Consider the following 144,179-nt stretch of genomic DNA (forward strand, 5'->3'; position numbering starts at 1 on the left):
CTCAACGAAATATTCATGGGCAGAGTCATGAGACAAGCATTTGTACCAGTTGGTAAAGTTATGAGCATTAATGATAGCGTCATTATGGATTACTGCAAGAACCTTTCTGACGTCGTGACTTCTGTGTTCCATCAGGTGGGAACTGAAGTGATTACCAGAGAGAGGGAACAATCTCATGATCTGTTACCAGGAGACTGGGTGAGAACAAAAGTTCATCGGAGAAGAAACTGCTTAGTACCCAGGTGGCAAAAGGCAAGACAGGTGATACTTGTTACAACAAATGCAGTAAAGTGCAGAGGTTTGAAAAGGTGGATTCATGCTAGTCACACCATTCGTGTAGCACCACCTGAAAATCCTGACGAAGGTGATACTACAGCTGATTCAGATTCTGAAGAAGAACCTGAAAGAGATCCAGATCCTGAAGATCAACAAGAAGGTCGACATCTGGAAAATTCAATTGCGAATGAGGCGTTGAATGAAGACACTGAAGAAATCGTGATACAAGACTCTGAAAATGATGAAGATCTTCTAGAAAAAGAAGTAGAAGAAGAGTCTGATCAAGTGGTGATTCAAGATCAGGAGAGTATTGAAAAGCAGATTGGAAGCTCTGAAGGCAGGCATGGAAGTTCTGAAACTGTGAAGTCAGAAGTAATTGAAGAAGAAGAAGAAGACGAAATTCCGAGTACCAGCTATAAGGATGATGTTCCTAACAGAGTAAAACTGCTGAGTAAAGAAGTACCTGAATCTAGAATTGAAATCGCAGAAAGTGAAACTGATGAAAGTGACGATAAATCCAAAGTGATAAATTCAAGGAAAAGAGCTTGGAGAGAAGAGTGTAACCTGACTGAACCAAAGAAGAAATTATCAAGAAAAGGAGATAATTGGCCAAATGAAAATGACGGTCTAAAATTCAAATTAGTAAACAGATCAAAAGAGCAGGTTAACGAAGTCTCAAGTCAAAAAGGAGACTCAGATAAGAAAAATCAAGCAGGAAAGAAAATCGAAGTGATTAGCAGTAAAGCAAAGAGGGTGATTAGACCTAATCAAAAGTACAAGTCCCCTGAGTGGACGAACATTATAATCCCACCAGTAATGGAAGTAAGTAGCAGTAGTCAGGAGGATTTAGATGACACGAGTGACAATGATTGATTTTGTTTTCATTTAAAGTTGAAATTTATGCTTGGCATAAGGATGAAGAAATTGTGTTAGGTGACACAAGGTCGAAGAAATTGTGTTAGCTGGAAAAACACATTGATGTAAGACGCAAGGTCGAAGAAAAGCTGTTAGAAAGTAGGGTTTTCTTTTTTAAAAAAAGTAAAATAGGGGGTGTATATTAATTTTTAAATTTTTTATTTTTTTTGTAAGGCTCTTGTTTCAGAGTAAAGATACCTTCTACTAATAATAATTGAAGATGTTCTATCTTAAGGAGATGTTGCAAAATGTCTTCTATATGTGTGATTTTAATAGTTTTGGTTTGGCTAATTTTAGCTGTCATTTTTCCTTTTGGTATTGATAAAGAAGAGTACAAGACTAATATGACTAGTAAAGTTGTGGCTAAACAAGATAACCATAATGTAATAGGAAAGTCTAACAGAGTTATTGAGCATAAACCAGAGATCCACCAAGATAGATCTGTTGGTGATTTTTCTAGTAATACTTTTTCAAGATTTTTATCTGAATATGTTAAAGTAATGGATGCCAAAGACTGTTACATTTGTGTGACACTACCTGCTTCTGTTTCCGAGGGGGTTACTTATAATATGCTTCCCCTTACTTATGGCATCACTTGCAGTGTAATAGCTAGCTTATTTTATCAGACAGGTCGTTTAGAGTACTATTATTCTAACTATGACGAGATTTTTGCAAACTTAAAGGTTGACAAAAGCTTGAATAAACATAAACATGCTAAACAGATGAGGGAATTTTTCATTGTAACTAATGAACTTACTTATGAGTAAGCTTTTAGAAATAATTTAACTTGTAAATTGAGAACTGAAGAGAAATCTTTCTTAAACTTAGTTGAAGAGAGAAGAGCAATTTATAAACGAAACAAAATGCTGAAACAAACAGAATCTAAGTTTTGGCAGATTGAAGATGAAAAGCTAAATGGTAGAACTAATAATGTAGCAATTCATATAGATAAACCTGTTAGTGGCAAACTTTGTATTAGAAGAGATAATACATTGTTTGATAATTATTTTGTTGGTGCTAGTCAGTGTGAAGACACTTATCAAATCTTGGGTGGATGGGGATTCAAAGGTGGCAAGGATCCAATTTTTCCTGGAATTTATTTCGTTTGTGGAAATAAAGCCTATTATAGCCGCCCAGATCACTGGTATGGCACTTGCTATATCGGATTAGTTGTTCCAAAATGTTTTCATGTAGATAGAAATGTAACGGGTTCATTTGAAATTAGTAATCATCTGAGTAGATTCAGAAGGGAAAGTTTTTCAGAAATTTTGGGAGATATTTTTGGTGCAGTAGTACCTTTGGTGAGTATAACCCTGAATGCAGTTAAAATCAGAAAAATGTCTACAATTGTTGACAGATTGTCTACTGATACTGCTGGTGGATTCAAATTAGTTGATACTGAACTTATTGCCATGAGATCGATGGTTATGCAGAACCGTCTTGCTCTTGACATTCTTTTAGCAAAAGAGGGAGGAGTCTGTGGAATTTTGCATGTCCAGCATTGCTACACATATATCCCAGACAAAAGTCAGAATATAGAGATGTATATTAAAAATATTACTGGGCTACATTCAGAAATTGTGCCTTTAGAAGATGAGGATTTCCTAGAACGTTTGAGTAAAAGATTTGCAGCAATCAAAAACTGGTTTCAAGAGATTGGTAGTTCAATTTTAGGCAAAATACTGTGTCCTTTATTTGTCATAGTCTTTGTGATACTTTTGTTAATAATTAGTTGTATGTTACACAAAAGAAAGAAATATCTAAGGGAAAAGAAGAGAATTTATAAGCTCAGAAAGGAACAAGAAAAAGAAATAGAATTAGAAGAGTTTCGTAGGTCACAATATGAGAGTTACATACAAACAGCTGAGTCGGAAGTTTAGAAACACTAATACTGTGAATGTCCAAAACATGTTCAAGGGTTTTACATTTTTGCTAAAAATTTCGGGTATAGTTTTGTGATTTTGAAATCACCAGATGAGGGAGTTGATGGAGCGAGACTCAGAATGATATTTTGTTCTAACTCGCAAAGTTAAACTTTCAATAAAAACCGTAACTGTATTAATCAGTATGTGGTGAATTATTAACCAACTTAGTTTTAAAATGCATATACACAAGAAAACACGAGGGACTAACTCATGTGCTCTTTGTTGCAAAAGCAAGTGCGTATAAAATAATAAACTAACCTTATCTATTGTCTTTGTCAGTATTAAATGCGGCTGTTTAACTAATGGCATGTGCTTATATTATGTTATGTCATTTCGTCTTTATGTGGCAAAAGCTCATGGAGGATCCTGCGGCCTAAAAGAAGAAGGTTGAAATAAAATGCAGCTTTGTGTACACAGCTAGGTAACATAAATTAATGGGTTAATGATTAGCAAAGGGAGTGGGTAACAGAATGGGTCTCAATTCTCTAATTAATTAATGTCTTGTGTGTGTTTAAATAATAGTTTTCGAGTGAGGCCTAAAGGCACATTGAAAAGATGGCGTTTTCGAGTCCTGTCCAGAAAGAGCCCTGCATGGAAGTGGAAACTTTTACCACGTTGACAAGTTTTTGCAAATTCAAATAAACTGTGCTAAACATGCTCTTGGAAAGAAAGATTCAAGGACAGGAAGCGGCAAGTTTGCCAAGCCAAGGAAGTCATGTACTGTGGCTCAAATGAAAGTAACATTTTAAGGAAGCTGCGTGACTTGAAAATAAGAGATAATGGACACTAAGAAAAGCCTGATCTAGGCTGGGAGAAAGGTGATGACACCATATTAGCTGACAAAAGTCAGCCAATGAGGACACTGGATGGCAAAGAAATGTGTTCATTTTAGAGAAGATTAGCTAGTCAAAAAGGTATAAAACTTGGCCCCATAGTCAGCAGGGCGCTTCTCGCTTTCCGATTCCTGAAGGGCCTGACGTGCTGTTGGACTTCTTGGCACACGTAAGGATAGCAGACTCTAATGATTATTTCTTTTAGGTGAAGCGAGTTTTAGACAGGGAAATAGAATTTAGGGAATGGAAACTGTTATTTTCTTTAATTCATGCTAACTGATTTGCCTTTGAAGTGTCGGTCTAATATGTTTTCCCCTTAATAAACGCTGCTTTAATTATTGCTAATAAAATTATGATTCTTAAGAAAATGCTCTTTCTTGAATAATAAAGTTAATAAAATTAGATTTTTGAAACGACAAGCTGGTCTTGTTTATTCATGGTCTAGTTACCATCAGCTGATCCATTTACCTAAGTGACTTAATTAAAATGATATATGTTTAAAACCATGGTAAGAAATGATAAACTGCCGTTGTATATAAAATTGTAAATAGTTTGTGAATAGTCCTGTTTAATTAGGTCACATGATTCAGTCGCCCAAAAAATTGTCTCATTAGTATATGGGCATTTTGAGTGATTTATGATTAACCACTTGGATGCTGAGCCCCTGGTACCACTTCAATGTAATTTCCATTGAAATCAATGGAAACTCCATGACGAGCTGAGCTCGTCATGAGCATCGAAGGGGTTAATGGTGAGTATTGTGGTGTTGGGTAGCATTGGTGAGACGGTTTTTCCTTAGGGGCGCTGGATCAATGCCATCAAGAGAATTGTGAAACTTTGTAGGACTATGAAAATAAGTAATGTCATTATATTTTCCTTTGTAATTTGACTTTCTTCTTATTTTTACTTTCATGCATTTTCCTTTTTTATTATTTTTTGGTAGTGGAGATGCTACTAGGTGTATTTGTTCTTATGTAGAAGTTTCGGTATGTGAAGTGTTCTGTGAGCTTTGGGATTCCACTGTTATCCAGTGTGGCTTTTTGAGTAACATTTAACAGGACTGCAGTTGCATCTCATGTTTTTTCCTTACTCTATCCTGGGCCCTATAGCTGGGAAATTTAAATAGATTAAAGCTATCCTCAATCAACCCATCCATCTACTGCTGTTTTGTATGACACAACATTGGGCCAAAGCTTTAAGTAACCTGAATTCTTGCATTTATTTGTCACTTATATTAGTTATTTACATCATAGTGCCTCTCCTTTGATCAAACAGGCAGGGTAAAATAAATTCTACACCTATTTAGATGCAATTGATGACTTGATATTTAGTTCTAAGAAGAAATACTTTTGTGCTAGTATGTCACTATTCAGCACAGTGAACTGGATGAATTTGAGGAGAACTTCACTCTCAGGACAGTTTTGTGGTTCACAGACACGAGTTCTTATACCTGGAAACAACAGTCACATGAAAGCATGTATTCATTTGTAGCGGCACTTTGCATTCTTGCAGAAACATGCAAGTTTGATACCTTTACTCAAAATTTAATCCAAGAGTGGCTGCAAACACGCAGAGATCAACACCCTACTCAAGAAACCCAAGGCAGACCCAAAGGACCTCAAGAACTTCCGGCCAATCTCCCTGCCCGCGTTCCCGGCGAAAGTCATTGAGAAGATCGTCAACAGACAATTGACACAATTCCTCGAAGAGAACAACACCCTGGACTCGTCCCAATCCGGATTCTGCAGCAACCACAGCACCGAAACGGACCTTATTGCAGCCACCGACGACATCAGGGTCCTGCTGGACAATGGCAAAACCGTGGACCTCATCCTCCTGGACCTCTCTCCCGCCTTCGATACCGTCTGCCACCACACCCTTTGCACACGCCTCAACAATGAGGGATCTGCGACAATGCCCAGGACTGGATTACCTCCTTCCTCACCAACAGAACCCAGAGAGTCCGCCTCCCTCCATTCCAATCTGAAGCCACCAAGATCACCTGCGGCATACCCCAAGAATCACCCCTCAGCCCGACCCTCTTCAACGTCTACATGATACCGCTCACCAAACATTGTCCGATCGCAAAACCTCACCATCGTTTCTTACGCCGATGACACCCAGCTACTCCTCTCCCTCACCAAAGATCCTACTGTCTCCAAATCCAACTTCCACGATGGGATGAAGTCTGTTGCCGAATGGATGAAGAGCACCCGCCTGAAACTGAACTCAGACAAGACGGAGGCTCTCATCCTTGGCTCCACCCCCTCCACCTGGGACGACTCCTGGTGGCCGGCCTCGCTGTGAACTGCGCCCACACCACCGACCACACACGCAACCTGGGATTCATCCTAGACTCTTCTCTGTCTATGACCCAACAAGTCAATGCTGTCTCTTCATCCTGCTTTAATACCTTCCGCATGCTTCGCAAGATCTACAGATGGATCCCTACCGGATGGTCACCCAGGCCCTCATCACCAGCAGGCTGGACTTCGGCAATGCCCTCTATGCTGGAATCACGGCCAAACTCCAGAAGAGACTCCAGCGCATACAGAAAGCCTCTGCACGCCTCATCCTCAACCTCCCCCGCCACAGCCACATCACCGCCCACCAGAGGGACCAGCAAAGGCTCCCCATCAACAAGAGGATCACCTTCAAACTCCACACTCATGCTCACAAAGCACTCCACGATGCCGGACCAGCATACCTCAACAAGCATCTCAACTTCTACGCCCCCAACCGCCAGCTCCGCTCTGCGAACCTAGCCCTCGCCATCGTCCCACGCATCCACCGAACAACCACCGGCGGCAGATCCTTCTCCAGCCTCGCCGCCAAGACATGGAACCCCCTCTCCACTCACCTACGACAGACCCAGAACCTGCTGACCTTCAGGAGACTCCTCAAAATCTGGCTGTTCGATCAGTAGCTGCTCCCCCTCCCCCTCAGCGCCTTGAGACCCTCACAGGTGAGTAGCACGCTTTACAAATGTTTGATTGATTGATTGGTTGATTGATTGATTAGTCAGATGGCAAGATTATGCACGTGTGAAGGAGCAGTAGAAGTAATTCTGCTATTAGTTTTAAGGAAGAAGGGTATAAGGAAGTTACAGGTACAATTGATTCCTTATTTTTCTTTGAGAGAAATTAATTCATAGATAAATTACTTTAGATAATACTGCATACCTTGACACATACATCATTCTAAAAAAGATTGAATGAATAAAATATCTCTCCTGATTTTGCAACTCTTGCTATAACTGTTCTTCATTGAAGCAATATCCCAGTCACCACTGCGTAGTTATAGTTTGGTCGTTAGGTCAGATTTTCCATAGAACGGGAATATGTTGGTTCTTTAATAGCTCTGGCAAACTTTGATCTATCTACATGAAACTTTCCCAAAAAGTGCATCCACTTTGGCTCCTTTATGAAAATGTTGTTTGTGCTTATCCATTCAGTGAGGGAAAAGCCACTTCTGAACGTTTTGGGGCTAACACCCCTGAGGAAGAATAGAACAGGAAGGATGCAAGAGCTGACCCTACACTCCAATGTCTCAAATCCTTCACATCCTACCATATGGTCCATTTCAAAGGACCTTAAAATTGCTTTTGGGAGCACCGCAAATTCACATAGCTCTGTAGCAGTCTTTGTCCAAACTCCATCTTATATACCACTCACTCAAAAATGATCCAAAGGAAAAAGCACATATTTTCCTTCTACACATACACAGGTTAACCATGCAGACAACATCAATGTCCCACTTAGTTGATTCAAAGAGCCTGTTGCTTGGAACGCAATTTGAAGCAGGAGAGTCCAGTAGGCAGGTCTACCTGTGCATGAAACAGGTAAAAAGTGATCTTGTATGTAGAATCAGTGGCTGCAACCACTATTAGTTCTCCACAGACCATTGAGCTGATAGTAGGTACTATCAGTAAAGAGTGTCTACATGGAGTGCCTTTCCAAACTACAGAGCCCACCTCTAGGTTCTATTCTATGTCACAGTGGGTCCTCATTATACAAACATGATTGTGTTGTGCACTGAGGACTAAAGTCAACAATTCCCACAGCCATACTACACTTCTCAAAACATTCTGAACACCCTACTCCTTATTTCTTGCCTGCAAATTAGATAAGAAAAAGGAAGACCACTTCTTCACTGTAGAACATTTCCACAGTTGTTCTGTCTTCTTCTTGATTCTCTACATGCAAGACTTTGCTCCAGGACTAAGGAAGCAGATTCCAGAACAGGCGTCAGTGGGTGTTCATTTAGGCTTTTGTGGAAGTGGTTATAGTCTCACTCTGCTAATTCCATGGTTTCTGTTAGTCAGAGGCAAGATGGCGGCTGCTTAGAACGCTGCGCTAGCCATTCCGCCTGTCTCTGGTGAGCAACTAGTCTTTGGACACCAGAGAAGAACACAAGGGAAAAAAAAGGATTTACTTACGGGTGTACCAGCATGCCAGCATATGTGTGGAGGGATTCTTGGTCATGGGACACCTTCTTGGGATACTAGCAGTGCTGAGAACCCTTGCATACTCAAAGGGCTACAAAAAGGCGCTCCGATTCCTGGTGGGCATGCTGTGCGAGGGTGCTCAAGGTTGGGACCTGCCCGCATCGCAGTGTGCGGATCGCTGCTGCCTGATGCCACCCCGCATAAATAAACAAGTGATGGCAAAGGATCAGAAGGAGCCAGCCCCCCCTCTGAATCGTAAAACCACAGAGCTGGTAAAATCAAAGGATGGGGGAGACGCTGCACCTAACACAAAAGTGAAAGTCAGACAGAATACAGAGTGCGCTACAGGAAGTGTTAAAACTTCAAAGAGCTTCCGGGGCATGAGTGATACCAGTCACAATCATTTTCAGACAGAGCCTAAACAAATGGTTATTCCGGCAATTTTGGCCAGATTCTCCCAGCGCTCCAGCTCAGCTGAGGTGGATGAAGATTGTAAAACTGGGAAAGTGGAGACCTGGGCTATGACAGAACATTGCATCAGTTCTGGCCATATGGCAGCAGGGGGGGCAGAGATTGGGATTGCTATTGAAACTACAATGATTGGAAATGAGAGGGTGATAGATGAGACTGGATTTGGTGCATGTGGTGACATCCCCCTGCACCCCCGAACTATTACTAACTCAGACAGCTCCCCTCAATGAGCTTATTGAACTTAATGTACTCAACATGCAGGAAACCCCACAAGCTATAGAGGCTACAAGTTTAAATTCAATTGACTGTGGGGATCTGTTTTTTTCACTACCAGATAGCTTAGACGGCTCTAACCTAACAGATGATATCTCTAATGATATGGATTCTGAAAACTCTGATAAAACAACTTTGGCTGAAGTTAAACCCCCCTAGAACTCTCTAACTGGAATCGTGAGATGGAAGTACAGCGAGCACAGATTTCTGCTGACTATTCGCAAGACTGGACATGGCGGCCAAGATGAGAAACCAACAACAATTTTGTTTTTTGGGGGGAAATGTGCTGTTGCGAGAGGTGATTTTTGAAAAAGCAAGGCCTGATTCTAGATATTCTTTTGATGGATACCCATTGTTTGAAAGACCTGATTTCTGCCACGCAATGGTAGAAAGGAGATGGCGGCTGCGGCAGATGGGTGTCAGGTTTTTTTGCTTAACCCAGCAAGGCTAAAAGTTAGCCATAACGGCAGAACCCGGTCTATTACTTCTGAGATAAAAGCCCAAGAATTTTTGAATGAGATTAGTCAAAGCCGTAAGAGCTCTAAAGAAGGAAATAATGGCTTAGGTTGGTACGAAAGGCATAGGTGGATAATTGAAAATATTGATACTATCTGGAATTTCTTTTTTTGTGTTGCCACTTCTGACTCTGACCTGAAAAACTTGAGGGTGGTTTACTCCTCAGCTATAGGGTTTTTTCTCTCAGTGATATAGGTGTGTTATTGGCTGTCTTGTTGTGGTCTTCTCTCACATATCTTTGTTTTTTTTTTCTCACCGGAGTACGGTGGGATGGTGGTGGCACCCTAGCAGGAGTTACCATCCTTGTCCTATCGGACCGGCTGCCTCATTTAAGAGGTAGGGTGGGGGGAGAGGGGCAAGCAGACAGACTTAGGGAAAAGAGCTTGCAGATATTGCAAATACAGGCCATTTTTCTTTTTTTATCTCTCTTCACTGGGGGTACACCAAGTTGGGGGGGGGAAGAATTTGGGTTTTCCTTTTTTTGCTTTTTTCCGATGTTTGGGTAAACAAATAAAACCCACATTGCATCTATTAATATATGTGGACTCAATGATAATCGAAAAAGGTAGCGTTTGATTTAAAAATGCTGAGACCTGATATAATATACCTTCAAGAAACCCACATCGAGCTCAATGGCTTGGGTTTTCTGTTGGTTTGTAGTACAACACATGGAACTCATACTAAGGGGGTTGCAATTCTCTCTAAGAAGGCTATTTGTGAATTTCCCCAAGCTTGCACTGATGCTTTGGGTCGCTGGGTCATCTTAGAGTGCTGTTTTGGCTCAGAAACATTCAAGTTATGCTCTGTTTACAGTCCGGTTTTGGATGATCCTGCACTACTGATATGGCTGTATAGTGAGCTGGCTTCTTGGCCTCTACCACTCATAGTATGTGGGGACTTTAATATCTATTTACCTATATCTCATACTCCAGCTGGGATCAAGGCCACAATTAGATTAAAAAAACTAAGATATTTCATGCCCGAACTGAGCTTCAAAACAGTGATGGTTTGATTTATGTGTGGAAGGAGTTAATGAAGGCAGACCATGGTTACACTTATTTCTCAGCTCCGCATAAGTAGCATGCCACACTTGATTATTTTTTTGTCTCAGGGTCTGCTTGAACGTGTCTGTATATTTAAATTTCCGAAGGTTATGTCAGATCACAACTTGTTAGTTTAGGACTTGCAAATGACTCAGTACTCCAAAGCTGAGCGATCATGGCCTTTTGAAAGGGCTCTTATATTAGATCCTCTATACCTGAGTTATATAAGGGCCTGGATCCCCAGTTATTTCTTGATTATAAGAGTCGCACTAATATCAGTACAGTTTGGTATACATTTAAAGCGTGCCTCAGTAGAGAGACCATGAGATTTAGCATTGAACGACAAAGACAGGAGAAAAAGGCACTGGAGGGATTGTATTCTGCTTTGAGCAATGCTGAAATAAAACTGGTTGGTAACATTTCTTCTGGGGATGGGATTGATATCGCTCTTATTAAGGTGGCAAACACTAGAGCTAGAAACTCTGATATCTCAGTCCAAAAAGCAGTTGATAAAAACTTGGTTTGGAGACAGAAAATGTACATATATAATGTGAAAGTCAGCCAATATCTCTTGTTTAGAGGTAGAGTAACATCTGTGGGGGAGCAAATTAGAGAGATAAAAGACCCACTTCTGGGGGGTAAAATCAGACCAAGCCGAGATTAGGGTGGCATTCCAGCGGTTTTACCAACGTTTATATTCGGAGGGTGGGGAAGGGTCTAGCAATATGGGAGTGTATTTTTCAGCTTCTAGTGAGATGATCCTTGGGGAATTAGACAGACAGGAAACGGATCAACCAATTCTCGCTGAGGAGGTAGAAGCAGCGATTAAAAGCTGAAAAGTAGGCAGAGCCACGGGAATGGATATCATTCCTAGAGAAGTCTATAAAATATTCTCTGGGGCACTTAAAGGCCACTTACTCGACTTGATGCAGGAAATACAGCAAGGAAATTCTCCCCCTTATAGCTGGGCGACAGCAAGGATCGCTGACTTTTTGAAAAGGAATAAGCCAGCTAAAGAACTCGGCTCTTACCACCCTATTACACTTATTAACTCTGATTCTAAGATTTATGCAAAAATCCGAGACCTACGCCTGGCTGCTGTTATTAGTCGTATTACAGCCTCAGTCCAACACAGTTTTAATCTAGGCAAGGGGACGACTGACCATATCCGGCGGGTTATCACCCTCTTTGACGTGGCAAGAGTCACTACGGATCCGATGGCGCTAGTTCTGCTAGATGCCAAAAAGGCGTTTGATTGGGTCTCCTGGCCATATATTTGGGAGGTAATGTCTCGAAAAGGAATGGGGTAAGGATTTTTTGAATCTATAACAGCCTTATATAATAAACCCAGGGCTAGGATTTCTGTAATGGGCGGATTATCGGAGGTGATACGTATAGAGCTCGGCACTAGGCGAGGCTGCCCCTGCTCCCCACTTTTGTTTGCCATCTATACAGCTCCTCTGATTAGAAAAATTCAGTGTAACCAGGCAATTCAACCAATGGTGTCATTAGGCGGAACAACAAAGGTATGAGTGTATGCTGGTGACCTAGCCATTGTCACGCCAGATCCCAACAGCACAACTATTGGGATAGAAAGGGAGGCTAAGAGATTCAGCCAATTTTCTGGTTATCTTCTTAACAGTGAGAAAACTCAGATAATTATTAACAAGGGTGATTTATCAACTGACAGGTGGGTTACCCATGAAGCTATGTATTTGGAGGTAAATATTAAAGCAGAGGTGGGGGAAATTGTGGAAGCCAATCAGACCCCTCTCATCTCCAAAGCTAAACTAGATTTCCTATGGTGGAATAATCTTGGATTAGCCATCCCTAATTTAAACTTTATTATTTAGCCACCACTTTTCATCAATTTGTTTTTCTTCTGGATATAAGGGGGGAAGATCTGGTACAGGGAGAGGATTTCCCGTCTATATATGAACTCATATCGGGGGGAACAGGTAGGGACTGTCTTTTCTGAAAGCTCGAATAAGGATATTTCAAAAGAGTGCGACTTAAGGTTTTAATAGCTGCTTATCGTGTATGGGTAATTATCACTAAAAGAACAGGCCTTGGAAGGCTTAACTAATACACCCCGATATATGACAAACCTTCACTCCCGCAGTTTTTTCATGAAGCAGTCATTGATTGCTGGGTGAGACATGGAGTTCAAAGACTAGGGAACTTCTTTGAGCACAATACAGTTAAGCACTTTGCTGTCATTGAAAAAGAATTTGATCTGAGCCATAGAGATTTTATTTTAATTCCTACTGGTCCAAGATTTCCTATTGAAGAAGGGGGGTGGGGCGAGGGGTTCGAAGTAATAAAAGTTATGGAATAGGTTAAAAAGGGTAACATCAGGATAGGGGCTCTGTTTAAAGCTATACATGAAACTATTCAGGATGTCCTGGTGAGACACTCTAAAAGATGGGAGGATAAGATCCGAGCAGGCCCAGAAGATTTATCTAGGTCACTGATGAATATTCAGATTTTTTTCATCTCGGCTAGTTTACAGTCCCAGCATTATAAAACTTCTTTATAACTTATATATAACTCCTGGGAAAATTGCTGAATTGGGGGAATTCATGGAACAAGGTGTCCTAGGTGCAAAGATATAGCTGTGGATCTAGTCCATATGTTGGATACTTGCCCCATGCTAATGAATCTGAAAGCTGAGAAAAATTTATTTTTGACTAGGAAATTAGGGATTAATATATCCCTAACTGCCTGATGGATTTTTTTGGGGGTGGACAATGAAATCTTTGGCTCTAATTTACTGGATGTTTTAGGGTCATTTAGCGTGCGGCGGCTGTGAAGCACTTGTGATAAACCGGCTGATGCTGCTTTTTCACCATATCAACTCAGTTAAATATGAGGGAACAGCCTGGTTTCTCACACAGACTTACATCTGGTTATGCTATCGGAAATCTTTCACCCAGTGGTCATTCGGCTACAGGCTGGCTATCTGGCTTTAGATCACTAGAAGTATAGCCCTATTTAGGGTAGCCTTCCAAAGCTCTTTCTTTTCACTGTAGAATGCAATGTAAACCTTGACAGTCAGAAAATTGAAAAAACAATGACCCCTGACAGTGGGAGAAAACTCTCCTTTTTTGTGGTTCCGCAGAAAATGAATTTGGGGGTTGTTTCTGCAAACAAAAAGAAAAATACTGGATAGCCACCATGTCATAAAGACTAGCAAGCGCTCTATTTTTATCGAAAATGCTCCTGTTGTGTCATCCAGTACACTTCTGAAGAAAAGACGAGCAGCAGGATGGTATGGATCTTTAAGTACAGTGATTGTTTACCAATAAGCCATGGAAGAGGTCCTAGCAGATGAACTGTCCACTCGTCAGGCAGGGTCTTCTATTTGGCATATGCAATCAAAACGTTGCCTTTTGCATCAATAAGCCTCACTTTTGTTGATTTATGAGACTGTGAGGGCCCAGACAAACTTATCATAAATATGTGTGAGCTCCTTGAGATTAGAACAGCCTTGTCCCTCTTTGAAGTTTTCGAGCTTGCAAAGTTGGTAATAGAGCATTTAAATTCTGGGTATCCATCATCAACAATGGAAAAGGTCTCCTGGTTCAAAGAGCTTCAGGGAATCAAATTCCATGATAGTTTAAAAGCCAGAATTTAACAAAGAGCAGCCGAAGCCCCATAACCCGTATGACCATGGGCCACCCTGGAATGTTCCATAAGTTACGCTAACCTTTGAGGGAATCTTGCCACTGGAGTGACTGATACTGCTCACATTGCTTTGCACTGTAACAACTTTTCATATTCTTTAATGTACAAAGGTCACACTTTCCATAATAACTTTTAACAATCTTGTTTATTTTCGTCATTTCTCTGGCATGTTGCAGTTGAAAACTATGCAGTTGTCATCTAAATGGGGTTTAACCAACACCTTCCTTACTTTTCTCTATTGTTATCTGGTTGTTTTCGTTAAGCATGATACCAAATATTATTTCTCTGTGATGCATCATATCCCAGGCCAAACTGCCAACACTGTGCAAAGGTTAAGGTTAGGGAAAATGGTCAAACTGATTGGTTCCGTCCTGTTTTTAATGTTGGCACAGACACTCACCAGGAATAAACACTGTTAAGGGCGTGCCCATAGCCAGTTTTAGCGACACTTTCACCAAGTCTACACCCCTGTCTTAAAACCACCTAATTGGGACAGTGACCTGAGCTCAGGCAAACATCGGGCCAGGAGGTGAAAAAGCTCTCTGCATAAGAGTCCCAGTTCTTGGGAGTTCGCTGGGTACTGCAGCGCCCACCAAGCGAAGAGCTAGCGTAATGATGAAGCATGACACCTACGTGGGTGAGGGCGATTGTATTCTTTACAAAGTTTTTCCCTTGATCAGCCTCGGATTGTGAAGATTGCAATCCAGCATGGAGCGATGGGTCAATGCATGAGGGTCAATTGTGGGCTGTTTTTTTTGTGCGGTTTAGTAGCCAATTTTTGGATAGTTTTGCAGTGTGTGTCTCTACCAAAGACCTGTCTGTTGGCCTCAGTTCCATTGCAATAGATGGCTGGCCTCCTGGGGGGAAAATTAACTGCTCCTAGTTGTGTATTTCCCCTACCTTCCGGGTGGGCACATTGAGCACAGGTGGGGAGGGGATGGCTAGGCGACCTCGTCAGAGACCAAAAGCAGGGGCCAGTCGGGTCTTTGTCACCCCTTTTCCCTGCTGGTCCATTTAATTAGTGGCCAAGCCAGGCGATGTGGCCAGAATATGTCCTTACTTCCCTCTATTTCCTCAGCAGACCAGGCTGATACACGAGACCACATGGAAAAGAGGTCAGACGTTATTTTGCTTTATCCGTGCTGTACTTTTAAGGCATACAAATGCCGACTCAAGATTTAAGACTTTCCATGAAGGGGAGGATGGTTCTGTCAGTGGCAGTACTAAGCAGTAGCAGCAAAACCAGACACTGAAACGGGTCTCGACAAGGCCCTGCTTACACGTCATTAACTTTACATTTCAAAACACTGATCTTATATAATAATAATAATAATAAGGGAAGTTTATAAAGCGCTTGGTTACGCTGAAAAGCGCGTCCCCGCGCTGAACTGAAAAACTCAGGAGCAGAAGTGAGGAGTGGGCCCGGTTATCTTGAAAATAAATGTGTTTTTAGTTTCCTCCGAAAACTAGATTCGGATGGATCCAGGCGAAGATTAAGAGGAAGAGCATTCCAGCTCTTCGCCACCAGGTAGCGAAAGGATCTTCCTCCCATGCGGGCCCTTCTCACCCTAGGGACCTTTACTAGGCCTCCATGTGAGGAGCGCAAGGCGCGTGATGGTACATACCTGGTGACTAGGTTCTGGAGTGGTGCTGGCGCCTTCCCAGCAAGGATACGATAACAGGTACAGAGGGATTTGTATTCAACTCTGCTCCTTACTGGCAACCAGTGGAGAGTCTGAAGGGCAGCTTTGGAGTCTGATCTTTTAGGGAATTTTAATATGAGGCTCGACATGCGACATGCGAGAACCCTTAGTAGTTGAGGTCACTGATGCAGACCCTATTGCATTTCACATGATTTATTTGTACAATTCCCTATTTTCTTTTTTCGAGGTACACTTCTGTAGTTTCTTTTTTCAAGCAGCCAGGGCCACTAGAGATATGTGATTCAACGGAGGCAGCCTTTTTCGCATAGTTATCTCACATAGTTTATCATTTCCGGCATCATTTGCAGATACTAACTCAAAAAATATGCCCAACTCAAATGAATCAACTGTTACTGAAAACGCTATAATAACACAAGTTCCAGCGCAGTGGCATGCCTTTTGTCAGGCAGAAGAGAGACGGATCATCTTTCAGTTGCTAATAGTTGCATTTAGGTGTTGACCTTTGACCATACAGAGTTTACTTGTGTAAAAATGCAACTCAATGAAGTGTTACTGCTATCTCTTGCCACATAATTTATTGATCCCTGCAATGTAATTTGGTCCTTCAATGCCACATACTTCCTATGATCCTGCTTATGACTCTTCATGAAGCAATCCTTGGAGACATCATGCCGTCGGCCCGGCTTGCTTGAATCCTGATGGAGCAGTGAGCAAGGGACTCATGTCTGAGTATACCCTGCCACACCTATAGTGGCCAAAAACGATTCCCTTGCTCATTGCACCAACAGGATTCAAGCAAGCCGGGCCGAAGACGGCTGAAATGCCAGAAACCGGTCCCCGGAAGCTTGTTTCCTTCCCAGTGTAAGAATTGGCTTTTGTAGTCTGGTCTGCCCTGTTCCCATGATGCACTGGGCCAGGGACAGACTAATTTGCATACAGCCAGGTTCTGAAACTGGGATGGTGCAATGAGCTAAAAAACGGAGTTGGATCCAGCCCTGATCTCTTGACTGGGTGAGAGTATTCTGCTTAATTCAGAGACTCTGTCCATCACCACCCCTTGTTGTAAATATATGCACCTTAGGTGGCATGCCTTGAAAGCACAACATCTGAGCTCACGTTTTAGACCACGCCCATAGTTACATTAATAGGTGTCTTATAAAAGATTAATTGGTACATTTCCTTGGCCACACACATTGTAGAGACTGTATCCACCCTTTTCCATCCCACTTAAAGCCCTAGCTCAAGTGCAACGCCCTGTTTAAAAATAGTAGTATTTTTCGCTCTATCATGTGGCACACTTTTCAGATATCAAACTATCACCTGTAGCCCCAAGAAATAGCTCAGTGAGATGAATGTTCGTCCCCTGATCAAACTGGTGATCGACCACTTATTTATTTGCCCTATGTATATCCAACAATTAACCCAGTGACACAGGCCAGCAAATGTTTTGCGAAAGGATGTGATCAATGAATGGGAGGCACTTTCTAGGGCATGCCAGGGCCTATTTTTATATCCCAATCCAGCCCTGCCCTTGATAAATGGATAACGCTGGATCCAGAAGTCGATCATGTTATGTTATTTTATGTTATGTTATGCTATGGAATAGACATTTACATAGTGCACAATGTGACACTGAAATGTCACTGCAACACTACAAATTGTCTGGGGTGCCATTCCAGGAAGTTCTCAGGGTCTCATTGCAGACAGACGTCTGGTTCAGCTTGCGAAGAGGCGCCATCAGTCGACTAAATGAGTATGTTTTCGAGTAGGGTGAATGCATCAACTTCAATGATTTGTGGGTGAGTGCGCTTGGTGTAAGCACTGTCTGTGTAAAATGAATGGCTTACCTTTGTTTTATATTCGTTCCGTTCCTCGCATGGTTGTGCATGTATAAGTAAAACATTTTATACAAAAACCTTAGCTGAAATATGTGCGCCAGCACTGAAGGACGTTGCTCATTCTTTAAAACCGCCTTTTACAGTCTGCAAGCTTCCCTTCCTCCTGGCAGCACAGGCTTTGCATCACTGAACTAATCCAATTATGTGCGCCATTTCCCCCGGCATGCCATTATACCTCACAGTCATGGCGGCGGACCCTGGCAGAAGACTACACTGGTTACACCGGGGGGCAGTGCGATGTTTTGAGCGGAACTGAATTTTCGGAAACATTCAACTCCTGCTCTGAAGTGCGGTTTCGAGTTCTCATAGGAAACGACGCGGCACACAGAAATTGTCAGAATGACTTCCGATGTTGCATAAATGAATAAAGCGTCCACCTAACTCAAAACGCAGTATCCAGTAACTGTTCTGGCCTTTCCACAAACACGTTTTAGCACAAGAAAGGGCGTACAAATGAATACATTAAACTCACAGCCGCTATTGCGACACAGGTGTTGTTCCACAGCAGGGTCGTTCGCGCAAGAAATCATTGTCCACACCTTCTTTTAGGAGCAAGAAAGGCCACTTTATTTTAGGACAGGTGCATCATAAAATTCATGAACACATTCATTATTTATTTATTTACATAATTCAACTCTACAGTGAGCCTACTAAACCTAAATCCCAAAAACCCCGAACAAACTCCTGCCTACTACCCCTAGCATACCCAACGCTACCCTTCAGGATGGCCAACCCGCTCCAGGCTGCCCACCCCCACTACCAAAAACCCGCCTCCAAAAGAACAAAGGCACCCATCCTAACAGTGGCAAGCCTAAAGAAACGAAACAGCGCCTAGAGCACCGCAAAATAAAAGGAAAAAACCCATAAATAAATAAAAAAGAGGGAGGGTGGGTGGGGCAAAATAAACCTCCCTTCTCGCCTCCCGCCACGCAGTTCCTAACCGCCAGCCTGACTCCCCTTTTATCCCTTCCGCTAATCAACCCCACCTGGTTCATGATCCTCGCGCGAACCTACCCAGGAAGAGACCGGCTCGCGCCTGGCTCTCCCTTGGTCCCCCCTTCCCGCTGCACGTGGGAGGCTGACGTGCATGGGTTACCTATACAAATCACCATAGTCGAAGCTGCACACCTGTGCTTACCACACAGAGCTATTCTATGCAACTCTGCAAGCCCCTGAGATGAGAGGTCTCAGAGAAATGAAACTCGCAAGTAATTAAATTCAAGTGTCTTTCTTAAATGCAAAACAACTTGGTAAAAACATAAGATTTCGGAAGCATGGTCTTGAATGTTAAATTTTTCAGTGAAAGAGAAACACGCAGCCAAGGCTGAACATTTTTTAAAAACTCTTATCAAACAACAAGACATTAATTTGATCCGAGGAAGAGGCACAGGAGATCAACATTCATTTTAATCACATTTCTTTGCTTGTAATTACTTCAATTAACCATTTGAAACTAATTATAACATTGATTATCAGGACGATGCACATAATATTCAATGATAGAAGGACTCGTTTCAAACCGGATAGCATTGGGAAAGTATATTTACATAAAGAGAAGCTAGGGGGGAAGAACACACTCAATTGAGCCTCCGCTCTTTCAGTGAATGCATGCAGATTAAACGGAACACAGCTGGCGAGAAGCTGTTGGGAGGGCTAAAAGGGGGCCCCTTCAAGTCGTATCATAACTGTGATCATAACAATGTTCAACAAGTGAAACACGTAGGACATACCAGAGATATGGGGCTTTCAGCATGTTCAAATACATAACACTAGACCAGGGCAACGTAAGTATGTGGCAGGGGAGGTCCAAATTATGCGTATGGTTGACAAATTATGCGTCACGCAAAGATACTGAGGGGCAGATTTACAAGGTCTGGCGCATCTCTGCAAATCAGCATGGATGCGCCAGAACACTTGCGACACGCAAAGCCATCCTTGCGCCACCACTGATGTGCCGCATTTTCAATGTGGCGCGCCGCGGTGCAAGGATGGGCAGATGCGTGTCGCATCCCCGGGCATAAATGAGGCACATTGCTGGAGTCGAGTCGCAAGCACAACGCGGCTCCAGCAAGGCTCGGAAGCGCCCTATGCCTAACATGCTGCGTTACTATTTATGCCTGCTTCAAGCAGGCACAGGGTTTTGACGCAGCATGGCCATAAAAGTGACTCAGGGGCAGATTTACAAGCCCCTTGCGACTCATTTACACTACAGTTGCTTCCGTGACGCAGAGGCGGCGTAAACCATGCACGATGTTGCACCGTATTTACAGTGTGACGCATCTAAGGAGATGCGTCATGTTGTAAGGCCCTGCACCACATGAAACCTGCATCAGGTTTCATGAGGGCGTTCCGGCGCAAGGAGGGTGCTCCCTCGCAGGTACACGTGGTAAAAGTGATGCAGTGAAATCTACAAGATTTCACAGAGTCACTTTTACGGCCATGCTGTATCAAAACCCTGCGCCTGCTTGAATCTGGCATAAGGAGTGACGCAGCATGTTAGGCATAGGGCACCCCCGAGCCTTGCTGGAGCCGGGTTGTGCTTGGAACGCGACTCCAGCAATTCGCCGCCTTTACGCCGGGGTCATCATTTGACCAGCTCATAAATCACAGACAAGACAGTTCATTAATCACTCCATTTTGCAGTCATAAATCATTTTGACAGGCTTGTAAATCAAGTGACATGCCATAACTCACAAAGGCTGACAAGTCATAAATCATTTCTGACATATCACAGTCACATTCTGTTATCTGGGGGAACATCCATTACGACGCGGTGTTTACACCGCACTACCATTACAACGCTGGTTTTACAACGCAAGTCGTTACCACGACTTGCGCTGGAGGGCGCTCTAGGCTAAGGAATAGTAGATTTACTATTCCAACACCTTCCCTACTGTACGTAGGCTGGTGTTGGAATAGTAAATCTTACTATTCCTAAGTCCAGCACCCTACAACGCAAGTCGTGGTAACGACTTGCGTTGTAAAACCAGCGGTAGTGCGGTGTAAACACCGCGTTATATTGACATACATCCGTTATCTGCCTACCATAGTTGTGACATCTCTTAGTTTGTTCAGGCTATCATATATACCGTTTTATGGGGTCATAAAGTTCCCTGTTGGTTTTCACGCTGATTGCAGGGGGTGGGTAGACTCTTTCTGGACCCAGCTCGCTACCCTGTTTGTCCATTTTGTGCCCTTCCATTCAGCAGGTCTGAGCTGCGAGTGCCGTCTCCTCTTGCTCCCCCCTTCCGGCCTACTCACCCTGCCATAAGGCATCCCAAGGTGAGTGGCCTTCCTCTTGCACACCCCCCTGCCAGTGTGCTCCCTTACCAACAAATGTACCCCTTCATATCTGCCTCACATGCCGTCCAGCACTGCGACAATGCCGTTGCTCGGAGTGTGGGTCTTGAAAGTTTATCGGCGCACCCCCCCCAGCTTCCAAAAGTGACCTGTGCTGGGTTGGCTGTGCTGATAAAACAAAACATTGCCCCCTCTCGGCATGCGGCGGCTTCTCCCGGTTTTTAAAAATTTCACCTGGCTACCCATTGGCCAGGTATTTCTGCGCCACCATGGGTGCGCGCTCTTTCCCGGGGAGGGTTGAATCTCCCTTTGTTGCTGGGCGTCCTGAAGTTCCCAAACTGGTTTTTCATGGTCCCTGGTGGCTGTTACGGCACCATCCAGCGAGGCCCCCTTTTAGGGTGACTTCTCCTATAACTTCCGGACTGGGCCCACTCCCAAACTGCCATGAATGGCATTCTACACATATATTTTCCATTAAAGATTGCCAACTCGTGTGTGTCTTGTTTCATGTGGTTGATGTTGGCCGCAGTTTATTTTGCATACCATGTATGAATTACTTTTTGAGTTACAGTACAGAAATTATATCCCGCTATGACCAACCATGAACCAACGTCACGGGATTTCATAAATCATTTTGACCAGCTCATGAATCACAAACATGAGAGTTCATTAATCACTATTTTGCAGTCATAAATGATTTTGACAGGCTTATAAATTGCGAGACGGGCTATAACTCACAACGGCTGACGGGTCATAAATCATTTCTGACATATCACAATCACGTTCTGTCATCTGCCTACCATAGTTGTGACACCTCTTAGTTTGTACAGGCCATCATGCATGCCGTTTTATGGGGTCATAAAGTTAAACGGCAACCACCCCCGGCTTCCAAAAGTGACCCGTGCTGGGGTGGCGGTGCTGATATAATACTTCCATTGTCCCCTTCTGACATGTGGCAGCATCTCCCTATTGGGGGTTTTTGAGAAACGTCATCTGGCCACCTATCGGCCAGGTATTTTCTCTCCACCTTTGGTGTGCACTCTTTCCCAGGGGTGGGGTAGAATCTCCCTTTGTTGCTGGGCACCCTGAAGCTGCCCAAATCTGGTTTTCCGGGTCCCTGGCGGCAGTTCTCAAGGAACCCTCAGTCTGAACATTGTGTGCTCTCTAGGTCTCCTGAGAAACACCCTTGATGTACCAAAGGACTGGTTTAAACTGGTCTCTCTGCCTGATAGTCTCAAAAGGATGAACCCTCTCGACCCTTTGTTTGTATGACGGTACAACGCTACTAAAAACATTGCATGCCTTCAAAATGCATTTGTTACCCCGCATTTGTTTAGCACGCACATGCTTTGACCTCGTATGCCATTATCACGCATTACTAAGCTAAGGTTAAATATATTTGATCTTTTTGGGTGAGTCCCCTTGGCCCCCCATGCTTACCATAAATGCGTGGTAAAGGCACTGCAATGTAAAAATCACGGGCAAAGACTGTCTCACAACCCTTTACCAAAGTACTGGTGAGTAGCATCATTTGTAAAGTTTTAGCTTGCAAGAGGTGCAAAACGCTGTTTTTGTGAGTATTTTTTATTGTATTTGTTTGTTTACTGAATGGGAAAGTTTGTGAAATATTATGAATTGTGCTTGTAATAATATTTGCATTCATCCCAGTACCCAGGCAACATCCCTCTCCATGCCAGGTGGGTGGCCCAGTGGTCGCACATGTTGCAGTCCAGGTATCAGTTATCTGTAATTCTTCAGGGTTATTAGGTGGTGATATTGTTTGGATTGTTTACAAATGTGATCCCCCCCTCACCTACACCAGCTGTGGCAGGCTTGTCCGCCTCACTGGATGTGCAATGCTAACATTGCTCTTGCGGAGAGGTAATGGCACCAGTATCTTACCACTCCTGTCAAGTAAGTGAAACAAGAGTTTGTCAGTGCTGCTAGGCTTATCTGTCCCTGGCTCTTCCTTTGTGCCTTTACCCTCAACTGCTAGAAGGTCATTCTAGGGCACAGTTAGTGGAAGACCACCAGCTCACTGTTATCCTGCATGCTGGTGTGGCCAGCACAACCTAGTGCTAGGAGCTAGATGAGTTTAGATACATACGCATTTCAGAATGCATCCTCAGACTCCTATCAATCAATTCAATGTATTAAAGTTTTGGAACTCCAATGAGGTCCACTTTAAAAATTACACACCAATTAATACATAAAATGCAATAAAACCATGTGGTAATACAGCGGAAACAAGATAGTAAAAAATTTCAAAATAGTTTCAAGGGATAAAAGTTTGGGATTTAGCAGCCAGCAATGAGGAAACAGGGCATATCCAGAATTGTGCAAATATAAATTATAAAGCAACCGAGACAACGTAAAGCACTTTCAAGGAGCAGAGTTTAAAATTAGCAGCAAACAATGAGAGAACAGAGCATTTCCTGAACTGTGCAAATAACAAGTAAAAGCAGCCTAATCATGTGCAAGTTTACAATTTGGGATAAAAAATTAAATAGGCACAGCCTATAAAATAAGGACCAAATAGTGCAAGATACATTCGTAATCAAAAGAGGATACTATGACTAAAAAGAAGATCAGCTGTTCAAAAATTAAATCCCACTTGGAAAATATACAGTTAAAATATGTACATAAATTCCTTAAAGAAGTTAAACAATTATGCACACACAGCTTCATTTTTGGGATTAAAAAGAAATTTGCAAGCTCAGGCTACGTCCTTAACACCATTTTGTAAAAACATCACCCTAAGCCAAAGACGACGATAAAAGGCCAGTGCCGGACAAACAAACAAAACATGATCCAGGTTCTGGATACTCAGCTTACAAAAATTGGAATTTTTTCCATTTTTTGAGTTTTGGGACCAATACGCTGTTAAATCATTTAGAGGTAGGAGATGAAATCTAAATAGGGCAAACCAGCGTCTTATTCCATGGTCTAGGTTCCAGGTTAAATATTTCTGAGGCAGTTTCGGGTAAGTAGTCCTTGTTATTTTTTTTAATCTCTCCTTAGTATTACATAGCACAATACCTCTATTGAAGCTGATCCTCCGACTTTAATTTTTTACAAAGGATTTAAATTCTGATAGTGGGAGGGAAATAATAGATACTTCCTCAACACAAAAAAAGTTTGAAGCCAAAGAGAAATCTCAGCCTAAAGAGTTTTCCCCCCTATACCACCGAAAATGTCCTTACACATGAAACCTCATAGGGAATAAAGTTCACTGTTTTTTAATTGGTAGCCCTAGTGTAAAACTCTTGAAATACCTTGAATATAAGTGCTTATTAGTCCAAATTCCAATCTAATAGCAGCTGAAGGAACTAACGTATTAAAATTACACAGTTTACGTAGTATCTGGCCTTCTATCTTCTCTAAAAAACTCCGTTAATAATAATAATAATAATCCACATTTGTATAGCGCACAATCACCCGTTAGGGTCTCTAGGCGCTGGGGGCCGTCTGGAAGATTAAGCAAGCTATTGCCCAGAGTCGCATGGTGCTGGGCTAACCTGCCGCCGGAGCCGGGGATCGAACCCTGATCCCCAGATTCCAGCGTCAGTCGCCCTGGCCGCGGCGCCACACCTCTCACAGGGATTGAATCAATAGCATATAATAAGGTTGATGGAATTTTTGTTTTCAGCACTGTCAGTAGATGTGAAAAATGCCTTCTTCCCATTGTGCTATAAAACCTGCACAGACTATTAGCGTGAGAGATGTAATGTAATGTAAGTAAGTTTTATAGAGCGCAGCTATCACTCCAAGGAGCATCTTGGCGCTGTAGCCCGCAACCTAGGATGGAAATAGGCCGGAAAAACTACTCACACATCAGTCCCATCTTCGCCTGTATCCTTATGTTTATACCAGAGTCATACATGCTGTATCCGGGAGGTTGAAGATCCAAGTCTTCAGGGTCTTTCTAAATTGGTTCTCAAAGGGCATTTGTCGCAATTTGGGTGGAAGTTTATTCCAAGCCCTGGCACCCAGTACTCCGAGAGATTTTCCTCCCTTCGTGGATAACCTGAACTTGGGGATCAGCAGCAGATTCATGTTAGAGGACCTGAGGGTACGAGACGGTGCATAACGTCTGAACCGGGTTAGGAAATACTTGGGTCCTTGCTGGTGGTATGCTCTGAAAGTGATGACCACGATTTTGAACAGTACACGTTTGTGGATAGGCAGCCAGTGCAAGGTCCTAAGCGCAGCCGAGGCAGATGACCTCCTTGGCCAGTTCAGGACCAGACGGGTGGCAGCTTTCTGGACCATCTGTAGCCTATGCAGGACTGATCTATTTAATCCTGCATATAGGCTGTTACAGTAGTCCAGACGAGATGTTATGAGTGCTACCGCCACCGTCTTCCGGGCTGCCAGTGGAAGAAAATCAAAGAATTTTCTGAGTCCTCTGATGATACTGAAACGAGACCCTGCCACAGCCCCTGCTTGTTGGTTAAATGATAATGCTTCATCAAACCTAATCCCCAGGTTGTGGGCCGTATCTATAGTGTTTGGGGGGATCTCCATGTCTAGCGGGCACCATAATCTGGGGGAAAAAGGGTTTTGGGGCCCGAACGGTAGAATTTAGGTTTTTCCCGTCTTACATTTGAGATGATTTTTCCTCATCCAAGCGAAGGTGGCGGCGAGGCAAACTCTAAGATTTTCCTCTGCCTTCACTGTTTTGCCATCTAGTACAAGGATGAGCTGAGTATCATCAGCATACGATATGGTGCTGATGTGGAAAGATGTAATCAGCTCGATCATGGGGGTCATGTACAAATTGAACAGTACAGGGCTCAGACTTGAGCCCTGAGGCACCCCTGTTGGCATTGCTTTTTCTTCAGAGCAATACTCTCCCAGCACCGTGACTTGCCTCCTATGGCTGAGGAAATTCTTTAGGCCAATCAAGCCCATCCCTGCTACCCCTGATGTTGCTAGGCGGCCGATCAGTACGGAGTGTGACACCGTATCGAAGGCCGCCGATAGATCAAGTAGAATAAGGACAGCCTTCTTCTCTTGATTCATGGCAGTCCTCAAAGTCTCTACAGTATACAGAAGGGCAGATTCCATAGAGTGTGACGCCCTAAACCCAGTTGATTAGGGTGCAGAATATCCTCATCCTCTAAAAACATTGTCAGTTGTTTATTTACGGCTGCTTCGTTGAGTTTAAAAAGTAGCGGAAGCAGCGAGATAGGATGAAGTTTGGAGAGTGTTGAAGGGTCTGCTAGAGGCTTTTTTTGCAGAGGTTTCACCGCCGCCAGTTTCCATTCCAGCGGGATCACAGCAGAGGGCAGGGAGGAGTTAATGATGTTGTTAATAATCGGGTTTACCGTGTCTACTAAGGCGTGCAACAACATAGGGATCAAAGGGAGAGCCATATTTACTGGATAGTATCGCTTGACGGGACTCTTCCAGACTGATGGGCAAGAAGTTTCTGAAATGCGCTATCCCAGTTCCCATTTCACTTGCCTCTTCCCAGGTGGCGTCCGGTTGTTCAGGTAAATCTCTAGTAAGGCCTAATATTTTCTGCTCAAAATAGTTGGCAATCGAATTACACAGGGTGAGAGTTGGAGGAATCTCTTGTAGGAGAAACCTGTGATGTATGAAGTTGTTAATTATTTTGAATATCTCCTTCTGTTTCTTGTTTGAGGAATTAATTGCTTCTAAGTAGTATTTTTTCTTTTGGCATTTTTAATTAATGCATGGTACAGCCTCCTAGCTTTTTTGTAATGACTGAGTTCTTCAGCTACATACAAGCGGCGCCATTTCCTCTCTAATATTCTAACCTCCATATGTTTCTCCTTTAGGGAGAGTGAAAACCAGGGCGCGGACATTTTTTTATTGTGCGTTTTGCTTGACTTGGTCATAATGACTGGTCCGAAAATTTCGGCAATCCAGTTATTGAAGTTTTTATTATCTATCTCCGTGACACCAGTCAGTATGGGTTTGCCTTCCAAGTTCCACCGCAGTCCGCTGGAGGTCTGGGTTGTCACTTTTTTTTTTTCGAGTCATGTTATATGCGAACACCGGCTTTAGTTGGCCCCTTCCTTACCGCTTTCTCTTCTTTATTATTATTATTATTATTATTATTATTATTGGGCATTTATTAAGCGCCTGATTACGCCACTGGCGTGTCTCCGCGCTATGACAAGTGGTGTGGCTGTCCCCCCCTCCTCCCAACCAAGCTATCTACTGAAACAGGTGCGTTTTAAGTTTTTTTCTAAACTGGACTTCGCAGGGTTCCAACCGAAGTTCCAGTGGCAGATTGTTCCAGCGCTTGGGAGCAAGGTATCTGAAAGATCTGCCTCCCATGCGAGCTTTAAATATTCTTGGGACTTTTAACAGCCCGGTCTGCGAAGACCGGAGACTGCGTGCAGGCTCATAATGGGCTATAAGGCTCTGGAGCGGGAGAGGTGCTTTGCCACTCAGGATACGATGGCAAGTGGCAAGAGCCTTAAACTCCACTCTCCTCTCTATGGGGAGCCAATGAAGCGCCCGCAAGGCCAGTTTGGCGGATGACCTCCTGGGGAGTCTGAGGACCAGCCGCGCAGCTGCGTTTTGTAGAACCTGCAGGCGGCCGGGGACCCTGCCTGAGGCCCCCAGATAGAGCAGATTCCCATAATCGAGTCGGGAGGTAACCAGGGCATGCACCAGTGTCTGACGAGCAGGAGTGGGAAGCAGATCTAATACTTTCCTGAGAGCTCTCAGAACACCGAAACAGATCCCTGCCACTCGACCGACATGTGGGCCAAAGGTGAGGTCCTTATCCAACCATACGCCAAGGTTTCTGGCCTCGCGGCAGGGAGCAGGAACCTCCCCCAGACACGGTGGCCACCACGCCGACGACCACGCAGACGGCACTCCCCCCACCACGAGCACCTCGGTCTTGCTCCCGTTTAACTTTAAACAGTTGGCAGACATCCAGGCAGCAAGGTCATTCATGCAGTTCCTGAAGATGTCTGCCGCAAGTCCGGGCGCGCGCGATAGGGAGATGACCAGCTGCGTGTCGTCGGCGTAGGACACCAAGCGGAGACCATACCCCTCCACGATGGCTGCCAGGGGGGAGACATAGATGTTAAATAGAGTTGGGCTCAGGGACGAACCCTGCGGTACGCCCTGGCCCAACTCAATCTCCCTGGAGTAGTAATCACCCAATCTGACCTGGAAACACCTCTCCGTGAGGAAGGACTTAATCCAACCAAGCGCAGCTCCTGTCACCCCTCCTCCATTCAGACACTGTAGCAAGGTGGAATGTGCTACAGTGTCGAATGCTGCGCTTAAGTCTAGTAAAATCAGTGCCATCGTTTGGCCCTCGTCAACTCCCTGTCTGAGTGCTTCCACCGCCACAAGGAGAGCGGACTCCGTCGAATGGCGGGGGCGGAAACCAAATTGCGAGTCGTGGAGTAGCGAAGCCATCTCCACGAACTGCATGAGCTGTATGTTGGCTGTTTTTTCCGCCACCTTTGCCATATAGGGAAGAAGGGAAATAGGACGGAGGTTATCCAGCTTTTCAAAGCTAACGTTGGCCTTTTTTTGCAGGGGAAGTACCACTGCCTGTTTCCAGGCCTTAGGCACCACTTGAGACTCAAAGGAGATATCCAGCAGCTGACGTACATAGGGCTCTAGAACTGGCAAGCTATCCTTTAACCGACTAGGAGTGGTCGGGTCTCTAGGGGAGCCAGATTTTATAGATCCACAAATGCGGAGAAGCTCCGTAGTGGAAGGAGTGACAAACCTGGTTAGCCGATGTTCCCCTTCCGTTCTTGCGGATTCCAGGGAGGCAAGGCCATTGTCTGCCCTCTGGGGGAAGGAGTTATAGATGTTGGAGACCTTGGTTGCAAAATACTCCGCAATTCGATTGCAGCCCTCCGTAGTGCAAAGTTTCTTAGGAACTGTGGCGGATTTTCCTATTGCAATGGATTTATAGATGGAAAAAAGCTCCTTGGTGGACTGCTTTGCTTCCTCAATTTTATTGCAGTAATACAATGATTTGGCCTTCCTAATTAGAGCATGATAAGCGCGTCTGCTATCCGTGTAAACAGTTTTAGCCTGCAGGGAGTATGTAGTCATCCATTGCCTTTCGGCGCGTTTACATGCAGCTTTGGCCGTTCGCAAGTTATCATTGTACCAGGGCGCCGAACGTTGCGCGCGGCCGCCTGATTTCGCCATTCCCAGTGGTGCTACTTGATTCAGAGCTTCCAAAATACGCTGGTCCAGGTTGGAATTAATTTCATCAACCCCGTCGCCCCCCAAATGACCTTTCTCGGTAAGTGCCCGATTGAATTTGGCCTGCGAGAACGCTGTCCATCTGCGCCTCAGATATTTGTCAGCGGGAGGGTCGTTGGGGCAAGGTCCCTGTGTTTCAATAGTGAACGGGACGAGGAGATGATCGGACCATGCGATGGGAATCGGGGCTTGGGCATCAACCTGACTCCAGTTAGCAAAAACTGGGTCCAGAAGATGGCCCAGCTTATGGGTAGGTTGCGATACCTTCTGTTCGAATTGTAAGCTGGCCATCGTGTGGCATAACTCACTCGCCACCCTGTCCGTAGGGGTATCGAGATGTAGATTAAGATCCCCTAGGACCAGATATTTATCCGAACGTAAGGCCGCTTCAGTGACGCCTTCCACTAATTTTTCAACAAAGGCTGTGGAGGAACCTGGAGGACGGTAAATTAACAGACCTTTCAAGGTAAAACGGCCGTTAATAGAAATAGAAAAGGCGCCAGCCTCACTGTCGTCAATCACAGTGCGATCCAGCTGGCATTGATATTCTTGCCGGGCAACAATGGCTATGCCGCCCCCTCTCCCTCGTGGCCTGTCTAGCCTTTGCAGGCAGTAACCTTCAGGGACGGCCTCAATGATCTCCGGCATGGAGTCTTGGTCGAGCCAGGTTTCCGTAAGGAAAAACAGATCCCAGTTTTTCCCAGTAAGAAGGTCGTGGATGTCGAGGGAGTGTTTCCGTAGAGAGCGTACATTTAGTAGACCACATAACAAAGTATGTTGGCCTGTGGTGAGCGCCCTATCTGTGTTGAAGAAATAATCACAGTGGCTGCAGCCCACATTAGTCCCTGCATCAATGCTGTGAGGACAAAGCCCACGCAGCTCTCTGCGGAGGAGAAGTAAGTCATCTCGACTCCAGCAGACTTGACAGGAAGAAGAGACAAGAGGTCTGGCCCTGGGCCGCAGTCGGCCGCGGACGGGCGCAGACGGGCTTAACTCAGGCGCAACTCCGGCGCGCCTTCGTCGCGCCCGCTGCGCTCGTCCGCTGCGCGGACGGCAGCACATCCGCCTTATATCCCCCCCAGCGTTCCAACAACTCGAGCGATGCTGTTTCTACCGGAAGTGCCTGGCTCGGACCCTCCACGCCCTCTGCTCAAACGGCGCTAATCGCCGGCGTCAGACCGAGGCGGGAGGGAGGGACGAGTCCAGCACTCCGTAATCCACCTACCAGAGCTCAGCTGAGCAAAATGCGAGGGGCACACGCAACGCGCTGACAACACGCAGTGCTTCCCAGCCGGGTGAGGAGAAAATAATGTGCAGAGTTATTTTTAAAAAAGCATAAAACGCTCACGCGCCTCAAAGCATGTGAGCTACACGCAGATGCGCTAAGTTATAAAAGCGGTAGGGACGCTGCCACAGTCCACTTACCACGCAAGGCTCCTGAGTCCAGTGCCTTATATCCCCCCCAGCGTTCCAACAACTAGAGCGCTGCTGTTCCTACCGGAAGTGCCTGGCTCGGACCCTCCACGCCCTCTGCTCAAACGGCGCTAATCGCCGGCGTCAGACCGAGGCGGGAGGGAGGGACGAGTCCAGCACTCCGTAATCCACCTACCAGAGCTCAGCTGAGCAAAATGCGAGGGGCACACGCAACGCGCTGACAACACGCAGTGCTTCCCAGCCGGGTGAGGAGAAAATAATGTGCAGAGTTATTTTTAAAAAAGCATAAAACGCTCACGCGCCTCAAAGCATGTGAGCTACACGCAGATGCGCTAAGTTATAAAAGCGGTAGGGACGCTGCCACAGTCCACTTACCACGCAAGGCTCCTGAGTCCAGTGCCTTATATCCCCCCCAGCGTTCCAACAACTAGAGCGCTGCTGTTCCTACCGGAAGTGCCTGGCTCGGACCCTCCACGCCCTCTGCTCAAACGGCGCTAATCGCCGGCGTCAGACCGAGGCGGGAGGGAGGGACGAGTCCAGCACTCCGTAATCCACCTACCAGAGCTCAGCTGAGCAAAATGCGAGGGGCACACGCAACACGCTGACAACACGCAGTGCTTCCCAGCCGGGTGAGGAGAAAATAATGTGCAGAGTTATTTTTAAAAAAGCATAAAACGCTCACGCGCCTCAAAGCATGTGAGCTACACGCAGATGCGCTAAGTTATAAAAGCGGTAGGGACGCTGCCACAGTCCACTTACCACGCAAGGCTCCTGAGTCCAGTGCCTTATATCCCCCCCAGCGTTCCAACAACTAGAGCGCTGCTGTTCCTACCGGAAGTGCCTGGCTCGGACCCTCCACGCCCTCTGCTCAAACGGCGCTAATCGCCGGCGTCAGACCGAGGCGGGAGGGAGGGACGAGTCCAGCACTCCGTAATCCACCTACCAGAGCTCAGCTGAGCAAAATGCGAGGGGCACACGCAACGCGCTGACAACACGCAGTGCTTCCCAGCCGGGTGAGGAGAAAATAATGTGCAGAGTTATTTTTAAAAAAGCATAAAACGCTCACGCGCCTCAAAGCATGTGAGCTACACGCAGATGCGCTAAGTTATAAAAGCGGTAGGGACGCTGCCACAGTCCACTTACCACACAAGGCTCCTGAGTCCAGTGCCTTATATCCCCCCCAGCGTTCCAACAACTAGAGTGCTGCTGTTCCTACCGGAAGTGCCTGGCTCGGACCCTCCACGCCCTCTGCTCAAACGGCGCTAATCGCCGGCGTCAGACCGAGGCGGGAGGGAGGGACGAGTCCAGCACTCCGTAATCCACCTACCAGAGCTCAGCTGAGCAAAATGCTAGGGGCACACGCAACGCGCTGACAACACGCAGTGCTTCCCAGCCGGGTGAGGAGAAAATAATGTGCAGAGTTATTTTTAAAAAAGCATAAAACGCTCACGCGCCTCAAAGCATGTGAGCTACACGCAGATGCGCTAAGTTATAAAAGCGGTAGGGACGCTGCCACAGTCCACTTACCACGCAAGGCTCCTGAGTCCAGTGCCTTATATCCCCCCCAGCGTTCCAACAACTAGAGCGCTGCTGTTCCTACCGGAAGTGCCTGGCTCGGACCCTCCACGCCCTCTGCTCAAACGGCGCTAATCGCCGGCGTCAGACCGAGGCGGGAGGGAGGGACGAGTCCAGCACTCCGTAATCCACCTACCAGAGCTCAGCTGAGCAAAATGCGAGGGGCACACGCAACGCGCTGACAACACGCAGTGCTTCCCAGCCGGGTGAGGAGAAAATAATGTGCAGAGTTATTTTTAAAAAAGCATAAAACGCTCACGCGCCTCAAAGCATGTGAGCTACACGCAGATGCGCTAAGTTATAAAAGCGGTAGGGACGCTGCCACAGTCCACTTACTTACTTTCGATCTACCAAAAGATCGAAAGGAATAAGCATGTGATCGGACCAGGTCTGGATACAAGGTGGTTTCACCTTCAGAGAATTTAAGTTTATACATAGCTTTACTGGTGCTGTGTTCGATATGGGATTTATTCTTCGTATTGCTCGCAATTATTTTCCCTAAATATACATATGAATCAACCACCTCTAACTTTTCAAGACCAATGTGCCAATTGAATTTACAAAATTTTCTGCTTTTGTCACTTTTCAAGATTAGAATTTTACTTTTGGAGACATTGATCTTTAAACAATGAGCCACCGTATAATTCTGCAAAGATGACAACTTTTTATTTAGCCCTATAGGAGTAAGATCGATCTCGACTATATCTTCTGCATAAAGGAGACATGCGAAAGGCCGGCTACCAATCTTTGGATCATCGCCCTCTCGCTGAGAGAGACAGTCGGGTAGAGCTGCTAAATATTAAGAAAATAATAGGGGGGGCTAATAAACAACCTTGCTTCAAACCGTTTTCTGTTGGAATTACAGATGTTAATCCTTGGTTTCCTCCCATTAAAACCCGACACAAGGTTTGAGAATGTAATGCAATGATTAAGGACACCAGAGGAGCAGGCAATCCCTTATTTTGTAGTTTCCTCCAAAGAAGAGGCCGATCTACCTTATCAAAGGCCGTAGAAAAATCAATGAAGGCCATATAAACATTTGATCTGCGAGATAGCGTATATTTCTCCTCTATTCATTTCAACATGGTGATATTATCCAATGTTTTATGATTTTTTTCTAAAACCTGCTTGTTCTATAGGTAGGACCTTATTCTCCGTGACCCATTCCGTGGGATGATCAAGAATACTTTGTGCAAATATTTTTCCCACTGCATTTAGTAACGCTATTTGTCTATAGTTGCCTGGATAAGATCTAAGGTCCTTTTTATGTAATAGGATTAAAATATTACCAGACCACGACGGCAATATCTTCCCCTGAGAATAGCAAAAGTTGAACAGAGAGACTAGAAACGTAGCCCACAGAAGTGGTTCCTTTTTGATTACCATCATCGGTATTTCGTCCGGACCCATTGCTCCTGAGGATCTAATTTTTTTAATAAATCCAACTATGTCACTCACTGAGAGTACATAGTTGAGTAAGTGTGTTTATAAAGGGTCAATAGCAGCAGGGAAAAAACTTGGGGAGTTAATATTTGCTGTGTATAGTCTTGCCAAGTGGATTTTCCAATCCACTTCTTTGACAGGAATGGGAAGAGATTTTACTCTTGTACCGCAGCACTCTGCAATTACTTCCCAGAATTTTTTAGATTTGTTTTTGTGGGCTGCCTCTTTTAACTGCACCCATGCACCATCTTCCTTTACTTGCTTCAGAGAGCGTTTTTTCCTCTGCCTTTTCCTCTTCAATAAGCTAATTAAATTACTACGTTCATTCGAAAAGTTCAGGAACTGGGCCCTCACCAATTTATTAATTTCCCTATTTAAGGTGAGCATTGGATTAAAATAAGATTTCTCTTTAGTTGGGGGTTGCGATGATTTACATAATGCTGCCACAGAACCAATATAACGGGAAAAAACTTCCAAAAGATCAGTTTGAAGCGAATCATATTCGTGCAAAACTAGAAGGTGTTGATCTTTTATGAGAGCTGTTAATTTTGCTTTTGCTATGACTGTCGCTTGAGTGTTCCAGTGAATTCTTCCATTATTTACATTAAGCCCTACATTACTGCCTTTAAAATTCCATGGATCTACCGTAGAACACGTGTAACTAAATTTAAAGTATATCAACATATGATCGCTAAAATCAGATCTCAAAACTTCCATACTTAGGAGATTACAAAAAAACTCTGAGGAAACAATTAGATAATCTATAATAGAATTCCCATTTGGGGCCTTGTGAGTATAGTTTGCGGGAGTATAATTTTCTAACCTTCCATTAGCTATTATAAGAACTAAGCTTCTAAGGCCTTCAAGTAATAAGATACCTCTTTTGTTGGTCCTGCTTTTTTTCGGAAATAGGGCAATGGGAATTTTTAGGGCTTCATTTCTTTCGGTGTTAGAAAATACCCTTAAGCTGTGTGAGGAGATTTTAGCATTCATATCACCTACTAGCATTAGAGACTTACAATCTTCCCTTTCCATAATGGAGGAGATAAAAACAAATAGATCTTTTAATAGGTGAGCATGGGAAGCATCTGGGGGAAGATATGCGTTTACAATTAACAGAGTGTTTAGGCGATCCTGAGAATCCTTAAGATGAAGCTTAATTGCCTGAATCAAGTTGGACTCATGAAAAAATTATTGATAAGACCAACTAAAATTTGTGCTAAGCAAAATAGCGATTCCTCCTTTAGCATGTCCTCTATTCACATGGAGCGCAGGCCGGCTCAGTGCTATATAATCTTCCATGGACCAATCCATTATGATCCAGGTCTCTTGTAGGCAAACTATATCCGCGCTCTGATCCTTCAACAATACGAATTTATCTTTATTGGTGTTTAGGCCAGCTGCGTTCCAGGATATTACTGAGATATCCCTGCTAGGAGGAATTCCCACATTTTAAATCTAGGGATTTGTTTTTATTCAGTGCGCCTGCCACCCAACTCCATTTTTTATCTTCCTCACTTATAGGAGGATCGCACTGCGTCTTTTCCTCTGCGAGTAGCGAGACCCTCCTGCCTTTTATTCCTAAGGTAACCTGCAAAATACTTTCTCTCTTTGTATGGGAGAGGCCCCTGTTAGTGACTTCAGAATATGAATTAGACTGCTGCTTTTGACACACTTTTTTTAAGCTAACTCTACTTCAGGGATAAGAACATCAATGCCTTAGACTCCTAATTTACCATGAAAGCCATGTCAGCCCACCTTATGAGGTCGGGATGAAGGCACCAATATACATTCCAGAGGAGGCCTTCTTGAAGCTGCCTTGAAGAGTCTGGGATCATCAACTTGTAAGGATGGTCTCCTGAACAGCCCTTTGAAAATGATTAATGTTTTGTAACAAGATATCTCAGCTGTCCAAGTTCCTTCACTTGTACTTGTCAAGCAATTTATCATGGAAGACTTGATGTTGCTTTTGATGCCAGACTAGAGCGAAAATCACCACATTTAGCGCTCTGCGGAGAGAAATAATTGTCATGGATCAACTGACACACTACCACAAGGGTATTTGCATCAATAGTTATCCAACGTTGAATTTAGTGTCCAAGCCCAACTCTAAACACAGAGACAAAGCAGATTTTCCACGTAAAAAACTGTTTACCTAAAACAGTAAGACAATTCATAGCACTGTACACAGATCTTGTTATCTGTACTCACAGGCCGTATTTTTTTCATTTGTGCTTTTTAAAAAGATTGTGGTCAGCTAGTGAGCTTGAACAGTATATTGGTAGGCTCTGTTTTTGATGGGAAGCTGTTAATGTCATTAAATATTTGCGACCCACTACTGAGGTATGTGGGTGCCCAATGTTGCATTTTCTTTCTCCTACAAAATGATGTTTTATTGAATTGCATGATTTGTCATGTTTTAATATATGACTAAATAACTTCATATTTATTTATATCGCAGATGATATTAGTATGTTGCGTTTTTTAAAAAGAGCAATTCTGGATGGGCATCAGTCTCTCTTCCTGTTGTGAAAACTGTGAAATACTGTCCCAAACTTCAGACCCCCTGCATTGAACATGATGGTACTAGACCACGTTGCACCAGAGAACCAATCAATTGTGGTAGGCTCAAAGAAAAGTCCAGAGTTAGGCAACCACATTTGAAGTGCCTTGGTGTCAAAGATGGGATTGCCACCTGGATGCCTGTTCAATAGAGTGTCAGTATATTTCTGACACTCAAATAGCTGGCCTGCTACTTTTCTAGCAGAGGAGTGTGTAGCCAATACAGCGAGGGAGAATTAAGTGAACTTTTAAATAGGACAGATACACATTCTAAATTGGTCAGCCCAGATTTAATTCAGTCACCTTTCCAGATCACAGTCATTCAGGCTCTTTGAAGCACCCATGGATAGGTGCTGGAGCTGTGCAGACAGGAATTTCAAGATACATCACTCTAATTGTGCTGGAAGGTCTCCGGGGTTCTGAAACACAACATAAATAACTCTAGCTGCATGTTTTGTTTGACTTGCACGGGGAAATACAATTTTTAACATATGAAAAAAAATGATTTTGTTTCAGTCACCTTAATTAGTTCTGCCTTTGTGCATTCATATTACTCACAAGGATGTTGCTGTGTGAGTAAATCTCCTCCGGTGGGTGGAAATTAGGCGTTCAGAAAAGGTAGAAAGTTGTGAACATAACACAAAGAGTTATAGCAAACAGTTTAAATGTTGTACAGCTGAGTGTCTACTTCCCACTACCGCGGTGCGTCACTTTATGGAGTGGCAACCTAACCCACGTTTTGGGGCATGTTGCTTCAGTAGTAACCTATCTACACACTGATGTTGATTGTCAGGGTGGGTTCAACCTTGTTAGAGAGCTCCTTGGATTGTTTCAGGACTGTAACAAAATGTCTATAAACGTAAAAAATATTTCTTGAAATCCCTGGAAAGATTGTCTTTATTGTGGGTTCAGAATAAAAGGTTAAACGTCAATTGTAATATCCACAAATGAATGTTCGTCTCGCATCAGAGATGGTCAATATCAGTTCAGAAAAACTTTATTTCGGTCGTACGACCTAAAAATGTGCAATCCTAAAAACATATACATTCGTTGGTATTTGCTTACATCGTCATACTTAGGACATTTAAGAACAGTATCCCAACAGTCTTTAGATTTCATTATTTAAGAAGCTAGACGTTAGGGATACTACAAGCTACTGGGCTGTACAATTACATATCGGGATGGTCAATATGTTTCGGCAGTTGCAAATGCCATTAAAGGTCAAAGGCTTTCTTAAGGACCAGAATCCAGTCAATAAAATATACCCTGTCTCAAATAGATTATTTTCACAAAACTATTCAATTAGAAACAACATACTAATCATATAATACTTAGCATGGTTCCCTCTCCTTGGCAGCATTCCTAACCATTATGGTAATCTAGCCCCATAAGGAACTCAGAGGAGGCTACCTCCTATAGTCACACATTTGCCAATGATCTGCTGCTAGCATCTTGCCTACTCTCCTAGAGATCTCAATCACGAAATAGTCGGAAAGCTAGTTGCATGTTTATATCTGAGTTACATGTCAAAACTAGCTTCTTTCATACTCACAAGGAGATTGCTGTGTGAGTAAATCTTCTCTTGTGGGTGTTGAGAAGTGGTTCCAGGAAAGGGATGCTGTGGAAGGTCGTAAACACCAAAATTGAGGATCATTGTGGTTATACACATAAGAAATTCTGTTCCTTCCCCCCCTCCCCCACCCCCCTTTGCATTGTCAGAAATGTAATTTGAGTAAATCTATATACAGAGTGGGAAGGGGGCATCTAATCAAGATGATTACTATCAACCTGACTCTGACCCTAAAATGTGTGAAGTGAATCTACTTGTCTTTATCACCCTGCTAGTCGATGATAAGATTCAGCTTGTGTGGATGGATGTCTTAGATAAACTTGCCATAGCTTGTTTTCTCGGGAATGACCTAATTGAATTGTGGTTGGTAGATGCTATTTTGATGGAGTTACAAAGACATATCTGGAGCTTTCCAGAGGGGACAAAGTAGATGCCCAGTGCTCCCTGTCACTGCTTGACCAATTGAGGACTCAGTTGACCTTCCAGCTGAAACATGAACTAATGTTGACTAGTATCTAGAGGTATTAGTGCCTTCTCTAAAACAAACGCGAGAATTGCATGTGAAGCTAAGCAAGGGAGATCTTACTGCTTTCAGGTGCAACTGATAAGACTTCTTGTAGGATCCATCAAGAATGAGATGAAAACCTATCCTGAATCCTGAATCAATTGAAGGGGTCCAGGGCTTCTTCAGGCCGACATGCTATCAGTAAGATGAATGTAACTTCCCGATTGTGCAGTTGTCTCAGCTATTTCCCTTTAGGCCATGACTGAGGCCATGTTGCATCTTTAACACCAACACTAGTACCTGTTAGCCCTTAAAGTCCAAGACATACTAAAGTCAGCTCTGGTCAAAGAGTGTATCAACATGAATGTTATGTCATGTTAGGCTGTGTTATGTTATGTCATGTCATGTAAATTTGTGTTTTTATGCTATTTTGGCAAGTGAGCTCTTAACTGACCCTTGAGTGACCTCAGTGCTTCTTGCAGCAAACAGTGACAGTCAATTGAAATGGAGTATACCATATGGTGAAATGCTATGAAGCAAAATAAACTGTTCAACTGAACGAGCAGCAGATATACATCTTGAAGGGAAACATCATTTACTACGAAGGAATTACCCCGCATAACGTTTACCACGCGTCACTCACCACGAAAAGGTCTTTTCCACGCGTATGCTTTCAACGTCCGTCTTTACCACGCGAGTGGTATTCCTTCGTGTCGTTCTGCCTGTACGATCTGCGTGGGCTTGGGTGGGGGGGGGGGGCTGGGGGGGCTAGGGGGAGTTGGGGGGGGGGCTAGGGGGGGTTGGGGGGGTCTCCCCCCCCAAAAAAAAACAAGCGGATAACAATAAATAAATAAGAAAACTTAAAAAACGAACAAGGAAATAGCCTCACCAACAAGGAGACGTGTACGTCATAATTGAAGTCCTTTCACAGTTTTGATAGACGTGTTTTGACGCTTGTTTCCGTGGTCGGTGGAAGAAAGGGCTGATGGGGAAAGACGTACAGGGGTCAGATAAGAATCTAAACTTTATTAATTAAGGTATTATTTAAGCGCATTATGAAAAAAATAAAAATAAAATGTAAGGGAATCTGTTGTTTTTAATTGTTTAAAACATCGATCTTTTCCTTCATACTGCATGTAGCCTATCAGCATCGTTATGTAAATTTAAATGAGACGTGAGATGTTTCGTAACGTTAATTTTGCGGAGTAAAAACATGCGTTGTCAAATGCTGCGTGGTGAAGACACATGCGAACTAAAGTTCGCGTGGTAATGCCATGCGTGGAACTTGTCTTCGTGGAAAAATCATATATTCCATCTTGAACTGATGAATCAAAGACTCCTGAACCGAGGATATCCCAAATCAGGCATGGAAAGAGCTCACTCCAGGTCCAAGACAAAAAAGAGAGAGCAACTTCTTTTTATTTTAAAACAAATTCCTGCAATTGAGTCTGATGAACAGAAAAACAAATATTGTTCTTGTGTTCCAGCAAAGAGAACAAAAAACATAAATAATTGAGAAATTTTTGGCACTTGGTTTAGAGATGAGCCAGATATAGAGGATGAGGTAGGAAGTCACATATACGATAGCACCTTTAATAGGAGACCTAGTATCCCATAGTTGATTTGAAATGAATAATGAAAGTTGTATAACAAAACAACAGACTGAATTCTGGAATTGTAATAATTTCATGGCTTGTAAAAATTGTACCAATATGAAACACTTTATAAACAATCGGACACTGTACATGTCAATTATGATTTGTACTGCACATCCTGCAATGCTCATGCAAACTCAAATATGTGTGAAGCACAGCATGCCTTTTACAACAATGCATAAACGCAACTCTAGAGCATACTCAGGCAATAAAAAGCAAAGATTTTAGTTACTCGACATTAAAACTTTTTGGGCAAATCCATACTAATAATCCTTCCACATTCAAGTCATTCAGGATTGAATTGATTAAGAAAAATGAAGGAGGGGAAATCAGACTCTGAAACAGAGACAACTGAAGTCTAGATATATAAGGTTTGAAGGAGAGCACAACCTGGATAAGGAACAATGGGCCCGATGTAGGTAAATTAGATTTACCAATTCATAAATACCGAATTTTACCGATTCGGTATTCATGAATCGGTAAATCTAATGTAGGTAATATCTCTGTAAAAAATACCGAATCGGTAGGATTCGGTATTTACCAATTCTGTAATTACAGAATCGGTATTTGTAATTGATTCCTGTGGGCTTTGAAGCCCATAGGATTCAATGGCAAATACCGATTCGGTAATTACAGAATCGGTAAAGTTACCGAATTACCAAGGGGGACAGGGTGTCACTTTGACACCCTGTTGCACCCCTGTCTATGGCTTGTGTGCCATGTGGCACACATACATGCCCAAGTGCACATGCACAGATGTGCATTTACACTAGAATTCGTTATTTACCATGCAATAGTATTACATGGTAAATAACGAATCGATAATGACCTGTGGCACTGTTTTCAGTGCCATCTACATCTGTATTTACCGATTCAGTAACTTTACCGATTCGGTATTTTACAGAATCGGTAAATTTACCGAATCGGTAAATATACCGATTCTGTATATGTTAAGGCCCCTACATCTCCATTAGCAAATACCGGTCGGTAACGGCCGAAATCGGCCGTTACCGACCGGTATTTGCCGGCCTACATCTGGCCCTAAATGATCAGGTCTATATCTCTGACTAATAGAGATCCTCCAAATCTATAGGTAATAGGCAGATGGTAATACCCTGGGATTTAATACATGTTGTTGCTTGTGCGCTGTCCATTCCATGTGACAGGGTGTGCAATATCTCTTGTTCCTTGGGGTCACAATGTCAGTGCATGCAGCGCACATACTGGAGATTGAGTATGCAGCGCTCCCTGTTCTATGGAGCCACACTGATATTGCACACAGTTTCAGTGGTGTAACATCACGCCGTCATAACTCCACCACAAAGAGACCTCCAGTAGATCAGGAAACTCTTAAAACGGCAGGCGGGAAGGCCTGCAGCTCAGTGGAGTACTCTGTTCCTCCACTGCGGCAGGACGGCTGTAAGATCGCCAATATAGTAATCAGGCCCTAAGTATTTATTGTATAAATATTGTGAGGAGCTTAGCATTCCATTTGGTGTGTGTGATATGCTTTTTGTTATATGGAAGCGCGGTACAGTTTCAAAATTAACTTTGACTTTGAAATGTAAGGGAGTTTACAGCTTTATTTGTTAACTGGAAATGGTAGGTATCAGTGTTTTTAAGCGAATTTCAATGTTGTTTTTAAATGTATCATGACCAAAGGAAAGCATTACTTCATATTTTTTACTTTGTTTTTCTAATGGAAGTATAAAAGGGTTTTGTGTTGTTTGTATTCATGTATGTTACAGGCATGATCTAAGTATTATGATGATGAATGACAATGCCTCTGAATCATGTCCTAGCCTATTCACCCATCATCCCCATCAAGAGCAACATCCAGGGAAAATCCTCTAAAAAAGTCAGCTGTAACATCCAAGCACTCAGAACAGAGAAATGAGACAGTTGGAGGAGAGATAGAGCACCAGCAAGGACACCTCCTACAGGGCAGCCTTCAAGACATCCCTCAACATCTACCACTGCCTGCTGAGGGCAACAAAGAAGACAACCATTGCCGCACAGATCAAAACCAGCAACTAAAACACCAAGGAACTTTTCAGCATTGTTAAGGGATTCTCCAGCCTGGCTGCCAGCACAAACATCTCCACACTGTAGGAAGCTGGCTCTGTATATACCATACCAAAGTAAGGTATAGTGTGCACAGAGTGCAGTGGATCCCCTAAGGCTTACAGAGGTAAAAGTAGATAAAACCTGCTGAGTTGTTTTTTGACTAGTCTGACTGGGATCCTGCTAATCAGGACCCCATCTATCTGCTTTCTCCCTAAACTGTAGTGTTCATTACCTAGGTACATACCAGACTGGATACTGGGGTACTCTTTTTCAGTCCCTAGTATATGGTACTCATGCACCCAGTGCATAGACACCACAGAGGTCTCCCATGGCCAGAAGCATACATTATGCCACCCATGAGAGACCATTCAAAATGGGACTACAGGCCTGCCATTGCAGTCTGTGTAAGTTGGTGCATGCACCACTTAATAAAGATATAGGTTTACTATATTTGGGGGTCACTGCACTTAAAACCTATAAGTCACCCCTACTCAAGGCCTTTACAATCTTTAGGGCAGGGTGCTTGGTTCTAAGTGAGAGGGTGCCCCTGCATGAGCAGGACACCCCCGCAACCTACGGAGTCCATGCTCCCGGGTTGTCAGTGAAGCAGCTATATACTATTTAAAGGGGCACCGCGTAATCACGCAATGACCATCCCAAAAACAGTTGCAATGAATCCTATCGTGTTTGGTATCAAACAAGTTGGAATCATACCCCGACATCATAAATGATGTGGGAGGTATGATTCCAAGCACTGGGAGAGCCGTCCATTAGGTTCTCAGTGTTCCCGGTACCAGCCTTCTAGACCCAGACAGCACAAAATGGCTGCTGCCGACCAGAGACACATTTCTGCCTACCTGCTGCTGTGCCAAGATCGAACAGGGGAAGGCAGAACAGTAGGCATCTTGTCACAGGGAGGTGTGACCACCTCAGAGACAGGCTTTAGTGTATTAGGGATGGGTGGGTGCACTTCCCAGCACCTGAAAGTCTGCATGAGGGGCACATTTGGTGTCCCTGTGCATAGTCCAGTTCAAACCAGTCCTGGGAGCCGTTGGCTCCCACTCTGGGGCGAAACAGGACAAATGACATGGGAGTAACCTCCACCTGTTAAGACCCTCCTCTGGGAGGGTCCCCTGAATCTTCCCAACTCTTTCCTTACAGTACTTAAGGACTTACCTGGGTGTAGGTCTCTAGATTTGTTGTGGATAAGATTCAGAACTGAAATCACTGCACTTCTACCGTCTGGGCACTCTGGACTTTGCTGAACTCCGTTTGGACCTGACTTCATCTCCCTTCCAGTCTGCTGCATTGTCTGTGTCTGTGCATCATACAGGAACCTACCCGGGCCAGTGAAGCATCAAGGACAACCGAAGTAATCTCCCTTGAAGTGAAGAAGTCACTCCCCTGCATTGGCAGGCACCGCAATGAAGATGACCAGTCTGCAGATCCCGAGCTCCTCCTGACTCCTTGGGCTCTGCAACACAGTTGGAGGTTTTCCTCTGCTCCCAAGGCCTGCCTTACTCTTTCATCAAGTTTTAAGCCAGTAGTCCATGTGGGGTTTGCAATAGCTGAACCCCTGGGTACCGCATCCCTTTGCAGTTGCAAAGGCGTGTTGCAAGAAGATCTTCGAGCTCCAAGTAGCCCCAACCCCAAGCACCTCTAGAGATGAGAATCTTTGGCCACACTGCATCATGTGCATCATGGCCTGCATCTTTTGCTGAGCTGCTTGAGGTCCTCCAGCAACTCCTGTGCCTTCAGCTTGTGGGTCCATTTGAGGGTCGTCTTTGTTTTCCTTGGTCTCCCCTGATTGCTCGGGCCTGCCCTGACTCTCTTGCTTGTGGTGAATATCCTGGACCTCACTGGTCCCAATCATGCACCTTCTTAAATTCGTGCGTGGGTTGCATTTGCCAAGGCTTGTTGGTGCTCCCACCGGACACCGACCCCTCAGAACTCCACATACTGCAGCTGCAGATTCAAGGTCACTGCCATATTTCCTGAAGCATCTAGCATCGGAGAGCATCCGTCTTTTTAGTCTCTTGGTCACTCCAGCGTGAGATAGACTCTATCCCCTTTGCTTTCAGGTACTCTTGTACAAGAATCCATGATTGAATTCCTCCGGACACTTTCTCCTCTTCCAGCAGCAGCAGTTTCCCAAAGTCCTCACTTGGGTTCGATGACGGTTGCCGGCGCAGCTTCACACCTATGCACCCGGCTTTCCTGGGATAGGTAACTAGGGTACCACAGAATCCACGGGTGGGTTGGCTCTCCAAACTTCTGTCTTCCACAGGGTTTCTTCAGGGTCCACTGGGAAGGGTCCCTAATCTTTAAAATTCCAATCGAGACTTGCATAATAGACTTGCACGGAGCACGCGGTCGTGTTCACACACTGCAGCTATCTATGTGGGGTCCCTATCTAATTACCATGGGTCGTTCTGTGGGTCCCCAGCAATTCTACATCCTCTTGACATTGTCCTGATATTGAGTCGTGGGTCTTATACCACTTTCTTAGTATATGGTTTGGTTCCCCCTGGGGCCACTGATTATTAGAGCTATTTACTGTGATTTCTTTGTAAAGTGTCGTGTGCTTTGTGTTTATCTCCGTGTAGGAGATACGGTAACGTATTAGAGGGTGTTATATAATGAATACATATTTTTTATAAATACTTTGTGTGGTTCTTTTTTATTTAATCTATACTATAAGATTACATTCTGGTAAAACAATCTGCTTTACATTCCTTCAAGACGAAGCCTGAAGGCTGCTCTCCACAGCAACCACTTGGATAGCTTTTTAAGGTTGTTTAAGACCTCCTAAATCACCATAAAGTTTGTCTGGACTGTTGCAAGGTGCCCACTAAGTAGACATCATAAACCAGGCCAGCTTCTCACAGACGCATACTCCATTTTTTTGTGGTGCAGCACGGGAGACACCTCAACACTGATATCATACCCGTCACTTCACGAGTTTCTTTACAGGCCTTTTTCTGCACCAAATGTTTCAGCAACATCCTTGTCAGAACTTCAGTCGTCATCTGCAGGTTTTTCCTGACACAGAGATCAGACACACCCCGAGGCGTTGCCTGGCTTTCCCGCCCTTTGTTATTCTTCCTTTTTTCTCCCAACACGTGCACACCCATTTGGGAGGAGACACTGGGCCCGATTCACAGAACTAACTTAAGACAAAATCCTAAACTTACTACCATTTTGACATTCACAGGCACTTACTCATTTTGGTATTCACAGAAGGCACTTACTCATTTCGGTATTCACAGAAGTTAGAACTCCTAACTTTAGGACTCCTAAATGCCTTTTGTGAATACCGAAAGTCTTAAAGTTCGGATTTTTCTCCTAAGTTTAGGATTTTGTCTTAAGTTAGTTCTGTGAATTGGGCCCACTGTTCTTTCTCCTCCTATTGCAAAATTAACCAGTTTTCGGCCTGATTCTTTTCCATATTTCCTTTTTCTCATACACCACGTTACTTTGCCAGTATTACATATGGAATTAGATAGTTCCCCTATATATAATGAAAATGATAAGTATGGGGAAACTTTCAAAAATAATTTAAATGAATTTATTCAATCCTCTATTGAAGAGACTGTTGCAGCCTCAATGGATTAAGCCGCAAACAATATTCAAAATTCAGCCATTAACCTGGGTCTAAGACTATTTTGGCCCATTCTGCGGGTTAAAGCAGAAAGAGCAATGCCAAGGTGAGCCCCTCTTCAGCTAATAATACACAGTCAACAGTTTCTAAACCTTAGATTGTGCTTGTGACCAGTGAGGTTTTCTCACACATGACTGAGAACATGGTTCCTCTCAATCCTCTTTCTAAAGAGGGGAGTAGTATGACAACAGCTAAATGCAAATCTAAATTAAAATATATTGATAATAAAATATAGAAAATAGTATTTCTCAGATACTGGACGCACATGATAACATGGGTGATCTGGATAGGATGATGATGATAAAGATTTATTAGGGGACGCAGACCTTTTTTCAGCCCCTTCTGTCAAGAAGAGTAAGGTGGCTTCGCCCTCTTGTGATTCATTTCTTGCTAAAACTGTTTTGGATGCAGAGTGTGTGCCCATGTTTGACCCCAAACTTATACACCACCCACATTTTACAGAATGGATCCCTGCTGATCATGTAGGTGAATAAATTGCCTCTAGACTTTGTTTGCCACTGGAAAAACAAACCAGGGCCACATTAAAATCGGAACATCCTAGACCGTCTTTACCTTCTAATATCACTTTCAGTCCCACTATTGACCCTAACATGCTTACGTCTTTTTCCAAATTCAGTATAGGTCCTTGCAAAGGAGTGGACAAAGCCTGGTCTACCTGCCAGGACAATATACTGGACAATATAGATCCAATGGTTTGTATTTTCGATTTAGCTAAAGCCGTCAGACTAGACAAATCCCCATAATATCTGTCAAATTAAATCCTCAGAGCCTTTTGTTTGTTGGGAAAAGCAAACTCTGCCATTACACATGAATAGGGGAAAGGTCTCTTGCTTAAACTAAATCCCAGGCTGGCAAACCCGGCTACTATAGACCCCGGTATTTAGGCCGAAGGCCTCTCTTTCTGGGAGTCCTTTATTAAAGAATTCAACAAGTACATCACTACATTTGCCTCCATAGACAAGGCCTAACAGTCTCTCACAAAAGTCTTCTACCAATAGATTTTTCTGGGCCAGTAGAGGTAGGAACCACTTTTCCGGCTGTAACTTCCGGAATCAAGGTATCCAAGGCTCCTATAACTCAAGCTACCAGGACTATAAGCCACAGTTCTACCCTCAGAGGGGTAGAGGCTTCCACAGATAAGGTCAAAAAAATCTAAAGATATAACAACCAAGCAGGTGAGCCTCCTTTCTGGTCATCCTCCTGTAGGAGACTGACTTTGATTCTTTCTAACAAAATGGCAATCAATATCTTCAGATGCCTAGTTCCTAGACCCATTTAAGGATATGCCACAGAGCTTTACACAATTCCTTTTCAAACTGTGTTCCTTTCCTCTCCAGCCTAATATCTATAGAAATAGAGTTGCTTTTACACAAAAAACAATTCAACTTTCTTATCCTGACTCCTCCGGTTTCCTTAGCTCTCTTTTCCTAGTACCAAAGACAAACACAAAGATGAGACCGGTTATCAACTTCAGGCTTTTCAATCAGTTTGTAATTTACTATCATTTCAAGATGGAGATGATCATCCATCTCAGAACCTGTTATTTCAACACAATTGGATGGTGCATTTGGATCTACAGAATGCATACCTTATAGATCTCATCCATCACATTTACAGGAAATTTCTTAATTTTCAATTTCTGGGAAAAACATATCAATTTTGTTCCCTTCATTTTGGGCTTTCTTCGGCACTGTGGTGCTTTGCAAAAATACTGAAGCCAATTGTAGGTCATCTCAGGGCTCAAGGTATCAGACTTCACATCTACCTAGATTACATTCTTTTAATGTGTCAAAGCTTACATATTCTCCAATCACAAGTTCAAAATACTTGGTCTCTTCTTTCAGATCTGGGCTTTCTCATCAACACAGAAAAATCAATCCTAGTTCCTTCCACACAGATGTAATTCTTCGGGTTTCTCATAAATTCCATCACTGCAAGGCTTTACATGTCCAACGTCAAAGCCATCAAATCAGAGATTCTCAAGACTCGTTAGAGTTCAATCATTTCTCTCAGATCTCTGTCAAGAATAGTGGGTTTCCTCAATCTAAGCAATTTTTTCAGTTCCCCTCTGCTATTGAGCAGTCTAAAGACAAAAGAATTGCCACTTATGCCGGGGTCTCACTTACTCCGACTCCATCAGCCTAGATTCAGAATCTCAACTACAACTCCAACGGAGGAAAGACTATTTAGATGCCAGGAATGGCAGAACCATCTTAGCGTCAGGCCTTCTCTTACATTAGAATCCGATGCAAGCCTTACAGGTTGGGGTGCCCGATGTGGTCCAATTTCCACTGGGGGTATATGGTCTCATGAGGAGTCCAAATTGCAAGTAAATTGTTTAGAGATGCATGCAGGCACCATTGCAATCTGAAGCCTAGCAAAAAACAGCCCATATCTCCATCCTTCTCTATATGGACAACATTACAGTGGTTTGGTACATCAGTCATCTCTGCGGCACCAGATCCAGGCCTCTGGCAGAACTACCAAAGAGCGTTTGGGAATTTTGCCTGAAGAGCTCAACACCATAGTTGTCTGGTATTCTCATTATCTTTGTGAGTCAAGTGATTGGAGACTTCATCATTCAGTATTCTTGTCTTTGCTTTACAAATGGGATCCTTTCCACATAGATCTCTTCGCGACCAGAATCAATTATCACATTCCCCTTTTCTTCAGCTGGTGCTCAGATCCGCTAGCTTTGGCTTCAGATGTCGTCTATTAAGACTGGTCCCAAGCGATCAACTACACGTTCCCTCCTTTCCTTAAGATCAACATGGTTTTTGCTCAAGTCAGATGACAACAAGCAACCCTAGTCATCACAGTTCCATTTTGGCATTCACAGGTTTGGTTCCTGTAGGAAGGTGGATATCTGACTATGGTTACCCCCAACTTTTTTGCCTAGTGTTTTGCTGTTTTTTGACTTAGTTGGCCTGGGATCCTGCTATTCAGGACCCCAGGCTTCCTGCTCTCTCTGTTAAAATGGACTCCATGTACCTTAGGTGCATTTACCAATTGGTACTGGGCCACCTTATCAGTCCCTGTACAGTATACCTTAGGTATCCAGGGCATAGGTGTACCCAGGGCCTACCAGGGGCTGAAGCATGTATTATGCCACCCCTGGCTGGCCATCTAAAATAGACACAACTGGCTGCACGACAGCTGGGGCAAGGTGGTGTAATCACCCTTTGCTGTAGATATAGTATACCTATATCTAAACCTAAAATGGACACATATATTCCTATCAGTCACTCCTATGGCAGGCCTTAGCAATCCTGGAGGCAGAGTGCTTGGAATTATGTGAGATGGTGCTCTGGCATGAGCTGAGCCCGTTTGCAGCTTGCGGAACCAAGTCCTAATAGCTGTTCCATGATAACGCTATACCATATACTCTTAAGTGCATTATAATCCTCGCGGTTAAATGCTAACTCTGTTATAACATTATCAAAACATGTCGAGTAAGGTGCCATACGAATTGGAATACTACCCCCTCACCAATTCTGGCGACGGGGGTAGCATTCCACCCTTCTAGAGGGACACGACATGTATGTAACTGAGAACCCCGGTTAAAGTTAACTCGAGCCTTGGCATCACAAACTGGATGCCACCACCACAGACACAAGTCTGACCTCCTGCTGCTGGGAGTCCTTCCAGCGAGGGAGGCTTGGACAAAGGGTTTCCTGCCTTGGGAGGTGCTAGCACCACCCCAGACAGGATTTTGCGTATTGGGTAGGACAGGCCTGAAAGGAATGAGACATGCCTGGGGCACACAAGGTGTCCTGTGCATACTCCGGCTCAAACCAGTTGCTGGGGCATCCCTGCCCCTGCTCTGGTGCGAAACCGGACAAAGGATAGGGGGTGTAACCACCCCCCTTCCTGGTCCCACCCAGGGGAGGGACCTAGTCAGTAGTGCAGCCCCCTTTAGGAGAATAAAGGTAGGAGCTGGTCCCATTCCAAATTAGATTATCCTGAACACATTCTACAAGAAGAAACTCTGGACTTCGACGTTCTACTCCACAGAAGACTGAAGAATCTCCCTTGTGGGCAAGGAGTGTCCACCCTGCAACTGCAGGCACCATCAAGCGTCCAGCGGCTTCACTTTGTCGTCTTCCCTCGAGGATCCAGACTTCAGAGCCTGACGAGACCCAGATTCCCAGACCTCTCCGACCTCCACTCACATCTGCAGCACAGCTGAGATCCGTGGGTGCGACGAGACACGTGGGACCGGCTATCTTGAATGAACCTGCACTTTGCTTTCAGCACGACTCCCGAGGTAAACTCGACCAAGTGCTTTGGGGACTGAGAAGCCCCAGCCCCGAGCAGCTCCTGCACCGAAGACCAGCCCTCCAGCATCCACGAGATCTGCGAGGGGCCCTTCTGCTTGGTTGCTGCTTGACGCGTTGTCTGGTCACTTGCCGGCTGGCTAGTGGCCTCCTAGACAACGAACTTTGAAACTTCCACTGCTGGTCTGGTTGCTCCAGACTGGCCCTTGCTCCCTTCCAAAATAGGGGCTCCCTGGACCCTCCTGGTCCTCTCCAGACGCCGTTTCCACTCACCGTGTGGGTTGCCTTTGCCAAGGCCTGTTGACGCCGATTCCGGATCCAACAGCGCCGAAAGCGAGAGCCTGCGTGGGACAGCTTGTGCTTCCATCCTGGTCATCGAAGACACCTCCTGGTCCACGTGGCTGCAGAGACAAGCGTCCACTATTCACCTGATCGCGACGACGACCTCTGGTTCCTTCCTGGTGCCACTCCAGTCACTGGCTAGTGACTTTGAACATTGTCCCCTCTGCTTTCAGGTCCTCTTCTTCACCGATATACCCTTGGATCGCACCGGACATCTTCCTCCTGGTTGCCTGCAGCATCTTTTCTTCCAGGCTCCATTGACTTCAACGCGAGAACCCGACACACTTTGACACCTATGCACCCGCAGCCCGTGGGTGAGGTAACGAGAGCATTTCGGTGCTCAAGGGTAGTTTAACTGTCCTAGTGTCCAGTTCCACAGTCGTTTTTGTCCTAACTAGTCAGGATTGTCTGTACTCACCTTTAACTTGAACTGTACTGTCCATAGACGTTGTTACGCATCTCGCGTGTGAGTTCACACTCTGCACACGCGTTCTGTGGGCCTCCTATTACTTACCTAGAGTTAGTGTAGCGTGGTCCCAACGATCCTACAGTCTCTGGACAGCTCCATTCTTTCTATCGACTTTCACATTCCACTTACTTAGTATATGGTTTGTCGTGCCCCTAGGGCACCATTGTAATTTTGTGCAACTTATCGTATTTTTCATAAGAGATTGTCATGTGCTTAGCCCTCTGACCTCATAAAGAGTTCAGAGGTGTTTGTTATTAATAAATATACTGTTTATTTCATAACAACCTGTGTGGTGTCCTTTCATCTGGTATTCAAGGGATTATATTGTGGTAAAACAGCTGGCTTCACATGCCAAAAGAGTTTAGCCTAAGACTGCTTTGTCCATGCTACCATTAGGATAGCTGGTCTATAAGGTTGACTTACAACTAATCACCATAAGGGTTGTTTGGATTGATACAAGGTGATCACTAGAACTAGTGAGCATCATATATCAGGCCAACTTCCCTCGTAGAACTAACAATAGATTTCCCAGTCCTGTTACCGTCTTCCCCAATATCCCTCTGGACCCGCAGGGTCTTCCTCACAACCTAGTGTTAGACAACTCCCTCTTTCTTTCGGCCTGGAAAATAGCGGATTCCACAGTCTTTCCCTTTCATTTCATCGGAATCTGCAGAGTGCATCAATAAATCCTGGGCTCCAGGTACAACCAAGGTGTACAAATTAATCGAGTGTTTGGGAAAATCTATCAATCCCTTTTCAGCATTTATAACTTACATTGTCAATTTCCTTGCAGCCAAAGCTCGTGGAGGGAAGACTTACTGGACTATGAATCTTTACAGGTCAGCTATGTCCACGAACCACGCTTACATCAATGGAAAACTTGTAGGAGAGCATCTACTTGCCTGTCGGCTTTTAAAGGGAGTACATTTCAAACCCTCCTATTCCAAATTACAGTTGATTGTGGAATGGTAACGTTGTTTTGAAGGGGTTTATTTCCTGGCAAAATAATGGTGATTTTTCACTCAAAATGTTTTCTGAAAAGCTTACAATGCTGTTATGTTTGATTTCAATAAAACGTCTGTCTGATATTAAAGCATTAAATATTTCTTTCTGTCATTTTGCTCCCACGGTTGTACTCTTTTCAAAAAGCAAGAGCAGAAAAACAAATCTAACTAGTGTGCTTTACCCTTATTTTCCCGATCAACTCAAACGTTTGGTTGGAAAATGTCTCAAGGTTTATGATCTAAACACTATTCAACTCAGAATATCCTGAAGTACCCAAACCCTAATTTCATTCACGAAACCCCATAAACCTGTTTCTTCTACTACTCTCACCCATTGGGTCAGGCGGGTTATGTCTCTTGCGGTGATCAATTTTTGGTGCTCATTCTTCCAGTAGAGCTATGGCCTCCAAAGCCTTCTAACCCGGCTCCCATCTTGAGGACATTCTGAGTTCAGCTGATTGCCATAATGATAATGTTTTTCGCACAATTTATTGTAAACATGTACATACTGCATCTTCTGTTGTAATTACCATTCTTCCACCAAACATTATTAGAGTCTTCGATCTTGAAATAAAATGGAGATTTTCCTAGTAATTTAGGAAGGAAAGTCTTAATTTTATTAAAGACACAGTGGTGAGTATTATTCCACCTCAGCATGGTATTAACTTGGTGTTTTGCTCACCCTAACAGTTGTTTCTGCTCCATTGTCTTCATCCACCTAAGGACATTCTAGTAGGCCACTAGTTTTCTCCTTCAAAACCTTCAGATGAGGTTTTTCCTGGTGTCACCTATTCATCCAAGTTGCTGACTTCTCCTTTGGCGCACACCTTTACGGACTTTTTCCAATAAATGTTTACTTTTACTTTGTCATTTCCCTTTGTTTTTCAATTTTTATTTTATTTAATACTTCACCTTTGACTTTTCGCTCAAGATGAAAAGGGCTGTTCATAGTCAAGATGAGTGGTATAGGTTAGGCTGTTTCCTCATTGGATGTTCTTTCTATTGCACTTTACTTTCCCATTGGATAGTTGCCTCATAGCCTCAAGTGATTTGTAATTTTGTTACAGTTCTCTTGACTGCCGCTACTAAAATAAATGCAAGATCAGAGAAGCAGTATACTCGCCTACGTGTCTTTAATAAATTAAGGCTTTCCTTCATGAATTAATAGGGAAATTTACATCATCCTTCAAAAACATGCAGCTGCATCAAAGTTATTCATAACTCATATATTGTGACCTCCCTTAATTCTGCTCTTTCAGTTGGATCTGTATGTGCCTCCACTTAAAGGCTATGCACAAAACTTGCCGTACCCACAGATGACTAAGGACCTTATTTAGAGTTTGGCATAAGCGGTACTCCATCAAAACGGATATCCCATCTGACGTTTTACAAGTCCCACAGGCTGTTAAGCACTTGTACTACACTAGAATGGATATAGCCACATTTGTGACAGAGTAAATCAGACCCATGTCACTGATTGTAAATTTTCACAGTACTGCAATCACAGTCAAATCATATGCTATATTACCTTTACTGACAGGAAAAATAGTGCTATTGTGTGCATTCAGGATTAAAACCCGTGGATCGCGGAATTGCCATGTGGTGCCTGTTTTTGTAGTCATAAAACCACAGAGAAATTTCCGTTCCATGGGGTTTTACCCCATACATTTATCACCTATTCTGAACAGGTGGTAAATGCATGCAGACGTCTGTGGCTGGCATAGGGACAAGGGATGTAAGGGAGAGAGTAGAAGGGAGAAGTGACAGGTACTTTCTGGCAGAGGGGGCATGGTACCTCCAGTCAGAAAAAAACACAATTTGATTTGGCTGTTACTGCAGCCATAGTCTCACATGGAAAAGGCTTTCCCACACCTAGTAACAAAATGAATGTATAAAAGTATACATAATTTTGCTTTGTCAAACTTATAATCAAGGCCTTAACATGCTAAATGATTGCCAAATTTCATGAGAATTCATCAAATGATGACAGATGTTTTAGTAAATGAACACAGTTATGACCTCTGCTATTAATTGTGCCCTCCCCTTGATGGAATTGAACTCCTTAAATGGCAAGAGTATGCTAAAAATGCTGAATGCACATTTGGCAAACAGGGCTAAAGTTATTGGCAAAGGTGAAAAAAATGTCTATGTGAAATGGTTGTTGGTTGAGGGGTTGTGAGCCCTTCTCAAGCAACAGCCACAATCCCTGTCAGGGTGAACCACAAAAGTCCGTAAATAAGCCTGTGCTTAACTCTCTGGTAGCTTGATACAAAAGCAGACAGGCTTGACTTAACACAAAAAGAATCCCACCAATTTAGAGAAATGGAATGATATTTAATGAAGTAGCTGACACCAAAACAACAAAAATTTAGTCAGTAGAACCATGGATATACAATTTTAAAGATCTTGTTAAAAGTAGCGCCAAAAGCGCAAAGTAACAACTGAGGGTATGCAGGTGCACTAGACTTGGACAAAGTCACAATTCCAGGCTGACTACAATGGATTAAGCTCGGGAACATGACCATGATTAGTTCGCTAAGGATTGTACATTATGCACTTGGTGAGTAGTCTGTGCTGCAATACTTTGTGAGGCTTCACACTATCTGGCATCGAATTCAATGGAGCTATGCAAGGAGACTTTACAAGCTTTGTGTAATTCTGCAAGGGTTCCAATGAGCTGTGTGGTTTGTCTTTTTTAGTTCTCTCAGTGTGAGTTCCAATGAAGCTGGCAGCTGTGTGGACTGGCTGTTTGTGGCTCTGCATCTTTTGGCACCAATTCCGATGAGGCTAGCAGCTTTGCAGCAAGACTTGGTGGGGCTTCGCCTCACTCAGCGTTGGTTCTAATGAAGCTTGCAGCAGTATGGTGAGGCATTGCAGAACTTCATGTCACTTTGCGCTTGATTTTGTGGAACCTTCAGTTAGGGCAGGAGGAGTTCTCTTTGATGCAAGCCAAGGACCCGGGACCTGGAGAGGCAGCACTTCAAGGTCAGTAACTCACTTGAGCAGACGCCAGCAGGGTTCATGCATACTCAGTAGCAGGAAGGACAGGTCCAGTGAAGCAGGTCAGCTGGGCATTTGCTTGGAGGCTTCTGTGGCTTGTTGTGTCCCTTTAGCTCAGATCGTTGGAGTCACTCGGTGTGGGATGAAGAGAGCAGATCTAGTCTCCCATCTTAGACAGCAGGGCAAGCCTCAGACAGTAGGGTAGTCTTGTGGCAGAAGGGCAGTTCTTTTTCTGTAGCAGCCACAGGTCTAGAAGTGTACTGAAGAGTGGGTATGAGAGTCCTATGTTTATAGTTGGTGCCCACTTTGAAGTGGAAGAAACTTCTCAAGTGTTCCCCTTGCAGAAGAGTCTGGAATTTCCTGACTCCCTGCCCTGGACCCAGAATGTCTGAAGTCACAATGGACTAGTTTGAAGTTCTTTGTGCATGTGCTAAGGTAGCTCCTTTGTAGTGCAATTGTGAAAGGTGACAGCTCCGCCCCTCCCATAAAGTCAGAATGGCCCATCTTGCCAACACCCAGGACTTCTATTGTGATACTGTCGGGGAGGAATACACAAAGGCCAATTGTCAACTACACCCAGTCCTGTGACCCAGGATACAGGCTGCAGACCCAAACTGGTTATGACAAGGAAATGCCAGCTTTGTAATACTCCAAAGAACAATCTAACAGCAGTGCTGGCTCTATTTTAACAACACAATGATTTCAACACATGATCACACAACTTAATTATTGTAATCACCCTTTAATTTTCACATTGTACATAAAAAATTAGCCATTCCACTGACAACTGCCAATGACAGAGAGACATATTCATGTACCAGAATACAAATGTATACATTACGTATCCCACATCAAATAAACATCAACACATTGAAACTACTGTGAATTAAATTTACACAACAAAAAACACACATAACAAAAGAAGTCACATGCAATATGCCAGTTCTAGATTTAAAAGCAGCCAAAGGGGTACCAGGTGGAATGACATTACTCAGCCCCTGCTTTATTGTCTTATAAGCCAGGAGTGTCAACGTAACCTTTCTTTTAGTTTAAGAGCTTAAACAGGGATATTACCATTCAATATATTTTACACCATTCATTCCTTGTATGCCTGTATTTCACTTTAACATAAACATAGAACTGGCTTGCGCAGTGTAAACCTCTCCATCACAATAAAGCTCCGATTGGAGAAATCTGAATCTTCAGCATATTGGCAGGTATCTTGGTGGAATTGGCTTAGCAAGTTTCTCCCACTCTTTCAGAGGTCTTTGAAGCCAATTTGTTTCTAAGCTCAAGGTTCACAGGGGTAGTAGAAGAAGTCCAGCCAGACATAGGTAAGGGTTAAAGGACCTCAGGAACAGCACTTGGGGAGTCAGAACTCACTCCAGCAGAGGCCACCAGCAAAGTCCAGGGCAGGTCCAGTTTGCACTGGGCAGGTGCAGGAAAGGTCTCTAGTTACTTGTTGAATCCCTGTACTTTGAACAGGAGGACAGCCTTATGAGTCTATGAGTCCACTTATTTGGTCTGGGCGCAAGAGGACTCAGGGCTTATCTCGGTTCTCAGACAGAAGGTTCAGTCCTCTTCTGACCTTCTCCAGATCCAGTAATGCTCTGAGGAGGGTACTGGGGATGCCACATGTATGCCTGGTGTCAGCTTGTAGGTGATAGTGGGTCCAGGCTCCTCTCTAACAGAAGGGGTATATGTTGCTGGAGGTTACCCTACCCACTTTTGCAGCATTCCCTATGTGTTCTACTAAAAACAAGCCCACAGTGCCATTCTTCACTTGTGCCCACCCCAGAGGTGTGGCTAGGGAAATGAGCAGCTCCTCCTCTCTGGTCACTTTCCCTCCCTCTCACTTGGATTAGTGCCTGCTTGACTGGGGTAACAAAAGTAGGGGCCTGTCCAGGTGTAAACCAAAATCTGCCTGTCTCTGGAGGCCCCTTTGAATTAAATTGTTACTGAGCACTGCCAAAATGGTCATCCTAACAGAGGACCACAAGCACATCCCTAACCCCAGGCCTTTGTCTCTGCTCTAGGAGCGATGTTCACACCGCATTCAGGGCTTGAGCACTCATAGGGCTGCAACTGAATCTACTGCAAAATAGTCTCCAGAGTGCCTAGGCAGGAAAAGGGTACATTTCTAAAAGTATGTTTTCATTAACATATATTTATAAATGTGTATTAAATCATATTTTAATTTTTTTAAATGTTATTCTTTTTATTTAATTCAAAAGAACATAGGCAGAAATACACAAGATACACATCGCATTGGCAAATTATAGTTTTTATAACTTTCTTTTCAATGGGGTACACAACCCCATATTTTCCATTTTTAAAATATTTAAATCTTCAGTTAAAAGTAGATGTGGATGGTGGACTCCCCAGGGAGCACGAAGTTTGGCAAAAAAACTCAGATTTCGCAGAGTGGCAGAGTTTTCAACCTCTGCCCACCCCTAACTATGATATGTGCCACTAAAGTTTCAAAAATAACACATCATGCAGAAAATAAATATTACAAAACCAGAGTACCTTTTAGCTGTGCTTATCTGCTCTCAGTTTCTGAATTGAATGCTAAGATTTTGTTTTGGCACCAGAGCCAAAGCAGAAGTAAAAGCCATGTCTCATCAGTTGCTGAAACTGATGATGGACACACGCCTACTGTGGAGTCAGCATTCTAGCGTTGAATTGCAGTGTGGAGCGCATGCACTTAGGCCGCGTTGCATCGAAGTTAGAGAAATTGTCGCAATTTCCGAAGTATCCTTGGAATCGGTAAAGATTTACCAATATGGGAATGCAATTAGGTAATCGCGAAATTGCAAATGTCTAATTTTGCAGCAGCTTGATGACCTCACAATCAGGAAGTGGGTCAATCCATGCTGTTTTCAAGACCCAAAGCCAGAGGCAGAGGCAGAACGTTGTAACAGAGTACTTTGGTGACTGGAGTATTCTTTTGCACACCAAACTTTTCATGGCCAGTGAGGAGAACGGCAAAGAGGCTGGAGAGCGCAAAAGCAAATTAAAATTCAGTGAGCAAGAACTGGTGGTGCTCATAGAGGATGTGATAAACAGCCATGATAAGCTCTTTGGAAAGAGCTCACTAGAGGTACCATAGAGCGAAAAAATAAAAACATGAAAGGACATCCAGGCCAGGATCAGCGCGGTGGGCTTCACACAGTGCTAGGTTGAAGAAATCTGCATGCATTAGAAAGACTTATGGACGCAGGCCAAGGAGAAGGTAGCAAACAGGCTTGCTGAGGCAAGGTGAACTGGTGGGAGACCATCCACCCAGCCACCATCCACCAATTTGGAGGAAATGGTAGAGGTAACTTTGCAGCCAGAAGCCATTGTTGGGGTCACAGACATTGTCTCCTCAACACTCCCAGTACCAGAAAAAGTAAGATGTACAAATTGCAACATATAAAAGATTTTTGTTGCAGGATTTTCAATTAGGAAGAAAGTGTAATACTTTAATACAAAAATTTCCCAGGCCACATTTTATTTTCAACCCACCAATGCAGTACAGGGGTCATGGTTAGAAATAAAACAGTGAAAATATGGCAAATAATGCTGCACTGTGCAGCCCCATACAGATTGTCACAGCAAATGACAAGTAGAAATACCATGTCAGGGAAAAAGCTTTATTTCAAATATTCAATGTAAACTGAGACACACAAGTATTTTCTTGAAGTAAACAATGTCTTATTCATGTCTCAGAAACATCTGCACAACATGCTGGTAGAAACTGAAACTGTGGAAAGTGAAGAGACTCTGCCACTGTCATACTGTGAAAGTATTGTGTCCCCACGACACCTGCACCAGCCAGACTCAAGACAACAGTGCCTACACTCCCTGATTTCCACATAGAGGCTGATGATATTAAATTAAATTAAATTAAATTAAAAAATATTAAAACAGACATGCCTACACCACCATCTGAGGACAGACCCTCTCACAGACGTCAGTCCTTTGTCCAGCGCCAATACAATCCCCTCATGAGGCGTAGAGTGGCTGTAAGATGGTCATCGGAGGAAGGTGACGGCTCAGCTGTAAAGGTGCAGCACCTACAATGCAAGCACATGAGGGCAATGCAAAGACAGTTGGGGTCATTGAATAACAACATGTGGCATCAAAGATGATATCAAGCAGCTGAACACAACAGTGGAGGAAGGGCAAAAAGCTACTGCAGACAATTTCAAGCAATTGAAAACTGCCATCAAGGAACTGTGCACAATAATACAGTAGGGGCATGTCACACACCGTAGGCGTCATCACTGACTAATGAGAGGATTGGATGGGTTTACCAGATCTATCCATCACCTGACAAATGCAACTGCACTGCTGTTGCATCACGGTGTGACCATGCAAGTGGAGATTGGCATATTGTAGCGGAGATGCTGCAAGGAGTTTGGTGCAAGTAACAAATGCAAATGAGAACATACAGACTGCTAGCATTGCCGGAAACTCTAATTTAGGTGTAGGGAGATAGTGAGGAGCTCTCCAACCTCAGTAGTGTCACTGCCCCAGTGATGGAAAATAGATGTAACAGTTCGAGACATAGTGCAGCTTCATAGGTCTCACCAGGAGATGGTACAGGGCCCACTGAATGGCCTACTGGAGTGTGTAGAAGGAAAAAGTGATACTGACATGTATCTGTACTTGCTGTTTTGGGACATTACAATACATTTGTCATGTTTGAATTGAATTGAATTGAATTGAATTGATGATTTGTAAAGCGCGTTGGCTACCCAGGGGCGTCCCAGCGCTATAGAAAAGAGTGAGTTGGGCTGGAGAGGCTGGAGTAAAAGAAGACGAGTGGAAAGTTAGATTGGAATTTTGCTGAAGAGCCAAGTTTTTAATAGTTTACGGAAGGTGAGAAGGTTAAGTTCTGATCTGTTAGGGAGGGGAAGGGAGTTCCAGATCTTAGCCAGGTTGTAAGAAAGCGAGCGGCCTCCACACCTGGCCTTCCTAATGCGTGGTACTGAGGCGAGGTGGGAGGTCGCAGATCTGAGTGGGCGGGAGGGTAGATAGGCTTTCACCAGGGGGAGTTAATAGAGGGGCCTGTACCCCAGTAGGATCGGTGTGCGATGCACATGCTCTTAAATTCAATTCTGGATCTCACCGGGAGCCAGTGAAGATCCCTCAGTCTGGCTCTGACTGAGGTTCGGTGGGGGATATCCAGGAGGATTCTTGCCGCACAGTTTTGAATGACCTGGAGTCTGTTAAGTGTGGATTGTGGGCCCCCCAGATATAGGGCGTTTCCACAATCGAGACGGGAGAGGATCAGGCCTTGGACCATAATCCGTCTTGAATGGAACGGAAGGAGGGGGAGAATTTTGCGGAGAAGTCTCATCAGCCCGAAGCAGGTGGCAGCAAGCTTGGTGGCTTGGTAGTTGAAGGTTAGGGTGTGGTCGAGCCAGATGCCTAAGCTCTTGATTTGCTCCTTGGGTTGCGGGGGGCTTCCTAAGCAGAGAGGCCAGATGGGATTGATGGATTTCGAGATGTTATTTCCAAGGAGCATTATCTCTGTTTTGTCCCCGTTAAGTTTGAGACAAGAGCTAGACATCCAGGCAGCGACGGCTTCAAGGCAGATATGTAATCTGTGATGAGAGTTCAGGGGGGGGTCCAGTGCTACCACTAGCTGCGTGTCGTCCGCGTAGGTGATGATTTTCACCCCGAATGGGCGGACAACATCAGCTAGGGGGCGTAGGTAGACATTAAAAAGGGTAGGGCTCAGGGAGGAGCCCTGAGGCACTCCACAAGTGAGGGGTTTACTGGCTGAGGTGAAGTCCCTTTCAAAGACCTGGAAGGATCTATCCGTAAGGAAAGACCTCAGCCAATTGAGTGCTGTGCCTGACACTCCTATTTTGTTAAGCTGGTGAAGTAGGATGTTATGAGTGACAGTGTCGAAGGCGGCACTTAGGTCAAGTAGGACGATGGCTGTGGACCCACCATCGTCCAAGATCCTCCGTGCCTCCCCTGCCACTGCAATAAGTGCAGTCTCCGTGCCATGACGGGGCCTGAAGCCGGTCTAAGAGGGGTCTAGTATGTTGTTGGCTTCCAGGAAGTCAGTGAGAATGGTGTTTGTGGTGACTCTACTTATTTTCTGGTGATGACATAGGTAACCAGAAGTTAAGGTAATAAATATGAAAGCAGAAAGAACATGATATACAACGTAACATTATTACTTACTTTAGAAATTATTGTGCATAATTTCAGCATGTCTTTGTCTGCCTTCTGCTGCTCTTGAACCATTTGCTGGTTGACAGTATGGACATGGGTCATCCTCATCATCTGAATCTGAATCAGACAGGTTCAGGGGTATGCCTCTTGTTGTAGCTATGTTGTGAAACATGGTATATGCTGGTTTCAGGATTGTACAGCAGTGCACCGTTACTCTTGTGTAGACATTTGAAGTGACTCTTGAGCAGGCCAATGGTGCACTCTATCACATTATGAGTGCTTTTATGCACTGCATATTAATGGTGCTCGCTTGGAGTGGATACATTCAGATGTGGGGTGAGGCTGAATGAGTGCACAGCATATGTACTGTCACCTACAATGACAGGAGCAAATATTGATTCACTGTCATGAGTTACTGCTTCTGTACTATGTGCTGCACAGAGTAAAAGAGATTTACCAGGTAGATCCCAAATTCAACATCAAATAGTCGGGTGAGGATTCCACTATGTCGTTTTATAAAGGAATTGTGTGTAATACCAGGGAATCTGGCCACTATGCCAGTTATGATATTTGAGGTATTGCATATCACTTGTATGTTTAATGAATGTCTACATTTCCTATTTCTGAAGATATACTCATTTACAGAAGGAGGATATTTGTCCCATCAATGCAGCTAATGGCATGTGGGAATTGTGCTATCTGGTATAATTTCAATTTAGTGAGCTGCAAGTCCTGTGGTTTGTTAGGGAATCTGATGTATTGACTGATTTTCATGAGCATTGCATCCAGAAATGCATTAAAAAGCCTGACAATGCACTTTTGGACAACCCTCCTGTTACAGCTATTACCCCTTGGTAGCTACTTGAGGCTAAGAGGTGCAGGGAATATAACACCTTCACATGGCCGGGAAAAACATTGGTCCTGCGAGTGTGATGCTGCAGTTGTGAGTGCAGTTCAGCTATTAAGTCTGATATCATTGCAGAATTTATTATATACTTCTCAGTGATTTCCTCCTCAGTGTGGCCGAACAATGTTATGCATATTCTGAAAATGCACTCTTGTCTCCTCCTCTTTCTCTGCAAACCTGCCAGGATTGTCATCCTCTTCGCCATGATGCAGAGTGCAGCCATTGTGCAAAATACTGATGTACTCCGAGCCTTTTTATAAAGGTTGCACCTGGTTACCACCTGGTTTGAGTTAGTGGTCAATTGCACATGCAAAATCCCCATTTTGTGACCATTTGCAATTTGCCAATGGTTCATCCACTGAATTTGTAATTACCTCCTTGCGACTCGAAATATGGTAACGCAATTTTTACGGAATCGAGAATGTTGTGATTCCCTGATACAGGGCTGTAAATGTCTTTCATACATTTGGAAAGGCTATTTTGCATCCACAAACAGTCAAATTTAGCAATTCACAGGTTGCAAATTCAAAATTGTTTGATTCATATGACCCTTTGTATTTTAAAAATGATAACTTTGAAAACTATTTCTGCTATTCACATATGCTACCAAAAATTACCATTTACACCAAAAAATATATTTTCCTGTCACATTACATCTACATCCCTTAACACACTTTCAAGCTATGTGTGATTCAATTACCACACTCCACAATACCCACAATACACCACTATCCGCTATGTCACTCCACTCTACCCCATTCCACTCTATGTCACTCCATTTTATAGCACTACACTGTACGCTATTGCACTCTATGCCACATCATTTTATGCCACTCCAGTGTATGCTAATACAGCATATGCCATTCCACACTATGCTACTTCACTGTATGCTATTCCACTGAATGCAACTCCACTATATGACACTACCTTCTATGCTATTCCACACTTTGCCACTCCATGGTACACAATTCCACTGTATGCTATTCCTCTGTATGCCATTGCACTATATGCTACTCTACTCTGTGGAAATCCACTATATGATATTACGCTGTACATCACTATGTTCTACTGCACTACACTCTCTGCTACTCTACTGGATGCCAATTCCCTCTAACGAACTCCACCCTACGCTATTCTACTGTGTGATACTCCTTGCTACGCCCATCTACTGTATTCTATTCCACTATATGCCACTCCACTCTATCTCACTACACTGTACGTCGGTAACACGCAATTTAATTGCACTCTACATCATTTCATTGCAGGCTACTCCACTATATGCCACTCCACTCTACAACAATCCACCTTACACCACTCCACAGAATGCTATTACACTGTACACACCTACACTATACCCCACTAAACTGTTCCCCACTCCACTGTGAAATACTTCACTCTACAGTATTCCACTATACAACTCTCCACTTTACATGACTAGACTGTATGCCACTCCACTCTACGCCACTCCAGTCTATGCTATTCAACTGTACATCACTAGACTGCAGCTCACTCCATTCTAACACCTCCGCACCTCCATACAAAATGTATTTAACTCTGTAGCCACACTACATTAACTATAACTGGTGCCTTCTCCATTCACTGCTGATACCCCTTTATATTATATCAGTTATGCAATGTAAAATAATATAAGTTACAATCTCAAATTGTATGTTTTGGGACAACAGTGAATGGTAGAGTGGTGAGTAATAGTTAATGTAGTGTGGCGATCGAGTGGAATACACTGCATGGACCTCATCAGTACCCTCATGCCTGATGCCCTGCTACTCACAGAAACCTGGCTCAGCCCAACATTGGACCCTGACATCGCCTCTGCCGTCCCGTAAGAATACAAGATCTCCAACATTACCATGCCAAGAGACCAGACAGGAGGTTGGCGATCAGCCACAAAGACTCCATCTGCTGCACAACCACGACGGACGATGACAACCCGTCCATGTAACACCTGAACTTCCAGTTGTGACCAAACAAAAGAACTACTGTCACAGCAAAACCTTGTCTGCCGCCCACTGGAACCAAGAACGAACTTCAGCAATTTTCTCACCGATTTCATAGCCCCTCTTGCCATCAACACTGTGGACTTCCTACTTCTCTGTAACCTTATCTTCCACCTGAATTACTCCACGAACCAGAACTCGACCAATCTACTCGAAGGCCTGAAAGGCAGCAGACTCAACCAACTCGTTCAGGCCCCTACTCACACCGCAGGACACACACCCTACCCCATTTTCACCTCCAGCAACAAGATCAAGTTCAGCCACACTGCACAGCTCACCTGAACCAACCACACAGCGTCCACTTCAACGTTTCCCCACCAGAGACGCCCCCATTTACAATGTCCAGGGCCCCACGCTCAGCTGGAACAAGGTCACAGAAACTGAATGCAACAATGCCCTGGCCAACAACCAGTCAATCCCTTCCTGCAAACTGGACCTCAATGCAATATACTTCAACACCTGGATCACAGACTGCACCAACACCATAGTACCACTCAAGACCCCCAAGCACAGAAAAACCTCTAAGCAAGCCAGCTGGTACACAGGAGACCTGAGAACCACAAAGCACCATTGTAAACATCTCAAAAAGATATGGCACACCAGAAAAGCTTGCAAAGTGCACCCTTCCATGGATAGGGTTTGAATCTAAAGCACTCCAGAACAATGAGGATCGTTTTTCAAAAATTCAAACAAAAATATATCATTTCCAATGATCGTGGTTTATTCATGAACTTATTCTTTCATATTGCGTCATATGAAATTTGTTCAATCAAAGTTTATATGTTCCAACGATGGTGAAAACCTTTCCACACATTGTAAATGGTTTGACAGGCCACCACATTCTAGATGTGTCCCCGATTCAGAAGATTCACTTTGCTATTTACCCAGGAGTGCGAGGGTTTCTTTATTTATTGGCACCAGAAAAGCTGATACAGATAGAACCTCATTAAAAGTGGCACTCAACACATGCCATACACACTATGCAAGATGAAGAGAAGAGCCCTTGTGGAATTATCGAAATCATCTCCAACTGCAGCCAAGAACTCTTCACCATCGTCAGGGAGTTCATGACTCTCTCGCTGCAGAAAAACTATCATCTGTCAGAAGACCCCTGCAACTGACTAGTCAATTTCTTTCACCTCAAGATCAACAAAATCAACGGAAACATTACCCCTCAACTCAAAAAGTTGTGCTTTACCAACCAACCAGACAGCCAATCCACAAGGGCCCCTGACTGATGGTTTGAAAGCACCTCTCTGACCAGGAGACACAGCCACCACCATGCAATTTAACGACTTAGGATCCCCCACCTACCCCTGCCCCCTCCAAGTCTTCCAAAAAACAGAAATGGGCCTCGGCTTATACACAGTCAGGCTAAACCAGATCAACTATAAATACCAAAACATGTGCCAGGACTGATAATTTCTTTAAAGTGAACAACTTGATAATGGTCTTCATGAATAAAACATAAACACCTGCTTCAATAATTGCATCATTTAATGATGTAATTCATTCATTATTCTTTATCACAATTTTTGAAAAAAATAATTGCTGTGTGAGAAAACACTTTAGACAATACTATATACAAATATGTACAAAATATACAACACATTTAACAAGTGAATAAATGAACTTAAACCACACCCATATCTCTTACAAGCTTCACATTCAAACTACGCAAATATCCCTAGGAGCACCACAGTAAAAATGAAACATTCAAATATAACACAAAAACCTATTACAGAAATGAGAATTGATTACTTCAACAATGTTTACACTACTTGTACAAATTTCCGTTCATTAGTAACAATCCAAAATTGATCACTTCTTAGTGCAGGTGACCTGGGACTAGGTCGACGCGTTTCGAACCCTCAAATTCGTTGGGTTCTCATCAGGACCATACAGACTCTACAAAACAAACAAAACCAATTTGTAGGACAAACTGCTAAAAATTCTCTCATCTTAAATGCCTAACCGGTGGAACACTTCCCTACCTTAAGTCTTCTACAACCAATCCCATGCGTGGTATTGCTGTTGTTGGGATCTGAAATTTAAATGAATTCAGTATCACCCACATGTTTCAAAGAACTCGAATCATCCAGTCATAAAACAAAAGTTAGTCACACCAAACGCTCACATCTTTTTTTTCTCTCTCTTTCTTTCTCAGAAACTCACCCCTGTGTGCAATCGTCAGGGTTTCACTGTTCTGGTCTTCAATTATCGTTTTAACAATGTCCCGGACTTATTGATTGGAGTCCATGTTTTCAATTCGTTTTAGAAGGTTATCTATGGGAAAACGGGGACTCGTTAATACCCTGTGTACCTTAGCCTGAATTCCCACAACTTGTTCGAATATCTTGAAGCTGTACTTAGTGCACTGGTCAAAACCCTCCTTTACTGCTGGGGAAGGAACGTATGTCAGCGGTGACTCGGTTGTCTGGACCGACTTGGGCGCGTGCTGGTAATCGGTGACAGGGGCCGTTGCTTAACTCCGCCTTGGTTGAAAATCTAATGCGAGACCCTTAAAAAGGGTTACAAATACTAAAAAACGTTGGCGTAATGCCTTGTTCACCTTCATGCATTGTGCGACTATTTGTTCTTAGATTCCAAGAACCGTACAAGCGTTTAGCGCGGTATAGTGCTGCCGTGCGTTGTCTCTTACTTGGCCCTTGGAGATCCTATTGCGCGGATCGTGCTGCTAGGCACTGTTCCTTACCTAAGTCACCTTCTTCTCACACGCTGTCGGGCAGCAAAGCGGGACACGTCCTAAGATTTCGAAAGCAATGCTGGAAATGACTTGTCCAGTCAAAGTTGGAGATTTTACTTCCTGATTGTCACATGGTTCCTTATTGGCGAAGCCTTCTGGGAGATGTAGTTTTGTAGATACAAATGCGAGTTAAAGATTCTTACGGGCCCCAAAGGGTGACTGTTCTACAAATATAGTACGAGCACAAGGTGGATGATTTAATTTCTGGAGTCAGAAAATGCGAATTGCAAACGGAAATCAATTTTTAAAAATTTTGGAAATTTCATTAAGGCCATTAATTGCTGTATTAAATTTCATAATAAGCATTGCCTCCCTTTGATTCAGCCTTGCGCCCAGATCACTGCCTCGTTTGTCCATTTCAATTTTAGAAATAACCGTCCACTTGAGGTCAGATTCATTATGTTTTGTTGCAATCCAATGATTGATGAGTGGAGCGTTTGCCACATTTCTTCTGACCCTTGATTTATGTTGGGTTATCCTCTGACGTATCTCTTGTGAGGTCTTCCCGATATATAACTTTGAACACGGGCACAATATACCATACACCACATTTTTTGTTTTACAATTAGTAAAACTGTCGTGTTTCCAGTGGATTCCGTTGTGAGAAAAGACTGTTCCCTCTATTGTTTGTTCACAACATGTGCAGGTTCCACATTTATGATGTCCCACTATTGGTGGAAGGTGTAACATATTTCTCAGATTAAGTGGTTGTTCCTGTGGAAGGGCTGCCCTTACCAAATGGTTGGCGATATTCATGTCCTTCTTAAAGGCAAACATGGGTACTTCCGAAAGATCTTCATGTAGATTTTGGACTAAGTGCCAGTTGGTATTTATCATCTTTCTGAGCTGATGTGCGTTGGGACAAAAAGTGGAAACACATATAATCCTACTTGGTTCCTTTTTCGTTCTTTTTTCTAGCAGGGTTTCTCTGGGTACCCACCAAGCTCGTTTGAGGGCATGCTTAACAAGTTTCTTAGGATAACCTCTCTCCATTAGTCTTTCTGAGAGTTGGCCAGCATGTGAGAAGTATTCATCCTTGCAACAACAATTCCTCCGTACCCTCAGGAATTGTCCAAATGGCAAATTTTGGCGAAGGCTTCTTGGGTGGTAACTGGTATAGAGGAGGCTTTTGTTTCTATCCGTTGTTTTTCGGTATAACGTGGTGCCCAGGCCCCCTTTCCAAGGGAATACTTTCACGTCCAAGAACGTAATCGTTCGGTCTGATGAGTCTGCGGTAAATTTGATGTCCTTTGATCTTGAGTTCAACCAACCAACAAACTCCTCCAGTTTTTCTTGAGTTCCCGTCCAGACGTAAAAAACGTCGTCTATGTAGCGCATGAAGTTCGAAATGCTGGCTGAATATGGATTGTCCTTATAGATAAACTTTTCTTCATGGAGCCCCATGTAGACTTGGGAAGACACACAATCAGCTCAGCACTCATCACAATCATCAATGCCTCCATCGAAATAGTAACCTACTCAAATTAGTTGGTGCCCTACAAAAACCCTTCTGCTGAGTCCCACGAACAAAGCCACTTAAGATGCATCTCCGTGCTCCCATTTCCAGAGAAAATAATGGAGAAAGCGAAGAAACCAGCAGTTCTCAAAATTCCTGGACCAGCATCAACTCCTGGACCCCTCCCAATCCGACTTCCACAGGAATCATAACACAGAAACAGCCCTAATAGCAGCTACTGGCAACATCCAGACGCTACTCGATAGGGGAGAGATGACTGCTCCCATCCTTCTGGACCTCTCTGTAGCATTCAACAACCTATTGCACCACACCCTAGTCTCCCAATTACACAACATAAGTATTCATGGCCCAGCACTCAACTGGATCACTTCTTTCCTTACTGGAAGAACCCAACGGGTATGACTGCTGCCTTTCACGTCTGAGCGCAAGAACATCATCTGTGGTGTGTCTCAAGGCTCATCCCTCAGCCCAACCTTCTTCAAAACATATATGGCACCACTAGCCAACATTGTTAGGACCCACGGACTCAACATCGTTTCTTGCGCAGATGACACCCAACTCATCTGCTCCCTACTCAAAGAAGACAACATCACCAGAACCACTTTCTTCAACTGCATCACAAGCATCACCACCTGGATGAAGGAAACTTGTCTGAAACTGAACACTGACAAACCTGAGGTTTTGATCTTTGCCAACAAACCATCCCCATGGAACAACTCTTCATAGTCTTTGGGACTTTGACCCACTCCCACCTCCACTGCCCACACCAGAAAACTAGGCATCATCCTTGACAACAAGCTCACCATGAATCCCCAGATCAACGCTGTCACCTCCTCTTCCTTCTAACTCCTTTGCATGCTGTGCAAGATATTCAGGCTGACACCCCCAAATGTGCCATCAAAGAACCGGAGGCTACTCCTTCTCCTCACAGCAACAGCCTGGAATGCCCACCCCTCCATATCCATTTAATGGCACCTTGTCGGATTTCCGAAAGCAGTTGAACACCTGGCTCTTTGAATAAAGCTCCAGCTCCCTTTCAAGGCCTGGATACCCTCACTTCTGATTAGCCATGCTTAACATGATATTGATTGATTGATTGAATGTACTTTGCAAGATGGTGTGCAAATTAGAATAATTTGAAGGTGTTGCATAAACAAAAAAGGTATAAGAATAAGTTTAGAAATGTAAAGTATTGTATACACAAATTCTGTTTGTAGGGAAGGAATAAATAAAGTAATATAAATTTAAAGGTGGTCCATAATTATACATTTAAAGTATAACTATAGCTGAAGAATTTCTACTGTTTGTGTATTTTAAGTTTGGTTTGTATAGAAATAATGAACAAAGATGTCCTAACTATATAAACTCTTATAACATTTCCTTTGGTGCTCAATTATAAGACCCTGGTCTGACTATTTTGTATGGGAGGGTGTTGCAGTATCAGTGGTTGTAAATGTGTTGTGCTGGTCTTACCACTGCTCCTTTTTGGCAGTAGTAACTTACACTTGTAAATTTTACTTGACTCCCCATTTCAGGGGGTGTAGACATGGAAGTCTACACTTTTAAGAAACGTTACCCTTGTAAATGGTAAATAGCCAAAAGTAGTAAAGTTGCTCAAAAGTGTCATTAAAAGTTACACAGTTAACTTACTCACAAGTTTTACTTTCATTTGTCAATAATCTAGCAAGTGTCTGTAAATGATCAGAATAACTCCAGAAATCTACAGGTGAATACAAATTTTATATTATCCTGTATAAGAGCATCTCCTCAAATTTTAAACAGTACCACATATATTTGGGTGTGCTTAGGAGACATAATTGGGTTTGGTAGTAACTGTACTCATGTCCAGTATAATTAACCACATTTCAGTTTGAACTAGCACAGCCTGCACCAAGAGAAACCAATACATTTTTAAAAAGTAAACAAGCTGGATATTCCATGATAGGAAGAATTGCATTATTCCTACCGAGTTTTCCTGCCATTTGTGCAAAGACTTAAAAGGGCAGAAACACAAAGGAGACTGTCATTCTGACATAGAAAAATGCAGAAAATATACTAAAACTAGCTATCATACATAAATGGCAAGGCTTCCTGTGTGCCTCTGTAAAACAAAAAAAGATCCAGATATCCATAGGCTTCATCATTGAAGCTATTGTGAGATGTTGTAGAAATATTGTACAGGATACCGGGTGTCAAAGAAGGACCTTTCTGAAAGAAACCTGCCTTGTAAACCACAGGGCATTGGGGTATCCTGCGTAATACATATTTCTGAAAAGTAGACACTCTGGAGAACAGATCGAGGGGTCAGTTGTTTTTACCACAGTACCTCTGAGCACCACAGTACCACAAAGCAAACCCGATTTTGCCACGCAGCACCATATAACAAAGGTTTGATAAGAGTAAAACGATTAACATAATAAATATATATGCTGTAGCTAATGTTGAATATAGACTTTGGGAAGGCCAATATTCATGTAATCACTAATGCTTACTTGCATGTTGTTTGTCACTAGCTATCTGTTAGATGTTCTGTGTAACACGAAGGTATGAACCCAAATGGGCCCGTGCAAATGTAATGTCAAGAAAACTCCTATCATTGTCCTGTGTGCCACACATACATTTAGAGCTCTTTCCTCTTATGCTGCCTGTTTATTTTCACTCACAGTAGACCTGGTGCGAGCAACAAATGTGGGCACTGTAAAACTGGATCTGTGCCTCGGTCACATACAATGTGCTAGCAATGTTCACCCCCTGAAATGCGAAACAGTGTGAACAATCCACTGACGGGGTATCATTCCTCTGGAGGAAATTTTACGCAGACGACCACCCATTAATAATTTGCATGACATTGGTAATTCTCTTGAGGCATACCAGAGGAAATAGAGATGCTGATGCATATATACAGTATTGAAAAAACAATGGTCCAAAGACTAATATTTTACAATATCGCCGTTAGTCGAACTTTTTATAATTCAAAAGTAGAATAGTCTCACATATGAGACTATTCTACTTTTGAATTATAAAAAGTTCGACTAACGGCGATATTGTAAAATATTAGTCTTTGGACCATTGTTTTTTCAATACTGTTCAATACCCAGGTCCTGGACCCACTGGGTTACCCCATTTCGATTAATGGGTGCATATATACAAGCCTCTATCGCCAATTGGAGTGTCACTTTTTTTTACCCTCTGGTGGCATAGCACCATATTCAATATTTACAAGGTGGCGCTAAGCCACTGAGCGTAGCTTAACAGCATCTTGTAAATATGCCCATTTCTGCAGCAGTCCTCTGTGGCAAAGGGGTGAGCAATGGGTGCTGATGTGGGTCTTCCACCATGATACCCATTGCTTTTAGACCGCTGTCCCAGATTTACAAGGAGGTGTAAATCTGCGGCAGTGCAAAAAACTAACACTGTGCAAGTGCGTTGGCACTAGGCAGCTAATTTTAGCACCAGTGCTAGGCAAAACACAGGGGTGAGTCGTATTGCAGTAAATACGGCATATCCATACGTTTTGGAAATGTGTCTGACATTTTATAGTAAACATGCACCGCAATTTCTTCAACGTCTAGTAACCCTAACTACATTGCATGTATTGCTTTGTTGCAAAACGTAGGCTCGCTAGTACACCAATGAACGGTGCAACATGGCCTAACATAGTAGAAGCAGGAAAACTGCCTTTTTTTAAATCTCAGAATAATTCGGTGTACCTTGAAATGCGAGACACATCCTCATGACACAAACTGCAGTTTCATTTAAAAATGCGCACCAGCCATCCCTGCCCCTCTTTTGTTATTTGTTTAATTAAAAACTTCAATTTATTGTCTTAAATATTTGATCAGATAGGCGGGTGCCTTTCCATCCCTCTGCATGTCACATGAGGATGTATTGCTATGCATCATCTGCAAAAGATAATCACACTTCTGGCTTTTATTTTCATCGGTGCTCTCTGGGAAAGAAGAAACAAGAAAATACAGAAAAGCATTCCCTTTGTCTTGACTTTCCCAAGATATGTAGTTCGTGATTTAATGTATTTCTTTATGGATTGTCGCATACAGAATGAACATCAGCTAGCTGGATTTCAGAGCAGGATACAGCACATTTGAAGCAGCGAGCTAATCATTTATTGACCCGAAGCACTTTGAAATACGATTCATATACAAAGAACAAAACAACTGCGAGTGCATGCGACACCTAATAATCACAGATTGCCATGCCAGTAAAAATAGATATGGCCCAGTAACGTGTTATTTGAAGCAAGCAAGCGAACTAATAAATACACATTCACTCATCTATTACTAGAGTGCAAAGGTAACATTACATGCTGCTATCACAGTGCAGTGTAGCTGACTTGAGAAATCAATGCTTATTTACCCACAGATTCCACTTTAGAACTAGTTTACAGGAGAAAACTGGAACCGTGCTCACAAAGGTGTAATTCTATCTCACTGCACAATCTTAATTAACCATTTTTGCTCTGCATGTTTTTAAATAGAATAATTCATAACCAGTGCACATGCACAAACAGCATGGCATAAATTATACATGTAGATCATCTGAATGTAATATACAGTTTATTTATTTATTTATTTATTTATACAATTTCTAAAGCGCACTACCACCTAACAGGCATCTTGGCGCTAGTAACTCCGAGACCATTCAACACAGGAGGGGGTCAATGCGCAGGCCTAGTTCTTAGGGAATAGCCAGGTTTTAAGGTTCTTCCTGAACGCAAGCAGCTCCTTGCTCTGTCGCAGTTCAAGAGGTAAAGTGTTCCACAGCCTGGCTGCAGCCATGTTCTGCCCCCTGCTCTAACTTTGTTGAAGCGTGGTACTTTTATTGACATTCCTCTCGAAGAATGGAGCTCTCTGCCCGGAACGTACCACTCAAACATTTGCTGAAAAGAAGTTGGTCCTTTTCCATGCAAGGCTTTAAATACTAGACACAGAGATTTAAATTTAACTCTCTGTCACGGGCAGCCAGTGCAGCTCCGTCAGTGTTCCAGAGGCAGAGGTCCGCCTTGACCAGCCTAATACCAATGTAGCCGCGGCAGATTGTACCCGCTGTAGCCTGTCTAGCAGAAATGTAGGGGACCCAAGGAGTAGAGCGTTACAATAGTCTACCCGACTAAGTATGTCACCATTGTTGAAGAAGGGAAAAAGCATCAGGATCAACTTTGATAATAAATAACACATTAGACTATTTGTATCTCCATATATTCTCTCTATCAGACACCTTACGATTCGGGGCATAACACAGGGCACCGCAGCCCACGCAGTGCAGGGGGGCCCCCGAGCTGCAGGGGGCCCCATCAGAACAGTACTGAGGCCCGAGAGCGCAATGTCGGGGACCCCTCTTGCACCCCCAAGTCATCTCATAAGTTGGGCTCGTTATGCAAAAAAAACTCCCTTTTGAAACGGCCCCCCGCAGTCAACTTTCTTTTTCAGTTTAGAACATGTATTGAAGCATCTGGTGGCCAAGTTTTAGCGCCAAGTGTTTTTCCTTCCTTTTGTCTTGAGCCGTGCACTTGCAATAAAAGCATTTAAATGTCGATCTCTCAGGCTCTGCCAAGTCTTGTCCTAAAGTGAAACCAGTGAGAGGGACCCTGGCCCAGCACGCTGTGAAAAGACTCATAATGTCATCCTCTTCAGAGGATGGAGCGGGGGCCTGGGAAGTGGGGAACACAGGGAGACTTCAACCTCAGCCGCTCGATGAGAAGGAGGGCCCAGGCCTTCGGATCTCTTGTTTGAGGCCAAGTCCCTGGTAAAAAAAAAACTCCACTGGGGGAGCAGAGGTAGACAGGAGCAGGCAGGGGCTGTCATGAGAAGTCAGGGGCAGACAGGAGTAGACAGGAGCAGGCTGGGCTTGACAGGAGCAGGCAGGGCTTGACAGAGCAGGCAGGGTCTGACAGGAGCAGGCAGGGTCCTACAGGAGCAGGCAGGGGCAGACAGGAGGATGAAGGGGAAGGCAGGGGCAGACAGTAGCAGGCAGGGGCAGACGGGAGCAGGCAGGGCCTGACAGGAGCAGGCAGGGCATGACAGGAGCAGGCAGGGGCAGACAGGAACAGACAGGGGCAGACAGGAACAGGCAGGGGCAGGCATCGTCTGACGGAGCAGGCAGGGGCAGACAGGAGCAGGGGGCACAGGCAGGGTCTGACAGGAGCAGGCGGGGCAGGCAGGGTCTGACAGGAGTGGGCAAGCGGGAGCAGGCAGGGGCAGACAGGAGCAGGCAGGGCCTGACAAGAGCAGGCAGGGCATGACAGGAGCAGGCAGGGGCAGACAGGAGCAGGCGGGACAGGCAGGGTCTGACGGAGCAGGAAGGGCAGGCAGGGGCAGACATAAGCAAGGGGCACAGGCAGGGTCTGACAGGAGCAGGCGGGGCAGGCGGGAGCAGGCAGGGACAGACAGGAGCAGTCAGGATCTGACAGGCGCAGCTTGTTACATACAGGAGACCATTATCCAGCCAAGGGCTTCACACAGGCCGCAGGGCTGAGATCTCGGTGCCGCCCTCTGCCTCCAGTGATAGATCCAGGGGCGAAACACAGGCTCCCCCCACAGCCCCTGCACTCCAGGGGGCCACTCACTCTCAGCAGAGGGAGACGGCTGCGCCTGCAAGCAAGCCTCTCCAGTCTTTGTAAATAAAATGGTGCTCCAGGCCAAGTCCCCATAAATTAAACTGTGCGTGCACGCCACGGTCGGCCTCTAAGCTTCTGAGTCTTCTCTCTCTTTCTGTCTCGCTCCTCAGTGAAAAACCGAGACTTCAAGAAACGGGTATTACCCTCTCTCTATCCTCCTTTTGTTTATTTGCTCCCCTGTGAAATGGATCCAAAAAAGAAAAACATTTTTGCTGGAAAGTTGACTTTTTCTGACACAAGTGCAGCCTCAGGTGGAGAGAAATAAAACATTCCAAATGTGAAAAATAAATAACTAATTAAAGCAAGTCAGAGTGTTTGCAAGGTGGCCAGAATGATTTATTTACACCTAAACACATTAGCAACACTTTACAGTGTTTGCCAGTGAAGTGATAGTTTTGTTTTCTCTTTGAACAACATTGTTTTCCCTGTGTGGGAAAGTGCACCTTGCCTGGAGGTACTGAAATACCTGCTCGATGGGTGAATTGGAAAACTAAATGTGTACAGCGACTGTGTGTTTACGAATGTGGTATTTTTAAACCATACTGCCTATGTTTTGAAAGGATATAAGCAATGGGCACCGAAACAGGTCCCTTCCTGGCCCTGTAGTTATGGCCTTACCTTTTCATGCAAAAGCGCTCACTAATTTCAGAATAATGAGTGTAAAAGGAAAAAGGTAACCATGTTGTTCCTGCTTACATTTCACATGCTTTACTTAATCTTGCATTCCCTATGAGTGTTTGCTTTTTCTAGGATGTTAATTTTTTTAGGCAGCATATTGCTCTTGTCTAGTGAGTAATTAGAATTGATTGAGTCACATCCAGGTGTTTATAGTGCGTCACTGCAGTGCAAGTTTCTCTAAGTGGGGCAGTATGGTGTTCAGTGGGGGAGAGGATGTGGCACTATGGTCAGAGCTGCTGAAGTGGAACTGGTAAGCCAGGTTCAGCCTTAATGACCAGGTTCCCAGACCACTCTCCTGAGGGAGCACATTCCTGTGCTACACCTTAGAAGGCGCTGCAAGATCTTAAAAGCCCTGGTGTCTTAGCACCAGCAGGTGGACCCTAGCGGTGGAAAGTGTGGATTACCCTTGAAGGTCGGTCCACCACTATCCATGAAGTTCACCTCCAGTCTTGGGGACAGACCTATGAAGCAGCACGCCATAGATTGGCAGTGACTCTGTCACTGAGGTCACAGGACCCTTGAGCAGGGTGGCGCCAGGGCAGTGCGACCGCACCAGGCGCTAACTTCAGGTGGGGGCGTCATGTTTGTAAGTATAATATAGTTTTAAAAGCACTTGCTACCTCCTTCCTGGCCTCCAACATTTTTGGGCAACAATAAAAATGTCTTGATAACTCCAGTGATTAATGTTCTTAGTAGAGAGAGATTGTGTTTTGTCTAGTGGAAGGTTTGACTCATGAAAAGGAATGGCAGAGGTGTAATGTGCATGCTGCTAAGAACATGTGCCATGCAGATCACAAAGTGCACATAATTTGAATAGGTCAGGGGGTTACTGCTTTTGGCAGAGAGACCCTATTGTTACTTGCAGTTAATACGTTAAAATCCTATCACAGAACATTGAGCTATTAACTGTCATGTAAGAGCTGCATGCAAACTCCAAGGTATAAATTAGAGCGTTATGTTTTTTTCCCAATTCTTCGATTATACTAATGTTGCAAAAAAGGGTTTATTTGGGTAGAAATCAATTCTGATTATTAAAGAGAACTCCCAACCGTGGTATTATGTTTTTAATCCTGAGTTTATGTTTCTGCAGACCAATCACTATTAAACTATGGTGCCTACTAGTATGGTTGTCATGTGACTCCTACACCTTGTAGTCCTTTGTCTTATGTAACATTTCCTACACAGTGATTTACACACACATGAATGATTGTTTCTGTGTAATATGTGTGATGTAAAGTGCTCTGACACCCTACACTGGTATTAGTGGTGCTGTACATTTTCTGATACCTTCTTATTTTGAAATTTTTGCACATACTGACAGTCTCTGCAAAGGTTTTTCCTTATTAGTACTAGAGGAACATACAACTGCAGCAATGCGAAAGGTGACCAGTCAACCTTTGCAAAGGGCCCTCCACTTCACAGCAGCACAAGTCACATTTTTTAGTAACTGTTGATGTGTTTGAGCTATAAACAATTTATTAGTTAAAATCATCAGATTATGCAGCAGATGATGTATTATATGGCAAATATGGCAAAGCCATAGTTATGTGGAAAACATTTGCAAACTAGGATATTTTGCCATTCATGTTTGAACTGCTCTTGTGGAAAAAGGGAGAAGTGGTGATGACAGAAACTCCATGGCTGGGAGACAAATGGCATGGGATTCCACATTTAAAGATATTTGGGACATTCTGTGATTGAAAACCTATCCCACTTTGTGAATGCATTTTAATGTCAATAACACATATTTAACCTTAAATAAACATGTGATCTATTGCTTAAATTAAATAATGTAATAAGCTGTGACCGGTTAGTGAAATGGGAAACGAATACTAAAAATTGGGATATTTTGCTCTTTCTGCCACACCTCTCACTCTGCCCACTGACCCAATCCATTGGTTATTTCCGCCTTCTGATTCTCCTTCCACAGTTCCCCTACTTTTCTAACCCCACTTCGACCACTGCCTGGCACTAACATGCATTAGAGACAACTGTGGGCTTTTACCACTGGGTCTCTTAGAGAATGACACCACAGGTCCATACACAGGGACTAAACACAGCACGTTTCTGGGTTCTCTGCACAACGTGTTTGCTATTTGACGCCAGACTTCTGCAGCTTGTGTTGAGGAAATTAAACATCCCCTTGTGCTTGTATAAAACATAGCTGCCAAGTGGCATTGGCACCATGTGTCCATTCGTAGCTTTTATCCAACAACACTTTGTATGCTAGAATGTTTAACCCCTTACTTAGATGGTCACAGCACAACTTCCAGAATGCAAGGCGCTGTTGGCTAAAAATCCAGGCCTGGCTGTCGGTGTCACACATGACAATAGAGCCATTTGGAGGCAATGGTGAATCTGTAATTTAGCAGGCGTGTCTATACTCTTAGTAGATTGTAAATACCGCCAGTGTTGACACACTGAGGTCTGAGGCCTCTGTTTGTTATGAAGTAAGGCCCAGTCTGGTGGTTCAGGTTAGTCCTTGTGAGGGAAGCTGCTGGACTTGTTTTTACCATGCACTTTGAAAGTACTTTCACCTTGATGCAAGAAGAAAGTTGGATTGTTTTACAAAACATGCTTAATTTTTGTATATTGTTGGACTGGTGATTGCTTTATTTCGCACTTTGAAAGTATTCACACTTTTTCTTTTGCTTTACCAACTACAGTTTGTAAAGATTGTCATTTGGTACTTGCTGATATTGTTTGTTTTTATTCTACATGCAGTATTATTTAAGGTGTTGCTTGCACTTGTCTGTAATACGTGTACCTTAAATCTTGTATTTAGCATTGTTTACATTACAGAAATGATAAATTAAAACGGACAGACATCTGCATCAATCTTCTGAAGCATCCAGTTGTCTTCCTCAGCCTTGTTTACCTGCCTGTTTTGAAGTGCTTACTAATAAAGACATTATGATTGAAATTGCTTCCTCAGTTCACTGTATCATGCACAACCCTTGACAGTCGCTAGTGTGTGGCATGCAGATAATTCACCAGTCTATTTCTCTTGACTTTCGAGGATACTGAGTTATAGCTTGTGTACCTTTCATGTATATTGTCAGTCAAGTTTTTATGGAATTGCAGGTTTGGGTTGGTCTTTCAAAGTTTCAAAGTATTGTCAATTCTATTTCGGACCCTTCATAGTTGTTCTTTGTTCTTCAGACATAGGCAGTTCCTGAGACAATAGGATCACTCCTTGGCATTGTTTTGACTGCTGCCTCAGTTAAATAATCTGCTTTTGACAGTATTGTTACAAATGGCATAGCTTGTATGTTAATAGTGTTTCCCACTTTCTCATTAGAACTTAGAGAAAGACAATATAGAGGAATTTCATTTAAATGTTGGAGGTTTCAAATCAAAATATGCTAGATTTCTGGGTGGTAGGGCAAAGTGGTAGATGGTGGGCCGTGCCGCCGGGAGAGGGGGCCCCCTCCATGTGCTTTGCAGGGGGGCCCCCTCAAGTTTCGTTACGCCACTGCTTACGAAGGCAAACATTCAGCGGAGAATATAGACTAAGCATTTTCATATAGGATCATATGGAAATTTATAAAGGTATTTGACGACTAAACAAGAAATTATTTATGGTGATATTTTAAGTTTATATTTAGATATGCAAGGGAGGTAAAGCTAAAATGAGAAATATATAAATATATAAGAAACATACATGGAAGCACAGTAAGGTGTGTACACTAGAGAAAAACTAGGCGGACGGAATGCTGAACAAATCAAACAATCACCCCCAGTCACAGATCTGGGTTAAATCCATTCTGTTTGGCAGTTCGGGCAGGACTGTTCCTAGAGTCAAGACTGATATCATGTGGTTGGGTCCAAACTAGGATGGTGAGGTGAGAAAATAAACAATGAATTAAGCTCAGACCAGTGATGGATGGTGGATTTTTGATATGTTCAGCATTCCAACCATCATCTGTTCTCTTTGCTTTTGTTGCCCAAAGTGGTAAAGGTGTGCCCGGATGTGGGTCCTGTGTTCACTGTGCCACTGAATTAACGCTAGCCTGGCTGATATGGGGTGATACCCCAAAACCGGTCCTAGAATGCTTGTTTCCGGTCCAGGGAGGACCTGCCTGGCAATTCAGGCTGGACTGATCCATGGAGAGCAGGGTCAAGCCTGTTTTGCATATAGCTGGGTCCACACTGGGGTGGGGTGGTGAGCAAAAGAAATCTGGATTAAACACAGATCTGTGACGGGGGTGAATGATTTGTTCAGCATTACATCCATCATCTGTTTTTTGTAAGCTTTTGTCACCTGAAGTGGGAAAGGTATGTCCAGAGGTGGGTCCCATGCTCACTATGCCACTGGATTCAAACTAGTTTGGCTGAAAGGGGTAATACCCTGAAACTGGTAGCAGGGTACTTGTTTAATGTGCAGGGAGCACCTGGTCCGGCAGTTCGGACTGGACTCTTCCCATGAGGAGAAGGGTCAAGACTGATTTGTATATGGCTGAGTCCAAACTGGAGTGGTGTTGTGAGCAAAAAATGACGGATTGAACCCAGATCAATGACTGTCGGTGAATGTTTTTTTCAGCACTCTGTCCAACATATGTTCCTTTTGCTTTTGTCACCCTGAGTAGGAAGAGTATGCCCGGACAAGGGCCCTGTGCTCACTGTGCCACTGGATTCAAGCTAGCCAGGATGAGGAGGAGTGGTACCCCAAAAACTGGTCCCAGGATGCTTGTTTCCGGTCCAGGAAAGACCTGGCCTGGCAATTTGGGCTTGACTGTTCCCATGGGTGAAGGTAACACTGATTTGCATATGGCTGGTTCTAAACTGGGGTGGCATGTTGAGTAAAAAAGGATGGATGAAACCCAGATCAGTGACTGGAGGTGAGTTTTTGTTTCAGCATTCTGTCCATTATCTGTTATTTTTGCTTTTGTCATATTAAGAGGGAAAGCTATGCCCAGATGTGGGTTCCATGCTCACTGTGCTACTGGATTCAAGCTAGCCTTGCTAGTGAGGGGTGATAGCCCGTTACTGGTTCCAGGATTCTTGTTTCAGGTCCAGGGAGGACCTGGCCTGGCAGTTCGAGTTGGACTGTTCTTAAGGGGAGCAGGGTCAAGCCCAATTTACATATTGCTGTGTCCAAACTTGGGTGGCGTGGTGAAAGAACAAACAATGGGCTAAACCCAGAACGATATCTGGTGGTGAATGTCTGATTTATTCAGCATTCCATCCATCATATGTTCTTTTTGCTTTTGCAGCCCTAAGCGGGAAGGGTATACCCAGACGTGGGTCCCATGCTGACTGTGCCACTAGATTAAAGCCAGCCTGACTGATGAGGGGTGATACCCTGAAACAGATCCCAGGATGCTTGTATCTGGTCCAGGAAGGACCTGGCCTGACAGTTCAGGCTGTCCTGTTCCCATGGGCAGCAGGGTCATGGCTGACATATATAGCTATGTCCAAACTGGGGGGGCTGGTGAGCAAAAAAACAATGGATTAAACCTAGATCTGTGACTGGGTGTTTATGTATGATTTGTTCAGCATTCCATCCATCATATTTTTTTTTACTGAAATATCCAAACATAGGTATCAGTCCGGTAGTCAGATTCAGAATGAAAGTGACAATGACAGTGAGAAGATTACTGCCCTATAACTTTTCTGTCAGTGCCCAACAGTATAATTTTGAAGAGTGATGACATTGCCCTTAAACTTTACATGGTCTGCTTAGTGTTTAGGCAGCTGAAACATGGATAAAATATTGTTGGTTATGACATTGTTGGTTATGACTATAACAATCGAAGCAATATTACTACCATTCTGAGTACCACTACTACTACTACTATTACTACTGCTGCTCCTACTACTACTACTACTACTACTACTAGCAGTACTTCTGCTACTATTGCAACCACTACAATTATTTTTGATAATATTTCCTAATCATCGCTATTTTTATTATGTGTTGTTATTATAACCAATAATAATAATATTGATAATAACAAAAAATAACAATAAAAAAAGTATTATTAATAATGGCTAACGGTAACACCTTGTCATTTGATATTCTATAATTCCACCATTTTAAAGCATTAGAAATGTCGTCTATGGCACTTGCAGTGGCAACAGTGTGTAATAAACTTGCTGAGGGAAGGTATTTAGGATTTTCAATGGGTTCCACACATATAATTAGTTAATAATTTAAAGTGAGTAGATCAAGAAACTCCCCTCTCCATCAAGCTTTTGTAGTAGTTGGTGACTATTTTTGAGGCAACTCTTGATTGGGGTTTATTGTTCAATCCTCAGCTCAGTTTAAGGAAAACTTTAGGAATATGTAAGAAAACTGACTGCAAGACCCCCAGCAGTCTTTCACTCTTTGGTGTCGATTCCGATCCGGTAAAAAGCGCTCCGAATTGCAGTTCGGAGCGTTTTTCCCCGTACGAATCGCACCCGTAGGCGTCCCCGTATGATTCAGCAAGTACGATCACAAATTAATGCGTGACTCCGTACGACTCGTAAAAAACACCGTACAAATCGAAATTCCATACGAATTGCAGTCGGCTGACGCACCACGCAGCGTCCGTACGTAAATAGACCGCGCCTTCCGACCCAGGAAGTACGATCCGTGTCGAACACACACCGTACGGCTCTTTTGCTACGAGAGCTCTAAACTACCGTAAACCCCCACTCCGGCAAACCCGGCACCCGGTACACGACAAGCAAGACATGAACGCCATCGTCCGTGTCATCCCTATCCTGTACGCCCACCACCTCGTATATAGAAACCGACGACGGCGCAGAAGGTGAGTACAACGAACTCCAACATACCTGTACGTGTTGCCACTCGGGCACATCTCCATTGCATGACTGTCATGTCTGGGTATGTTGCACCACACACTCCCGCACATCACTAGTGTAATACGGATAGAGGCCGCACCAACGTCATCGACCACGGGGTACGGTACGTCACCGCACTCCACCAGTGTTATACGTGCCGCATGTACGTCATCCAGCCCGGGGTACGGTACGTCACCGCACAACACCAGTGTAATACGGAGACGTACCGCACCTACGTCATCGACTTCGGGGTACGGTACGTCACCGCACTCCACCAGTGTTATACGTGCCGCATGTACGTCATCCAGCTCGGGGTACGGTACGTCACCGCACAACACCAGTGTAATACAGAGACGTACCGCACCTACGTCATCGACTTCGGGGTACGGTACGTCACCGCACTCCACCAGTGTTATACGTGCCGCATGTACGTCATCCAGCCCGGGGTACGGTACGTCACCGCACAACACCAGTGTAATACGGAGACGTACCGCACCTACGTCATCGACTTCGGGGTACGGTACGTCACCGCACTCCACCAGTGTTATACGTGCCGCATGTACGTCATCCAGCTCGGGGCACGGTACGTCACCGCACAACACCAGTGTAATACGGAGACGTACCGCACCTACGTCATCGACTTCGGGGTACGGTACGTCACCGCACTCCACCAGTGTTATACGTGCCGCATGTACGTCACCCAGCTCGGGGTTTGGTACGTCACCGCACAACACCAGTGTAATACGGAGACGTACCGCACCTACGTCTTCGACTTCGGGGTACGGTACGTCACCGCACTCCACCAGTGTTATACGTGCCGCATGTATGTCATCCAGCCCGGGGTACGGTACGTCACCGCACAACACCAGTGTAATACGGAGACGTACCGCACCTACGTCATCGACTTCGGGGTACGGTATGTCACCGCACTCCACCAGTGTTATACGTGCCGCATGTACGTCATCCAGCTCGGGGTACGGTACGTCACCGCACAACACCAGTGTAATACGGAGACGTACCTCACCTACGTCATCGACTTCGGGGTACGGTACGTCACCGCACTCCAGCAGTGTCATACGTGCCGCATGTACGTCATCCAGCTCGATGTATGTCATCCAGCTCACCGCACAACACCAGTGCAATAGACGTGTGGGACATACGTCTGCTAAGTAATTGTATGTGTAAGTATGAGAGTGTGTGTCTGAGACCCCCCCCCGGCCACCTGTGCCCAGCATCAGAGTGTGTGTATGGCTAAACCCCCCCCCCCACTGCCCACCACTGCCCAGCATCAGAGTCCCCACCACTGCCCTGCATCAGAGTGCCCAGCATCAGAGTGCCCACCACTGCCCACCACTGCCCAGCATGAGAGTGCCCCGCATCAGAGTGCCCACCACTGCCCAGCATCAGAGTCCCCACCACTGCCCTGCATCAGAGTGCCCAGCATCAGAGTGCCCACCACTGCCCAGCATCAGAGTGCCCCGCATCAGAGTGCCCACCACTGCCCAGCATCAGAGTCCCCACCACTGCCCTGCATCAGAGTGCCCAGCATCAGAGTGCCCACCACTGCCCAGCATCAGAGTGCCCACCACTGCCCAGCATCAGAGTGCCCAGCATCAGAGTGCCCACCACTGCCCAGCATCAGAGTGCCCAGCATCAGAGTGCTCACCACTGCCCAGCATCAGAGTGCCCACCACTGCCCTGCATCAGAGTGCCCAGCATCAGAGTGCCCACCACTGCCCAGCATCAGAGTGCCCCGCATCAGAGTGCCCACCACTGCCCAGCATCAGAGTACCCAGCATCAGAGTGCCCACCACTGCCCTGCATCAGAGTGCCCAGCATCAGAGTGCCCACCACTGCCCAGCATCAGAGTGCCCCGCATCAGAGTGCCCACCACTGCCCAGCATCAGAGTCCCCACCACTGCCCTGCATCAGAGTGCCCCGCATCAGAGTGCCCACCACTGCCCAGCATCAGAGTCCCCACCACTGCCCTGCATCAGAGTGCCCAGCATCAGAGTGCCCACCACTGCCCAGCATCAGAGTGCCCCGCATCAGAGTGCCCACCACTGCCCAGCATCAGAGTGCCCAGCATCAGAGTGCCCACCACTGCCCAGCATCAGAGTGCCCACCACTGCCCACCACTGCCCAGCATCAGAGTGCCCCGCATCAGAGTGCCCACCACTGCCCAGCATCAGAGTGCCCAGCATCAGAGTGCCCACCACTGCCCTGCATCAGAGTGCCCAGCATCAGAGTGCCCACCACTGCCCAGCATCAGAGTGCCCACCACTGCCCACCACTGCCCAGCATCAGAGTCCCCACCACTGCCCTGCATCAGAGTGCCCAGCATCAGAGTGCCCACCACTGCCCAGCATCAGAGTGCCCCGCATCAGAGTGCCCACCACTGCCCACCACTGCCCAGCATCAGAGTGCCCACCACTGCCCAGCATCAGAGTGCCCCGCATCAGAGTGCCCACCACTGCCCAGCATCAGAGTGCCCAGCATCAGAGTGCCCACCACTGCCCTGCATCAGAGTGCCCAGCATCAGAGTGCCCACCACTGCCCAGCATCAGAGTGCCCCGCATCAGAGTGCCCACCACTGCCCAGCATCAGAGTCCCCACCACTGCCCTGCATCAGAGTGCCCCGCATCAGAGTGCCCACCACTGCCCTGCATCAGAGTGCCCAGCATCAGAGTGCCCACCACTGCCCAGCATCAGAGTGCCCCGCATCAGAGTGCCCACCACTGCCCAGCATCAGAGTCCCCACCACTGCCCTGCATCAGAGTGCCCCGCATCAGAGTGCCCACCACTGCCCAGCATCAGAGTCCCCACCACTGCCCTGCATCAGAGTGCCCAGCATCAGAGTGCCCACCACTGCCCAGCATCAGAGTGCCCCGCATCAGAGTGCCCACCACTGCCCAGCATCAGAGTGCCCAGCATCAGAGTGCCCACCACTGCCCAGCATCAGAGTGCCCACCACTGCCCAGCATCAGAGTGCCCCGCATCAGAGTGCCCACCACTGCCCAGCATCAGAGTGCCCAGCATCAGAGTGCCCACCACTGCCCTGCATCAGAGTGCCCAGCATCAGAGTGCCCACCACTGCCCAGCATCAGAGTGCCCACCACTGCCCACCACTGCCCAGCATCAGAGTCCCCACCACTGCCCTGCATCAGAGTGCCCAGCATCAGAGTGCCCACCACTGCCCAGCATCAGAGTGCCCCGCATCAGAGTGCCCACCACTGCCCAGCATCAGAGTGCCCCGCATCAGAGTGCCCACCACTGCCCACCAATGCCCAGCATCAGAGTGCCCACCACTGCCCAGCATCAGAGTGCCCCGCATCAGAGTGCCCACCACTGCCCAGCATCAGAGTCCCCACCACTGCCCTGCATCAGAGTGCCCAGCATCAGAGTGCCCACCACTGCCCAGCATCAGAGTGCCCCGCATCAGAGTGCCCACCACTGCCCAGCATCAGAGTGCCCAGCATCAGAGTGCCCACCACTGCCCAGCATCAGAGTGCCCACCACTGCCCACCACTGCCCAGCATCAGAGTGCCCCGCATCAGAGTGCCCACCACTGCCCAGCATCAGAGTGCCCAGCATCAGAGTGCCCACCACTGCCCTGCATCAGAGTGCCCAGCATCAGAGTGCCCACCACTGCCCAGCATCAGAGTGCCCACCACTGCCCACCACTGCCCAGCATCAGAGTCCCCACCACTGCCCTGCATCAGAGTGCCCAGCATCAGAGTGCCCACCACTGCCCAGCATCAGAGTGCCCCGCATCAGAGTGCCCACCACTGCCCACCACTGCCCAGCATCAGAGTGCCCACCACTGCCCAGCATCAGAGTGCCCCGCATCAGAGTTCCCACCACTGCCCAGCATCAGAGTGCCCAGCATCAGAGTGCCCACCACTGCCCTGCATCAGAGTGCCCAGCATCAGAGTGCCCACCACTGCCCAGCATCAGAGTGCCCCGCATCAGAGTGCCCACCACTGCCCAGCATCAGAGTCCCCACCACTGCCCTGCATCAGAGTGCCCAGCATCAGAGTGCCCACCACTGCCCAACATCAGAGTCCCCACCACTGCCCTGCATCAGAGTGCCCAGCATCAGAGTGCCCACCACTGCCCAGCATCAGAGTGCCCTGCATCAGAGTGCCCACCACTGCCCAGCATCAGAGTGCCCAGCATCAGAGTGCCCACCACTGCCCAGCATCAGAGTGCCCACCACTGCCCAGCATCAGAGTGCCCCGCATCAGAGTGCCCACCACTGCCCAGCATCAGAGTGCCCAGCATCAGAGTGCCCACCACTGCCCTGCATCAGAGTGCCCAGCATCAGAGTGCCCACCACTGCCCAGCATCAGAGTGCCCACCACTGCCCACCACTGCCCAGCATCAGAGTCCCCACCACTGCCCTGCATCAGAGTGCCCAGCATCAGAGTGCCCACCACTGCCCAGCATCAGAGTGCCCCGCATCAGAGTGCCCACCACTGCCCACCACTGCCCAGCATCAGAGTGCCCACCACTGCCCAGCATCAGAGTGCCCACCACTGCCCAGCTCGTACATCAGAAACATACCATTGTCAACCTCATTACCCTCAGGAGATAGACACATTTTAGTATACCTAAATGTGAACATCACACCAGCTCCCAGGCACCCAGCAGTCACAGACATCATCACACAAACTACAAATCTGAAAAGCAAAAATTAGCTTTATTCAGCGGAATCACAAAATAAAAGCAAATGAGAGTCCTCGCTCATTAAAGGCCAATGGCCAGTCCAATAGAGTCTCAGCAATAGTTTGTGCCTCCATGGGTGTCATCTCACCCAAACCTGCCTGCACATGGCGTTTAATCAGCTGTGCTGACTACGGGGGCACCATCTGTGGAATCCTCCGGCACCGCATGGACAGGAGAGGGAAGGACAGTTGGAGTGGGTGCAGGTGTAGTGGATTCATCCACACTGGTTGGGGCATCGCAGAAAGTAGATTCAAAAACCTGGCTGCACACCTCAGCCAGTGCGGAAAAACTACCACCTGAACCCGGGGACACATTGGGGGTGGAGGTACAGGGCTGTGAGTCAGTCCTACTGGGTGTGTGGATGCGTGTGTGAGGTGTCTCCCCTCTCCCTGTGGGTGTGCCTACTTGCCCTTGAGACTGTGTGCGTGGAGCTTTGAGCTTCTTATGCTGTGTGTGTGCGCTGGGTGTGTCTGACCTGTGGCGTGTGCGTGTATGCTGTGTAGGTATGTGAGAGGCAGAGGTGGATGGCTCTGAAGGATGGGGGGGGGACAGATGCTGCTGGGTGTACATAGCTGCCGTCAGTGTTGATTCAATGGCAGCCACACTCCGACGCAGATCAGACATGGCTGATGACATGCCCTCCATGAACGACACCACCTGTGTAATCAGTTGTGTATGTCCATGGAGGACAGACAGCATGGATGCCTGACCTACTGCAATCTGCCGGAGTAGGTCCACTGTCTCAGCACTGAGGGCAGCAGGGGACACAGGGGCAGGGGCTGCGGTGCCGGGAACAAAGGAGACACGGGGGCTAGCACAGACCCTAGGCACACCAAGGAGTGGGAGGTTGGAGATGGGACTGGAGGAGGGGAGGGCAGCCAAAGATGTATGAGTGACCATTGCTGCATATTCCCCCCTCCTGAGAGTCTGTCTCGGATTCGTCGGCATGGTACGATGTGTCAGTCACATGTCGTGCGGCCTGTAGACTCTCCTCCCACTCTGTGCCACTGCCTCCCTCTGACACCTCCCAGCAGGTGGCACTGTCGGTGTGTCCCTCCGCCTGGTCCGCGCCTCTGTCTCCTCCAGATTCAGATGATGATGCTGTGAGCAAGGAGAAGAATGAAAACATATCAGTCACCTGTACACATCAGACATATCAGCTGCAAATCATATGGCCTCTTTCGTCAACATGGCATGCATCATGAGTCACATGACACATAACTCTTCATAATGACAATTCTACTAGTGGAGAAATGTCAGAGACACAAAGCTCAATGTAAGGTAGGAGACAAGGTATAGGCAAGGAAAATACTTGTATGAGAGACACAATCATGATCCACTGCCTGACAACAGGATAGCTGATGATGCATAACAGTTCATTAGCCAACCCTGCCACCCAAATGAAGACCTGTCCATGTTTGATTCGCTTTGACTCTGTGCCACATTAGAAAAGTCCTGGGCAAACTGCCATGTGATGCCATCCTGGGACCTGAAACAAGTCTTCCATCACCTCACACTGCCATCACCGCTTTGTACATCCAAAGTCACATTGTGTGGCAAACCATCAATACTATGTACAAAGAACATGCCATAGATGTTGAGAATATGCACACACGCACTGCCCAGTGTGAGTATGCAGAAGTCCAAAAAATAGCACATGTACATTGTGCACCTGCAGCTAACACAAGATAATTAGAAAGTGTACCATGGACAAAGGCCACTGAGGCTGACTTGTGCACAAAACACTTGTTGAGACTCAAGAACAGTGCCACAATATGAAGAAGCGCAGACATAGTGCACATGTGGTGCTACATCTAAGGTACGAACAGGTGTCACATACCCCCCTACAACATGAAGATGTGCAAAGGAAGATGCAACTTGAGACACTGCACCATAGGAGTACATGTCAAAAACAAGCATTAGCCAAAGCAAACCTCTACTGTGGAGTAGGGCAAGGCATGTAAAGAAGCAGCTGCTGACAGAGGGACAATCGAATTCCAATGCATGAACTGCCTGTCTGACCACACCACTCAAACTATGGGAGTGTGACCATGCCTTAGAGCTCTTCAGGTACCATTTCTCACACACATGACTACAAACAGACATGTATCTACCCCCTTCGTGCTGCTGTCCCTCCTGCAACTGCCTATGGAGGTCTGGGAACACCACTTCCAGGACCCGGAGCATGTTGGGGGTGAGTTGGCGGCTGCCGCCATGCCGGCGTGGAGCTTCCAGCTTCAGCTGGACTCGGGCGATGCGGCGGCTCCAGCACCGGATGTCCTGCCACCTCTTCTTTATGTTTCGAAGCCTCCTGCGAGGCCCCCCCTCTCTCCGGACAGCCCTGGCGATGTCCACCCAGATTTCACCCTTCTCATAGGCAGATACCTGTCACAAATGTAAAGTTACAGAACATCAGTATACCTGGTGCATGTTCCCAAGACACCCATATGTCCACAAAATACATGATGACAATAGGGCAACGTATGGCACACACATTAGCATCATTGTCCAGGAGTATGTGGCCTGTGTGCTAACACAACTGCTTAGCATGACATTGAAAATCTACAGATTACATGAGGGCTGTAAAACACTCTTTGAGCATGACACTCACTGAACAAGATATGCTATGTCTGGGTGCAATGCAGCACGTGACATGCTGTCACACACCACACTACAACAAATAACTCTCTTCTAACAACACTGTGCACCCTGGCACTCACTCACAACAACATTGCATCTATCCACTATTACTACACAGTGGCTATGATGTCACACACACAACAGGTGCACACTCCAAGGTATTGCACACATCACTCACCTGATCCTCTGGTCTCCCATACAGCTTGCTGAAGTTTGGCAGGAGGGCATCCAGAAGGGCCTTGTTCTCACCATCAGTGAATGCAGGTGCCCTCTCCATGTTCAGCTAATCAGGGCCAGAGGATTCAGAGACAGCAGCTGTGGTTAGCACACCAATGTTGTGCAGGCAAGTGCCCTCCCACAGCCACATGCTGCCTTATATCTGTGCTGCAGAGGGTCTGTGAGTCCAAGGAGTAGTGTGTGATAGGCCACCATAATTTGCATCCTATGTTCCATCCAATCACATCACACCTAAGCCCATGACACACATATGCATGGTTTGAAAATAGAGCCAGAGCTGAACAACAACTTTCGCAACATTGTATACTTTTTCCTAACTGATTCTTCCAGGACACCTGTAGGAGTGTAAAAAAACTCTGTATCCATGACAACCTGGTTGCATTTTGAACAGTACACTGTTCCCCTAGCTGTTCCCTATGCATATTTTAAAATCCACACACAAGTACGGTGACATTGCCATTGCCAATGCTACACATTGAATGGTGTAACGATGCGTACACAGGCACGTACCATTGGGGTACGCTCAGCTCGCGCAGAGCCTAAAGGCGATAGGGAAACGATGCGTACACACGCCCGTACCATTGGGGTACGCTCAGCTCGCGCAGAGCCTAAAGGCGATAGGGAAACGATGCGTACACAGGCACGTACCATTGTGGTACGCTCAGCTCGCGCAGAGCCTAAAGGCTATAGGGAAACGATGCGTACACACGCCCGTACCATTGGGGTACGCTCAGCTCGCGCAGAGCCTAAAGGCGATAGGGAAACGATGCGTACACAGGCACGTACCATTGGGGTACGCTCAGCTCGCGCAGAGCCTAAAGGCGATAGGGAAACGATGCGTACACAGGCACGTACCATTGGGGTACGCTCAGCTCGCGCAGAGCCTAAAGGCGATAGGGAAACGATGCGTACACACGCCCGTACCATTGGGGTACGCTCAGCTCGCGCAGAGCCTAAAGGCGATAGGGAAACGATGCGTACACACGCCCGTACCATTGGGGTACGCTCAGCTCGCGCAGAGCCTAAAGGCGATAGGGAAACGATGCATACACACGCCCGTACCATTGGGGTACGCTCAGCTCGCGCAGAGCCTAAAGACGATAGGGAAACGATGCGTACACACGCCCGTACCATTGGGGTACGCTCAGCTCGCGCAGAGCCTAAAGGCGATAGGGAAACGATGCGTACACAGGCACGTACCATTGGGGTACGCTCAGCTCGCGCAGAGCCTAAAGGCGATAGGGAAACGATGCGTACACAGGCACGTACCATTGGGGTACGCTCAGCTCGCGCAGAGCCTAAAGGCGTTAGGGAAACGATGCGTACACACGCCCGTACCATTGGGGTACATTGTGTCAGACATGGTCAAGTGAACGATTGTGTAGGCTGCGTCCCTGTCCACCTTCATGTCACCATTGGCAGAGTCACACTAGGAAATCACACAGCAGGGATGTAGTCTACACTCATGTCGACCATGTGGATGCATACATCAGCATGGCACACATACATCAGTATGTGCCAGGTTTGGCAGACATTGAAGAAGCACAGGGATTGTGACCCTGTGCCTCAGTTGATGTGTGAATAGCTTGCACAACATGTCATCATTCATGATGCACATGTGCATCACATGCATTTAACAATTTCAACACGATTAACGTCTGCAACATGTAGCGAGGCACATGAACACTCGAATGGGCCACAATTCAGTACAGGGAACTGGCACATGATGACAGGAACATGCACACTGTCACAGAGGTGTCATAGCCGCACAGCATGACCCTGTGTGACCACGTCATGTGTGTGCCATGTGCTACATTGTGCATGCTGTTAGCATATGCCATGAACAGGTCAGTAAAGTATTACTCACCTCAGAATATCCCCACATGTCATCCTGGACATGGCAATTTCCGTAATACCGTACACTTGTGTGTTGGTGTGTAAATCCTCTGGCTCTGCAAGTATCCTTGGCGTTGTGTCTGCCCTGATGACGTTATCTGAGTAGTCATATGTCACCTCTGCATCCACACGTCAGGTCCTCTGTTTGTTTCTCAACACCAACGCAGGTCCGGTCTAAGTTAAAGCTTACACATTTTGTACCCTAAATCATTGTACTAACACTTCAGAACATTTATCTTTTATTGTCATACTCAAGACCGTGCCAATAGGGATGTCACTTACAAAGCCTGTGAGGAATGAAAAGGCCTCATGTTGGTGAGTGACCCTCACCGTCTGTGTCTCCACGGTTTTCACGTCAGGCACAACAACAAGAGCTGCTCCAATTGCGGGGACCTGACATATGAATCCAGGTGTGATATGTCCCACAAGCCACTTAGACTCCAGCAGTTGGCACAGCACCACAATAGCTCATGGTTGGGATGTAGGACCAGTGCATGTGTGTGGGTGTGGAGACATGTGAGCCCCTCATTAGTACATCATTCCCCAGGGCAAACTCGTCAGGTAAACAACAAAAGTCAGAGATGTGTAATTGCATTGACAAATAACCACGATGCAAGTGCAATGCTGCATGGGATTAGGGTGACGGCGACCACACGGCTCCATCAGAATAGCAGCCATCGTAGCCAGCACCACGACCTACGGTCCCAGCCCTGCATGTGACACAGGAGGAGTAAGTGCACTTCCTCATGTCCATGATGTCCCTCACCCCGCCCACTGACTCCGCATCAGCTTCTGGCCCACCGTACCCGTCAGGGGGCAGTTGCGCCTCTGTTGATATGCCCCTGACGCCATCATTCGCTGAGTGACGGACGCAGGCGGTGCATACGTCCCAGAACCGCTGTGACAGACATGATCGGAATGTTCATCCTGGTCCCCGCTGGTTCAACTCACAACCTCACTGCCAGATCTCCCCCAGGTGTCAGCCGTGGCGCCATTCTGGGGTGGTGCTGGCCCCGATACCACACACTGTACGGCTCCGCCGTGGTAACTGTGTGGCAGAACACCGCTCTTAATGCTGCATGGGAATGTAAACATCAATGAGCTGGCCACACCTCATTACAATAGGCGCTAATGAGTATTGGGAGGGTCAAGAAGACCCACTGGCACGTGAGTGTCAGTCCCAACACCACAGGACAGGTGGACTGGGGGATGCGAGTGTTGTGGACACCTAGCCAGACACAGGTGATGTCTCAACTCAAAAGATGTATTTGGATGATTGGGCAACGTTCAGTGTAGTGTTTATGTGGGCGGTTGGAACCATGGCCCTTCATCTCCCTGTTGCTGCGGTGAGGACCAACTTGTCACTCAGGTCCTTCAACTACACTAACGCTACGCTGAGCCTCTGCAGGCCTATCTTGATGAGAGTACTGTATGTATATTTGCAAGCATGTACAGCCACGCAGCATGTTTGTCTGTACATAGGCACGTTGTCAGACCCCCACTGCCCTACCCGGACTGACCATGTTCCCTGTCCTACCACCCCATCCCAGGAAGCATCTGCATGCAGCCCTCAAAACCACAGAACACATTCCCGTTACCTACGCTGTAGAGGGTATCCAAGAGGTACAGGCACTACGCAAAGATGTCATCATCCTCCCTGACTCTGGGAGTGATGTTTAGCTACTTGACATGCATCTTTGCCTGCTACCCACACTCTCTGTGGGATATGTTTGTGTAACAGCTGCCAGTGTATGCGTTGTAGGTATGGCCAAAACGTGGCCACGCCCTTGTCGGATGCCAATCAACAACACTAGTTTTGTTCCAGTGTGGCCTGGATATCCACCACTCACTGGTCAGATCGATGACACCCAGGGAGGCTAATTAGTCCAAAGCTATGTATGTATAGAAACGTGACACTTTGCTACTGCCTACTGTTCCTTACAGATATTGGTTTACAAAAGGTAAGTAACTAGTCCTTGAAAGTACTGTGCATCTGCTGTAGGAGCATCTATGTTGTGTCCTTGCTGTGATGGCAGGGTGACTAATGTACACACACCATGCCACGTGTGTTAATGAACCGTTCACATGTGTGATGGCATCACAGACCGTCAGTGACAAATGTAATTATCATGCTGTATGATGATGGTCATGTAATTGTCACTGAAACTACACACCGCGACATGACTAAGGCTGAACAGTGCAAATGATTGCACATGTGGTGTGTGTGTGTATTGCAGTCTGCCCTCTGGGTGTGCAGACAACCTCCTACTGACATTGACATGACGTGTCTCACTGACATGATACATTGTCATGGTCACTAAGACCTTTACATCTGAAGGCTTGTATGCATGTCACATCCATTCCACACACTACAGGTATTTTCCTTCGCCACGGAGGAGTGTGTGGGAGCTGGCATCTGTGTGTATCCCACACCACACTCCAAATTGTCTACATTATTTGAAGAAGTGTTGCTTGTGCCATGTACATTGTTATAGTCTTAGTCAGACAGTTGTAGACATATCCTTAAAATTGTGTCTTGCAGGGCACCCCCTCTGGAAAGGCCGTTGCCTGACTTGGAAGCCATGAGGGAGCGCAACTGCATCCGTCGATATCGCTTCGGCCGACAGTTGATCAAGGACCTGACGGGCAGGCTTGAGGCTCACCTACAACCACGCCACAGGTATCCAAGTGCACTGACACCCAAGGTAAAGGTGATGGCAGCCCTCCATTTCTTTGCCACAGGTACCTTCCAATTTACCATAGCTGATGTGGGAGGGATGTCTCAGACCATGTTTAGCCGGGTATTGGGTGATGTTTTGGGAGCAATGTTGCTCCACCTTGATGAATTCATTACATTCCCTACTCCAGAAGAGTTGACAGATGTCAAGGGGGAATTCTATGCCCTGGGCCATATGCCACATGTAATTGGTGCAATTGATGGTACACATGTTACTCTTGTCCCACCACAGGCTCAGGAGCAAGCGTATCGCAACAGGAAACACTACCACTCGATAAATGCCCTGGTGGTGTGTCTTGCCAACATGATTATCTCACATGTTTGTGCACGTTATCCAGGATCGTGCCACGATGCTTTCATCATGAGGCATAGCAGGGTACCACAGATGATGCTGCAGCTGCACAACCACCGGGCATGTCTAGTTGGTGAGTATACACTGTGAGCTCTGTATGTCAGTATGTCACAACTTCATGATCTGCATCATATGATTCACTCTTGTACATGATGTCAAATTGCAGGAGACGCTGGATATCCAAACATGCCGTGGCTAATGACTCCGCTACGCAACCCCAGGACAGCTGCAGACCAGCGTTACAACAATGCACATGTGAAGACCAGGCAGGTGATCGAACGGACCTTTGGACTCCTGAAGAGCCGCTTCAGGTGCCTGGACAAGACAGGCGGAGCCCTCCAATACAGCCCACGCAAGGTGTGTGACATCTTCACCGTGTGCTGCATGCTACACAACATGGCAGTGGAGAAGGCTGTGCCACTCTACCTGGATCCTGATGAGCTGGAACATCCGCCCGTTGAGGATGAAGGCCTTGGCCAGGATGCCAGTGATGAGGAGGGTGAAGATGATATCCGCGGTCACCTCATCCGCAACTTCTTTTCATGATGGTGAGTCCTTTCATCTTTTAAGTAAAAGATGGACTATAGAGTAGCATGGGTAGCATGCTGTGTATGCAACAGACTGTAAGCAAGATCACTTGGATGTGTGTTGTGCTGTGTCACATGTTCAGTTGTAATGCTACACACATACGTGCTATGAGTGCACTCGGAATGTACAGGTGTCATACTACATCTGGCTATTCAACAGACATTGACAAAATGACATTATACCGAACGTGACCCCTTGTGTGCCACTCTCATCCACAGCTCGCCCTGCCTGTTGTCCGTTGGGGTACATCGTGGTCATCCTGCTACTGCTCATTATGATTGCAACGTCAGCCACATCAACGGAGCATGCTTGAACATGTGGAGAAGTCAATTTGGGTAAGGACTCATATGAGGCTGTTTAGCATTGGTATGTGTAGAAATGTGTGGTACATGTTCATGTGCATGTGGTGTCATCTTGCATACATGCTACTCCATTATGTACCTCATGACATGTATGGCCACTCCCATGACAGGATAGTCACCCCTTCTGTCATCTGTTGTACTTTGATACTCTGGTGAATGCATCAATGTGTGTAGACATTGCCACAGCAACATTGCACATACCATGGCATGACATTGTGTCAGAGGTCACAACCACGGACTCTGTGGGGGATTGCAGCCTCACTGTGTGCATTAGAATGTGACTGGATCCTCACCTCCAGCTTGTGGGCCAGTCCAGTGTGATTACCATGAAACCATGTGGTGTTGGTGTTGCCCAGTGTATGTTCCACATCTTAAGACAACTGTCCTGTGAATCAGTTAACATGGATGCATTGCCCCTTGCAGCAGTATATCATGTCACTGTCATGTCGTTACCTCAGTGCAGGTTGAGAATACTGCTAGGCCAGCCTTCACAGTGAGTAGCCGTGATGTTTAGATGCACATGATGCCATGTATGTTTAGCATGACAAAGTAAAAAGTGTGAAAGATGCATATGTGAATTTCTGTGTAGCACCAGTGGAGTGCGGTCATTCACATGAATCTCTGGTCGCCGGCACCATGACTGTGCTATGGTAGGGTCTGATTATGTAGCTTGGATGGACATCACTTGCACGTAATATTTTTTGTACATGCATATCATGTTTAGCATTGTGATGCATACTTGACACGCCAGAAGACTGGCTACAGAGTGCCTTCATTGCATGTCGATCATTAACTTCCTCATCATATGTGATACTAACAGCTGTAGTGGATTTGCTTAAGTTAGCCTACAGGGCCCTTATGGCTAACCAATATCACATACAGACTTTAGAGTTAGCGGTAGTTGGATTTCCATATGTTTCCATTTGTTACTGAGGTCTACCTCATCTGTGCCTGGGAATGTGTTTATACTACATAGATCTTTTTGCATGGGTGCTCACTTTTGAGCGTTACACATGACTCTAATGGATGACAGACTGTCCCAGTTTTTATGTGTCTGTGTCACAGCATCGAATCTGATGTGATGGCATGATTAATCATCATTATTTGTCACCAGACAGTACACTTCACAGGTGTGACTGGTACAGTGTAGCTAATGAGGTTTTTGAAGTGTCTGTGACATGAGAATGTTGTCCTAATGCTTAATTGCCTCTGTTTCAGGTCTCCCTCCCAGCAGTTCCCATCCTCTCCTTCCCTCGCCTGATCACCCTTTTGTGTCTGTTGTTTGTACTCAGACCAATGGGCTATTTGGAGGTGGAACCCTTAGAGCATCACACCAGTCTGATGAAGAAAGGTACGGCCAGTCGTTGACAGCCTTGTAGGTATTCGTAAAGCGGCATTACAGGTGACATCATGATTAGTGTAAATTGGACTTATTGACAATGCACATGTATGATTGTGAAAGCTCCATGGGCTCACAATGTAGATTATCATGTTGTGCATGACGTCTGACTCCTACAGAATATAGTGCCTGCTTGTGGCTCTACACACATGTCCGTCTTACGTGCACATATACTATTTTGAACGTAGTTACCTCATGCTTGTTAGGTGTGTAACTGTATATTGACCACACGCATGGGGTGGGTGAAGGCTAGAATACTATGTTGTGTGTGAGGTACATGTCTTTGTTGGTGCAGTTTTCCTTTGAACATACTAGCTCTTGTATACACCTGCAGACGCTGTGTGTCTTGTGCCCCACTTGACCGTAAGGGCCCTGATCCACTGACTGTGATGTGTGGTGATTACTATGCCATTTACTTGTCAGTGATCCTGAGTGAGGCAGACACTCCTGCCTTCACATCCACATGTCACTTTGTGCATTGCGGCTGCCCTTGTGTTATGTGTTTGTTTAGCAATTAGTCACACCCCTCCTGCCGTCATGTATTCACTCATTGCTGCAGCTGCATACACAGCCAACATGCAGCGCACACTATCCAGGAACACAGAAACCTACAGGATGACCCTCCTTCCATCCATTAATAGAGCATGCTCCGGCCACCCTACACACAGACAACACCAGACATTCACCCTCGTGCTATGAAAATGCTGTGTACTCAGCCATAGCTGCTGCTATGCGTGTGTGTGCAACACATACTGGCACAACTATGCAGATTCACATGACATTGGGTCTACGTACCACCAGGTCATGTGGCGTGTCCAACACACACACACCTTACATAGGCACAATATTGTACAGTGTTAGCTTGTCAACACCACTAGATCCGAAAACTGTTAGCTTACAGTCACGTGCCAGAACACAACATGCTCACACCACTTCAACATTGCTGTCACAGTCAGTCAAGTTGGCACATGGGACACACACCATGACCCTGTCTCTTGGGTGTGGTGTGATTTGGCCGTTCCGGGGTTGGTATTTGTCTGATGTGTGTCGTTTTTCTGTATGCGTTGCTCCCATTACAGTAGTATAGTACTTGTAGCTCCATAGGGGTAGGTCACCTAATCAGGTGTGCTTGTGTAGAGTGCTCCAGCCCATTGCCCACAGTCTGTCCTGCCACCGTAATCCTGTACGGCATTAATCACATACACAGTAATGCATCATGCTGATGGTAGCTCACATACCTGAGGACACAGTTGTAGGTACTCCCTACATGGACTACTACTTTTGTGACACTGACATGTACTCCTCAAAGTGACTCTCCTGGGCCTGCCTGTGCTAGCAGTATTGGGATTCAATCCCCCCTCCAGCATTGACTGTCCCACACAGGTGTGTCTTACCATCCATGTATGTAGTTTGTGGAAATTTCTGACCAATGTGTGTCCTCACTCAGATTCTGATCCAAGTGTGTGGATGACTGCTGTTTGTTGTATACCTTGCATTTATGACATTTGCTGACACATATACATGTATGCTGTTTCAAAGATTACTCACCAAATGCGTATGATGTATAAATTATTTATTGGGTGCTCTAGTGCATGAAACGTGAATAGGTGCTGTACAGAAAGGGGGGGAATCCAAAATTCACTGCTGGAGATGAGATGCCTTACTGTTTCAGTCAACAGAGTCCAGCCCACAGTGCCTGACATCATTGGGCAGACTGGGACCAGCAATTCCATGTGGGAGAGTCTCATAGGGGATGCTGTTGCACCCAGGGGCTATATGCCAGGTCCAGTGTCCTGGGAGAAGTCCATGGGCCACAGGCCCTCAACGTCTTCGGCGTGGACGACCCACCTTCCTTGGGGGACCCTCATGTGCAGGCATGGACGATGCATGGGACGCTACGTCAGAGGGTTCATCCTCCTCCCTCTCCTCCCTCCCTGTGGCTGGTGTTGCAGTTTGCCGTGATGTTGCTGGCCTTGTGACACAGGGAGGGGGCTGCATGTTTGCAGCCATCTGACGTAGCACATGGACAATGTCCCTATGCACCATCAAGAGCTGAGCCTGGTGTGCCTCCACCCGTCCATTATGCAGGTCTTGCCTGGCTATTTGCTCTGCCTGCTGTTCTTTGAGCTGGTTGAGGGTCTCCGCAAGCTGGCTTACCTCACTGGTGTCCCGCCGGTATGCCTCAAGGATGTTACCGAGTTCAGCCATACCGGTCCCTGCAGCTGACTGCCCAGATTCTCGCCTCCGCCTTGCGCCACTCCCACCACCCTGACCCACATGAGCACGGCCTGCGCTTGTGGGCACATCCGATCGACGGGCCCCCCGAGTGCTGGGAGGGTGGAGGTTGTCACCAACCTCAGGGGCGCCCGACAAAGGGTGTCCCTCATTTTCAGACTGGCTCGATTGTGAATCATGGGCAGGGCTCTGACCTGTCTGCTGGGATGTGGTGGGAATAGGTCCGGTGGTTGGCAGAGATGTAGCTGGTATAGTTGCTGCAGGGGTTTGGGATCCAGAGGAGCCAGGTTGGCTGGGGTCATCCACAGTGCGTTGAGGGACGGCGCTGGCGGTGGGGTCTGGGTCCTGCTGAGCCTGGGACTGGGATCGTTGGCCCCCCTGGCTGGGGGGGAGATCCGCACGTTGCCCTGTGTGTGGGAGAGAGAGAGACACTGTTAGGGCTATATCAAGTGACATGTGGTTTGGTTATCCATTATCAGCATCACTGTTCCACAAGCTATACATAGTTGACATTGTACAGTTGTGTATTTAGTGGTAGAAAAAACAATAGTACGATGGGGTATATACATTCTTCCAATCTCTTGACAATGACTGACACAGCCAATGCTGTGTCTTGTGTTGCCGGCACCACACGTGTAAAGCATTTGTAAGTTTCACGCAACATCCTTGATGTGGTGAAAATTCTTATGTGTGCGTCAAGCATGCACAGAGTTTAGATGCAGCATGTTGATGTAAGAGACAGAGCATCATTATTTAGCATGTCAGCGACTACTTTGGATGTCTTTTGCTGTTCCATGCTGGCCAAACAATGCCAACACCGCTGGACCTGTACACCCACTTGGAGATCATGGCTTTATAACTTGGCACTTCTCTGAGACGCATCACCTTGTCAATACCCATGTCCATGTTGGTACTTATGTACATCCACAAAGGTAATGAGATGGGGCACTAGCTTTTTTAGAGGGGCACAATGGACTGGAGCTTCTGTTATGTGCATGTAAGAGTTGTATGCATATTCATATGAGTACGTGTTTTGTTGTGGTACATGGCAATTGGGACAGTGTTGCAATACAACGCCTGTCCCCCGGGGATGAGTTTCTGTAAGGGGTGTGTACAACAGGCCATGCTATTACTTTGTTTGCGAATTGCAAGCGTCCATTGTTCATGTTTTGGCTGTCCCCTCATGTGGTATGCTGCCATTATGTTGGATTTGTGTTGGTGCACAGGATGTGTGACCTTGTCCTGATGTTTGTGTTGGCAATGAGCACAGGAGGGACTTGTGCTGCCTACACCTGTGCCCATTGTGTACTATAGAGCTTTCTGAGATGTGTGTCCTGACACAGTACAGTGTTGATAGCAAATGGTGGGTGACTTACAGGCACATAGCAGATGCTTGCTGGTACTTGTGAGACATCCCTTAACATTCAGCTCTATGGAGTTTGTGAGGCCTGTGCAGTGCTTGTGTGCAACTGTGTGTGCCCCAGGGATGTGCGTTGAGGTGACCGAGGGACAAACACTGACTGATGGAGACAGAGGGAGAGGGAGACAGAGGGAGAGGGCGACAGAGGGAGACAGAGGGAGAGGGAGACAGAGGGAGAGGGAGACAGAGGGAGAGGGAGAGGGAGAGGGTGACAGAGGGCGACAGAGACAGAGGGCGAGACAGGGATGGAGACAGGTAGATTGTGCTTGCTCTCTTGCTACACTGCCTTACTTTGTCACAAAATGATGCATCTCTGAAAGGTGTGTCAGCAAAATGTTAATATTTAGCAGCTGTGGTCTAGTATCTTGTGTGATCTTTACCTATCCCTGTGCATTGGGCATTATGCTTGTGTGTGTCCCTGGGACATATGGCATGAGAGCAGCCTCTTACCCTACACATTGCACCCTATGTGCCTCCCCCTTGCAACTACCACCATTTGGTTGTGTACTGCTTGGAGTCATGGCCACCCACCCCATGCTGCTGGGCACTGTTGTTAGTCTGCCCATGTAAGTTGTGTTTTTTGTACACTCACCAGACTCAATGGCTCCTTCTATTCCATGTACTCCCACCGCTGGCAGTAGGACCATGACCTTCTCCTCCCAGGGCTGGTATACAGGAGGTCTGCGGGGACCACCGCCTCCAGTGTGGTGTGCATTGGCGTAATCCTGTGCCATCTTTTTCTTCACCAACCTCCGCAGATCGTACCACCTGGACTGGCAATCATCCCTGGTGCGTCTGATGGGTGCAACAGCATTGACCCGGTCTACAATCCTCTCCCACAGGCGTGTTCTTTCTGCCAGGCTGGTCTGTCTGACCAATGCGCCAAACAGCTGCGGCTCGACTCTGATGACTTCATCAGTAAGTATCTCCATCTCCGGGTTGGTGAATTTTGGATTCTTGGGTGTGGTCATGGTGTGAGGTGTATGTGATTGAGGGTGTGATGGTGTGTATGGATGAGGGTGTGTGTTTGTGATAGTGAAGGAGGTGGTGTTGGTGTAGATGTGATAGGGTGTATGTATTGTATTGTATTGTAAGGGGTGCTTATAGAGCGCACTGACACCATGGGTTTCCTGGCGCTGGGTAGACATAGAGAGTGCAGAGGGACTAACCAGATTGAGGGAAGAGCCAGGTTTTTAGAGACTTACGGAAAAGAGTCAGAGAGTTAGAGGCTTTAAGAGAAGAGGGAAAAGAGTTCCAAAGCTTGGGGGCCAGGTGTGCAAATCTCCGGCCTCCGGATCTGCAGAGCTTGTAAGAAGGGACGATCAGAAGGTGAAGATGGGAGGATCTCAAATTCCGGGGCGGGCAGTAGGGTCTAACCAAAGATTTCACAAAGGCGGGGCAAGGCCCGGTTAGCATGTTAGTATGTGTGAAGGTATGTGGCTGCAATTGTTGGTGTGCTCTCTGTTTCCTCGCAAGCATGGGTATGTTGCAAAGGATGATGGGTTGTATGTGTGGTCCCTTTTATTGGTCAAATGGTGGGTGTGGCTTAATTAGAATTGTAGGTGTGGGTGTTATATGGGGTGGGTGTTGGTGTTGTCCTCTGTTTGGCTGCTTGGCTGTGACCAGGACATTGATTGTCAAAGGTGTGTACACAGGAGACATGTTCAGTGTGGTAGTGCGACTCGTTAGCAAGGTCCTTGTGGTCGTTTTGGTGTTGGCGTTATGTGTGCTTGCGGTACTTGTGCGTGCGAGTGAGTAGTACGGACCGTTGGTGGGTGGGGGTGTTCGCGTAGGCTTGTTGGGGGGGTGTGCGTGTCGTACTTGTGCGTGCGAGTGAGTAGTACGGACCGTTGGCGGGTGGGGGTGTTCGCGTAGGCTTGTTGGGGGGGTGTGCGTGTCGTACTTGTGCGTGCGAGTGAGTAGTACGGACCGTTGGCGGGTGGGGGTGTTCGCATAGGCTTGGCCAAGGGGTGTGCGTGTCGTACTTGTGCGTGCGAGTGAGTAGTACGGACCGTTGGCGGGTGGGGGTGTTCGCGTAGGCTTGTTGGGGGGTGTGCGTGTCGTACTTGTGCGTGCGAGTGAGTAGTACGGACCGTTGGCGGGTGGGGGTGTTCGCGTAGGCTTGGCCGAGGGGTGTGCGTGTCGTACTTGTGCGTGCGAGTGAGTAGTACGGACCGTTGGCGGGTGGGGGTGTTCGCGTAGGCTTGTTGGGGGGGTGTGCGTGTCGTACTTGTGCGTGCGAGTGAGTAGTACGGACCGTTGGCGGGTGGGGGTGTTCGCGTAGGCTTGGCCGAGGGGTGTGCGTGTCGTACTTGTGCGTGCGAGTGAGTAGTACGGACCGTTGGCGGGTGGGGGTGTTCGCGTAGGCTTGTTGGGGGGGTGTGCGTGTCGGACTTGTGCGTGCGAGTGAGTAGTACGGACCGTTGGCGGGTGGGGGTGTTCGCGTAGGCTTGTTGGGGGGGGTGCGTGTCGTACTTGTGCGTGCAAGTGAGTAGTACGGACCGTTGGCGGGTGGGGGTGTTCGCGTAGGCTTGGCCGAGGGGTGTGCGTGTCGTACTTGTGCGTGCGAGTGAGTAGTACGGACCGTTGGCGGGTGGGGGTGTTCGCATAGGCTTGTTGGGGGGGTGTGCGTGTCGTACTTGTGCGTGCGAGTGAGTAGTACGGACCGTTGGCGGGTGGGGGTGTTCGCGTAGGCTTGGCCGAGGGGTGTGCGTGTCGTACTTGTGCGTGCGGGTGAGTAGTACGGACCGTTGGCGGGTGGGGGTGTTCGCGTAGGCTTGTTGGGGGGTGTGCGTGTTGTACTTGTGCGTGCGAGTGAGTAGTACGGACCGTTGGCGGGTGGGGGTGTTCGCGTAGGCTTGGCCGAGGGGTGTGCGTGTCGTACTTGTGCGTGCGAGTGAGTAGTACGGACCGTTGGCGGGTGGGGGTGTTCGCGTAGGCTTGTTGGGGGGGTGTGCGTGTCGGACTTGTGCGTGCGAGTGAGTAGTACGGACCGTTGGCGGGTGGGGGTGTTCGCGTAGGCTTGTTGGGGGGGTGTGCGTGTCGTACTTGTGCGTGCGAGTGAGTAGTACGGACCGTTGGCGGGTGGGGGTGTTCGCGTAGGCTTGGCCGAGGGGTGTGCGTGTAGTATGTATTGGTGGAGCTTGCAGTGAGGCGAATGTCCCATACGAATCAATGTTGAAGCGTGAATACTTTGGCCCATACGTATCTCGCTCAGGCATTTCGTTCCGAATCGGAATAGTGAGTTTGTACGGACTGATTACGAATCGTACGGTGGTCTGCCCGAGGCTTATTCGTACGGGTATACGAATGTCAATCATACGGATCGTAGCAAATCGTACGGAAATCAACGGTAACGGATCGGAATTCGCTGGTCGGACGGTAGTTTCCCATTCGTACGGAATCGGCTACGAATACGAATCGTACGCCGGATTTTTTTACCGGATCGGAATCGGCCCCTTTGTCTGAGATCTTCAAAGATTCTTAGATCTGGCAGAGGATTGTGTCTTTATTTCCTGACACCTAACATTTTCATGTCCATTTTCTCCCAAATTGTGAGTGGAAAAAGTGGTGATTAAAACGTTAAAATGTCCTGCTTTCCAGAACCAGATCCAAGCCACACATCACATCTCTGGCATGTGTAGGCATAAGTACAGACCTCATGGGGCTGTGGGTGGGTGTCATGGTCTCATACAGTGCAGATATAGTCCTAACTTGCACTTCATGGAATGCCACAAATGCTTCACTGGAGAGGCACTGGTGTCCTCTTCAGTCAATCAGGCCTGTACCCCTTCAGGTTCAGTGAAAAGATGTGCCTTACTGAATGTCTTCGCCCCATCTTTGAAATGTACGTTATTAAACATGCAATGTAAGTACATAGCTCTTTCTGGAGACTTTTTATAGCTTAATGGAGAAGTAAATCTCATTTTAGTTGTGAGTCCCTGGCAGTGTTAGTTTATCTACAGGGCCCAAAGAAAATGAGAGTACTACAGGGCTAGTGTACAAGCAGCAGCCACTTTTTCAAACTGAAGTAAACAATTTTAACAGACAGGTAAAGTGCTAATGAGCATGATGTTTGATTTGTAAGCAAGTGTGGGATAATACTTCCCTATGGCAAAGGTAGTAGAATGTGATTAAATTGCAGCTAAAGTGAATATATGGTTGAAAAATGTATTATTGTTGCAAACTCTGCTGACGTTCGAAGATCAAGTAACACTTGCTTATTGAAGCCGGTAGCGAGAGAGTTAGAAAAACTGGAAAAGAACATAATACATCTAACCTATGACAGTATATGTGTATTATAGGTTAGTGCTTGCACTAGCTTACCCTAAAATGAGTCAAAATAATCTTGAATTTGTGAAGTATATCAAATAGCCTTGAATTCTAAGCTACAAAGGCATTGGTTTGGTTGCATCTAGAATAATGCCAGAATTATACCAATCATTCTTTGTGGAATGCTATGAATAATAGAATTACAGATGGAAAGTAAAGAATCAGTAAAGGATCTGTGTCACTCTTGTGTGAAAATTGTTTTGTGGACTGATACTGATGGCTTTTTAACTCTGTACACTAGGGCACTCATGTCCAGTACCCAGTGGATGTGCTGTGACCCCTAAAAAATGGTAAAATCAGCTAAATCCTAGGCGGCATACTGAGCTTTCAAGACCATAATATGTGGTGCAGGAATTACAATAATGGCATGAAAAAGTTAAATGTGACCTGTGGTCTGCAGCACATGTTGTGCCATCTACTAGGCACACAATGGAAACCTGCAGGCAAACTTTTCAAACAACCCTTTTTGATAGTAAAGAAGTCTACTTTGAAATATTAAATAAGAACCTGAAACCGGACCTGTAGCCACCATTATGAGAATTAAGGCATGTGCCCACAATGACTAACCTCCGAAAGCATTTTCACTCTCAAGGGCTGTAGCTACCTGATGAAAATAATTAAAGTTCAGAATAGGATCATAATTCTGCTTATTTTGGTTTAGGACAAGCTAGGATAATCCTTCAAACACTATTTTGTAATGCTAATTGAAAATCAAATTCAGTGGTGCAGTCTGGTTTCCATAAATAATTAGGAAAAGTTACTTTTATAAAGTGAGACTTTGTCTGCCTTAACCTCCCGCGGCTAATTGGCAGTAGACTGCAAGCAACTGGTCAGTCAATATTTCCTTTAATGAGGTATGAAAACTGCTACCAGAGTAGAAACAATGGCGTAAGCCCCTTGTCTGGAAGACTTGGGTATGAGTTGTGTGACACATATAATCTCAGAAGGGCAAGCTAGGGAGGGATCAGGAACTTCATTAATTTGAAAGAGACTTTTCTGAGGCTTGTACATTCAAAGTTAAGTACAAAGTAGGTCCTGGGAAAGAGAAGCATTTTGTTTCCTTGGATCTCTGAAGCCAATTTGGCACATGCCCAGTTGGAGGGAGGGTCTGTCCCAGAAACAGTTTGATGTGGATGAAGAGGAGGGGGGCAGAAAGGCTGTGACATGTATGATCCTACTTAGAACAGTGCACTGTGTGAAAGCACTCAGTAAGGCCAACAGGGTATGCTGCAAAAGTGGGAAGAATTTACCTTGGGAATGCTTTCATCATTAATTAGGGAATGTCCAGTACTCTCTACCACCAACTGGCTAGTGAATCCTATAAAGGATTTTTTCACCCAAAGCTCATCAGAACAGTATTTGCTGCTGTGGAAGAATGCAGGAAAACTGAACCTACTGTTTAAGACCTTTGTAGAGACCTGAAAGTTTGGACCTGCTGACACTTGTACCCAGTATGAAGAAGAGGACTCCAAGGATCAGATGGTTGACCTCCTTTGTGACTACAATGATGCAACAAGTTACAAGAGTCCTTTTTCTGGAATTATGCAGCTGATCCACAGCAACTAGACCTGAGCTGGACCCTACAGGTGCACTCTGCTAAAGTGAATCCTGGCCTTCATGTGCTCTGAGGGGATTCTCCAGAAACTCTATAACGTTTGGACTTTTGGATTTGCTAGACCTCCGTTGCTTCAGCTGGAGCTCACAGCATCAGTGACAAATTTCAAGAGGACTTCGTTGATGCACCTCTATACTAGTGCCACTGGAGGATTTAAAAAAAGACTGAGTATGAATCTAGAAACGTTGAAAGGATGAGGCTGCAAAAAATATCCGCCTAAGGTGAGGACTTCAACAGCTGTAACATTTTAATTTCTCCCACTCTAAGCTTTTCCAGCCAAAATCAATGGCTTCAGTGGGACCTCATCCAGAGGCTATCAACTTTTAGAGAACTATGGAAGATTCAACCTGCAATCTTGCCCCATTGGAAGATATAGATTTCCATTTGAGAGACTAAGTCAAAAGGTAAACTCTTTAGCTAGAAGGAACCCTCTTGGTTTATCTCCTGCTGCTTGCAGTTGCTTGAAATCATGCCTAAGTCCTAGGCAACTGCAAACAGTGAATACTGATTGGCACTTTGCTTTTTCTTGTTGCTTTTTTGGTAAATCTCTACAAATTGTTGGCTCTAGTTTCCCTTAGTGGATTTTTTTGTTGTAAATTTGGTATCATTGTACTCATTGCATTTTACCGTATTTTTCTAAATTGATTGTGTTGTTTTTATTTTCTTGTGTTTTGACTTTTTGACTGTTTTGTTGCTGCTAAATACCTTACAACCTAAGTTAGCATTGTTTGCGTTGTGCCATAGCTGCCAGGAGTTTGAGCTCAAGTTTAATTAACATTTTTGTTGCCTAGATCCTGGTGATGGACTCCCATCCACCACACTTAATGTTTATCTTTCTTATACTCTATTAGCTCTTTTCCACATCTTTTCTCCACATTTAGAAGATATCTCTTTGAACAGTTGCTTCAAGCTTGGAAAATACTACAAATCCCTCTTGCATCTTGGAGGTGAAGTTTTCTTTGTCATCAAAGTTCTTGGTCCCTTTTGATTCAACAATGCATACATATATACTTGGCAGACTGGAAGAGATGCGGCACAGCGGCCAGGGTGCCTGACTCCGGACCACAGGGTTCATGGTTCAAATCTTGGATCTGGCAGCAGGTTAGCCCAGCACCATGTGACTCTGGGCAATAGCTTGTTTAATCTTTCCGACGGGCCCCAGTGGTGGGACACCTCTCCGGAGGTAGCTATGCGCTTTACAAATGCTGGCATTTACTTTCCTCTCCCAGAGCTCAGCTCCACACTCCATTACTGGTTTGCCAGTTTCTCTTTGTGTCCCTTCTGGCTTCCTTAGTCTTTTTGTCTCCTAGTTTCCCTTGCAGCCTTCTCTCTAGAAGTGGAATTCCAAGTCTCAACATAAACAAACATATGGCTAATTGCTGTCAAATCACTCTCACTCTGCACATGTTTTCTATCCCTGAATTGCCAGCTATATCTTCTCTCTAATCTCAATGCTGTGTGTTGTCACAGTTTTCCTACTGGTGAGAGTGTGTGAACGTGCTGCTCAGCTTTAAGTCCCATCCCTAGTTTCGGTGTACTTTGCTTATTCCTCAGTTTCTCACATCCTGTCTTGATACTCTATGGACCATATTACACAATGTGGCACATTTTCCTTGATTGTGCAGTGCGCTTCTTTCAAAAGTTGCACCCTGCACAAACAAGGAGAGTGTAGAGTATTATATGGAATGCTCTGCCCACAGGGCAGTAGCGAAGTTGTGCTGCCCTGTGGGGAGTGCATTCAAGTGAAATACGGAGCTACTTTGAATCAGCTGCCCCGGGTTTCAGTGTGCAGGAGGCAACCTGCCTGCAATTTAAGAGGAGGGAGAGATCCCGTTTCAGGCGGGTGCAGTGAGTGACTGCACCTGCCTGCAAGGGTATGTCTGGGGGTACAAAAGACCCCTTCACCCTCTTCGGAGGACTGCCATCCGGGGTGCACAGACAGTGTGCCACCTGTTAGGTGGCGCACCATCAGTGCACCTTCCAAAGATGCTTTACCTCTTTGTCTGTGTCTATAATACAGCGAGGTAGCAGAGGCAAAGAGATTCCCTCATATTCACGCTGGCACTATATGTGTGCAAATGCTATCTGTATTATAGAAGGAGCCATGTAAGTGTTTACAGCCCTTTCTGTAATACCAATGTGCCCCGGAGGTGCAAAGTCGGCACAAACGTCCATTGCGCCCATGAGGCACTTTGTACAATATGGCCCTTGGTATTCTGTCCCTATGCCTGTTACTTGATGCTATTGTATTTTTGTGTTCCTAGTAGTTTTATTGGTCTGTCTGCTCTTTGTGTTTTGTGTTTTGCTTTCCCCATTCACTGTTTCTCAGAACCCAGTACTTTTTTTTGTGATCTTGTTTCTGTTACAGACAATTCATTTTTCATGGAGCATCCCAGCTATCATTTATGGTACTTTGCTTCTTTTTCTGCTTAGTACTTTTCATATTGCCTTTCCATTCCGTTTTATTTGGCTTCACACAGGAGTTTGACATTCCTATCCAAACTTAATTTATTTAAAAGCAATACAATATTTGACATACGCCAACAATGACTACATATAGGTAATAACTGGCTGTTTACAAAGTTGGCAGACATAGCAGCTGACATCTGGATTAAAGACTCCAATGTAGGGATCTGATTGGCCAAGGCACACATAACAAGGAACTCATCCTATCACTAGCTAAAGAAAACAAAATGCTCATACGAGACAAATCAGAAAAGGCATATGCAAATATATTACCATTAGGTTGAGTAGATGAAGGATTATGTAAGTTGTGATCTTGTTGTGTAGTTCCTACACAAACTTATACAGGACTGGTGTCAGACTGATTCTAAACACCCCCACTGGATATGTTGTCCTTCTGTGTCAGCTAGCTCACAGTGCCACTAGAATCTCCTCTTACCAAGGAGAGAATAGTTCTTGGCAACCATCGAACATGACAACCCTGATCCCTCAGGATCGTCGAAACAATATACAACCTTTCGCTCAGTCACTCATGCTTAATTAGTCTGTCTCCGCGTGATACACAGAATAAACAGGCTGGGCGTTTTCAATCAGAATTTATTGAACAGATGTTATTCTGTTGTAAAATAGATGAACTGCAACAAACATCAGACAGTATCAGATATAAACGATTAGAAGCACTATGAAAGTAAAAGGGTGATCAGTTCTACCATCTTGCGATAAGCATGAATACATAGGAGTATATAAAATACATGACAATAAAAGTGCGTACTCCTATGATGCTTCCTTAACTAGATGTACCTATGTGTACCTAGCATGTGTGTAGGTGTTAATCCAAGAATCCCTCTAGCATGAAGTGAACCCCATTACCTGAATTGAGAAACTGTGGGATCCCGTCTTGGTCTCGGGTTGTACACCCTGCAAGGGACTTTAGACCACTGCGAGCTGGAATGTCTGCATGAAACGAGCTCAGTGTCTGGCACCAGTGTGTCGGCTGGGAATTCCTGGTCTCCTCTGCCTATCTTAGCAAGATATGATGGATGTATACCCTTAGGTCTCCCCGGAGGTTCTACGTTGCTGAATTACTTTGTCGGACTTAGGATGACATCAGGAATTAACTTTGTACATCGATATTATAAAGGAGATGTTAGCCCTGCTGTGCTTACAAGAATCCTCCTGCATAATGTATGAGGTTTTTACCAGGGAGTGTCGTATTTAGGTAAGAGGTCGGTCCCTAAGAACCGTTATGTATGTAATGTAGGGGAAAATATAGCTTAAGGGTTATGATGTCACCTGAGCCTATATTAGGGTACCTATAAGGAATATAACAATCTGTTCCCTAAAAATAAAGAAACAATTTATGATTAATTATTTTAATTTTATTTTGAGAGAAGTGATAAAAATATTGGTTAAGCCATAATAAATGAGACACTGTACACCCTTCCAGCGGTCTATACATGTTGCCTTAATCAAGTAGTAATTGAACAATTGTCATGCAATCATTTTGTACTTATAGATTTTTCCGGGAGCACAGGCATAGGGTTGGAGGACTGTCTCAATTTACAATCGGTCTAACACAGACTTTTATACAGTTCATTGAACGTAATAAAATATTACAGTGATCCTTTTTTGGTAAGGAATGTGAACCTTTGTCTTTGGAGCCATAAATGAAGGTATCGGATGAGGAATCCAGGTGGATCTAGACCATGCATGGACACAATGCTGTCAGTGGGTAACTTTTCCAGATGCCAGGCATGGGGAATGTGTTATCACTGTGTGTACTCTGTTTGATGTGTCTGGATTGGCTAAATGTTCCTAACTTCATATGGCATCTGACTTCATGGTGTTTTAGGAACGTACACACCCATCCAGCCATGTGTGCTTTATCGGGGCCAATCTCCCTGGACCATTGTGGTGTTGCTGTGCCTATCTGTGGGATCGATATGGCATATTCTGTTCATGCATTTGTATGCTGGCTACGTGCTACCACATCTGTGATCTGCCAATTAGTGACGTCAAGCTTGGTTCTCAGGGCCTGCCAAACCATGCATTTCTGAGTTGGGGTTGATGTGGAGTTCACAACGGGCAAATTCATCACTAGAGCTGCAATTTCATTTTTATACATGAATGTATCTTTATTCATATTGACATCGACTTTCTCAATATTAACATTTCCCCTCTAGTTGAATTTTCAACTACACTATCTAACCCATACTGCATGACAGGAACTTTATTGAGGGACTGTTCTTCAGTTCTGACAATTATTAGTTTCCTATTTACATGCATTTTACCCAATTTCACTACTGCGCTTTTACAGCAGGGAATCCCCAATTGTACTGAGCCATACACAAACAAGAATAAGATGAAAATATTGCATTGACATACACAATCCGGAATGTGAATGAAGGAGCCAGGAGAACCAATATGAAAACCACTCCTGCTCAGGGATACCTCCCTCCTCACGCATGCCTCTTTGTAAACTGTGCAGCGCATGGATGACAAGAGTGAATGTTCCACTATGAAGATTGTTCCCTGGGATAAATTTACAGCAGGATGCACCAATCTTGGCACACACCCCTCCCTCCATCCCAGTCATTAAGTCTAACACTTACCAATGCTGCATCACCATGAGGTGGATTGCTATCAGTTCTTTCTCTATTGATTTAAGGCAGAGGTAAGTGCTGTTCATCATTTTAAACATTTTCCACCTGGTGAATTGAAGCCAGCAGGCATTGGGTTTTGTCTGTATGGCGAAGAAGGCTATGTCCTCCTGCCAATACTTGTTAGTCAGATAACAGTCTAAATTCTTCTGGAATGTCCTTGTACTGAGCCCAGAAAAAAGAATCCACAGTTATTTTTTCATGAGCCTGATGCAGCAAGGTTGTCTTATTCACTAGCAGGTGCTGGCACAAGTCCGATAGTTGGTCTCCGGGAATGACCAGAGTAGGGTTGTGCATGGTGATGAGAGAGCACGTTCGTGCTATCCGAGGATGAGCTTAGTGTAGGGAAACTCGCCGCACTGCCAGTACATACACATCAACGTGGAGGTGCCCTATTGCATTTCCAGAATGTGCAGTAATGTGCCACAGTTTTCATTTGTGCCCAGTTAAAGCATATAGGGGACAGTACCATCCCGGTTCTCCGATACACGGACGATGCGGTCCTGCTAGCTCGCACCCCGATAGGTCTACAGAGACTATTGAATGCCTTTGGGGAGTTTATGGACTCTATGGACCTGGTAGTAAATAGTGGGAAATCTGATACCATGTCCATGGGGTTACATAAAAACAAAGTAAGGACTTTCCATTGCAAGGGGGTGGAAGTCACAAGGGTGAAGGCTTTTACGTACTTAGGGGTCTTGTTCGATGATCATTGCTCATGGGCTCCCCAGCTTTTAGCGAAAAAAACTGTTCTGGGAAGATCAACCTCTGCAGTCTTAAGTTTTGCACAGCGGCTGGGGGAAGGCCATGTGAAGCGATCCTTTCCATTTACAAAGCAAAATGTGTGGCTGGAGCATTGTATGGTGCAGCCATCTGGGGATACAAACAAGTGGATGTAATACAAAAGGATGAAAATAAATTCCTCCGCTCACTACTATCGATTCCTCAATCTTCACCCACATTTGCTATCCATCAGGAACTAGGAGTGGGGTACATGTGTGGACAAATAGCTATGGCCCCTCTTGTTAACTTGCTAAAAACATGGCTTAACCCGGAACTGATTTTAAATCGACAAATTATAAAAGATTGTCTTAGATTACAAAAAGGGATTGAAATACAGTGGCTCTCTCATATAAAAACCATGGGCCCTATTAGGATAGCGGACGGACCTGCGTCTGTCCGCCAACCCAGAGGTGGAGGGACCGTCCGCAGGGGCAGTGGCGGTCCCTCCGTGCAAATTAGGATGTGACCGCCACCCTGGCGGTCACATCCTGTATGTTTAACATTGCGGCGGGTGCTGCTTGAAGCAGCACCCGCCGCAATGTTAAAAATGCAAGCAGTGAATTTGCATGCACAAAGCGGCAGACACCGCGCTGTGCCTGCCGCTTTGTGCATGCAAATGCAGGGGGGTACCATAGGTACCCCCCATGTGCACCCCCACCCCCTTTCACCTTGGGGGCCCGCAACAGGCCCCCAAAGAAAAGACCGTATGCCTTTTCATGGCGACATTGCCGCCGCGGAAAGGCATATCACAATGCAAATCCTAATATGGCTGGCGGTGTCTGATAGACACCGCCACCATATTAGAGCTTTTCCGCACGGGTCTCACGGCGGAAAAGCGGCGGACGGTCTCCACGTCCGCAGATGACCCCCTTGCCATCCTAATCTGGCGGGGGGTCATTTCTCACAACGCAGCCGTGAATCCGCATCCTCCGGACCGGCGGTGGCTTCCGCCGGCCCGGAGGATGCGGATTCACCGCAATTGTAATCGGGCCCCATGTTTGCAAAACTTGGGTGTGCAGATATCTTGGAAAACCCTGAAGGTATTGTGAAAGGGGACATCAACTGGGTCTAGGAGCACTTCCTGTCCCAAAGGTCCCAGGACCGGGAGGGAGAGGAATTAAAAAAACCTCTGGTGAGGGCCCATTTTCTACTGGTCACTTCACCCTCCATCGAACCCTATTTAAAGTTGGTAACTAGGCCATACCATCGCTGGTTGCTAACAAAGTTTCGTTTTAACCTGATTCATTTTTTTCTGGGATCTTATGAAGGTTGGTGTAACCCTGAGGATAGCGCACCCTGTAATTGTGACAAAATGTCAACACAAGACACAATGCATTTTACGTTTTTTTGCGACTATTATTGTGAAATCAGAGCTAAATTCATTATTCCTCTAATACAGGGGAAGGGGTTTCTACAGGCCAAACCCGCCTTACTGTATTTACAATTGCTGGATAATCCTTGGAATATTTTTAATATTGCAAGTTATTTTGTAGCAGCTGGTAGGCTGAAAAAACTAAGTCGCACACATATGATTTTATGATATACCCCCGTTACTTTTAAATTGTCATTTAATGGATTTCAATATTCTGTATTTTTAATACTTGTAATATTCAAATTGTATTAATGAACTGTGTGATGTAATTTGATTATGTATCTTTTATGATTTTAATTAATCGATTAAAGGGATTTTGACTTGAAAGCGTTCCTTTACCTCTGAAACATAAGGAATACAGTGTAAGTTTCTGTACAATTAGGGGTTGCCCCTTCGCTTCTAGCCATGTGTATCCACACATTTGAGCATCCCAGATTTCCTGACATTGGGTGTCTATGCTTTCCTTCAATCCTCTCCTGTGAGACCTGTTTCCCTTCATATCATCAAGCTGGATGGTCCTACAGAGGAACTCCATGTCGGGGGTCCACTTGTTATCACAGAAGACTGAGCAGGGAGGGGATGTGTCGCTGTTCAGTGTTATCTGCATTGAGCCCTAAGATCACGTGTCTCTCTGCATGTGGCATGCAACGTGCCCCTCCTTTGTGGCACCAGATATCTAGGTTCCACCCTTTCTCTAGAGGCTTTTTTTGGGGCTAACTTTGGGCAATTATGTTGGGTTGTGGGCACTTTACTAGATCTTTTCTGATCTGCTATTTCACTTATAATGAGGCGAAAGGTTTGGAAAGTCATTCTGTGGCACCCATGTACCCCTGATCATCGTCTTTTGGTGTTCTAGCTTGTGGCTTAGTGCTTTCTCGGAATGTTGTATGTGAGGCCTGGTGCATTGAATGATTGCTAGGCCTGATACGGCAGTGAGCACAGTCTGCTTTCTACTGTCACCTGGAGCTATGGATGACTTTGCCGTCTCTCTTCTCCCAGACACCCCTCTCTCCCTCGGACCACGTCTTCTCCGTCATGTTTGGACCTGCAGGTGCCGGCTTGTAGCTAGGGACATCCAACTAGAGGGCATGCTAGCGGTATGGCATGTTGGCCGGATGTCAGATATTTGAAAAACCTGATAAAAAATAACAGAATACATCGATGAGATCATAAGATTGTGAGGAGCCCGTGGCTAGGGCCAAGTATCCTTGCCAAACTTTACCTAGGGATGATGACAGGGCTGGACTGTCTCATAACTCAGGAATGTCTGGCTAACCTGACAAACCTCTTGATGGATCCGATGCTGTGAGGGTACTCAGCAACTTATTGACTCTTTTGCATGTGCTGTGGAGGTTGTGGGGGTCTTCACCACGCTAGACGTATGGGAATCCTTGATCCTGCCACTTGAGGACAGCTGTGTTTTAGAACTGAAAAGGTGCCTCCATATTGCCCAACACTTCGACGGAAGACGGAGGTGGTTTATTGTTCGTCAGCCAAACTGAGTCACCAACCTTCTTACGAGATCAGGCTTGCGCCGGGAGCTGATCCTTGCATCCCAGTGAAGACCGTGCGTAACTTAGGGGTACTGTTTGATGCGGATCTCCAAATGACCTCCCAGACCAATAAAACCTCAGTGTCTGTTTTGGATTGCTGAAAGCGCTCAGACAGATTTTGCCTCTTCTGCCTGATGAGTCTAGACCGCTAGTGGTCAGGAGTGTGATCCTGGCCAGACTGGACTATTGTAACTCTCTATATCTAGGGGCCCCCTTATACATCTTACAGGGGCTCCAGAGGGTCCAGTCTATAGCGGCTAAGCTGGCACTTAATAGACCTCGTAGCTCTTCCACTACATTGGCGCTTAGAGATTTACATTGGCTGCCAATCGGGAGCAGAGTCTCTTTTAAGTCCCTATGTATTGTGTATAGAGCCCTGCACAACATGGGACCTATTCCCTTACAGGAAAGGCTCACCTGGTATAAGCAACAAGGTCCCTGCGCTCCTCTAGCCTGGGTTTGGCAGCAACTACTTGGATCAGGAGATCGAGGATGGGAGGCAGAGCTTTCTGCACCTCTGCAGCTAGGCTGTGGAACGAGCTCCCCCAGAATATCAGGCAAATGGACACCTTGTTGGGGTTCAGAAAGAGCCTGAAAACATGGCTGTTCGTCAAAGTTTAATCTTCGTGAGTCCATCTAACAGCTCAGGCGGCTGTTTTGTATGACATGACAGCCAGTGTATTGTTGTTTCCATCTGACTATTTCCTGTTGGCGCCAGCATACCCGTAGGGTGACAGTTGCGTGTCATAAATAATAAATACAATACAATACAATACTTCAAGTTTTTGGTGGGGGCTTGAAACTGTATGCCATACAAGAAAAATGGGCCCGGGCCAAATGACCGTCCCATTTGACATTGGATGCAGGAATTTGGGTGCCTGTGTTTGAAGTAGTTGGTCTGGAAGCCACCCCACTCCTTTGTCAGACTGCCCTCCCCTTGAGGCATGGCCAGTTAACCCCACCCCACCCTGGGGGATCAGCAGAAGAGTAGGGCCTTGGCTCCCGCAGACGCCCTTAATGGTGAACTTTAGTGAGTATACCCGATCGGCAGAGCACATATAGCAGCCCTGAATCCCCAGGTGCAAGGAAACAATTGTATTCTCAATGTTTTCTCATTGGTCCTTCTTTTGGCTTTTGGTTCAGTAAATTCTTGGGATGTGAGTAAATGGGGGGTATTTTACTGGGCATTTGGATACTGTGTTTGTGTGAAGGCATTAACTCACCAGACAGTTACCCCTGATGAGGCTGTGGCCTCAGTCCCATTTGGCTGAGTTCCCTGTCTGCGGTTGCTGTTGCCATATGTGTGTCCAACTATCGAATCCCTGTTTGGCGGGTGTGGTGGCTGAATGGCCTCCCTGCTGCTGAATGTGGGGTACATTTGGGTTTCCTTGCGCTTGATTCTGGGGATTAGGATTTTGTGGTAGATGACCCTGGCCAATCGATCTCTGTTCGAGGTATGCTTTTAACTGGCATTGTTCTGCCAGGAGGACCATCCTGTGGCAAAAGTAGCATTCCCTAATGTCTCGTTGCTGCCAACCGCCCTGGCCTCTGTCGCTATAGATAGGTTGAAACCCTCTGGGGATTTGCGGTGGAGTACCCTTTAAGACTAGTGCCATTTGCACACTAACGGTCAACGCAATGCCTCAAGGGCCGTCTTTTTCAATTTGTGTTTTGACAATTTAGCAGCATCTCTTTAGGCTTGCTCCTGTTTTTCTCTGTCCTTCTCTTGTTTCCTTTTATGGTAATGCAATATAGGGGCTTGTATCTCCTGCCAGTGCTTGGTATCTAACCCAACCATGCTGTCCAATCCTCTTTGTATCTCGGTGGGCAGCCCCTTTTTGAGAATGTTGTAAAAGAATGAGACTTGTGGGTCTGTGTCAGTCAACAGCCGGCCTGTCTCTTGTCACCGTTATTCCCTTATTACACTAGTTAGTGTAGCCATGCGCTTTATAAATTTGTTTATTATTATTATTATTATTATTCTATACAGAAAATCCGTTATTCACTCCCCTGGCTTCATAGTCTCCACCATTAGAGCTTCTACATCAGGGCGGTCAGGGAACATCTCCCTCAGGGCTATCCATATTTGGTGATTGTATGAATTGAATGCAACACGTCATTCCTAGTCTTTATGATTCTAATTGCTGGGATGCAAGCTCGGGAAAACACAGTGTTGGTCTGCTCTCCACTAAGATTACTTAGCAGACTTTTGATATTGTCTATCACTATGTTTATTCCCTCAGTGTTCGTCTCACAGCATGAGGTCCATTTTCACACTTCATCCTGCAATGGTGGTAACTTTGTCCTTAGTCCCTCTTTGTCCATTTCAGCCCATGGCACATAGAGGGTCCCTGACGTGCCCTTATGAAGTAGTGGATACATCTTTGCTTTGGGTAGCTCTACTGGTTTCTCCTTAACACGGTGTTCTAATCTTTTTAAACATTTCTGCATCTAGGGGAAGCTCCACTCTGCATTTTCTCCTCCATCCCGGAGGCTGTCATCCACTCTGGCCATGTCCTCTGGTACGAAGGATTCCCCTTCAGCCAGAGTATATCATACTGGTCGTTTCCCTAGGTCCGGTGGGCAAACAGTTGGAAGAATGGCCACGCAAAGGTCTTGCCTTCCTTTGTCGCCACTATCTGTCTTGGGGTCAGTTTATCTATATCGTGTGTTTGGGTGGAGTGGCTACGTCTTTATCGCAGCTCCCCTTGTGCATGTGCGACTGTCCTGTTTTACCTACATCTTGGTCGGGTCAGCACCGGGATACCTTGGTCCCTGATTTTCCTCTTCTTCTTTGGTGAGGCTTGGATCCTGGCCAAAAATGTCTCATCTAGTTCTATCTCTGACTCTTCTCTAATCCGTGCTCTGTGCCTACCCCAGCTCTCCACATGCAGGGGCACACTGCTCTGTGTTCTAGCTGTGCTTCTTAGGTTTGAGCTCTTTCTCTCCTTAGCTCGTGCCTTTCTTCTATATTCCATCTAGGTTGCCTCATTTGCTCTGAGCAATAAGCTTTTTCTTTGAGTCAGGCTTTGCCCTTAAATTCCTGCTCTGTTGTTTCCTGTAGCTCCACCCTCTGTCATTAGATCCCAGAGGACTGAGGACCCCTTCCTCACTCCTGCTAGTGGTATCACTTTTTAGAACCGCTAGAAAACTCCCTGTCACTCGTGTTTGGTCGCCTAAATCAGTCTCTGCATTGCTGGGGTTTTATCTGTTGGGAGCAAAAGACGAGGGTCAAACTTCTCGGAGCTCTTGCACCGGACTGGGGTTGTTCTGTGACTGCTTGGGCCTGATGGCCTTTTAGTATCTCATGCCTTGGTCTAACAGCTTGTAGTTTGATGGGGGAGGCCCCCCCACTTCTTCAACTGGTAGATAGGAGGATACCAATGTGGGGAGAGCAGGCGAAAGCACCTCCATACCTGCAAATGGTGGGAGAGGTGCTGTAGCCTTGTTTGCTACCTGTGGTGCATGACTGTCAATCTGGGCCTCCTCGAAGATGGCTCATCTTTCTGATAATGCCTCTCTCCTATCTTTCTTTTGACCTGTGTATTTGGCTTGTATGAATGTTTTCATGTGTTTAAGTATGTTAGTGTCAAAAGTTCCCTCCTGGGGTCAGGGAAATGTATGTTCCTTTGTGTGTGAATGCCATTCTTGGCAAACCTTATCATGTTTTTTAGCCTGTGTGGGGACCCAAGTTTGCATATGTTTTAATGGTGTTTCCATGATACGTTTGGTAGTTTTAGAGGACAAGTTACCTTAGCCTCTTTGTTTTAGGGACTCTCTGGTTTCAATCTGAATTGTAGGGAAAATATATATCGGGTTTACTGATTGAAATAATGTAACTACGAACTCAGCGCTATGTACAGATGCATCAACAATTCAACATAAACATTTCAGAAACACAAATACCAATGCATATGGATGGTTGAAACATTAAAAAAGCTATTTGTCAATTAAAATTGTGTCTGAACGATATTGACTCCTGGCATCAATTACGGTTGGTGATAAATAGCAGCATCCTCATATTAAACATTGAATCATCAAGAAAAACACAATATTTAGACAAAACACAATTTGCAGTAATTTAACAACACCACAACATTACACATATACCTCACATCAACTATCGCACCCTGTATCGCACCTGGGGGCTAAATGTATCATCTGTTTCATGCCCAGAAGTCCAAGCGACCAACACTTAAAAACCTGACAGAGAAAAAATTACTTTGTAAAACAAAAATTCTTAGCCCGGTCTTAGCGTGTTATGTGCCCAGGTAAGGCCCAAATTAAAGAAGCTGCACATTTTCTTACAATGTCCTAATTTTGCACAATAACATTTCTACTGTGACCTTTGCACATATTCACATGCATGCTAATGTTGGATTAGTTTCTCTGCAACTACTTCTGTTTACACATCTAGCTTCGCATAACAGTATCATGATGCCTCAGAAACCATGTACAAGGCCTATTTAAGCATGAGGTACTAATACTGTTCTATCTTCCTCCATGTGGCGACAGGGAATTCAACAACAACACGATGATAAAGTGGGACCCAAGGGAATATTTAAAGACCAAGCTCTGGGAACATTCCCAACAGATACGTAACAACAAAAGAGTACCAGAGGGTCTTAAAAAGAAGAAAGTGGGTTAGCAGTGTGTGCAGCCATTCAACAGAACCCTTTCACCTGACCTATAGGGGATGGTAATCAATGACACCCTGATAGATGATCAGAGATACCCATCAGTCACCACTCGGAACCGCCCTTCATCATTTGGGATTCCTCCAAAACCATCTACTCAGATGTGTTGTTTTCAGAAAGAAGGAGACCAGAATATTACTAGATCCCCTCGACTGAAACAACAGGTAGTATGGCGTACCACTTCTCTATACTAATGAGTGGTGAAGTGTAAGATGACTGATTGAGTGCAGTGCAAAAAACTACCTGAAAAAGTAACAAAATAGAAGTGCGTTTAAAATTGGATGAGGGAGTACAGAACAAATTTTATTCGGGTGGTACTCACTCCGCCAACATTAAAAAATTTATTAAGACAGTCTAGGGAATTTGGCTGTCTAGAAATGGAACCAGGTCAACATGTTTCAGCAATTTGTGGACAAGATTGTCCTTGCTTTCTTCAGGACCTTTACAACAAATATATGCTACTGCAGTTATAAAAGAAATAATAAGTGACAATAAGAAACAAGATTCAAAGACTAATACTGAAGTCACCTCCAGTCTCTAGGTGAAGGGTCTTGTCTCGTTTCTTACAGGTCATGTGATTCACTAAGAAAGGTCAGAAAAAAAGGGGGTTAACTGCCAGAAAGGCTACAGCCACACACAAAAACACACAAGAACTGTAGGTCCATTCTATGTAGACCTTAAGCACAGTCAGACTACCAGTGCTGACTCTAATCACTCATATAAGTAGTGTAATTGGTTGACATTTCAGGATATATAAATTATATGCCACATGAAAGAGAGTAGATCTTACCACAACTGTGTAGTGTTCTTGCATCCTGTTTATGCTTTGCATATTATCTCCTTCTCTACCCCAGCTTGTGGAATGTTGCGGCTATGATGTATTGTAGAATGTTGGGGCTCTGTGGACTGTGGATGACAGTTGGCATTGGGCTGAGCATCATGCTAGATGTTCCTGGTGGGGTGTTATTACCATCTTAACTACTTGATTACAAATAAACATCTCTACATTATCTTCTGTGTGGACCTGATCACTACATTATTTATGGCGACGAGGACTAAGAGAATCTACGCTTAAATCAAGGTACAAGTGGCTAAAGAAACCTCTACTTTACTTTTAAAAAAAGTGACTGGCGCAGTTTACAGCAACTACACATGGCGCAGATTTCAACAAGAAGCCACAACAAGCGTGAGCTACATAAATCAAATGAAGAAACTAAGGAACATAAGGAACCAAAAACCAAGGAGCCACTAAGGAAACATCATCATGCTTTAAAGCCCCACCAGTGTCCTTCAGATCGGACAGCCCTGCTCAAGCGTGTTGTGCACTGCTCACCTGGACATTCAACAAGAGTAAGCACGTTTTTGTTCCTTCTTTGTGTCTGCTATAAATCAAATGAAACCTGCGCAAGGACATTATTGAAAAGATATTCTGCGTCAACTGATGCGTACTTTTCAGTGTCTAAACAATTTAATTCTTCATGCGTGTTAGGAACTGCAAAGAGACACTCTTCATGTATAGTAAGCCAATTTATTTATTTGACTCGCATTTCCCAAAGTGTTTGGCGGTTGACTATCTGGTTTCGTACAGACTTGCAAAAGAAACCGCTTGATCTTTGTCTGTTTCCCTCATCTTATCTGTTGTGGTACCGGGAAGAGTGAAACCAGGTCACAGGATAAATTTGGGGGCATCGTGTACTGACTGTCGAGCCAAACAGACTCTCGAGCCAAACAGTCATATTTTATTTTTTGTTTTTGGATATATTTAATGTTTTTTTTTAATAATAGTCCTTCAAGTGTGTCGCATTTTCCAACTGCCACTCTTAAAAATAAAAAATAAATTTGTGCTCGCGCTTACCTGAGAGCATTTCTGGCATCTCGTGCAAACTCTGGAAACTTCTTCATCTCCTCGACAATCGACAGTGTGACACATCGACGCTGCTGCCTTGAGCCAACCGGCATTACGTCCATCACGTGCCGCCATTTTTTCTTTATAGTTGGCTTTGTATGAGGATGTTCGATCTTAAAAAAGAAGTGACTTTACACAGTGTGTATGCCATGGATCATATGCCGGGGATCGACCTACATCGCTACGAAGATCATCTACAAACTTAACGGGCGCAATGGGTGGCTGCCAACTCTGTGTATCTAAGCAGTTATTTTGGACAAGATGCTTCGCAAACGTTTGATTAGTGGGAATATTGCCGTAGCACACTTTGGAGTTTCAAGGTACTTTCTGCTGCTTCAAGACATTTCTTTCTAGTGTTGGCAAGACATAGTTGGAAAAGGTCATCGGAGTTCTTTTCATACAAAGTCTAATTTTAAAGTCTTTCACTGGTGCTTCATTCCTCAAAAAGTTTTACATTCTGTTGTTTAAGTTTTCGGTTTTAGTATAGAGTAAAAAGTTTTTTTTTAACAAGGCTGATGTTGGAACACGATCGGTTCACAAGGCAAATGAAAAGGTTACGCTGCCTTGTAGTGGTGTTTTAAGTGGAAAATGTTCATCTTATTTCTTTTATTTATTTAAGCACTGTGTTTTTTACTTTTGCAAAAGAGTACTTTACAGTTTGGGATTTGCTTTTGATGTAACTTACCATCTTTTGTGCTGGCGCTATGTGTTTTTTTTGTTTGTAGGAATGGGTTGTAGTCCCATAATCCTTAGGGGTGGGTTTTAAGTCCCATATCCTATTTTTTTTAAAGTTTTTAGTTTTTCTGGGTTTCAAACCTTCTTTTTCCTTTTGACTCATTCGTAAGTTTTTAGGGGGTTTGAGTCCCACCTATGCAATATATTGGATTAAGTCCTATTTACCCAGTTTTTAGGGGGTGTTAGTCCCACCTGTTTAGGGGGTGTTAGTCCCACCTAGGTTTAGGGGGTGTCAGTCCCACCTGGCAAGGGAGTGTTAGTCCCACCTATATTTCTATCTTTGGTCTAAGTCCCATTTTCTCAGTACTAAGGGGCTTTGTTGGGTTTTATTCCCATATACGCAGTCTACATACTGCTTCTCTATATGAGGAGTCTTTTCTATCCCTCTGTTAGAGTTGTATTTGGGTTTTCTATGTCTTACATTTATTGTTCTTCTGTTTGAGACGCTGGATCCCTTTTGTGGGAGAGTTTTTCTTCATTGTAATAGTTTTTTCTACATGCTTATGTTTAACTTTCTGGTGCGAGGACGGGTAATTTTGTCTTCTTTTGATGTTGCAATTTTATCTGTTTTCTCTTGTTTTTATATTGTTCTCACTCTCGTGTTGTGGTTCTTTACCATATATATTTGAGGGTTGGACTTTTAACGCTATCTTGGTTCTTATACTATTGTCTATCCGTCTTGCATTCCTGTCTGCCCAGTAGGTATGTATGTCGGTTAGCCGTTGGTATTTTCAATCTCAGTTTTCCTGTCTGCTGTTTTCTTATCTTTCTTCTGTAATTGAAGGGAGAGTGGATAGGTTCTTGTATGTTTGCTTGCTTCTTTTTGTCTTCCTGACTTTTTCATGTTTCTATTCTAAAGGAGGATGGGTTTTGTTCTTCTGTTTGTTTTACCTTTCTTTAGTTCTTTCTTACCGGGGTTCTTTCTGATCTGTGTTCTTTCTCTGGTTGTTTTCATTTCGGACAAAGGGGGAAGATGTAGTGTTCTTGCATCCTGTTTATGCTTTGCATATTATCTCCTTCTCTACCCCAGCTTGTGGAATGTCGCGGCTATGATGTATTGTAGAATGTTGGGGCTCCGTGGACTGTGGATGACAGTTGGCATTGGGCTGAGCATCATGCTAGATGTTCCTGGTGGGGTGTTATTACCATCTTAACTACTTGATTACAAATAAATATCTCTACATTATCTTCTGTGTGGACCTGATCACTACAAACTTGTAAGAAGTGACAACCTCACCCCACCTGGCAGTGGCTCAGGAGTAGAGTGAAGCACCGCTCTAAAAGGACAAGTAAACAAAAATTCGAGAACATGGCTGTCCTCTATGAACACTCACCCACACAATGACATACCTCATTGTGAGCTATTTAGATAGAAGTGACGACCTCACCCCACCTGGCAGTGGCTCAGGAGTAGAGTGAAGCACCGCTCTAAAAGGACAAGTAAACAAAAATTCGAGAACATGTCTCTCCTCTATGAACACTCACCCACACAATGACATTCCCCATTGTGAGCTATTTAGATACAAAAAGAAGAAGAAAGAGAAGTCACACATTCCGATTCAAGATATATGACAATCGATATCTTGTTGTTCAACTTAGCGTTATCTTTAATCGTGTCTCATTGTCCAATTAAGCCTTAGCGTTCAGAGACACTCACAGATATGTGAAAGAGCAGCATGTCCGTCTAGCGAGACAATGTTGCAAATAACGAGAAAAGGTGCCGAAGCAGAGCCAAACTAACACGCACACAGCCGTAGCGGGCTTACCTATCCGTCGGTACTTCGAAGCAGGCGTCTGAACGGACTGGGGAGGCACCGGTGGATCGGACTGTGCTACGTTATAAGGACCGTTCTGATTGGTTGTGTGAGTCATGTGGTCTTCTATAGCGCTCAGTGATTGGCTCGCCGAATCAAGGATTTGCAAGGACGCACGTTATTGGCAGCGTGAAAGTGTCAAGGGAACCAGAGTTGTTGACAAGGCACTTGCCGAGTAATTGTGTAAATAACCGTGACTACAATCCCTGAAAAGAGTGTGCTAAATAGCACTTGAAATGATCCGATGTTAGCGGAGCCATATGTTTGTAAATATTTGTAGTGTGTTACGATACCTCGAAAGACAAATATATTAGCAAAGTGTTTGTCTAGCAAAACAGTGGGTATATGAGACTAAGGTCCTTAAATGAAGGCGTGCACTACAAATACCCAAATGTATTTAAGAATCAGGTCCTTGAATAAAAGTGTGCACTGCAAATACCTAGATGTCAATGAGGCCATACATTTGTAAATATTGGCAGTGTATTCAATAACTCATGAGTCAAGATTATAATGAGTTAAGACTCAGCTCCTTAGATGAAAGCGCTCACCTCAAGGAACCACATGTGAGCGGGTTCATAGGATTATTAGTGTTGGCGGTGTATCCGAATTCTCGAAAAACAGGGTTGTTACCAGAATGTATGCCGGACAAAATAGTGAGTTATTAAGACTCTTACATGAAAGCGTGCGTGGTAGTGCATCGGGCACCCAGATGTAGGCGGGGCCATATAATAACAGGTTACAGTGTTGAGAAATTGTAACTGATCGCTGCTATGTAAAGTATTAAATTGATGACAAATATACATATCTCTCTCCTCGCATACCATAACAGTGACCTTAAAAATAATAGGCCCTGTCTCTAGAATGACAGGAGTTCAAGTGTCAGAAGATACTGTTGCTGGTAATTCATTTAAAAGGTGGACCAAGGAATAGCATCATTGAGCCCACTACGATGAGTATCAAGTTTTAGGACCCATTTTTGTTCCTTCAAAAGAAGAAATTTCACCACAGCCGTAGTGTGAGAGGGAATGAATGGTTGTTCTAACACAGTCCACTGAAATGCAGTGGAAGAATGGTGTGCTTCTAGAAAATGTGTAGTGAGCTTAGTGGCCTGCCTCTTACAGCGAATAGTGCTCTTGTGCTCCGATATCCTTACGCGTATTTTACGCGTTGTCATTCCCACATATTTGTACCCACAGGGACATGTTATCAGATAGACCAATCGTTCACTATTGCAATTCGTGAATTTCATTTGTTTCCAAGGCCTGGATGTTCCTATGTCAACCTCTGTTGTTTTTTTGGTTTGTGGGCACGCCTGACATGAGCCACAAGGGTGATGTCTGGTAATCGGAGGAAGGTCCCACAGTGAACCCAGGGCCCTGGGTTGTTCTTCTCGGGGTCTCGTGTGGACCATCCTGTCCCTCAAATTTGGGCCTCTCTTAAAAGAGAACAGTGGAGTTTGAATATTCATATGCCCAGAGTTGGGAATTGGCCAATGCTTTTTAACCGATTTCTGTATTTTATTAGAAAGAGTCCCATACATGTGCACAAATGTGAGTCTCTCAAATGGTGGTTTAGGCGTGGAGGGTTCCAATAGTGCTGATCGGATGTTGTTCATAGCCCGTTTCATTGATCGTCGTACCAATTTAGGTGGATATTTACGTGAAATTAACTGGTTGCACAATGTAGTAGAATGTTCTTTGTATGCTGCAGTAGTGGAGCAGTTTCTTTGGACCCGCAGAAATTATCCAAAAGGGAGATTCTCCCTTAAGGAGCTAGGGTGATGACTGTCAAACAATAGGAGTGAATTCCTTGACATTGGTTTTCTGTACAGTTCAGACTGTAGGCCATCAGAAGTGGCCACAATCATTAGGTCAAGGAAGGCAAGACTATGGCTGCCTATTTCGATGGTAAACCTGAGAAAAGAGTTCCTACTGTTCAGCCACTGGAGGAACTCAAGACAGCTCTCACCTGAGCCCCGCCAAATGACCAGCACATCATCGATGTATCTCTTCCAGGTCTTAAGATTATCGATGTATGGATTGCTGTCATTGAAAATATGTTCTTGCTCAAACGAGTGAACATATAAATTCGCCAGACTGGGTGCGTAAACGCTCCCCATACTGGTGCCAGACACCTGCAAGTAAATGTCCTCCTCGAATCTAAAGAAATTCCGCTTCATGGTCAAGGTAGCACAGGCCATAATAAAATGGACTGGTGTAATGCTGTCTAAATCCCTTGAATCCAACAGAGAGTGGATAACTTCCAATGTCTCATCCTGGGGGATGGAGGTATAAGGCGCCTCAACATCAAAAGAGACCAGGAGATCCGTGGTGGTATCAAAATCAATGTTGGGTAACAAGCGTAAAACGTCCGTAGTATCCTTCAGGTAAGTAGGCATTTCTTGTACCATGGGTCGCAAGAAATGATCTACAAAGGTTGATAGTGGTTCTAGAACAGACCCTATACCTGAGGTGATTGGACGGCCAGGGAGCGGCCTCTGTTTTTTATGGACCTTGGGCAAGGCATAAAAATAAGGCATCACCGGATGTTCCGTGTATAGGAAGGCGGCTTCAGCTTGAGTAATCCAGCCTTCTGACGAGGCTTCTTCAATCATCATCTGGATTGTCCTTTTTAGTTCTTCTGTAGGGTCTTGTTCAAGAAGATGGTATGAATTCCTATCATCAAGTTGTCGTAAGCATTCAGACCGGTAAGTGCTGGTATCAAGTAGAACAATGGATCCGCCCTTATCAGCCGGTTTGATGGTAAGTTCTTTGTCGGCTGTTAAGGATTTCAATGCCAAATGTTCAGCTTTGGGTAGATTGCAAAATACCCTGTCGTTTACTGAAAAAAGGCTCTCTACTTCCCTTTCAATCACCTGCTCAAAAGCTAGGACCTGTGGTGGCATGAGATGAGTGGGTGGATTGAAAGTAGACTTGCACTTCAAACCAGTATTGGTGTCTCTCTCCTCCTGTGATGATGTTTCCTTATCAGCAAAAAAGAAATGCAGTCTAATTTTCCTAAGAAATTTAGCCAGCTCAAGACGGGTCTCAAAATGGTCGTTCCAATGTGTGGGGACAAATCCAAGACCCTTGTTCAGAGCCTTGTCCTCTGCTGGAGCCAAGACATGTTTACTTAGATTTATTACGAGTCCGGACTCACATTGTTCTGTGCTTGTTCTTTTGTCTTGGCAGAGTTGCTCCTCAGGTTCCTCGTTGCCGTCGAAGTGGACGGTGGGCTGTAATGCACCTGGAGTTGTCAACAACTCTGGTTCACTTGACACTTTCACGCTGCCAATAACGTGCGTCCTTGCAAATCCTTGATTCGGCGAGCCAATCACTGAGCGCTATAGAAGACCACATGACTCACATGACCAATCAGAACGGTCCTTATAACGTAGCACAGTCCGATCCGCCGGTGCCTCCCCAGTCGGTTCAGACGCCGGCTTTGAAGTACCGACGGATAGGTAAGCCCGCTACGGCTGTGTGCGTGTTAGTTTGGTGCTGCTTCGGCACCTTTTCTCGTTATTTGCAACATTGTCTCGCTAGACGGACATGCTGCTCTTTCACATATCTGTGGGTGTCTCTGAACGCTAAGGCTTAATTGGACAACGAGACACGATTAAAGATAACGCTAAGTTGAACAACAAGATATCGATTGTCATATATCTTGAATCGGAATGTGTGACTTCTCTTTCTTCTTCTTTTTGTATCTAAATAGCTCACAATGGGGAATGTCATTGTGTGGGTGAGTGTTCATAGAGGAGAGACATGTTCTCGAATTTTTGTTTACTTGTCCTTTTAGAGCGGTGCTTCACTCTACTCCTGAGCCACTGCCAGGTGGGGTGAGGTCGTCACTTCTTACAAGTTGTGGTAAGATCTACTCTCTTTCATGTGGCATATAATTTATATATCCTGAAATGTCAACCAATTACACTACTTATATGAGTGATTAGAGTCAGTACTGGTAGTCTGACTGTGCTTAAGGTCTACATAGAATGGACCTAGCGTTCTTGTGTGTTTTTGTGTGTGGCTGTAGCCTTTCTGACAGTTAACCCCCTTTTTTTCTGACCTTTCTTAGTGAATCACATGACCTGTAAGAAACGAGACAAGACTCTTCACCTAGAGACGGCAGGTGACTTCAGTACTTGTCTTTGAATCTTGTTTCTTATTGTCACTTATTATTTCTTTTATAACTGCAGTAGCATATATTTGTTGTAAAGGTCCTGAAGAAAGCAAGGACAATCTTGTCCACAAATTGCTGAAACATCATGACCTGGTTCCATTTCTAGACAGCCAAATTCCCTAGACTGTCTTAACAAATGTTTTAATGTTGGCGGAGTGAGTACCACCCGAATAAAATTTGTTCTGTACTCCCTCATCCAATTTTAAACACACTTCTATTTTGTTACTTTCTCACGTAGTTTTTTGCACTGCACTCCATCAGTCATCTTACACTTCACCACTCATTAGTATAGAGAAGTGGTACGCCATACTACCTGTTGTTTCAGTCGAGGGGATCTAGTAATATTCTGGTCTCCTTCTTTCTGAAAACAACACATCTGAGTAGATGGTTTTGGAGGAATCCCAAATGATGAAGGGCGGTTCCGAGTGGTGACTGATGGGTATCTCTGATCATCTATCAGGTTGTCATTGATTACCATCCCCTATAGGTCAGGTGAAAGGGTTCTGTTGAATGGCTGCACACACTGCTAACCCACTTTCTTCTTTTTAAGACCCTCTGGTACTCTTTTGTTATTACGCGACAGGGAATTCTACACATCCATAACATTGCTAATCTATACGTACATCACAAAGATGCTTTCTATTAGAAATAATGAGCATCCCAAAAGATTATCAGAGGATGCACTTCAGCTGACACCGAGGGGCCCTGCATGCTGAGACTTCACCAGGCAGTGATTTTACATCTCATGAGGAGTGTCCAGTTTGTGACTGAAACAGGGCCCTACATTCTCTCCCACCAGGTAATTGGGTTGGATAGTCCCTTGGGGGGATCCTTGGCTTCACACCTCTACACACTTTAGGTAGACGCAGAGTAGGGTTTGCGTAGTAGGAGTACTCCTGAGTACCACCTTGTATCATATGCCTGCATATATTCACTCTTCTAGAACCAGGGTAGAACGGTATCTACTGTTTACTCTTTTGGTGCCTGTAATCACTTTCATCTGCTTCAGTCTACTGATTATCACACTACATGTATTCTAGACCTGAATAACTTTGGTTTAATAAATATATTGAAAATGTTCCAGTGTTTATTCTCTGTATATTTTTCTGAGCGCAATAAAGCGCAAGTGATTGAGTGAAAGGTTCTGATCTATTTCCACAATCCCTGAGGGGTTAGGGGTGTCAGGTTCAGTGATTGGCAGAAACCATTTGTTTACTTGTAAGGTTAGAGGGCTTATGGTGGCACTGTGAGCTAGCTGGTCTCTAGGCCAACATATCCAGTGGGGGTGCTCGGAATCAGTCTAAGCACCACACCCAAAGTTTATGTTGTCTAACAAACATGCCGGTCCTACAGATTAGTGAGAACTACACGACATGGCTCCATCAACATTGATTGGGTTCTTATTTAATGGTTTATCTGAGTGGTTTAGTGCTACTATTCTCAGAGACTTTTGCTCACCTCCAAACAGGAGACGTCCGAGGTGGGAAGGGAAACCCACCTCAGCTGAGTAGGTATACCCTCTGTATTGGCTGTAGGTTATTCAAGCTTGGAGGATAAGAACTGTTCCTACATTGGGCTTACCCTATCTCCTAAAATTCACTTAATTAATATGGTCTCCCGACAATGGGTGGAGACGTTACCTTCGTGGCCGAGGCACACAAAGCATTCAGAACACATGTCTTTTATTCTTGGGTTACATTCGTGGCTGAGGATGCATGAACAAAGTTATTTCACACTTGCATTGGAGAAGAAACACCAGAGGAATACTTTCCATATGTGGACATAGAAATTCCATTAACCTACCAAGAAAACATACATTGGTTTAAAGGCGCCCTCCCCCACACCATAGAAAATGTGGGACTCAGTCTTCTCAGTAGAGAAGGAGAGACATGGCTGGTTTTAGCTGCTTATACACCGCATCCTAATATTGCTAATTTAGATGCAGCAGAATTGAAAACACTATACGAAGCTCTAGTAAATATTCACAGATATCTTACACATTTCATAATGTGAACATTCAAGGTTAACCCTGCCTGTACTTCCCAGGCTGCACAACCACAATTGGCTACTATGGGTATCAGCCCACAAACACTGAATGTCATTATGGGGAAAATTCCTACCAGTCGGGAGCTAGTTCTGTTCTGGAAAGTACAAAAAACAAGTCATCTTGAAGATTTTTTCCCCCATACAGAAAAAACACAGAATATTAACAATTTGCTTGCCAATGGGGATGGCTCCCCCGGTGGAAGAGTGTGCCACTGGGGTACAGTCTTCGCTGCCATCTACACCAGAACTCATGGTACCCCTTTGTTTGCTGTCTTACCTGATGTAGTGAACCAGCTTATGAATGAGTATGGGGCAGCTCCTGCATTGGAATTAAGGATGACCCTGATGACACAATATCCACCATTAATTTGAGTAAAATAAAAGGGGTGGCAGCTGCGTTAGCTGTACTCGAACACTTGAAGGAGTTTACCACAGCCCAGCAGGAGCAGGAATTGCCTAAAATTATTGAAGAAACCAATGCTACAGTAGTTCGAGATAATTTGGTAGCCAAATTTGGGAAACCACAGGTTAAGAGTAATTCTGAATAGGAAAACTCTAAGCAAGCACTTGATTCTTCCAAGAACAAATGGGACAATAAACAAAAAAAGAAATAACACAAGACACAATCACAGGGTGGATATCCTCAAAAGGAAATCACTGAAAAGAAAAATATTCTGAGAAACCGTAATAATATTACAAAGCCTGATAAGGATCACAATTCTGATATACGTTCCTCTTGTTCCTTTCAGGATTCATCCGATACACGTTTGGAGAGAGTTGGACAGTCAGAGAACAGATCAGAAGTGCACGTGAAGCCGAAAAGGGAATCACATTGCACTGCAGACTATATAATTAAAAAGAGGACATAGAAAAGACTCCTAAACCGCAAATCCGAAAAGAAGAATGTATCTGGGATTAAAATAAGACTTGCCCAGGCTATTGAGGACTCTGATTCCGAGAGGGGAATGGGCAGTGACAATGCTAGCCTACACGGCAGCAGTCACAATAGCTCGACGGAACCTGATGGATTATCTGGTGGTGGGAGACAGCCATTACCACCGTGGTACCATCACAACGCGTCAATCACAAAGCAAGTTGTTACAACGACTTGCGCTGGATGGCGCTATGTACTAAGGAATTTACAATTCCAACACCTTCCCTACTGTAACGAGGGCTGGAGTTGGAATAGTAAATCATACTATTCCAAAATCCAGCGCCTCCAGCGCAAGTCATTGTAACGACTTGCGTTGTGATTGACGCATTGTAATGGTACCGCAATGTAGAAACCGCGTTGTAATATCATTCATCCTCTGGTGGTAGTAGCGCTGAGTGAGTAAATCACGGTGGAAACACCTGATACAAGGGTAAGTGTCCCCCATCATTTACATGAAATAACACTGCAGTTGAGGGGGGGGCAGAAACATCAAGGCTCTCTTTTGGGAGAACTTAACATATGATTACGATATTCTTTTGGCTGAAAATGATTTGCCAACTGGGTTTGTAAGGGAATGCCCAATCGGGGAAACAGCAATTTTACCTGCTTTCTCTGACCTCATTCCAAAATCTATTAAACATTCCTATGCCAAGGAGTGGGTTTTAGCGCTAGCTCCTGCACTTTAACGCAATTATGTTGGATGGGATGATGAGTCACCTCATCATTAAATCCCATTAAAAACAACTCCTCAACCTCAGAGATACTACCCAATTAAACATGAAGCTAAAAAAGAAGTTAGGAAAATCCTAGGACCAACTTGAATATCAAGGTGTAATAGAAATTTGCACCTCATCAATGAATAATCACTTGTTTCCCTTAACAAACCGGACAACTCATACCATCTAGTTTTAGACTACAGACATTTAAACACGTCCACTCGCACATTTGCAGTACAAAATGCACACAGTGCTGCACCAATGAATACCATTGTGTGGAAGAAATAAAAAAGCAACACTAGATATCTCAAATGGATTTTTCTGCCAGAATATAGCACCTGAAAACAGATGTTTAATAGCATTTTCAACGCTAGGTTTACAACAGCAATATTGCAATTTAACTCAGGGTTATAAGAATAGCCCTGGGCTGTTTTCAGCCAGAGTAACAGGCTTGCTTCAATCTTTTGCTGGGGAGGCATTGTCCAATGTAGATTATATCTATCTGAGGACGATGAATTAATGGAACTCCTGGTCAGAGTAGATTGTATAATTCTAGGGTTTGCTTACCTGAGCTACAAATGTCATTTCCATTTTGATCTCTATGTCCTGTTTCTGGGATATGAGTTGGCAAGTGAAAGCAATAGCCTGGCGCAAATGTTTTAAAAATGTGCATTGCTCCAACCTCCAATGACTCTGAAAAGATGACAATCCATTTTAAGATTCTTGAATTTTGGCAGAACATACATTTCGGATTACATAGAATGAGTAATACCATTCTACAATTGAATTAGACCTGATTTTTCAATAACAAATTGGACAAAGGAACATACAAACATTTTATGCTTGGTACAAGCTGACTGACCTGATAGCTTCCAAACATTTACACACACACCTGGTTATCCAAGTAGTCGCTGGACCAATTAGTTGCACCTATATCACTCTAAATGGGGTAGAAACAACACCTATTGCATACAAAACACATTTGTACACAGAGCCTGAAATGCGTTTGCACCTACTGAAAAAATTCTCACAGCAGTACAGACTGCTGTAGTGAAAGAGAGCACTAGCACAGGGGAAATGCATAATTGAGGTTACCCAGGTACCGACCTTGGGGGCCCTTACCAAAGCAAGCATTCCAAATGCTAAAGCTTTACATCCAAAATGGTTTCAATAGGCTAACTCTCACACTGCAATAGATGTAGACTACAGATTTGATTCTACATTACAAACACAAGCATTCCTACAGTACGAACAAGAATATCCTCTGCCGAATGTAATAATGTTTCTAAATCGATATGATTACATCATTTACACTTATGGATCTGCTCAACCTGCTTTAGAGACAAGACACCAATATTCCGTGGTATGCACAATTGTAAAGGGGTGCATGCATGCTGGAAAGTTCCGTCCTGAAAAAAAACCACACACACAGTCCCTAGGGGATTGTACAATGCAGCTGGCAGAACTCAAAGCCCCAATTCTGGCACCACAAAGTACAGATCACGGATTCCCACACTTATAGTGTGTGAGTCATATTACTGTGTCCAGTTCTATAATGAATATCTGCACTATTGGGGCCTGAATGGATTTCGCGATTCCAAGGGTTGCACAATCAAGCACAAGCTGCTTTGGTAATAAATGGCAAAACTGAAAGAATGCTAGCAATGGGCTCATGTTATCAGCACATTGAGTCATCAATGTGTTGGCGTTCACGTTGCAGGGAATTCCATGGCTGATGAAGCCGCTAAGGCAACATTTCGCACTGCTGCCATTGCTGCAATCACCCATTCTAATATAAGATTAGTCTGAGACATCACGGTGGCCGTAAAAGCTGCTCGCAATGACACCCACCTACTTGAAAGGTTTTCCAGTCAAGTACTTCTACAAGTTAGATGCACAAAATATTTCATATGCTCAGATTCCAGGAGTAGGGGATAGAGTTATACATACCAAACACTGATCACAGATTGGGTTTAACATAAGCTGCACATGCTGGTCTGTGTTGAGCATACACAGGATTTACTGCTACAATTTCATTGTTGAAACAATGCTATTGGTGGCCAGGTTTAACAAACAAGACCAAGGACCTTGTCCTTCCATGTGACATCTGGGCTCAACGATTGCATATCCACTGTAGATACCTCTATTGATCTTAGACAAGCCTATGGCTTGTGTTTATTTGGATCACTGTGGCCCCTTAAACTCAGATGGGGCTTACAAGTACATCTTGGTGGCAATGGATTCATGCTCCAGATTCCTGTGGGTTTGGCTACAGTGCTCGGCTGACACTCAAACTGTTATAAAGGAATTGGATGTCTTCATCTGAACATATGCAATTGGCACACTACATTCAGACTAGGGCCTGGTGTTTAGCTCTCTGACTTACAAAGAAGGGGAAACAACCATTACAACGCAACTTTCACAACGCACTACCATTACAATGAAACTTTTACAATGCAGGATCCATTACAACACATGCCATTACAACGCAGATGCTATTACAACACATGCCATTACAACGTATGGGTAAGTATTTAATTTAATTTTAACCCCTGCACTATCCAACACTTACCCTACTATTACACCCCCTGGAGTTAGAATAGTAATTTTAACCCCTACACTATCCAACATTTACACTACTATTAAATTCCCATTAAATAAAATAAAAGAAAATACTTACCCATACTTACGTTGTAATGGCATGCGTTGTAATAGCATCTGCGTTGTAATGGCATGCGTTGTAATGGCATGTGTTGTAAGGAATCCTGCATTGTAAAAGTTTTGTTGTAATGGTATGCGTTGTGAATGTATGCGTTGTAACGTCATACATTCACAAAGAAGCCATGGGAGGTTTGGGTGTGACCTTGCGGTACTCCTCGCCATCAGCCTCAGGGAAACCTGATAGTTGAGAGGAAAAAACGTGACTTAAAGCAGTTTTTAACAGCAAGGGTATGGGGGCACGTCACAGTTGGGTAAATTACCTTCATGAGGTCCAGAGGGCAATCAATAATATGCCACAAAAATCCCTGGGGGGCGGTCATACTCCACATGAATTTCTGTTTGGTGTGAGAATGTGAGTACCAAACCCCAATAATGGCAGTACAGTGGTGGCAGAAACACAATTTGACATCAATGGATGTTTTACAGGTACTTAATGAATTCCGAGGCACGCAAGCAATGTCCACGTAAAAGCACACCACAGGTGGAGAAGTGAAGATTGTACCTGCAAGACTTGGCTAGGTCCTGGTGATTGGGGATCTGGTAAGGGAAAACATTGTGGACAAGAAATAATTTGGACCATCTTACAGAGCATGTGTACCTGTCCTGGCTGTCCAAGGTACCAGATCTGTACTTCTTCCACCCCATCCCTGGTAGTTTGTCTCAGTTGATCTGATCAAGCCACACTATGCAGCTGATTCTCAACAGTAGGCCTCAGGGGCTCATGTGTAGCCACTGCACTTATCTTGTTACTGTTCAGGAAGTCCAGATCCAAGCTTTAATAACTACAGAAGAGTCCCTTCTCCAAAGAGAAACTCTAAACAACAAATAAGTATTTCGTCTTCCTGTTGAAACAACTAGAACTGTACAGTGAACAAGTACAGAAACAAAAATTTAAATTAAAAAAATCGACGACGTCTATGTGAATATGCCACAGATTGACTCATATCCCAGGTTTACAAAACCAGCTGAGCTGCCAAAATTAGACCAGCAGCGTCTGGAATCGGATACTTCATGCATCATGAAAACATCTCTTTGGATTAAAGTGAAGCTGAGACGTCACAGCCTCTCCCTTGCATGCTATCTTTGGCTCAAAAAGACATACTTTGGTACTCCTTGGTTACACCTCTGGATTACAATAGGGTTACTTTTCATGGTCCTCTGGATTAGTGTGATGACTGTCTTTTTCCTACTTCTGAATAGACACAATTTCCCAGAATGTTCTGGAGTAGAACTTGTGAATTTAGTTCTGAAAACACATGCATCATCAAACCGTGAACAAAGAGACTTGTCCCTGGTGAACATTACACCACCTTGAGTTCCCGAAGAAATAGTGTGGGACAGGGTATTTTATGAGGTGGACAGTCCTACTGAACATTACAAGTACCATTTTTGTTTAAAATTTCCTTAAATTATATGATCGCCTTTAGTACTTTCTCTGATGATTGGAACAATGAAACTGTGCACAAATTGCTTGTAGACTAGCCTATAGATTCATCAAGCATCCATTTTGCGATTCCTTATTAGCGAAAAATAAGGATTCGCTAATAAGGAATAGCAAAAGGCTATGCAAGAAGAACTCGCTAAAAAAATAGCGATTTCTTAAAATTCCTTAATTGCGACCCGCAAATTGCGAGTCGCAATTAAGGAATAACTCCCCATTCATTCCTATGGGCCTAGAGGCCCATAGGAATGCATGGGAAGACTTTCTCAATTTGCTATTCTCAATCAGAGAATCGCAAATTGAGATTGCAATTTCAAGGGTGCCAGGGTATCAAAAGGACACCCTGTTGCACCCCTGAATTCTGCAAATGGGTACATCTTGCATGTTTGTGTGTAAAATGGAACTTTGAAAAATGCACTTTAGTGCATTTTTCAAAGTTTTTGCAAATTATCATGAAGTTCAACTTCATGGTAATTTGCTCCCCCTATTAAATGCAATCGCAATTTAAGTAATCGCAATTTTGTGATTTCTTAAATTGCGATTTTTGCATTTGGGATGATGCATCCCAAATGCAAAAATACCGGTCACAAAGGGGCAGATTCTGAGAATCTGCCCGTTTGCGACCGGTTTTTAGCTTGATGCACCTATGCCTAATAGCAATCAGCTGCATTTTCTTCTAATGAAATGTTGATGGTACATCTAACTTCGGTTATACATTTGCTATCAATATGGTCACTAGTTTTTAACACTAAGCAAGTATCCCATGTGCTGTTTATAATTACCCCCAATGGGAACACTGCCCAAATCCTCCTAAAGGTAGATCAAAACAGTTGCATAAAAGTTTTCTTATTTTTCTGGTTTCGACACGTCAAACCCAGCCTCTGACTACTATAGGCGTGCACCTACATATGCAAAGAAAAATATGCTAACCAACACCAAGCTGATATACTCTGCTTCCTTTCTTTCCCAGCTGTCTGTTCAGGGTTTCGACTTTTGGAAAGACACCATAGACAAAAAATCTGTCTGGGGACACAAGATTGGTAGGTTCAGGGAACTGTGGCCTTATTCAGAGCATGCCTCATACCACATCGAATACTTTTCCTGAATAAAACAGTGAAAAAAACTTCCAGTCTTGGAATAGCCAAGATGAAGGTTTTGAACATACCTCGTATTCCCACATTCTCACGCTTTAAGAACTGGCAGCATTATACATGATACAGTGAGGATACACTAGATACCATGATACAAAATGGTTCTTGCAATTCATCAGACCCTAATTGGAAGGGATGGTTGGTTTGGCCTGTGGACACAAATTGGTGTCAATCTAGATTCCTGGGCAACACCCAAAGGTTTAGGATCACAATCCTGATCAGGAATATGTTTAGTCAGAACACTCGGGGTCGTAACATCATATAGTGTTTGGAAGTTGTACCTTGACTGGCTAAAAACCTCAACATTTTCTTAATTGAAGAAACACTTGTCCCTTCTTTCTGATGACATGGATCTCAGGAATCTTTAGTCAGGTCTCCGGAACCCACGTTAAAAGTGCTTCTTGTATGCAATATACAATGAGCTGTGGAAAGTTTCTCAACAAGAAGCTGCTGGCAGACTGCACAAGATTGATAGGGATAATTTAGAAAAGGAATTGGCTATTTTTGACAATGGTATGACCACACTAGAATACAGAACTTATTCACTGGGCAACATAGTATCTTTTGCAAGCCTTTATATTTTGACCCTTAGTAGGAAGAAAGGGTGTTATGTGCCCAGGTTAGGCCCATGTAACAAAGCTGCACATTTTTTTTACATTGTTCTAATTTTGCACAATATATTCTCTACTGTGACCTTTTGCACATATTTGCATGCGTGGCAATTTGGTATTAGCTTCTCTGAAACTACTTCTGTGTACACATTTAGCTTCGCATAACATTATCATGATGTCTCGAACACCATGTACAAGGCCTTTTTATGCACAATATACAAATGTTGTCTATCTTCATCCATGGGGCGACAGGGCTAAATACATATACATAACATTGCTAATCTATGCGTACATAACAAGGATGCTTTATAAGTAATGAGCATCCCAAAAGATTAGCAGAGGAGGCACTTCAGCTGAGACCAAGGGTCCCTGCATGCTGAGACTTCACCACCTAGCTGTCTGACATCTCATAAGGGGTGTCCAGTTCATGGTCAAGGTAGGGTCCTACTTTCTGTCCCACTAAGTAATGGGATTGGATCATCACTTGGGGGGATTCATGGCTTCATACCTACACACACTCTAGGTACACACATAGTAGAGTCTGCGTAGTAAGAGAATACCTGATTACTGCCTTGATTCATATACCTGCATATATACACTGTTTTAGCACTATGGAAGAACTGTATCTACTGTTTACTCTTTTAGTGCTTGTAATCACTTTCATCTGCCTCTGTCTGCTGATTATCGCAGCACATATATTCAAATCAAGAATAAAATTGGTTCAATAAATATATTGAAAACATCCCAGTGTGTATTCTATGTATCTTTCTCTGGGAACAAGTAAGCACGAGTGACTGAGCAAAAGGTTCTGTTCTGTTTCCACGATCCCTAAGTGGTCAGGCTTGTCGTGTTCATGGTTGACAGAAGCCATTCGCTCCCAGATAAGGTTAGGACCCTTATGGTGGCACTGTGATCGAGCTGGTCACTTGGCCGACATATAGTGTGGGGGTGCTCGGAATCAATCTAGGCACCTCACTGACAGTTTATGTTGTCCAACAAACGTGCAGATTCTACTGATCAGTGAGAACTACACAACCAGCGCATGCTATTTTGTGACCAGGGGAAGCTCTGTGAGGTACACAGGACTAAGTAAGCCTGATACTCTGTAAATATCGGCTCTGGGACAAAGACTATAACATTAGTTTGCAGGGAAAAAAAATGAATAACTTGAGAACCACAGGGCCCTCTTGGACAAACAAAAATTACACCTAATCTCCCAAGTCCAAATCTTTTTCCCTAAATATCCTAATCATACCCTGTTTCACACTCAGGGCTAAGCATACCATCTGTGTCATGCCCAGTGCTCCAAACATACCAACTGTGCCACGCACAGAGGAAAAAGCCTACCATCTGTATTACACCAAGCAGATCAAGTGACCAACACCTCTCAATTCTTTCAGATACCAAGGGCATTGGAAAACTGATGGCACTGAGAAACCCTTTCAGACTAAAAAAATAAGATTGAGGTGTTGACTCTGACAATAAATACAATAGATATTCACCTTTCCCGCCATGCTGACTTTTAAAAAAGGTGACTTCTGCACGATCACCTTTGAGGTCGCCTTGCGAATACGCAGCTAGGACATAAAAAATGGGTAATATGCCAGATTTCTGTCAGTGGCAGGGCGCTCAGATTATCTTTTTATACGTTTGCCCAGTTTGCCATACACCACAAGCTTTACTAAGGTTCTGGTGTAGTCTCTTACTCTGTGTGACAGCTGCTTCAGGACAGACCTCTGTCCGGCAGATTCAGCATATCTTCCAATCCATTGCAGTGCCTGCTCACCTTCCTTGTTGCCCAACTGTGACTCCGTCCGGGTGGTGTTCCCTTCCTTTCGCTGCAGTCGGATTTGATGTTGGCTCATCAAAAAGTTGCTTGAACATGAAGCATCTTGAAAAACAAGAGGCATTTAGCAAAACAGGAACACTTTGGCCAGGAGCACAGTCACAGGCATAGGGTCTGAGGACTGTCTCAATATGCAATTGGTCTAATACAGACTTTTACACAGTTCATTGAATGTAATAAAATGTTTATAGCAATCTTTTTTTGGTAAGAAATGTGTACCCCTGTCTTGGAGCCATAAATTAAGGTATTGAATAAGGAATTGAGGTGGGCCTCAACCATGTGTCGACACAATGCGGCCAGTGGATAACATGTCCAGATGTTCAGCATGGGGAGCACATGATCACTGTGTGTACTGTGTGCTGTGTCTGGATTGGCTAAGTGTTCCTAACTTCATGTGGTATCCGACTTTATGCTCTTTTGGGAACGTGGGCACCCCTCCGGCCATGTGTGCTATATTGGGGCCAATCTCTCTGGACCATTGTGGTGTCCCAGTGCCTATCTGTGGTATCGATCCGGGATTTCCTGTTCACACGTTTGTGTACTGGCTACGTGCTACCCTAATATGATCTGTCAATCAGAGGCCTCGGGCCTGGTCTAAGGGCCTGCCTAACCGCTTATTTCTGAGTCGGGTTGATATGGAGTGCACAACAGGCGAATTTGTCAACAAAGATGCTATTTCGTTTTTATACATGACTGTATAGTTATTCATATTGACATTGACTTTCTCAATATTAACATTTTGGTATGAGTTAAACTGGTGAAAAATGCTAAATACAAATAAAGAGTGAAAGAATGTGGCTAATAGATATGATAACTCACTGACAGTCATCCATTAGCAATGGAAGAACGAATATTATTACAATTATTAAATAATTGAAAAGAAGTATGCAATGTGTGGGTCTGCACAGTTGGAGGTTTGTTTTACTTCTAAACAGAAAATGCAGTTTGACCTCTGAACCGTGGACTTCAGAATTGCAAAGATCAAGATACGCTTAGACCAATGTTTTACATACATTTATATTTCTTTTGAGTTTGTCAAACCACGTTTTGCTTATTTGAGAAATCATTTCAGTAGAAATCTCTGCTGACCTCAGAGAACGTTAATATTGTTTTGAGAAACAAACTGGAACCCCCTAGCAGAAATATCCAGCTGTTTTTGAATTATCCTAAGTGTCTTCTATATTTCTCAAACCGACACACAAAAGCTAATGCATTCTTCTGATGACTGGAGTATTTATAATCCTGCCGGCAATGTCAATTCTACTTTAAAGACTGTCAAAAGCGAAACAGTTCAGTAATGTGGCTTGTGGCATCTGACTCTCGAAGCTACAGTTTAAATGCCCCAAAAAGGATCTGTACTAACGCTCATGCATCAGACAAAGTTCAGAATGTTTCTTCTGTCGCTTATATTTTCTCTAACTCTTCGTTTCCTTCTGTACCATTCTACCCACTCATCCTACCCACTTACCCGTCTAACGATTAAATGGAGAACTGCAGTCCCTTTTGCATTGATGCTATGGTTCCATCACGTGTGCACAGCTCCCCACTACATGTCCCTTCTCCTCAATGATTTTCACTTAATTTTCGCTGCTATTCAAGACATTCTGAAGCTTTGAGCAAGAGCAGTTAGGGAAGAAGTACTGACTACTTGTCAGACAGTATTTCTGTTCCCTGGGCGGTAACATGCAGAGTTAGTAAATGAAAGTAGACAGGGTGAGTGGGGAACAGACTGTTTTCCTTCTTGCATGACCATTTCCACTCAGCAGCCCCCTTGGAAGGGAATCTCTCTGCTGGTGGAGGTGGAATTTTGTGTCACCTAGTGGATTGGAGTCAATAACTTGTCGATGCTACCTACACATACACCATCAAAGATATAAACAGTGAAAACTTCCTCTTTTATGGTGAATGCCCTGTCACCACTGTTATACCTGTCAGCCTTAGGGTGGGCTTCCCCCAAACATTTTGCCTGCTTGACTCCAATTTTGCTGGATTCTTTTTGTTGGACTCTGAGCACTCTACCACTGCCAACCAGTGCTAAGGTGCAAGAGCTCTCTCCCCTAAATGTGGTTTGATTGACTTATCCACATTTGGCATATTTAATTTACCTGTAAGTCCCTAGTAGCGTGCACTACATTTGCCAATAGCCTGTAAATTAAATGCTACTAGTGGTCCTCCAGCACTGATTGTGTCACCTACACAAGTATCACATTAGACATGTCTCAAGCCTGCCATTGCAGCGCCTCTGTATGCAGTTTACAATGTAAGGTCGATTTGGCATTGAAAACCCTTGCCAAGCCTTAAACTCCACTTTTATTAAATATAAGTCACCACTAATGTAAGCCATAGGTAGCCCATAGGGCAGGGTACTGTGTAATCAAAAGATAGGACATATAAGTTTGTGCTTTGCATGTTCTGGCAGTGGAAAACACCCACATTTATTTGTCACTACTGTGAGACCTACCCATCTCATAGGTTACCATTGGGAATTGCTTATTACACTTGTAAGCTGTAATTCCTGGTTGAGAAGAAGTAGATCTATAATGTTTCATATCATTGGGATGGTAATGAGAAATCCTCTTTACTGGTAAAGTCGAATTAGTCATTAGCTTTTTTAAAAATACCACTTTTAGAAAGATAAACAGTGAACAAATTGCCTCTTGGACCAAATCTTTTTTAAATGTATTAAATGTTGTTTACTAATCAAAATTCCCCTGCAGGCAAAATAGATGACCTGTGGATAAGATAAATATAGAGTATTGATGGTCCAATATGCAATTGGTCACTGTTTAGCTTTAATGAGTCTAGCCTCTTGATCCTTAACAGAATCATCCCCTTCTCCTTTAACTACTTTTAGAAAGATGGCATTTTTCTCCTCTCAGCCCTATGTGCCTGCAGCCTGTCTACAAATACATGTAGGATGGGTGACAGCTGGAATTTGTGCATTCTATCTAGACAGCCACAAACAAAGTGAGCCTAGGTGTGACTGAGTGGCCACCCACATCCTGATTAGTCATCCTGGGTAGGATGGGAGGCAGGAGCTGACACTTTCACCTGAATAGGCTGTGTCCTGTCCCCACACAAAGGGCTGCATACCCCCCTAGGGTGAGTTCGGAACCAGAGATGGGAGGGAGGACCTCTGTGCACTATTTAAAGCCCTTCCTTGATCTCACCTCCACTTCAAAGGCACATGGATATAAGAGCTGGACTTCTGACCCTACCACTTTAGTACACTACTGGACCTGTGAAAAATGATTGTTTATGGTTTTAATTAACTAAACAATACACTTTTTAATGATGAAGTTACTGGACCTGTGAAGAATTCTGCCAGGAGGAAAGATTACTGTGCTGCTGCAAGGACTACTACTCTGCTGGATTGCTGCTCAGAAATAACTGATTTTCTGCGGTGCTTCCCCGCTGCATGCTACCCTCTGCCCTGACTGAGGAAGGACTAGACCCATTTCACTTGAACCAAGAGTGTCTCCAAGGGCATGCTGACCT

General features: G+C 44.9%; 1 pseudogene; it reads left to right on the forward strand.

Moving 5' to 3' along the window:
* Window positions 1-58,764: 58,764 nt before the first annotated feature.
* LOC144820332 (uncharacterized) lies at window positions 58,765-59,630 on the forward strand (annotated as a pseudogene).
* The last annotated feature ends 84,549 nt before the right edge of the window (window positions 59,631-144,179 follow it).

This window comes from Lissotriton helveticus, chromosome 2_1, assembly GCF_964261635.1.
Source record: "Lissotriton helveticus chromosome 2_1, aLisHel1.1, whole genome shotgun sequence".
Lineage (NCBI taxonomy): Eukaryota > Metazoa > Chordata > Amphibia > Caudata > Salamandridae > Lissotriton > Lissotriton helveticus.